The following is a 144,179-nucleotide window of genomic DNA, read 5'->3' on the forward strand; positions in this document are numbered from 1 at the left end:
ATTCTCAAGAAGATGTTTCAATTTATCAATATCCTTCTTGTAATAATGTTGTTCATCATGTCCCAACTTCTTGCAATATGCACAAAAAGATTGTCCTTAGATTTCCTCTTAGCTGAGGATGTAGATTCACCTTGCTGTGGAGAGGAGGACTGTGCTCCATCTTGTTGTGGTTTAGACTTAGGTTTCTTTTGGTTCTTGACTTTTCCTTGATTGCTTTGATTCCCTTTATTAATCACCAAAGCTTCTGACTTTGAAGATTTGAGAATCCCCATCTTGGTCAACTTAGATTGCTCAAGAATCAACATCTCCGTGAATGCATCAAATGGGAGAGAGGTGTAAGAGGAACCTTGAGCTAACTTATGGGTGTGAAAGCTAGATACAAAGGTTGCATACTCTGATGGATGCTTGTCCAACAAGCTGCAAACCAATTGAGCATCCTTTTTGTCAATGCCACAATCCTCTAGCTTTTCTCTTAGCTCATTTACTTTTGTGGCATAATCTTAGATTGTATCAAAATCCTTGGGATCTAATGTTGTGAGTTCACTATCAAACTTGTAGCCCTTAATCTCATCAACTTGACCATACAATTTGTCATAAATATCCCAAGCCTCTTTGATTGTACATTTCTCAATGTGAAAAATGAGGTCATTTGATACATACTTTCTTAATGTTTCAATTTCCATAGAGTTTTTAGTGAGCCATTCAACTTGAGCATTAAGATCAACCTTAGTCTCAGCCTTAGGATCAGGTGGTGATGTTATTGTTCCATTTACATAATGAATGAGTGATTTTTCTATTAGTTTACTCCATGCCTTAATCTTCCATGAAGCATAATTATGTGGAGTTAAAAGTGGAAATTTAGGAGAGCCCATAGAAACAAAATGAAAAAACACAAGATAGAGAGAGGCACAATCACACAAGACACCCCCCCGAATCACTCAATCAGAGAAAGCCCCCCCCAAATGATGATTTAACACTTTATACTTAGTGTGTGTACAATGGGCCACTTGCAAAACAAGACAAGGTGAACTTTTGATTTCAACTTTACAACTACCTCAAATAGGATATAAGAGAATCCAATAAATACTGCAAGTGATCTAAACTAAGATCCAAGCAAAATACAAGTATCAAATAGGCCAAAAATGACCAAATACTGAAAGTATAATTTATACTTAAAATCACTGCAAACTAATGGCATATTATTAAAGTAGATGAAAAATTATGTATTTAAAAAAATGGCACCTGAAAAGAAGATCGCATGACCCCAAACGAAGCCTCTAAAGTTGCAAAATTGAGGATTAGAAAGGCGCAGTAATAAAAAACTGCAAAGTGCAAAAAACTTTGTCCATCAAAATCAGAAAATTCCTCCATCATTGCGAAGAGCACAAAAATTAGCCCAAATAAAAAAAAAATTGCACCCAAAAAGGAGAAAAAATGAGCAATATATGGCCTCTTGAAGTCGGATTGCGAAATCAAAACGCCAAATGAGAGGGGGTCCAAAATTTTTCAAAATATTGTTGATGCAAGCTTATGTCATTATTTTGCAAGCTTAGATTTGATGACCATTTGACCATCATCAGGTCGTCGCTCCCTTCTCTTCTTGTACATATGATGTCATCAATACGAAAGATGATGACATCGAGAATGACTATGTGGGTGTTGGTGACTGGAATGTCTATACGGATGACGTGGTAGATGGGTGGCATTGACTGAGCATATGGTCTACTGATGTGTACTTCTTGCATGGCGATGAGGTGGCCAAATTGGACTGTCACACTTGTGTACGATGCTCACTATGCAGTGATGTGGCAGATAATGTGTCATCGATCGGGCGTTCTTCTCATCTAATTTGGTGCAATGAATATGTGACAACTAGGCGATGAGTCAGAAGTATGACCAAATGTGAGATGACCATGTGGCGTAGGATAGGTGGTTAGCATGGAGGAGCACAGAGCTGACTAACTGGAAGTCAGAAAGTTGTTGTCGAAAGTGGACGACACTTGGGCGGTCTTAATGGCAGCAGCGGCGGCGTCGCCAGAACCCTGAAAAACACCAATTGACATGTCGGGAAAATAGGGACGATGCAGTGCTGGCGACAAATGCAGAAAGATACGGAGGACGAATGATGTTGGGGGAAGTACGATGTGGCCCCTGAAAAAAAATACTCCAGAGTATAGGGGGGGGACAGGTGTCTCGCCCCAAAATAATAATTTTGGTTTTTTTTTTTAAATAATTTTTTTTACAATTTGATTAAAAACTGTGAAGAAATTTAAATAGGTTCGCAGAAAAATAAATAAATAATATATATATATATATATATATATATATATATATATATATATATATATATATATATATACCTAAAAAATCCATATAATATACGCGAATAGGCGATTGTTTTCCTTCACCAAATATGGCCAAGTTTATACTCAAAATTTATGGAAATGGCCACCCAGACACAACCATGTTGTCCAAATCATTGTAGGACACCCCCAAAAAATGTAGATCCCCAAATCCAAAAATTGAAGCCTTCAAAATCTCTCCAAAAGACTAATCAATGAAGCCCTTTAGGCTCTGATACCATGTGAGATTTTGCCAAGATCAAGAGCTCAATTAGAAGTACAAAATAGAGAGACAAACTAGATGATAGGAATAAACTATATTCTATCAAGAGCAAATACTCATCAATTGGATCATCAAGAAAAATTACATATAATGTAGATAAGCTTTCTTATAAGGGCAAGGCTAAGAGACAAGAGAGCACACAATAATGACATGTGGCTCAATGAGATGAAAGGGTAGGTAGGGGTAGGTAGGAGAAATAATAAAATATTCTACATGAGGTGGATCACCCACCGAAGGCAAAATTATCACTCCACAATAAGTGGATATGATAAATTAATAACAATATCACACCATAAAAGGTGGAGTTTCTCCTACATACACACTCCCAATGTAGCGCATCTCCCTAGGTGTCTCATATGCAAACTACTATGATATGCATGTACGTAAGTAAACTTAAGTAAAGTGTAATTATATCCAACATGAATAAATCGTTACACCAACACATTTACAAGGCTTGCTTGTGTTCATATGTTGGATATGATCATGATTCATTTGCTTCTGCATAATAGAACTTATTTTTCAAGTTGTTCATCATTAAATTCAATATTTGTTAGGACATTTGCGATAAAGAATTCTAACAAAAGTCCACATTTGAGTGTTTTTATATGATATACATACCTAGTTCTAAAGTACCCATTTTTGATGCAGGGTGGAAGGATACTAGAAAAGGTTGGGGAGACTGGTATTCCTAGTAATTGCATTTACTTAAAAAATTCTAAACCTTTTCAACATAGAAATTTTGTGTGGATCTTGAAATAATTTCATTCCATGAGACAATAAATAATTCCCTATAAAACTTGTCTTTAAAGTAGTCGAGAGAAAGTTCATCGTTTCCAAGAATAAAATTTAAACTTGTGCATTTTAAGCAATTCTTTTTTGTTATTTTTATATGAACTTTATTTCTTTAAGACTCTGTCCAGATATGCCACAACCATCACAATAGTATCAATAAATAGATTTGGTGGATGTATTTCCAATTTTCTTTGTATCAATGAATAGATCTACATGAATGGAAGTCACAAAATCTAACTTTCAAATGGAATTTGTCAATGAATTCAATGGTGAGCATTGCCAATCAAATCTATGATAAGCATTTAAAGCCCGTGGGTGTTCCTCTTAGAGTTGTTCATGTGTTTGATTCTTTCATAGTGTTTAAATGAACATCTAGTTTGTAAATATGGAACTCTCCTCTTTCATGGTGGTTATGTTCTTTTTTTCTTGTAGTCATTTGTAGTAAAAGAGTGTGCATGTTTGTTGTGCACTTTTAGCTCCCTAGTCACATGTGAAAACACTCACTATTTGGACTACAGTACAAAGTTCTTATATCTAGCTCATGGTCAACCCATTGTTACATGAAAGAATTGGATGATTATTGATTGGTCTCTTATGGGTTACAAATTTTGGTATAATTTATATTTAATAATCTTCTAAACAATGTAATTTCTCTCTGTAATGCCCACCAAAATACCCTAGAGAAATAAACCATAATCTACTAACAAATGGAGATAATTTATTTTGTTTTAAGTCAACCATCACTACTACACCATCTCTAACATTTTTTATTGCAACATTACAACCAATATGCATCAATGCATCTTTTAACAATTACAATAATATATATGAATCAACAAGAACATAATCATAGAACATATCACACAAGCGGAGTTATCATTTAACATTTAACATATCTCTATACAAACTCATACATTATATCCATTTCCTAGGATATCTCAATTTCACTACTTGACATAAACGTAACACATTACATATCCATCTAAAACATCTTACACTATCATTCTACTAATCATTTACCTCCATACAGATATGACAAAGTATTAACATATATGCATAACTCTAACACATTTCATACCCTTTAGGTTCATTTAAGAATACCAACCAAATGTTCCTAATACCCTTCTTTATTCATCAATCATTTGACACTTCATAAATCTAAATGCATTTAACCGTATCCTACATATGGAACTAGATTATTTCCTTAAGCACAATCATTACACAACTCATCAAGAATACTAGCCATATTCATATGCAAGCTTATAACAACAAGCACTTATCTACTTCCAAATAGGATTCCAAGCTACTAAACAAATTCAAGAGTGATACCATGCTACAAGAATAAACACATTCTAACATTTTGATTCCCTAATTCAACATAGGATCTCATCCCAACACGATGAGCATTTATACAACATGAACCATATAATAAGACATCATCTTATTTCAAGAGAATAGTTCTACATCATCAAGTCTAAATACATAAGAGCACATGGAACAAGAACATAGTCTCTTTTACTACATTCCATCATAATGCTTAATAATACAAGTTACATAAGTACATAATCATATTCCACATTTACAAGTCAACGCAATAGAGTAATATCTCTAATGTATAGAAATCAACACCATAGGAAAAGTGACGCATATTTAAGTGTCGTATATTCCATGTAAATCCACAACTACTCATTAATTTTTCATATCCCAAGATAACTTAATCTATCTCCCTTGGACCTGCAACCAACATTATTTTTTTGCAAAAACCTGTTGAAAAAGTTAATGAAGATTGTGGATAGACAAGCCTAAACTTTCCATCATTTTTTGTTGTCTTACAAACTCTTCTCTATCTCTCACCTATGTGCTAAAAGTCAGAGCGTATGTGCTATAGTATGGAATATATGCACATTTAGAGAAAATGCACTACTCTGGAACTCATACGTACTATACTGATGGTCCAATGTGCTAAAAGATAGATCAAATCATTATGCGTTGGGATAGGGTTCTTACGCGTTGGTGTATCTGTTAGATGTGCTCTAGAGTATAGGACATATGCATTGTAAAATGAGTTATATGCGCTAAAATGACTTGCAGATGCGCTATTCTAGTATTCTTTCAATAATTTGTCTTTAACCTCCATACAACATTATTAGAAATTCGGGGACGGGCCCCAAGATGAGCGCCAAAAATTTATGCTAGAATAGTGGTGTCAGTTGATTAATCAAAAAGAAGAGAAACTAACATACCAATGAAACATTAGATATAAAGACAGTAAACTAGTTAAACAAACTAATCCTTCAAAAGAGTCTCATTTTTCTCTATCTCATAGGATTCCTCAAGTCAATGGTTGCTCTCAGATCATTGAGCAACCAACCTTTGAAATGACAACTCTAAGAATGAGTGATAATGGATAAAAATGATCTATATGCAATATGAAACTAAGATCTATATGATAAATTTATTAAGATGAGGATTATTCTATGGTAATGACAATATACTAGCCTAATATGATATATGCTAACATGATAACATACTATACTAACAATGCTTCTAAATGATTTTAAGATGATGATTAGCAACAAAGAGAGACAAAACTTAAGGCTTTGATAGACTATAACTTGGATACATGAAACTTGTGATGGTTAAAGAGAAATGAGGCCTATTTATAGAAGAAATGGGAAAATCGATGGTCAAGATTGAATAATCTTAACAAGGGATATGATTGAATAAGTTTCAATCCATGTTTTCAATTTTAGCCAATGAAATAGTGACAATTGCCACTATGAGATGGCTTGAGAGGAGAGAGAAGAGGCATTAAATGCCTGAGAAGACATGGTGGTTACCTTCGGGGGTATGGTTAGGGTTGAGTTAGTGGATAATCCTTTTATCCAAAGGATAAAAAAAATGTGCAAGAGTTAAAGGGATAACCATGGTCAAAGCAATACATGCTTGAAAAGACCCCGCATTAAAAAAGATGGTTAATTTAGAAGATAGTCTCTAACCCAGGGTAGAAGGTGAATTAACCATTAATGGTTAAGTAAGAGCCTTTAATGGTTTGGAAGACTTTAGAGGTTAAATATTTGAAGGCATAAAGCCTTTAATGGTTATTGAAGACTTTGGGGGTTTTTGAGAAGTGACCTAGTTTCTTAAGGAATGTGCAAATATTTATGAGGGGGATTATGCTAAATTGGAATTTATTAGAAGGGTCTAGAAAGGGGTTTAGGCATGTAAGTGGATTCTGTAGGATAACGCAAGTGAGAGGATTTTTAATATTTAATTAAAATAATATTGACTTATTTCAATTAATGGTTTCAACTTGAATTTAATTAATCTAAATAAATATTGATTTATTTAAATGTGTGGAAGGTATTTAATTAAATGTAAAGGGGTGTTTAATTAAATAAACATGATTTATTTAATTAATAGACTAAACTTTACTAGATGAATTAAATTAAAAAAATTGAATAATTCATTTAATTAATAGAGGAAGGGGTGAATTAATTAATAGAAGAACTCTTAGTGAATTAAATAAACATTAAAATATTTATTTAATTTAGAAGTCATTTTTATGTGACTACACTTACAGTTTGAGTTAATTTGTAATTTTGAAATTGTAATAAGTATTGCTCCTCTATATTGTGAATTAATTCCCGAATAAAGAGGAAAGAATAACATCTACTTTTAAAAAGAGGATAGGATGATGTACCACCCAAGTTTAGATTAGGAATTAAAAGTTGTAGGGTAAAAATACTAACCCGTGTCACACTTTTATAAAGGTAAATGTTAACACAACAATAACTATTCAATTTTGATGACATAAAAGTGACATTTGTATTTTGAATTTGAAGATGGTGTAAACTGATGAAATGTGTAAAATTTGATGAAGTTTGAGTCTATTATTTTTTTAAAAAAAATTTGACAAGGATGATGTGTTTTTTAATTTTTAAAATCAATTTTTTTATTGCTGAAAAATGCTAAAAATTAGGGGGTTTAGTTCCCACCAAAAAACAAAATATAAATCAATTTTTTTCATTTTTTTTTCATTTTGATATTTCTAATAGATGACATAAATATACAGTGCATAAATAAAAATTGATGTATATTTTCTTAGTTATAACATTTTAAAGTCGAACATACCTAAATTTGATAGTTTTTATCTCCCATCATATTTTGTTTATTTAATTTTTTATAATATTAAAAAATAAAATACCCTTTTGGAGAAGACTCTCTCCTCTAGTGAACTATATTCTTTCAAATTTTTTTTGAGGTGATTCAATATTTTTTTTGTTTTTCGAACCAGCCTCTTACCCAACATTATAATGCCTACTTGTAGTATTTTTGAAATAATATATATTAAATCTAATCAAAACATCATTAAAAATTGCATGAGTATATTCTTGACTTTGATCTCTACAAAAAGGGTATTTTTAATTTTTTTTTAATAAATTGAATTTACTTGTAGAATTTTGTTGCAGAACTCAGAAGTTCCAAAAATTATTCAAATTTGATGATGTGGTTGCCACTTCGGACTTTCCGATCGGAACACTTCTGGTCGAAACATTGGAGGCCGACATGACTGGTCATTTCAATGACCACGCCTCTTAAACCCCATATAAATAATGATTTATTTTTTTCTTTTTAAATATAAAAAAATCAAGGAGTGTGAATTAATATAATTGATTTTTGAATTAAATCAAATATTTTTTGCAAATAAAAGCGACATCATTGATATAAAGCATTGAAGATTTCCAATTTTTTTAAAAATTTTGGTTGAAGGCTTCTACTTTTTTCAAGTATGTTATTTTAAGTTTTTTTTTTTAATTAAATAAATATCCAATATTAGAAGGCGTTTTCAAGTATGTTATATTAAACTAAATATTTTTTAGATTTTATTAAATTTTTGGATGCATAATTTGTTAAATAAAAGATTGCATTGAAATGTTATTTACCTTTTATTTGTGGATTCATTTATGTAATTGTTTCTTGAAAAACATTTTTTAATTGTAATGATCTATGATTTATTTCCTATATATGATATATATGTGTTTGTGTGTTTAGGTGTTAATCTGAATATTTTGTGCAATGGGGAATAAGAGGACTAGATCAAGGTTATATGATTGAAAAAGGGACGATAAGATGAAAGGTCATCCAAAACGTAGTCAACAACAATTCGTTGATGTTCAAGATCAACCTATTAATGTTTAAGAAATGACAACGCGGGTAGAAGATCAAATTGGTACATCATCAAGTTTGAAATTGTTCTCAAGTATGAAAAATTTAATGAAAATGGATGAAGATAGTCTTTTCAATGAAATTCCTTCCAAAGATATGGTACCTGAAAGCACAATAAAATTGCATTGTAAGAAAATGTGAGATGATTATTTTGAAAATAGGTCTATTATTGGAAGGGCACAATTATATGCTAAGTTATTTAGGAAAAGAGAAATGACCCATGTTTTGGAGTTGTTGGGTGTTGATAATAATAAAATCTCACATGATGCATCAGTAAAAGATACTATAATCGAAAATTTGCAAGAAGCATTGAAATGTATTGACAACACAAGTTGAGGTGTTGAATTGTGTTGCATGTAGAACATTGATGACTATGATTTCTAGTAAGAAATTGTTTCTTGAAAAACAAGTTCACACAATTTCTCAATTAATGCAGGTATCTAGAAGAACTGTTCAAAGATATATTAGGAAGAGAAATATGGTAGATGAAAACATTGAAAACAATTGGATAAATATCTGTAGGGTTCTTCGAAAAGATAGAATTTTTGAAGGTGTAAAAAATAGGTCGTTGATTATTGGACCAACCAACCACTCTTGTGTTTCTTCCAATAGAAGGGACACTATACAAATGATAGATGAAGATGGTACAAAAATTTCATATCCAAAACATTTTCTAGATACAAAACAAAGTGAACTATTTCAAGCATTCAAGCAAGAATTTTGAGATGTGAATATTTGTCAAAGGATGTTTGAGAGATTGCATCCTTGCTTTGTACACATAAATAAGGTACGTGTTCTTCTTGTTGTCGAAATCATGTTGAATTTCATCTACACGTGAAATCATATAAAAAAGTCATGGCAACAATTAATCAAAATCTTGTCATTCCTACAAGTGCAACACAATTTGTGAAATCTATTTTATGTGATAAATTAGAAGATTCAGATGAGTTCAAAATATAGTGTATAAAAGGTACATGCATTGATTGTGAAGATTTGAGTAAGTTTTTGTTGCAAAGTGAGAATATTGATATTATAATACAAATTATGTGGAAGAGATTTGAATATGAGACATACCAAACTAAGTCAGGAGCTGAATCCAAAAAAAATGTGTTGAAAGAGAGTGAATTACCCTACATTTAGTTTAAGACTAGATTTTGTAGTATCATATATCCACATATCCAACATTTTCATGGTGCAAGATGGAAAGATACATACTTTCTTGAGTCAAAGAATTGTTTTCCAATAGGTTGTATTCTAGGTCAGTGCAAGAAGCTGAGTCCACTTTTTGGCCAAAAAGTGGAAGTGTTTTCCCTGATTTTCAGATTTTGTCTCATTTGAGCTTAAATTTTGAAACACTTAGAGATTGAATCTTGGAAAAAGTCAGTAATATAAAAGATATCCCTCTAAGTGTACTTTCCAGATATGTAATTTATTTTAATACCCACATAATAAAAAATAACTTTTTGAATGGAGATCTAAAAACTATGTTTTAAAATGTATGTTTCAGAACCATACCATGCATGTGTACGACCCACACTTTTTGACACAATTAAAATTATTTTCTCAAACCATTTTGGAAATGGTTTGTAACACACTAAAGATTGATGAGCATATTTTTCTGTATTTTTTTTCTAATATTTTTTTTAATTAATTTTTTAATGGTCGTAATTATCTTTTTGAAAATTTGACGTGTACGACCCACATAATTTGATGTAAACTTAAATTTTTTTTTTAAAAATTTTTAAATAGAAAAGAATTTGGTGTAGATTGATGACATATAACTTTTTTTTTCAAAATTCACTAAAATAAAAAAGTTATTAAATTAACAAAGATAGTTAATATTTCAAGTTTATGGACCCGACTTAGTATAAATTAAATGAAAAATAGTTAAAATAATCAATATTTAAATAAATTTACATATTTAGAATCTAGACAGTATAATCTGAAATGGGTTTTAATTTCGTATAAAAATTATCTAATTAGAGGCACGTAAACTATTTCAGAAGTTCATATTTGTGCTTTCATTCATGGAGATTTGAATTTGCAGGTCCATGTCTTAGGTGTGGCCATCCCAGGCCTATCCCGGGCCTAATCCCGAGACAAAAGGCAGGTTATGGATTCAAATTCCACAAAACGGGGCCCCATTTTATAAATGGGGGCCCGTTCCATTTTTTTGCCCGTTGGATTTACTAACAGACCCCTGTTCCTACATAATTGTAACTATAAAAAAAAAAGACATATTGCATCAATGTACCACACTATCATTGAAATCCGTACTGACAAACATTTTTTACACAATTTTTTGAGGAACTCAGTAAAAAGGTATTATTTTTTGAAGAGGAGTTTGTAAAGATGGGTTCTAAGAAACGTCAAAAGAAAAAAAAGAGGACAATGACAACAGGTGAAATTCAAGAACAAAGAGAGAAAGAGGCAAAACACCAAAGAGATCGAAGATCACAACAATGACAATTGAATAATACTTCTGAAGCATCTAGTTCAGTGCCCATTGTAGATGAGACCGTTGAAGACATCATGATGGACTCAAGAAATGTAGAACCAAACAGGGGTATGAATGTTGATGCAAGTGTTCATGTGGATGTGAATCCTGGTATGTTTTTAAATCCCCAAGACTATGATGCCAATCAAATTGCTGGTTTAAACGAAGATGGATATAAATTTCATACACCAATATGAAAAGAAATAAAAATTGAAAATATTACACCACCCTCTCTGAAAGAAAATGAATGTAAATTGTTTACTATTTATAGCAATGTGCTAGATAATCTTAATGTGTTAGTTTCTTGGAGACAAATCAGAACACATGCGAACAGATTATATAAACAATTTTTCTATAATAAAAAGTTAGGATTCCAATGTCAATTAATGCTACAATTAATAAAAATGTTAAAAATGTGTAAAGTCATGAAAAAAATAGGTACTTATGCAGAACCAAAAAGAAAAGATGAATCATATAAGCAAGTTGTATCTACTGTTGCCAGTGCCATCGATTCTATCAGAAAAACAAGTCGATCTAAAGATAAGAATGCAGCACGTAGAGTTATAATGATTGCTATAGTTCACAAAATGATTGTTAGTAAAAGAATGTTAAGTGATATAAGTGGCTATTTGAACTTACATCGTAGAACCTTGTCAAGAGCAGCCAAAAGAAGAGACACAATTGAAATTGATCCACTAAACCATTGTTGGAGTTTTAGTGGTAGACTTCAAAGGTCGGACATGAAATTAAATGATGAAACTAAACAATTAATTGCAAAATTTTGGCATGATAACACTAGAGTTTCATCAAATGTTAGAAATGTTTTAAAGTTAAGGGTGGGATCAAAAATCCGTGATCCTCATCCAAAACATCTTCTTGACATGACTCAAACTGAATTCTTTAAAAAATTTAATGATGAATCTGTGTTAATGAGTTTACGAATTAGTCAAAGATCATTTGAAAAATGCAAACCTTGGTATGTTAAAATCAATAAACAAAGAATATTTTGTTGTTGTAAAACTCATGTTCTGTTTCGTTACTATTATGATGTTTTTTGATATATACATTGTATGTTGCATGGTAATGATCTTGTGCAGGATTGTGGTGTTTATGTTCCACCTGAAACTATAAAAGATTTTATTGGAAGTTTATTTTGTAAACCACCTAATGAACAATGATTTCTTTCCACTTCATGCATTTATGGCCTTTGTAATTTATGTGGGTACTATTATTTGATAGGTGAATGTTTGCATGAACATGTTTCATCTGAGTTTGGACAAAAAATGGTTGATGTTAGGAGATTTAAAAATATAGAATACCCTCTAAAGGATTGAAAGATGGGGAAACGTTTAGAATTGATTACATAATAGAATAGTGTGAATGCATTTATCAGTGAGTTTAAAAGTCATATTGTTCCAAAATATGTGAAACATTCCCAACATGCCCGATGGCTTGATGGACAGTTTCACGTATGCAAGAACACATTTCCAGTTGGAACAATAGTATCAGTTATGGATTTTGCAGAAAATTATACTCTAAAACCACAAGAGGAAACTCAATCACAATAATACAACTCAGTGCAAGTGGCCATATTTGTGCACATTATATATAGACATGACCATGACAATACAAAAGATAACATAAATTTTTTGAGGGAGTATCATTTCTATGTTAGTGATAATCGATTACACTCTTCAGAGTTTGTTCAACATTGCTTCAAGGTATTTCATGATAATCTTAAGGAAAGATAAATTGACATGAAACAACATATGATATGGTCAGATAACTGCATTGGACAATTCAAAAATGCAAGAATGTTTTATTGGCTATGCAAAGTTCACAAGATAACCAATGTCCAACATTTATGGAGTTTTTTTGAAGCGGGACATGGTAAGGGGGAACACGATGGAGCTGGTGCCTATGTAAAAAGAGCTCTTGCTAGAGAATAATTGAAATTCGAGGATGCAGCGAAATTCAGAGATGCTCATGCAGTTGTAGATTGGTGCAATTCAAAGTTGTCAAAAGGATCAACTGAAAACTCTGCAATTCAGCGTTTCTTTTGGTTGATAGAGGAAGATAGTATTCCTATTCGGCATGATTGTAATACCAACAATATATCAGCTAAGTGGCATTCGTTTAAGAGTTCTAATTCAAACACATGGACTATATTCACAAGGCAGCTTGCTTGCTTTTGTCAGTTTTGCGTTTCCAGAGATTGGGAATTTTGTGAGAATAAAGAATGGGTTGAAGAATGGAAATAAAGATCATTGACACCCATAGATGAAAATGATCTGCATGAAATAACTGATGAAGATATGGATCAGATGTTTGCATCAAATGACTATGATCGCATTTTAGATCTTATACAACAAGGTAAAATTGTTTTTGAAATTTGTTTTGATTTATTAAATAGTACATATTTATGAAATCTTACAATGTATATTTTTGTTTTTATTTATCATTAAATATTAAACTAAAATTGTTTTGTGCACAAGACATGTCTATGTTGTTGTTGCACCAGAGGACAATGAAGAGGGGATAGAGTATTGGTTGGCTCGATGTGTAGAGCCAAAACATAAGCTAACCACTCCTCAAGTAGATGATTATGGTTATGACTATCCAACAAGATATGTGGTTGTTGTTGTCACTTGGCTATGCAAATATCTAACAAGAAAGAATGGATTGCCCGCATTTGAAGATTATGAATTAGAGAAGAATATTATACATTACTCGCATTTGGTAGTGGCAACTAATATAAAATTGGATAGATATCGTGGTAGGCCTGCTAATAAACAATTATGGACAATCTCTATGGAAGAGCACGAGACAATTATAGATGCTTTGCAAAAGAGAGAGGATGCAGATGGTATAACAGAATGAATATCAAGTAAGTCATAATTTGAACCCTTAATCCACCTCCCTTTTAAAAGTCATGATGCATATTTTATATAGCATTCTAAATCATGCATCATAATTATAAAATCTAATCTAGTATTTTTGTTTTAGGTCTACCACAAGTAGAAGGCATCAATAAAAACAAAGTTATTTGTGCATACTTTATGTTTCATTTTGAATAATTACAAGTAACTTAAATTTTTGTATGCTTTATGCTTTATGTTGTATTTTAAATTCAATTCATCCTCATTATAAAAACTAATCATATGTATTTTTTTTTTCAGGTCTCTTAGAGTAGACTTGGCCTCAATGACAACTATTGTTTGTGCATACTTTATGTTTTATTTTAAATTCAATGCATCCTCATTATAAAAACTAATCATATGTATATTTTTTTTCCAGGTCTTTCAGAGTAGACTTGGCCTCAATGACTACTATTGTTTGTGCATACTTTATGTTGTATTTTGAGAGATATAAATTCTTATTATTATATTTTAAATAGACTGTTTATTTTATTTTAGATAGGTCTTCTTGATTACATTTTTTGTAATATATATAAATGAGAGACTATTGGTCAAGTTTATGAATGAGATAATTATGTTTTAATCAAGTTCTATTCAATATATTTGTTTTGACACCTTTCTCTTATCATCATTATTATTGTAATGGTAATTATATATTTGATTATATTTTTTGCTTATCTATTATGATTAATACTTTTTAATTTAGAATATGTTATAATTATAAGATATGTTTTGATACTTAGTTCATGATGTACACCATTAGTTTATCTAATCACAAGATCTATTTAAATAAAATTGCAAGTCCACATAATCCATATAAAGTTATTTAAGCACAACTTCCATAAATAAAATTTCAAGTCCACATAATCCATATAATATGTAATCCATATATATAACTGGATGGTAACATGATGAACTCCACATAATATCTAATGTGCACAAAATATATAAAGTATGCACAAAATATATATGATCTAATCCTATTATGCAACTATCCATATATATAAAGTATGTGCACATGTAAACAAATGTGTAAAGTCCATAAATAAGTACATATCATATAAAAAAGTACATGTACATCATATCAAAGCCAAATAAACAGTAAAATCTAAGTGCTATAATCAATAACATCTCGTGGTCTCTTCTCCTTGGGATGTGGTCCAGATCCACCCGTCTCATGTTGTACAAGGAAAAAATAATATTAAAATACTTGAAATTAACTATTAAAAAATTCATTTATCAAATATAGTTGGAATTCATAAATTAAGTTACAAACTTACCATATGCTCATCATATCCTCTATTAGTATCTCCTCTAGCAGTATCTTGTGCAGTATCAACACCAAATGTAGTGCTAGCTAACTCCTGTACAAGTTCAAATTGAAAGTGTCCAATTAAATCTTAAATTAAGAGTCAAAATAAGATCAAATTAAGTATTACATATTAATACCTCAAAGGATATCGATGTGTGTTCAAATTGGCTCTGATAAAAATTATAAGGATAACCTATCCTAATAGTAGTTTCCACTTGCAAAAATGCATCTAATGAAATCATATTTAGTGAACATATATATGTGTACTAAATAATTTCAAGTTAAGTTACAATGTTGTAAGAGTTCATATTTAATTTATGAATTCTAAGATACATACCATAGATGGTGTCACAGTAGTCACACCCTCTTCTCGATGTGATGTAGAGGGTCCCTCATGACCTGAATCTTGGAGAAAGATGCATTCAATGTATCAACATGAAAATTTATATAGTATACGATGATAACATATTAACTTAAAAAGATAGTACAATGTCTAGATAGAAATTTATACTATACCCCATAAGGAGTGCTGAGTTGTGTTCTAGTAGATGCAATATTGACTCTAATATTAGGTGTAGTCCTTATCTACATAAACCAAATTTATTTAATGAAGTATTAGATTGTATAAAAAAGAGACATGCACTTAATTTATACCTATATTTAATGAAATATTTAAAGATTGACATGTACATGTATATATATCTATACCTGGTCAAGATGATCATCAGAGCAAAGAAAATCTATATATGATGTCATCATACTATCATTTGCTGCATCATGCTCAGCTGGAACTAAAGCAGATCCTGGATCAGCATTAGGACCTACACACGTCTCATGACAACTCGAACACATATGTGGTATCCATCGAGGAGTGAATGCCATGTGAGCAGCTTGCTCACTCAGGTTACCTATGAGGGAAGTCAAAGCATCTAATGTAGAAATGAATGATGTATTCTGCATATCTGCAGGAATCGATGGAGCAACAAGTGAAACTATGGGTTGATTTGGTAGGGGATTATTACTCTGTGCCCCTAATCTATGCTATGGCATTCTACGACCAACACCTTGGAATGACTTAATATCAAAATAATTTGGTTTTTGGTGCATTACAAACTCACAGTATAATTTCTTCAAAAAATAAAAAAGGACCTCATAATTACGATGTGGTGGATAATAAAAATCCATCCACCATCTATCCCAAAAGTGTCTAGCCATTTTTGGATGCACACACCACCTAATTGAAATGCTTTTCTGGTTAGGTTGCATTGGTTCTCTTGTTTTTGGGTTAGTAAAATATGGACATAAATGAGCTTTGGTTATTTTGAGATCAGTGATTTGGCTATAAGTTAAACCATCAGCATAAAAATCACGCAACTCTTGTCCTCGTCTATGAAATTGATCTAATTGAGAATCAACAGATCTAACTGACTCGACAACAATTTGCATTGATTTTGCAAACTCTAGAAGATGGGGTGGCGTGATTGGCTCATTTTGGATAGCAGTAATATTTTGTTCAATCACTTGTAGGTTTTCATTAATTTGTTCTCTTAAACGAATTTCATCCAATCTAGGGGGGTGGAGGTGGAGGTGGTGGTGGTGGTGGTGGTGGAGGAAGAGGAGGAGGAGGAGGAGGAGGGGGTTGCGGTGGGTGATTTTCACCTAATAGTTCATCTATGTAAAAGACATCCATGATAACAAAGAGCTCCTGCATATATGAAGATATACATGAATTATATACAACTCTATGTCAAAGAAGAATCTATTTTAGTTTTTAAAAAAACATTTATAACTAGTAACATTTCTATGTTATTGAATGAGATACACATGAAATATAATATAATATTGAACTTACAAAAATATACATGTACATACTATTGAATCTTTAAATATAAAATTTGCACACAAAACTTAATAAAAACTTTCAATGAAACTTCATTAATCTATTATATATTCAATAGCAATACAATATCATTACACTCTATAAACCAAGATATGATCATAAGATCATGAGAGATTTAATAGCAATACAAGACATAAATCATTATGGGAAATTAGTAGTTATTAATAAAGATTAGATAATGTAAAAATAGGAGATAAAACATATGAAGTAAAAGTAGGATTGAAAAAGGAAATCAATTGAGAAAATATTAAACATGCCCTACAAGTGGGGTAATAGAATATAAAGTAAACATAAAACATTAAATTATGTGATATCTAGTGTTTTCTCTTTTATGTTATGTGTCACCTCAATGTGTACATTCACTTTGTTGGTGCATCATTATTTTTGTGCATTTAGCTAACTATTGTATTGCATATTTGCACCTAGGATAGGATAAGATTACTTGGGTAGATATCTACCTAGGTAGGCATCACATGTTCAACTCATACTCCCTACTTTGGTAGAGATGTGGATATATGTTACTCATCTTCTAAATTTTTTTGTAAGAGTTCTCTGTAAATAGGATTTTATATATTAGAATTTTCCTAAAACATGTCTCAAAATGATTAAAACACTTGAATAAGGTAAAAAACTAGGAATGTGAGATACATGATATGGATGATGACAAGGATGGTTGAGAATAAAGCGAATTTGAATGGATTATGGTATACTCCTAAGTGTAGGGTACTTTTAAAAAATAGATTATACATGATGCAAGAATTTGGTCTTCATCATGGTACTTGTCCAAGGTGTCATAAGAATGGTTTTCACCCATGAATAAAAAAAAATATGTTTACTTTTCTCTCCTCTTTAATTTTTATGCAAGACCAAATCCTTTAGGTGTGGATATGTTAAATGATACACAAGATATTTATAAGTTTTTAAAAATCCTAGCCAAAAAATATAGGACACTAGAACTATGGACCTATTATGCAATGTCATGGCATAATAGGACTTATTATGCTGTCATGGCATAATAGGACCTATTATGCAATGACATGATATAATAGGTGGACTATTATGCAATGATATTATTATGGACCTGTTATGCCATGATGGCATAATAGGTGGACTATTATGCAATGTCATGGCATAATAGGACCTATTATGCCATGATGACATAATAGGTCCTATTATGCCATGACATGATATAATAGGACCAACTATGGACCTATTATGCAATGTCATGGCATAATAGGACCTATTATGCCATCATGGCATAATAGGTCCATAATTGGTCCTATCATACTAAGTAAACATGTCAAATTAGCATAGTTTTAGTGTTGGAGATGAATTAGATGATGAGGTTGGCAATTCGAGAAAATCATTTCATGTTGTGGCTTAATAGGTCCTATTATGGACTTGTTATGCCACGATGGCATAATAGGTGGACTATTATGCAATGTCATGGCATAATAGGACCTATTATGCCATGATGGCATAATAGGTCCTATTATGCCATGACATGATATAATAGGACCAATTATGGACCTATTATGCAATGTCATGGCATAATAGGACATATTATGCCATCATGGAATAATAGGTCCATAATTGGTCCTATCATACTAAGTAAACATGTCTAATTAGCATAGTTTTAGTGTTGGAGATGAATTAGATGATGAAGTTGGCAATTCGAGAAAATCATGTCATGTTATGGCTTAATAGGTCCTATTATGGACCTATTATGCCATGATGGCATAATAGGTGGACTATTACGCAATGTCATGGCATAATAGGACCTATTATGCAATGATGGAATAATAGGTCCTATTATGCCATGACATGATATAATAGGACCAACTATGGACCCATTGTGAAATGTCATGGCATAATAGGACATATTATGCCATCATGGCATAATGTGTCCTATTATGCCATGACATGCCATAATGTGTCCATAATTGGTCCTTTTATACCATCACATGACATAATAGGACCATAATAGGACCTTTATGCCGTGACATGGCATAAACCTAAGCCTAAACTTTGATATCTAAAATTTGAAGAGTAATGTTAATTACTTTTATGGTTATACTAATAGTGGTAGCTTTTGTATTGCCTAATGAGGATTAAGAACAATTTTGGTACATTTGTTCAATTTAAGGAATTGGAATGGTGGCTTGCTAGAAGTGGTTAAATTTTTTCGTTTTGATTTTGTTTCGGTTTTTGTTTTGATTTCCATTTAGTTTCAGTTTTGTTTCGATTTCATTTTTGTTTTTGCTTCGATTTCGTTTTCGTTTTCGTTTTCGTTTTATTTTTTGTTTCGATTTCATTTTCATTTTGATGTTTCCGAGATATCTAATTTGATATTTTGTTTTGTTAACTATCTAGGTTTGGTTTTGATTTGTAAATTTGTTGATTAGGGTTTAGGGTTAACTGTTGAAGAATATTTCAAATCAAAATCAAGAATAACAAATTTATTTATAGGCTACTTTAAAAAAAAACTAAAATAATACCAAAAAAATCTAAATAATACACAAAAAAAAGGAAAAAAATACAAGAAAATTACGAAATGAGAAAATAGATGATTGAATGTGTACCTGGGATAGTGGTGGAGGCTTGAAATGGAATCCACAACACGGGGGCCTGTTTTTGATCTCTTGTTCTCACTTCACTGTCAGGGTGAAAATGAAAAATTCGCCCAAAAAAAAGGGTAAAATACAATTTACAATAAAAAAATGGTCCCTCATTTTGTTTAAAAGCGGGGCCCCATTTTATGACAAAATGGGGGCCCATTTATTTTAGCTTCAAGCCCCCGTCACCTTTCAGCTTGGGAGCTCGAAGCATAAATGGGCCCCCATTTTTGGGAGTGCATTTTCCAACGCTCAGACTTCCGCGAATTTGTGACTCATTACCTTGCACTTGCCCTTCTTTCAATTGTATATTTCTCTAAGAACTATACATTCAGTCCTCACACAAAAATTCGAAGTCAATATTATCATTCTGAGTAAGTTGTAATATTTGTACAAGTTTGCTATAGACATGCACAATTTCAAGTGGATGGTATAGAGAGTACTTGAACGCATTATCATCAAGGAGGTTCATTTCTATATCAGTGATGATACGTGTCATAATAGGAGCTATGTAGAACATTGTTTTGGAATGGTTTTTTTAAAGATATTAGAGAAAGTGTGATAAATTGTTCACAACATTGGATTTGGTCAGATGGATGCACATAAAGTTTTTGTGGAAATTCTTTGAGAGTGGACATGGAAAAAGAGAGCATGATGGAGCAGGTGCATGTGTGAAGCGTGTACTTCGCCAACATGAACTTGTAGGTACATTCCCTTCATTTAATTTAATTTTTAATTTATCTTTATATCAAGCAATTTAAATATATATGGGAAAGTCCAATTTTCTAAAGAGATCTATCTTGTGTATAGGTAACACCATACATATTTCAAATGAAATTGTTGAATGGCGCAAGTCATTTTGCTAGTCGTGATACAACATACAAGCAATATTTTGGGGAAGTTAAAGGTATTTATTCTTGTGTTTGAAAATTATTTTAAAATTCAACATGACATAAATGAAAAGTAAATTAAATTAATTTTGTTGGATTGCAAGTTTGAGTATGTACATTTATTTTAAAATTATGTATTGAACTAGAAATGTAAATGTGTGTTTCTAAATTCATAAAAAAATTTAACATATATTGATCGATCAAATCCTTATAATTGTCAAACAATCAAAGGTATTAGAAGTTTACATCGAGTCATGACTATGGGACATAGCGAGCCTCTTATTATTCTTGTAAGAGAAAAATCATGCTTTTGTGTTGATTGCATTGAGAACAACACAAATACTCAATGTGAGAACATTGGAGATGGATATGTTTTACAATGGGAAATGAAACATTTAGTCGCAATGCCTCCTTATGAAGATAGTGACATTTCTAATATTCATGATCCTCTATATTCAATTGATTATGAACGTGTTTCTAATTTAGTTGTTATAGGTTCATGTGCGCATTTATTTAAAATATGTACAATTTTAAAAAAATTTCTTATTTATTTTATTGTTCAAATAATTTATGTTAGTTTTGTTTGAAATATATGTGGTCTATGTAGGTGATATTTTTGCAGTGGTTGTTGATCCTGATAATACTGAAGGTGTTGATTATTATCTATTGAGATGCACAACACCAAAATGCAAGTTATTAGAATCAGTCACTGATGATGATGGACAACAATATCTCATCGATTTAGTTGTTGTTGAAGGAACTTATTATCAACAAATAAAGATAGATAAAAATGGTGTAACATTTATTGATTATATGATATGCCAAAATATTCTATACTACAGTCACTTATTAATAGCGACAATATTGCATTTGGAGACATTGCCAAAAAAGAGGACATGGCAACCAACAGTGGAGGTTGCCTATTCAAGATCATGAAAAAATCTTAGAGATTATAAAAGATAGGGAGGATCCAGATTATATATACTGAGATCTTTAAGTTAACTTTTCATGTTTGAACTTTTTATATTAGATAGGTCATACTTCAATGAACACATATTTTCTAGGACAGGATCATATCTATCTATCTAGATATAGACATGCACGTTTGTTTGGATAGTGTGGATGGTTATATATTATATATATTGCACATGGACATTTAATTTTGTGGATGCATGTTGAATTTATATGTATGTATGGATTTGAATTTTTATGTGTATGTATGTGTATATATTTATTTATATAAATAAATGTATGGATTTATTTATATGTGGTCTTAAGGGACCTCTTAAGTGGTCTTAAGGGGATTTATGCAATGGGGTCATAGTGCATGTACATAGTTACACCTAGATCATAGTGCATGTGTTTTATGGATGCATAAATTGTTAAAGAAAAAAATGTGCATTGAATTCTTGTTTTATTATTAATATATTTCATGGGGGCATTGAATTTGTATGTATGTATGGATTTGAATCTTTATGTCTATTCATGTGTATAGATTCATTTATATTTACATGTACGAATTAATTTATATGTGGTCTTAAGGGGTATTAAGGGCATTTAAGGGGTCTTAAGGGATTTATGCAATGGGGTTATAGTGCATGTACATAGTTACACCTAGATCATAGTGCATGTGTGAATCACCTATAAATCATCTTTATGTATGTATACATGTATGGAATCATTTTTATTTCATGTATGTATGGATTTGAGTTTTTATTTGTATGTATGTGTATTGATTCAAATTTATATTTACATCTATGGATTCATTTATATGTGGTCTTAAGGGGTCTTAAGGGGATTTATGCATGTGTAAATCACCTATAAATAATCTTTATGTATGTATGGATTTTAATTTTTATGTGTATACATGTATTTTGATTCAAACTTGTGTATGGATTTTCAGTTTTAAGTGTATTTATGTGTATGGAATAATTTATATTTACACATGTATGGATTCATTTAATTGTGTTGTCTTAAGGGGTCCTAAGGTGTTTTAGGGGTCTTAAGGGGATTTTTGCAACGTGTTCATAGTGCATATGTGAATCGCTTATTTAAATCATCTTTACATATATGTATATATGTATCGATTCATTTATATAAATACATCTATGGATTCATTTATATATGTTGTTATAAGGGGTATTAAGGGGATATTTGTGTTGGGGATATTTACATCTATGGATTTATTTTTATTTAAACATTTATGGATTAATGTATTTTTTTATGATCTTGTATCTATTTCAATGTAATTTTAATATTTAATTATGTACCTTAATTATATTCATCATGCTTAATATAAAATTAATGTATTTAATTACACCAAGTAAGTATACTCATCATGCTTTTAATTTATGTAAAATTAATGTATTTAACTACACCTTAAGTATTTAATTAATTTGCAAAATTAATACATATTTAATTACACTGTAAGTATATTAATTACACCTTACTTTTGTAATTTGATAATTATGAGTTCATGATTGTTAAAAATGTTAAAAATGCTAACAACTTTAATAAGTACCAAAGCACAAAAAATAAAAATCAATTAGTTTAACAACGAATGACTAACATCATATTACTAAGCATGTCATATATATATATATATATATATATATATATATATATATATATATACATATATATATATATATATATATATATATATATACATATATATATATATATATATGTATATATATATATATATATATATATATATATGTATGTATGTATGTATATGTATATGTATATACATATGTATATATGTATATATGTATGTATATACATATATATACATTTATACATACATATATATATGTATATACATATGTATATATACATATATATATGTATGTATACATATATATACATATGTATATATACATATATACATATGTATATATACATATATATATATGTATGTATATATGTATATATATATAACATTTAACTTTCAAAAATGTAAGATATATATAAACACAAAGTAGTATGCAATGTCTAGATCTCTAACACATACATACATGTGTGTATATATATATATACATATATATATGTGTATGTATGTATGTATATGTATATGTATAGATATGTATATGTATATATATATATACATATACATATATATACATATATATACATATATATACACATATATATATGTATATATATGTATATGTATACATATATATATGTATATGTATATGTATATATATGTATATATGTATATATATGTATACATATATATACATATATATACATATATATGTATATATATGTATACATATATATACATATATACATATATATACATATATATACATATATACTTGTATATACATATATATACATATATACATACATATACATATGTATATACATATATACATACATATGTATATGTATGTATATATGTATATATACATATGTATATGTATGTATATATGTATATATGTATATATATATAGCATTTAACTTTCAAAAACTTAAGATATATATAAACACAAAGTAGTATGAAATGTCTAGATCTCTAACACATACATACATGTACATACCATGTTCTAAAATATACATCCAGGAAACGTCGAGCTAAGAAAATAAATATATATAAAATATGTCTAGTACAATGTCTAGAAAATGTGTGCACATGGAAATCTATAAACAATGGGTCAGTCGGGGCCCTGTCCAGAACCTTGTCCTGATCACTACACCTGCAATAGATTACACATGAAATCATACATTAAACATTCATAGTAGTAAATTTTTAAGAGTTATATTTATCTATATAATCGAATTTGAAAGATTCATACATACAATTTATCTAAATAATTTGAAACATAGGTTCAGAATATAAATGTACACATGTTCTAGATAAACATACCTTGGGGTCTCTAACATCTCCACCACATGCTTGTAGGACTCTAGAATGTCTATGTGATCAAGAGCTCAACCTAAGTGATAGTCGCTCATTCTGCAATGTTCAATTTTTGTTAGATATAAATAACTTGAAATTATGATCAATGCATATCCCTTAAAATAGAACTTAAAAACAAACAATTAATTTAAAGTTATATATACCAATGTCTCCTGATGAACAAGGTCAGTGGGAGAGTGCAAATCTCCATACATGGATCCTAAAAAAAAATCCCTATAGTTCACAAATTATAATTAAATAATTAAAAAATTAAACATCTACAATCAAGTAGAGACAGTTTTTTAAATTAAAATTATTTTTTTAAAATTCATACCTCATTTGCAACATCTAATGCTCATATGATCCTATTGATGTCATAATCATGCAAGGAGCCCACTATAGCATCATCCTCAATGTTTGACTCCATAAGTAGACTAGTGTAAAACCCTCGAACTCCAGTACTTGGTGTTGTGCGATCAATTGATGTATGAATAGGAGGAGGAGGTGTATCCTGGCCAACTGATGTATGTTGGGGAGGGGAAGTAGGATGTGCAACAACATGTTGAGAATCTGTAGGTTCACCACCATGGCTACAAGCAACTAGTCTACCAAGTACACATCTAACATATGTTGAGGCCTCCTTTATAGATATCCTATGTTCCATAGCAATAACCTGATATGCATCCAAGAGATCACTAGACAGACAAGTGCTCATCTGTCATAAAGGATATGTAGTACCCCTGCCCTAATCTATTTCTAATCTTGGTTTAATCTTGGTTAGTTTATGTTAATATAATGTTATAGTCAGATGTTTGATTTAATGCATAGCTGTGGATGTGATTTTCACACTAGTTGTATGCAAGTTGTTCAGTGTTCCTATTTTGTGGTATTAATATCGGGCTAACGCTTTCATTAAATTTTATATATGTGTGCATGTATGACTCTTGGTTGCAGGAGATTTCAGGTACAACGCCGCATGAGTGCGAGGTTCGTCTTCACCTGGATTTGCAGGTTTGAGTGTACCTCTTTAATCCTTAGAGTTGGATTAGGTGGTCGTACGACCCTAGTTGACCTTAGTCGTGCTCAAGTGAGCATCGTCAGTCACCGTCGGTAATCCCTTTTTGTTCGGGTTTGCAAGTCGTCTGTTTGGTTGACCTTCTCGGTTTGCGTGCTTGGTGTGTATGGTTAAATTGATTAATTAGTCCTTAGTAATTATTTTGATTAAATATGTATTTGTGCAATAGAGATTAATGGACTAAATTAATCGGGAATTCGTTATGCGATTATCGTTGATATTGGATTGCTTGTCTTAAATTGGGAGTAAGTTCAATTAAATGGGTGATTTTGAATATTAAATGCATTTTGTATATGCTGTTGAAAAAGAAAGTTTTGTATTTAATTGCAATAGGTTTAATTGTATTCTGTTGGCTTTTTAAATTAGAAAGGTTAAATTGAATTAAATGAGGAAATCAATTTGGAATTGAAAAAAAAAAAAAAACAATTTAATTTGTTGATATAGTTAGAAAAGAATTATTTTGAGAATTATTTTTAAATAAAAATTTTAATTCCAAAAATGGAATTTTGGTCAACTCTTCCTTATAACCTAAATTCTTGGAAAATTTGGAGGATGGATATTTTTGGAAAATATTTGGTTGGAAAAAGGTTTTGGGATGAAATTTGGGGATTCTGGAAGGAGAAGGAATTCTTGAGCTTGTAGGTTGGGCTCTTCAGTAAATCTCTACCAGGATTGCGTATGAAGGTAGGATTCTAAATTGTTTTCTTGTTGCCAAAAGAATTTACTGTTCTGGTTGAAAGAAATGAATTTGTTATTGAAAAATCGGTTTGATTGATTAATAGAGTAGAATGGAAATAAGATCTTGAATTATCCCTCCTTGATTTCATTCTTTGTATTCAAATCAATTTCTGGTTTGCCAAGAATGATTTAAAATTTAATAAAATTGAAATTTAGTTGGGGGTTTGGCAGATTAGATGTTAAATTTGTGAAGATCAATCTTATTTGGCCAATATGCTGTTGGTTTTGGAGAAATTTTCCCCTTTCCTGATCTGGGTATTTTACTATTGCTTATGAAAGAATAAAAAAACCAAAAAAAAATTAGTTATTTCAGTCTCTGTGAGACTGTGTTTTTCCTTGCTGTGTATGAAATTTTTTTTTTTAACAGCAAATTTTTAAAAATATAAAATATTATTATAAAAGAAAATTTAACGCGTTGCGTTGTTTTGGTATGGCGGATTTGGGGTTTACGACAGGTGCCAAGGCCCTCGACCCATGGTTTTGGGGAGAGCCAAGGCTTCCCCAAACCATGGGGAGAGGCCTGCAGTGAGGCCATGCCGTGCTCTCCACGCAGCCTAGGCTGGGTGGAGACCACGTCATGGTCTCCCCAGCCCTTCCTGTGGGGAAAGGGAAGCCCACGTGGGAGAAGCCCACGTGGCCCCCACGTGGGTCTGCCCTTGGGGTTTTAAGAATTAAGTTTTTCATGTTTTTTTTTATTATTTTTTTTTATATAAAAAATAAATAAATAAATTTGTTAAATTAAAAGTATTTTTTTTTTAAATAAAGTTTTCAATTATTTATTAATGATTATTATATATATATTATTAATGGAAATTAATATATGTATATAAACTAATCGATATTTAATTTGAAATTTGTGCAATGCATTAATTATTAGTAAAATATATTTTATTAATAAAGATTAATAATTATATATTAACTAATAATTAACTGGGTTATTGTGCACTATTAGTCGTTAATTGTGTATATTTTATTTATAGTGGAATAATAAATATACTCATTAATTAACAGTTAATTTTGGATTCCCTTATATATTTATATTTCCGTGATCCGTATAGAGCAACTGGGCTTGGAAATATGGAACTGTAGAGGTTGGTTTTGAACCAGTATGTCAATGATGTTTTAATTGGAGATTAAATATCTTATTTAATTGATTAATGGTTGTCTAAGTTTTATTAATATGAATTTGGTTTAAGAACTCATTATGGCTTAATATGTCTGTTCGATGCTTTGAACCTTAGAGAGTTAGAAAACCAAGAACAACCTATTCCTAGATGAGGTAGATAACTGTAATCTGATATAGATCATGTAGAAAACTTGACCGACTTTTAATGTTTAGATCAATTCAGAAAGATTGTATCTGTTGAATATTACCTATGCGAGTTTAATTTCTGTATTCTCTTTTGCTTATGTAATGGCAAGTCATGCTTTGTTTGATAGGACCCTATCGTATGGATTGATTTGGGGCACCTGTATCAGTCCTCGGTCCCGAGTTGAGTGTTGTATTGTGGTGGTGTCATAGTTGGTCATATCCTTTGTGTGGGTGTCGAATGATGATTCGTGTTTGACCAGATGGTTGTTTCTCCCTTCTTGAACTCTGTTCGTCTGACCATGTGTATTCCCTAGTTGAGTTCGTCTGAGTATAGTCTAGTGTCGTATGGGAAAGTGGCTTTCAATTGGGGGTCGTGCCCAAAGTGGCTACTGGGTAACCCGTCGAAAGTGAGTCTAATAAGTGATAACCTATCAGTAGATTAGAATGTAATCTCTAAGTAAGATAATTGTGCCTCACACCTAGGACGAGTGCTAACACAGACTCGACATGTTGTGAGAAGGCCTGAAATGGCAAACCATCATCCTTGTCTTCACGAGAGGATGTGTGGGTCCACATGAGGCTTGGATGGGCCGGGGGCTCGGATTAGGTTGCCAGGGTAACCCAGTGTATGGGGCCAGGACCTATGAAGACCTACCATGGTAACCGTACCAGGTTGTGTGATGACACTTGTCCCTACATTCGCTAGTGTGTTGTTGTTTTGTCCTGTTAGGAGTACCTTTGTGGGTCATCCTTTTGTCTATGCCCTTGTGAGTATCATTTTCATGTTATACCTTGGGTGGTGATGACTCCGTTTTGTGGATGCTCCAATGGACTTTTGTTTTAGCTTTGATTATGTTCAGCTGGATCCTTTTCTTTTCAGGGATCGTTTATGTAATTATTGACCGATGTGGTCGTTTGTATATTGGTTATATTTCACCTTGATGGCCGGATTGTAATGGTGTAACCTCTTGTATTCTTAACTTTATTAATTATCAGAGGGGTCTTGCAGTTGAGCAGACCCAGAGATGTAGCCCTTTAGGGGTGAACTCCGAGATCATTATGGTGTTATGTGATGTTATTCTCTTATGTTTCCCTTATTCAACTTTATCATGTATGAATAGCTTATGTTAGAATGGATAAGTGGATAAATGGAATTTACTTTAAATGCTTATATGCAGTCCTTTCTTGAATGCCATTTTGATCGAATGCATAAGTGGTTTAGATGAGATTTATCATAGATGCTTGTATGCAATCGTCTTTTAAATGCAATAAATGGAATATGAAAGAATGTAACTTAGAGTAATGGAATACATTCAGTTGTTGTTAAGGAAATTAAGTATGCTTGAAAAGATCTCATATGTTAATGATGAAATTCTAGTGTGTTAGAATATTAGATGTATGGCTTGTATTTTTATGAAAAGCTTAAATGTAAAGTATGAATAGATCTTAATGGATGAAACTTTGCTTGTGATTGATATTTCCATCTATTGAAAGAAATTATCCTGATTAAGAATTATCTCGTTATTAAGATAATCTGCTTATTGGATTAATTGTGTGAGCTAAGTGAATTGTGAAATTTAAGTAATCTCATTGGGAAACTCTTTAGGTGTTAGTTGATGTCTTCTGCTATGTAATCTGAATCTTTATTATCTTGTTGTATCTTAATGTGGTGTAACTTTAAAAAAAAAATTATTGCACTCTATTCTTGTGTTTTGGCTTATCCCTTCGGGGTTTCCTAGCGGGGCATTACAGGATATATCTTGCGTATGCGTGCCGCATCCATCGATGATGGTATGTATGCTCGAACATAGGGATCGTAACTATTTGATGCATCATCAGTTGCAAGAATCCTAGTATGAGAGTGTAGAAAATATATACCCACACGATCTGATGTCATCTTGTTGACCTGTGTGGCTATGGTAGCAATCTGGAAAAAAAAGGTTTTGACCAATAAATGCTCGCTTATTAGCGGGCTATGGTGCAGCAGGTCTTCCAAACTTATCTGAAATTTTGTGTCTCCACTGCCCAACATGTGTAGGAAAATTTGTGTAGTCAACATCGTACCCCAAATGGAACTATGCAAATAATTATTTGCACAAATTTAAAAGGGGAAACTCATCCTTTTGGGGCCACATATGATGAGTGGCCAACCATCTAGGATTTATAAATGGTGCCAAAAGTACATCTGTGCACCTAGTAGTCATATAACCCTTCACCCTACACATGGACAGATAATGAGGGAACGGTAGAAACCTTATCATTGACTGTTTCCCATTTTATGGTAGCACAAACACTATGTGAAAAGGAACTATAGAATAAAGTAGCGTTAATCTTATCATATGGATTATAAGTGTCAACTACGTCAGTCATATGACGTAGCTCATCTCCAATGATCTCTACCCTTTTCTTATCTATACGGTTAGGGGTGTTTTCCAATGTGTTGTTCAAGAGATCTAGAGTACATTGTAATGCATGTATTGTCTGATCATAAAGATGTTGCCTATTCTTAGGAGTTCTTGCAGACCTACGTGATGTCTGCTCACTCCCTCCTAGATTAACACTGGGCTTAGATCCAGTGTTATGTGAACTAGGCTGATCAAACATGATGATAATAGGAAATATATAGATATATCTACATGTGCATGCATGTACATATGTATTACAATTTATATTAAAAAAAATTGTACTTAAAAATATAAACAACAATCAAACATAATTTAAATTTTTAATCTAAAAATTGTAGAACAAAATAAATTGCAATTGTTTTTAAAAATATACATGTCTAATTTACACATATTTCCATCATTTTAAACATATATAAATAGATATAAAAAGACATTTACACATAAACATATATTTTCATCATTTTAAGTTAATATGAACATATAAAGATATAAAAAGAAATTTAAATACATATACATGTATTTTCAATATTTTAAACATATTTAATTTCATAAAAAAAGATATAAAAATATATTTAAAATTATAAAAAGAAATATTTAAGCATGTGTGACCCCTTAGGACCACATATGATCCCTTAGGACACTATTGGGTCCTATGGGGTCAAATTGGGTCTTAAGGGGTAGACTATACACACTAGGATGCTATAAGGGGTCACACATGTGTTAGAACACATGCGTGACCCCTTAAGATACTATTGGGTTCTATGGGATCAAATTGGGTTCTAAGGGGTACATTATACACGCTAGGATGTTATAAGGGATCATATGTGGTCCTAAGGGGTCATGCATGTGTTAGAACACGTGTGACCCCATTGGACACTATTGGGTCCTATGGGATCAAATTGGGTCCTAAGGGGTACATTATAAAAACTAGGATGCTACAAGGGTTCATATGTGGTCTTAAGGGGTCACACATGTGTTATAAAACGTGTAACCCCTTAGGACCACATATGACCCCTTATAGCATCCTAATGTGTATATTATGTATACTATTGGGTCCTATGGGGTCAAATTGGGTCCTAAGGGGTACATTATACACACTAGGATTCTATAAGGGGTCATATGTGGTCCTAAGGAGTCCAGCATGTGTTAGAAAACACACGTGACCCCTTAGGACACTATTGAATCCTATAGGGTCAAATTGGATCCTAAGGGGTCAAATTGGTGATGATATGATGAAAGAATAAGTATTCGATAGAATACTAAGAGGGGTGGGTGAATCAGTATACTGAAAAACTGATACAAACTCCCAAACTCAAAATAAAATTATCAACAAAATAACTCTATCAAGATAATATCTCCAAGATTACCAACATCATCCAGTTTGACTTTTATACCAACTTAAGAGTAAACAACTTCAAACTTGTAAAAATCAATAATGCTTAATCAAATATCAACATTTTCAACTCTCATTGCTAGCAGTTATCATGCCTTATAAGAATAGTTAATTAGTTAATAAAATCAGCAAATAAGATCATAACCACAAAAACATTCACCACTTGACACAAATATTTATATGTGGAAAACCCAAATAGGTAAAAACCATGGTGAGATGAGACTCACAAGGATAGCTATTTGAACTCTTCTGAAGCTCACCCTGTTAGGAGCCGAGCTTGTTAAAGCTTTTACAATAAGTCCCATTAAGAACTGATTCTGTTAGGAATCACCCGATTAAGGGATTTACAAATATGCCTTGATGAAAACCACAATACCCTGTTAGGAGTAACCTCGGCAGAGGATTTGAGAATCCAAACTAATGGATCACCTTGTGAGAGGATTTAGAAAGTAACCAAGCTTGTTAGAGCTTACCCGATTAGGGGATTTCAATTATGTTGTGATTGTTAGAAAACAACAGGTTTTTCTTGATCTGTCTGAATAGCACTACATCTTCTTGATGAGATCCTTCTTAAGCTTCAATATGCCTTTACTCAATACTGCAGATTCATTCTCTGGTTAGGCAACCTCACACTCAACTGATTTCTGCCAACTTTGCCAACACCGAAATAAAACAACATCATCGACCTTAAATACAAATCAAATAGGTCGGTTACAGAACAAAAACCTAATTCTCATCATCGAGATTACAAACAAGTCGGTACAATCCTCATTTAACTTGTTTATGAACACCCATTTAGTACCTATGACATTCTTTTTTACCTGCCCGAGTACTAAGGTCCAAGTATTGTTTTTCTCAATCTTATCCAATTCCTCTTCCATTGCTTTAACCCAATGATCATCACCAAATCCTTCCTTAGCACTTCTTGGTTCAATGTTGGAGATCATGCAAGAGTTCTCTCTTATTCATCTTCTAGTAAGTACTCCAACATCCTTATCCCCAATAATCTTCTCAGGACTGTGATTCAGTCTCACATATCTAGGAATAACATGATCATTCTCCTCAGGTTCAACTTCTCCATCATCTTCTTATGAAATTATTTTTTCCGGTTGAACAAGTACATCAGAATTTGCCTTATTTCAGATTTAACTATTTCAGGTTCCAAAAGCAAAATGTAGGGATCTTCATCCTTTTTCTCTGAACGGGTTTCTTCTGAAACTTCAGGACATTCATCTACATGAACATCAACACTCTCATCAATTCTCTGAGTCCGGTTATTGAAACATTTGTAGGCCTTACTCTTGGTAGAATAGCCAAGAAATATGCCTTCATCACTCTTCGCTTCAAACTTGCTAATGTAATCACCTCTTTTAATGAAACATTTACTACCAAAGATCTTAAAATAAATAACATCAGGGGATCTTCCATACCAATATTCATAAGGTGTCTTGTCCTTACCTCTTTTCACCAGAACCCAGTTCCTTGTCTATCTGAGGTAGACCTCTTACTGTCTTGGACTTACTCACTTTAACAATATTGTCAAAATTTATATGACAAAATCTTCTATTCCAAAGCCAGCTATCATCTATCTTTGCAATCAAAGAATTGATAACTATAGGATAAAGATGAAATAGATTATCTCTAGTTTGTTTACCAGTTGCAATCAATTCACCTTTGTTGTCAAATATTTTACATATACCATTTTTAAATTCTAGTGGGTATCCTTTGCCATTTAGTTGTGCCACACTCAGAAGATTGTGCTTTAGACCTTCAACCCAATAGACATCATCAACATTTCTCTCCCCATTAAGAAAAATAACTCCCTTACCTTTAACCATACAAGGTGAGTCATTGCCGAATCTCACAACGCCGCCACCAAACTCTTTCAAGGAAATAAGTTTTCTCTGATCACCAGTCATGTGATGTGAACAACCACTATCAATGATCCAATCATTAGAGTTATCCATCTTGGACACTAAAGCCTTCTGGTCTGATATCTCTTCCTTAATAGACACAAACACAATATCTTCAGTAGCTTCATCATCAGTAATACTATTGTCAATAACTAGAAGACAATCTCTCTTGCCTTTACCCTTATACTTCTTGAATTTGTCTCTCTTGTGTTCATTTTCACTATTAGGACAATTTGCTGCTATATGACCAATCTTATTGCAAGCAAAAAATTTCAACGGTAGCTTACCTCTGTATTTGCCAGTGCCTCTAGGTAGTCGTTTTGCCAACAATGCTTCAAGCTCCACTAAATTGTCTTCATCATCAGAATCTCTGCTGGATCTAGATTCATAGCTATGGCTGGTATCTCTACTTCATCTCACAGATGGGCTAGAGACAGAAGCTCTGAATGCAAATTCTGATTTCTGTACACTACCATCATAGCCATTTAACTCAAAAGCAGTAAGTTTGCCAATGATAGAGTCAAGAGTTACCTTTGTTTTGTCAATGGATTTCATCTCTTGAATAGATGCAACTTGAATAGCATAGACCAGTAGCAGGGTTCTCAATACCTTACTCATCACTATGGCATCTTCCAATTTCCCTCTTGGACTCTTTATTTCACCAACTATTTCTTTTATCCTTTGACCATACTATTGGATATTCTTTCCTTCATATATTATCATGTCATCAAACATTCCTCTTAAACTCTCCTCTTTATCAATATTAACATGTTCATTACCGCTATGAATCTCTTCAAGTTTTTTCCATACTTCATATATAGTTTCAAGACCATGAACATCTACATATTCAACATCAGACATGGAACTTATAATAGCCTCTAATGCTCGATGATTCTCTTGCTATTCTTTCTTATCATCATCGGTCAGAGTTCTAGTAGGTGCAGTATACTTAGTTTCTACATGCTCCCAATACTGACTACCAAGACTTTGGATGTAAATCTTCATTTTGTCGCTCCAGATTCTATAGTTCTCTCTATTGAACTTAGGACATTATTTCTTCATCATGATCTATAGGATCTTTTCCTCAAGTTGTTAGGCTTGGGGATCTAAGAGGACCTGAGACGCTCTAATACCAATTGATGATATGATAAAAGAATAAGTATCTGGTAAAATACTGAGAGGGGGGGGTGAGTCAGTATACTGAAAAATTGATACAAACTCCCAAACTCAAAATAAACTTATCAACAAAATAACTCTGTCAAGATAATATCTCAAAGATTACCAACATCAACCGGCTTGACTGTTATACTAACTTAATAGTAAACACGTTCAAACTTGTAAACATAAAAATTCTTAATCCAATATCAACATTTTCAACTCTCATTGCTTCCAGTTATCATGCCTAATCAAAATAGTTAAGTAATTAATCAAATCAACAAATAAGATCATAACCAAAAAAACATTCACCACTTGACACAAATGTTTATACGTGGAAAACCCAAATAGGTAAAAACCACGGTGAGATGAGACTCACAAGGATAGCTATCTGAAATCTTTTGAAGTTCACCCTGTTAGGAGCCAATCCTGTTAAAGCTTTTACAATAAGTCCTGTTAAGAATTGATTTTGTTAGGAATCACCCGATTAAGGGATTTACAAATATGCCTTGATGAAAACCACAATACCCTGTTAGGAGTAACCTCAGTAGAGGATTTGAGAATCCAAACTAATGGATCACCTTGTGAGAGGATTTAGAAAGTAACCAAGCTTGTTAGAGAACACCCGGTTAGGGGATTTCAATTCTGTTGTAGAACATTGTTAGAAAACAACAGGTTTTTCTTGATTTGTCTGAATAGCACTACATCTACTTGATCAGATCCTTCTTAAGCTTCAATCTTCCTTTACTCAATACTGCATATTCATTCTCCTATTAGGCAACCTCACACTCAACTGATTTCTACCAACTTTTCCGACACCGAAATAAAACAACATCATCGACCTTAAATAAAAATCAAATAGGTCAGTAACACAACAAAAACCTATTCTCATCATTGAGATTACAAATAAATCGACACAATCTTGACCGTTAGAAATCATAACAATCTCTTCACATTAATCAAGAAAATTTCGACCGCTCCATGATCACCGCTTCATCGGACTTGTAACTCATCACGCGCTATACATTTTATGCAATCCACTTTTCTCCTTCCCAAGACAATTAAACACGCCAAAATAACTTGAACTTATCTTCATACAATGATCACACGTATCACCATCATAACCGCTCAACATCAAATCTTAAACCAAAAAACTTTGATCGGTTAGGGTTTAATTAAAAACAACTGGTAGGGTTTACCGATTACATAACATAGAAAGGTTTAACCCTATACACCGATTCAACTTACAAAATACCATACCGGTTTACAACATCTTCCACAAAGTTTATCATACCGGTTACAAGACAAAAGAAATAACAACAATAACATAAAAAATATCATGAATACCATTCACCGGTTCAATTGACATCAATGACAACATATCATTAATGCAATCTATATGCAAAATGCCAACAATTGGGTCCTAAGGGGTACATTATACACACTAGGATTCTATAAGGGGTCATATGTGGTCCTAAGGGGCCACTCATGTGTTAGAACAAATGCATGACCCCTTAGCACCACATATGACCCCTTAGGACACTATTGGGTCCTATGGGGTCAAATTGGATCCTAAGGTGTACATTATACACATTAGGATGCTATAAGGGGTCATATGTGGTCCTAAGGGGTCATACATGTATTAGAAAACATGTGTGACCCTTTAGGACTACATATGACTCCTTAGGACACCATTGGGTCCTATGGGGTCAAATCGGGTCCTAAGGGGTACATTATACACACTAGGATGCTATAAGGGGTCATAGGTGGTCCTAAGGGGTCACACATGTGATCTAACACATGCATGACCCCTTTGGACCATATATGACCCCTTAGTACACTATTGGGTCCTATGGGGTAAACTTGGGTCCTAAGGGGTACATTATATTCACTAGGATGCTATAAGGGGTCGTAGGTGGTCCTAAGGGGTCATGCATGAGTTAGAACACATTCATGACCCCTTAGGACACTATTGGGTCCTATGGGGTCAAATTGTGTCCTAAGGGGGACATTATACACACTAGGATGCTATAAGGAGTCATATGTGGTCCTAAGGTGTCACACATATGTTAGAATGCATGTGTAAACCCTTAGGAGCACATATGACCCCGTAGGACACTATTGGGACCTATGGGGTCAAATTAGGTCATAAGGGGTACATTATACACACTGGGATGCTATAAGGGGTGATAGGTGGTCCTAAGGGGTCACACATGTGTTCTAACACATGTGTGACCCTTTAGGAATGCCTATGAATCCTTATAGCATCTTAGTGTGTACATTATACATACTATTGGGTACTGTGGGGTCAAATTGGATCCTATGAGGTATATTATACATGTTATAGGATGCTACAAGGAGTCATATTCACTCCTAAGGGGTCACACATGTGTGACCCCTTAGGACACTATTGGGTCCCGTGGGGTCAAATTGGGTTTTAAGGGATACATTATACACACTAAGATGCTATAAGGGGTCATATGTGGTCCTAAGGGGTCACCCATGTGTTAGAACACATGTGTGATCCCTTAACACCACGTATGACCCCTTATAACATCCTAGTGTGTATGCTATTGGGTCATAAGGGGTATTTTGTATAAACTAGGATGTTACAAGGGCTCATATATGATCCTAAGGAGTCACACTTGTGTTATAACACATGTGTGACCCCTTAGGATTGCATATGACCCCTTATAGTATCCTAGTGTGTACGTTGTGCATACTATTGGTTCATAAGGGGTATGTTATTGTTATATAAATTTTGAATCATCAAAATTTGATAAGCCTATGATTGGCCTTACACATCAAATGAATGAAAGCTACACAAAAAATAAATCTATATACTTCATTATATATCAAATTTAAATATACAAATGAAGAATTCTTTTCAGAATGCAATGTATTTCAATAATGTATAGTTAAAACTGCATATGAAAGAAACTTTTCATTTACATAAATGTGTAAGGACCTACATAAGTCATGGGTATGACTAAGAATGTACAATGAGTAGAATAATATACAAATGAATAAATAGAAAAGAGAGAAAAGAGGATTAGTCCTTGCCTTTCAAAGATGAATGGTTGATGTGATCAAGCTACATCTTGTATCTTCATTGTCCTAGTGCTCCTAGAATTCCTGCAAGAGGTGAAGGACATAGGTGTTATAGCTTGGGATCTTAGTTTCTATAACTAATCTACTCATACACATGTACATCAGACTACAAATGGAAAGAATCAGAACAAAACAACAAGTGAATCAAAGATCAGAAGTGTCCAATCATCAGAAGCTTCATGAGCTTCATATTTTTCTAACTTGTTAAGGAAGGATTCTATCTCATAAGTATCAAGTATGTGGGTTAAAATGGGCTCCCACAAGGGCTAAGATCAACATACTACTCCTCACTCACAGGGTGTCATTAATAAGCTACCAAACATGAAACACAACTACATCCACAGTCCCATCTATTGGCATTCAATGATAGTTTAAAGATGCCATCCAATGTCAACACATACAACAATGAATAAAACTGTGTTTCCTTATCAACACGCGACTAAAGTCATCACATGAGAAAAGGCAAGTATACCCACTCAGAACTAACATCATGTCAAATAGAACAAGGCAACAATGTATAAGGATAGTCCTACTCAAGTGACATAAAACATAAGAGACAAGAATGATTGATAAACAATGAATAGAGCATTCAAAGCAAAATCAACAAATGACTATCATAAAAGTGATTGTAGCAATATTGCAGTCTCAAAATTTGTTGTTCAGATAAATACACAGTGCGTCATAAGGATTGTTACTACTTATTAAGTTGCCATTAGTTTTATGTCCAAAGTCATTCTATATATACTCTAGTCGATTACTACTACTGAAATATTCAGTTGGTACGCATAGAGTAGTCGGTTATAGAAGAAAGAAGTCATAGAGCCCAGTATACACCAAGCTGTCTACCAAGTAACACTCTATGTATACCGAGCAGCAATAATGATATACCGAGTTGATATACACCGAGTAAAACGTGTTACCAGATTCATTGAACCTAGACACACATGGGAAACATGTTACAATATCGAGGAACAAAGAACCGTTATCACATTGGAAATTGCACTTAAGGATTGTGTATGATTTTGAGGTCATCTATCCAATGAAATATTTTGTATGTTTATTCATTCGATAAATCATGTTTTTAAGATCAAAGCAATGAACCAGATCACCGACATAAGAGATCTATTTATACAGCATGGATTGGGATTAAAAAAACAATATACACAGGTGTACGAAGCAAGACATGTGCGATACATAAGAAAGCACTGAGTGTTATGACTTTTACAGAGACACAGAGGTCACCGAGAAGGATTTTAGAGAACAGTCAAGGAACAGAGTAAACAGAAGGGTTTACCGAGTTATTCTATGGGTTACCGAGGTATGCTATAAGCAAGGTAATCTCATTTTGAGCACATAGAATCTGCTATAACATTCCAGATGTAAAGTTGGAGATATTTGTAATGATTTTATTGTAATATTTAAAGTTGTAAGAGAAACCTTTAATAGGGTAAAAGACTCTAACAAAGTCTATAAATTATAAAGCCTTTAACCAGGTGCAACATTTAGAATAAGTGTTGTAAACTCCTTTAGCAAGGTAGATCTAATGATCTTGGTACTCCTAACAGGGTAAGTTATCAGAAATAGCTAAACATGTAGCTCTAACCGAGCACTCTTTATTATTGTAGTAGTGAAGTTGTGGGTGCCATCCCCACCGTAGTTTTTCTCTCTAACCAAGGGTTTCTGCGTAACCAAAATATATGTGTTATGGAGTGAATCATGTATGATTGTTATTTATTTGTTTTAGCTTTATGTTATGTTATAGCAGTTTTTGGTTTATACATAACAGTAACGTTATTGTTGAAGAAAGGATTTGAAGTACTGATTCACCCCTCCCCTCTCAGTACATTACCTTTCCATATTGGGCCTAAAAAAGGATAAGCTTGTGTTTCAAATTCCCTATACATTGGAAAATTAAAACAACCATACCTGTAACATCATTCACAAAGTACTTCTAGAAATACAACTATAATAGGGATACATTTCCAAAGTCTTTATGGTGAGAATTCATGATCAATCCCAGATACAAGGAATGCTAGTAGTTACAACCAATAGATACATGAGCATCATGAGAATCAGGGATTACAGTGATAAGGACATTGAAAAAATAAATGCCATTCATATCACAGTCATAATACCCTAGGTTAGAACCACATAAAGAGAATATTGAGCAAGCACGAAGGAATCAAGTGTAGACCAATGAGGATATTGACAATGATATCATTTGCAACTAATGAACAATATACACATTCATAAGATAGGATGTTGTAGTCTAGAAATATGGTTTGACAGTGACAAAAATGAAGATGGTATTAGAACAGAATAAGATATATCATAAATCAATAACATAGATTCATGTTGATCAATCACGTGACAATGCCAAGGATGTGATAGTGATACAACTAAAACTTATCATGAGGGCACATGAGTGGATTGATTATTATATGAAAACACTTCTCCCAATGATGCATTGAAGACCTAAGGACAGTAAAAGAAAAATGATAAGACTATATCAAAGTAATGGAGGCAAGTACTTGAAAAGGTAAAATGCCTTTTTGATAAATTCTTACATCAATATCACTGTCGATGTAAGTTTCAAAGACAACAGGTAGATCATTTGAAACAATAATGCACTAGTACCTTTAGAGCTGATTTTCGATGGTCGTTTGTCGGATTTGCAATGAATTTTCATCGAAGTGCCGACAAAATCAACCTTCAAAAACTCGGCGTCAGATTGGTCGATGACGCCATGCCCTTCAAAAATTCGACAATCCAATGGACTCTTTCGATGGTCAAAGAAGTCGTCGGAATCAGTAGATTTCGTCACAAATCCGATGGCAATTTGTAACTTCGCACCGACGATGATGCTGTTTATCCAACGCTTGTGTCATCGGTCCATTTGGAGACATCGACGATCATCCGACTATGAAGTGTCGTCGCACGTACAACATCCTCGTCGGTCAAAAGCTTGGTTTTCGTGGTAATTCCGACGATGATATTATTATCCAGTCATTGATATGTACAGCGAATGATATTCTATCCCCACCACCTACCAGTAGGGGCATAGGTTTGAGGCTAATATGAGGCGCATGATTTCAAGCTAATATGATCAGGCGCACCATGGTTGAGATGGTCCAACTCCCTAGTCTCACTCTATGACTAAGCTCATGCCATATCTAAATCAAAGACATCTTAAATACATCGTTGGTGGAAAGCTGCAAAATGCCATTTTCATACATAAGCAAGACATACACAATTGGGCACAATCGCCAAGAGAACGATAAAACGTGTGTTTGAGATCATTTTCCAAATTGTGGTATGGTCACGAAGAGATCACCGTAAATTTGTCAACCTCTTCGTGACCACACCACAATTAGGATAATGATGTCAAACACACTTTGTTCTCTTGGTGATTGTGCCCAATTGTGTATGTCTTGCTTATGTATGAAAATGATATTTTGCAGCTTTCCACCGATGATGTATTTGAGATGTCTTTGATTTAGATATGGCATGAGCTTAGTCATAGAGTGAGACTATGGAGTTGGACCATCTCAACCATGGTGAGCCTGCATATGTATATAGTTTTGTGTATTCATTAAAGATTTTCATTTAATTTGAGCATTTTGGTTAGCAAATCAGGGGTGCACTTTACATTCTTGTTGTTATCCAATTCACTTACTTTAGCTCTGTTTCTTTCTTCAGATTTGGGGTCTAGAGCTCCTCCCTAAGTAGAGATTGTTGGTTTTGAGTCCCCTGCTTTGGTTGGAGAGTTTCTTGCTATCTCTGGTAGTTAGACCACAGAGTTCAGCTTTTCTTAGATTCATTAAGCTTTTTATTTGTTGTGGAGTGTCTTTCTTGATATGCTTGATTAGGATAGTGTTTAATCTTTTATTTGCTAACCCTAATGACTAACATTTGTTTCTTGTGCTTCTCTTTGTGTGTGTAGCAATCAAATAGGTTTTTCTAACTATCCTTCTTTTTGCAGAGCACCATATACATATACATATTATGTATATATCTATATATCTACATATACATATATGACCAAATCCTATATATCATTTGGTTTGATTTTATTATTGGTTGTTTTCACATATGATATTATTATAATACCTAATGCTATATTCCTATTTATTTTTGTTATCCAATTTTCATTTATATGTCAATTGCATTTAATAGGGGTTTTTTTGTTGTTAGCATCTTTATGCTTTGAGTGTAAATTTTAATATCCTGAAGCTTATTCTAGGCTTTTCTAAGGTCCTAGGTCCTTGTTGTTTTGGAAATCTCATTAAAAGGCTCCAAAAGGTTTCAAATGTACCTTATAAATGAAAAGAAGGGCTATATTCTTATGATTATATTGTAAAAACTTTAGAAAAGAAGCACATTCATGTGACTTCATGAGAGAAAAAGTTTTTCCAAAAGAAAATACTTTGGAGGGAAGGTCATTCAAGTCTTCAAATGCATGTTCTACATGTGACCAATGATTAACTTGAGTCTGATGGAGTCAAATGCAGGTTTGACATAGCTGGAATCGGGTTTTCATGCAAATACCCTATTAGGGAGAGGGACTAGTAGTTGTGAGGGGTAACTTTGTCAACATGTAGTCATCACGTGGAATATCATAAGACCTCCAATTTTTTTAGAAATGTAAAATGGACATTTAACTATCTAAAAATTAAGGTTTGAAGGCGTGACTTTGTTACCAATTTTTTGACTTCAAGAGATAAAAAGTAGAATTATTATATACCTCATGTCTTATCATGAATTTAGGAAAGTTTAGAGAAAGGATTTATTAAATACCTTGAAGGTGTATATAAGGTTGAGCTTATTTAAAAGGATGAGATTTCACAATGCAAGGTTTGGAGGGAAAATAATTCACTTGAAAAGGCATTTTAATTCAAAAGATGTAAAGATAAATAAAATTATTTATTTATTTAGAAAAGTTTTCTAAAGGCCTCCTTCCATGTGATTCTCAAGAAAATCAATTTCATGCATAGCTTGGAGGGAAATAGAAAGCTAAAAGTATAAGCTTTCATGTGATTTTAGGGTTTGCAATCTGTTTCAAATGAAAATAACTATTTATAGCCAGTTTTTAGAAGTTATGCTAGGGTTTTGTTGGGTCTCAAATCAACAGATTGGATAGGTTCTAAGGAAATGCCAACTCTTATGATCAAACCCTCCAATTGACTTGGCCAACTTATAGAGTGAACCTATTTGGTTACTAACTCTCTCACTTTAGGCTCTGCAGGACCTAGGCGGGTATACCTACTCACTAGTTGTTCCTTCAACTAATGCTTTTTATAGCAGATTTAGTGTCTTGATCTGACTTCCCCCTATCTCAAAATGGCATCAGTTCCTAGAATGGAGATATAGTAGATGAGTTCAAGATTGTTGTTGTAGAAGCTATTTGATCTTGGTGCTTGAAATTTATATATACACTATTGCTAATTTACCGTAGAATTCCTACTCAACTACTCCTATTATTCTTTATGTGAAAGTATGAATTGATGGGTTGTGTTTTATAGATGACCAGTGCCTTTCTCTGTTGTTTGGGCTACAAAGTCTTTATATTTCTTTAGGACTTATTGTGTAAACTTATGAGACAATTTTTAAACCCACCCCCTCTCGATGAGTCTATCAATTACTGTTTCTTATGAGATCTACTTTGATGTCTTTATTGTGAATTGCTTGAATGAATTTAACTCTAACCTTAAGAGACCATCCAAGGAAGAAATACTAGAAACAATTACAATTCACAAGTAAATCTTTTATTCAAATCTACAATATGAAACACAGAGTTTTACTGGAAGAACACAAGTAACCTTATCTCCTTTAGATAATATCACAAGCAACTGCTTGCAGAAAAATGCAGTAATCAGCAATGGTTCGAATCCACTTCCAAGATTCACTAAAATGCTTCATTTCAGTTTTCTACCTTATTGTTTATAGGTGGAAAGCCTGAGGTTCAATGTCAAACTTGGTTGCTCTGATACCATATGTAATATTCCATTAATTCTATACTTAAAGAAAATAAATTGTGATCTATATTAAGATAAAAAATTGAGCATTTCAAAATAAAACATAACTATTTCAGTTGAAGGAGAAAACTAACTAAATGTTCTTCAACATAATAAGAATCTAACTAATTTATCTAAAAGGAAGGTAATCTTTTAATGATAAAAAACATTGAACAAATATTATTAAGCTGATCAATATGAGAAAGGAATTCAAATGGCAAGTTTCATTTTTGAGGGAAGAGATAAAGGTTCAGAGGTTACAATTCATTTAACTTTCCAACTGAAACTTTTTGTATCAAGCCTTGACATAGTTTGGAATAGGGAGAGCATCATCAAGGGATTCTCCATTCAATCATAGACTTGCCAGTCTCCCACGCCCCTTCCAATTGGAAGAGACCCAACCCTTCATGAGGGTGCATTCTAAGGATTTGGTTGCTTTTACATTTGGCCATCTGATCTTGGTGTTCAAAACCTACACCCAACTAGTCAGTCACACACTATAGGTAACCCCTAACTACCATGACCATCTGACTAGTAGGTGTATCTAGTTCATGTGATCTAACAATCACTTAGATAAAGCATCACCATCTTGGCCAAGGTTTTAACATTGCAAGCACCAATGTGTTGTTAGTGTTCACCTCCCTTGCTTGACTTGCACATCCAATTCTTAAGCTCAACAAACTCACTAGTTACCAACCATCTAAACAAGCCATTTGCTTAATGTCTACTAACAATAATGGTTATTAATGACCATCATATGATAAATAGCATACACTTGAGCCAACTATCTCACTAGTTTACTAACCAACTATCTAGCGAACTGCTTAATGTCTACTAAGAATAACGGTCATAAATGACCATCATAAGATAATTAACATACACTTGAGTCAGTTGATTCATTGGTTACAGAACTTCTAGGGTTTAGCGCTGATCCAATTCATTACATAACAGTCTCATGTCTACTGACATTAACGGTTTACAAGGACCTTCATGGGATTGTGACATAACCTAACAAGCCAACTGCTACAAATCCCCTATCTCTAACAAGCTTCAACTGTCATCATGGAATTAAATCTAATACAACATTGGTTCCCTTATTTAGCTAAATTAACACTTCATATTATGACTCGACAAAAAATACGGTTCTAATATATTTTTTTGTCTTTGTATATTCCCAAAAGTATGCATCTAATTGATGATAAGAATCATTCTTCAGGTCTTGCAACCATGGAGACTAGTTATAATCTGATTATAACCGATGTGCATTTATTCCAAGATGAACCATATTCGGTTGAACTATGAGTTAAGAGTGGAAAACAAATAAACATAGAATAGCTGCAATACTTGGCTATTATGCCCTCGTGGGCTAGCAATCATATTCTATAGTGAATGCTCTGAGGTTGCTACTCAACCATACTATGCACAAGATATGAATGCAGTATTCAATTTTCTTATGAATAAGGTAAGATAGTGTATTCGATGAAAAGTAACAGAATATCGTCATGATTTATATCTGTGAATAAATTTATCTTCCTTAAGTTCAAGACTTGATAATGAATGAGTAAATCATTTAGGCTCTACAATTTATCTTAACAAGAAAGATCATGAACATGCAATAGCTATACATCGGCCACTCAAGGCAGAATTTACACAGCTATGCAAGACAGAATAATCACAGTTAGGCATGAAGGTATGTTCACAGCTATCAGAGGAAGATTATTTTCAATTCATTTTACTTTTTCTTTTAATGAGTAATATTTCCACAGTCAATTAGTGATACACGATTAACCTATGCATTTCAGTCCAATATGAAATAGATACATACCTGATGTGAGAGGAAATGAGGAAGGAAATACCCTTCAAATGCAACATTTGCACGACTATGATAAAAGAGAATCTGGAACAATCTTTGTTTCCTCCTTCTTTCCCCACTACTAAAAGTTCACATATGAAAAGGAAAAACAACTGATTATATTATATATATTTGCCAAAATAGTATAGTGGTAAGCCTGAGGCTATAATCTACTCCTTTCTCTAAATTTCCTCCATATTACAAAAGCTCCCTCCTTTATATGAGAGTATACATTATCACCAAGTGTCATGGCTTTTCAACATATAACCATCAACTAACACTTTTGTTTCGAACATTAATTCAACTAGGTGTTTTCTCCCTTCATCAAAATATTGTATTCGGTCACTGTGGCTATCTCCTCACCGATACCTATCTGATATCCATCGGGTTTTAATGTCAAAGAAACCTTGGGCTTCGGTGACCTCCTTTATTTTCCACTGAAATACCTCTTCCATCGATATCACTATGCCCCGTTGATGAATGGATCTATTGTCTCACCGAAGCCTTTCTTTATCCTCTCTTGTCGTCTTCCACCAATAAAGTTATATCGACAAAACAATGCATATCAGATACATGCCTTTTAGCCTCCTCGAAACCTATTTCCTCATCGATATATATCTGATGTCCATCGGGTTTCATGTCGAAGAAACCTTAGGCTTCAGTAACTTCCTTTATCCTTCCATCAAAACACTTTTTCTACCATCACTACACTCCTTCAATGAATGGGTCTATTGTCTGATTGAGGCCATCTTTCTTTTGATGATTTGCTTCCACTATCATTTTTCATTGATGAGCTCATTAGTAATCTTCCTTGATAAAGTTGCATCGGTAAAACCACACATATCGGTAACATGCCTTTTAGCCTCCTCAAAACCTATTTCCTCATCGATGTATATCTGATGTCCATCGGGTTTCATGTCGAAGAAACCTTGGGCTTCGGTAACTTCCTTTATCCTTCCATCGAAACACTTTTTCTATCGATATCACTACACTCCTTCGATGAATGGGTCTATTCTTTCATCGAGGCCATCTTTCTTTTGATGATTTGCTTCCACTATCATCTTTCATCGATGAGCTCATTAGTAATCTTCCTCGATAAAGTTGAATCGGTAAAACCACACATATTGGTAACTTGCCTTTTAGCCTCCTCGAAACTCATATCCTTATCAACATCTTTTATCGATGTAGCTTCCTTCTGTTCGATCGATATCATTCTTTCGATAAGAACGCTTCTTTTGGTAAGTTTCTTTCATGTTGCATCGATGGTATTATTTCCTCGGAAGCCTTTTCCCGTCGATGAAAACCGTCTCTGCTTTCTTTGATATCCTCTTTCAGTGGAATCATTGCTTTTGAAGAGTCTTTTTTAGAGTTCATCGGTGTTACCTTTCCTTCGATACCCTTTTTATATCGATGAGACATCGCTAGGTCTCATCAATACTATTTGAATTTTGGATATTTCGATAAAATGCTATTAGACTTGTTCGATAACTTCTGGGTTATTACGGTATCAATGAAAATGATGATTTCTTCCAAAGATAGATGGCTTCTATAATTTAATCTCTCAAATCAAGATATTTTACTTAATTCAGATTTGATGCTCAACAAGTTCCACAAGCTACACCTTCAGTTTATGTCCTAGCACGTCACTGCAAGGAGGAAGGTTTATAAGAAAAGGACTGCACGCAACAGTCAAAGGGTTACTTCAAAGTTTGAAAGAGAGGTTTTCCTCTTCGATGAAGGAGTTTCATAAAAATGTGAAGAGAATCCGTAAGGACATTTACAAAGCACCTCATGCGAACATGCAAACCACATGCAGAGTTTAGGCATGATAGAAGTTAGCATCAAAGCTTCTAGAGAGAAATTGTCATAGTCATAACAGTAGATATCCATATTTGGAGGTAGGGTTTTCAGAACCCTATTTTAGAATTTTTAGTATCTTATTGTTTAAATCATGCATTGGATACGCCTATAGTAATGATTCAAGAAAAAGTTGGGTTAAAGGAGAAATCTGATTATTTATAAAAAATAATATAGTATCAGCTTTGTGTTATGACAACATCTATAAGTTTGTCAATTCTTTCTTTCTCACCATAAGGGTTCCACATATTATTTAAAAGGGTTGATTGCCTTGCTAGATTTTCTTTTTCCTTGAAGTGAGCAAATCCCTAGGTCTCTTTTGTTCCCTAGGATAGCTTAAAAAGTACAGTCATGCAAAAGTCATTTAGTGAAATCATCAAGAGTTTTTAATCCCAAAACAAATCTCAATCATAAATAGAAAAGGTGCAATAGTAGGATTGACACAAACCAGATAAAGATCAAGTACGAGAAGCAGTGAGCAAGGTCTTTTACATATAGGGTAATAAAAGTAATGAATAGTGGCCCAAAATTATTCAAAAGGTCAAGAAATAGAGCAAGCTCGAGAGTCAAATTCAAAAGACAAAGAAATCATATGATCATTAAGCAGTGATCTGAAATGCAAATTATAGCAAGGTATTGTGACTATAAGATAGAAACAATCCTAGGAGCCTCCAATATATCAAAGGTTGAGAAAGTAGCAAGCTTACTGTACAAAGACAATGATCACTATAAAGTTGCAGTCAAGTTCAAAGCATTGATTTGTGGGAACAAAGGGTTTCATATGGGGATAGAAAAGTCTCATGAAATATCATGACAATCATAATCATAATCTAAAGAGTAGTCAAATCTTCAAGATAGATTGGTGATAGTGTAGTCATTCATTAATTATTTAGGACATTTCAAGCTATGTTTTCCTAATAGATGGTCAAGTATAGAACAACAACACTCAGAAAATATAGTCTAGAGAGATTGCAGTCTACAGTAAAGCCAGTAGGCAGTCATACCTAGTACCAAATAAAATGACAGTAATCAAGTCTACTGAGTGAAAAAGAGTAGGGTATAAGTTTCTAAAAGGTCTTTTCAAACCTTAACAACAAATAACACGTTATTGTTGTAGCATTGTCAAAACTTGACAAGAACAACACCTTATAACCTCAAGAGGCATAGCAGTCATAGGGCAACTCATGTCAAATGTGCAACTCAATACAATAAATAATCTTAGTTTGTAGCCCTATAGCATCATAATGCAATCCTTGACCAAATATGCATACAAGAAACATCTAGTTATATTAAGGCACAAGCATCAAAGTCAGAGGTTATGACAACTAGTCAAAAACATCAAGTACAAAAAGGTTAGTCTTAGTCACTAGAACACAATTTGCAACATGCATTAGGAGTTTTCCTTACAAATAGTGCAACATTAAAAAGGTATTATCAAAGCTACAACCACAATTCAAAGAGGAAGCTTACAAAGATAGGACAAAGCTAGGTATAGTCATAAGTCAAGGCAAATACATAGTTGAAACTCAGTCCAAAATAGTGAAGAAGTGCAACAAATGACATGAGAAGTCTAAAGAAGTATTATAGCAACCATGAGTCAAGGATTAATGAAGAGATTTTTTGCATCCATGATACAATCTCAAACACACTTTTTACCGTTCTCTTGGTGATTGTGCCCAATTGTGTATGTCTTGCTTATGTATGAAAATGACATTTTGTAGCTTTCCACTGACGATGTATTTGAGATGTCTTTTATTTAGATATAGCATGAGCTTAGTCGTAGAGTGAGACTAGGGAGTTGGACCATCTCAACCATGGTGCGCCTGCATATGTATATAGTTTTGTGTATTTATTAAACATTTTCATTTAATTTTAATCAACTAAATAGCAATATTCATGACTTACAAGTAATAAAAAAACTTACAAGGATGAGGCATATTCATTACTTACAAGTAATAAAAAAACTTACAAGGATGAGGCATATTCATAACTTTTACAGTCCTACCTTGGATATCAACACTAGAAGCAACTCATATTGTTTTCGTACAAACAAGACAATATGGGAGTTCATTATACCCAGCAACTTGTGGTGTTGTTGTTCGTGTTGGCTTTGTTGGACCCTCCAATTAAGATTCAATATACATTATTCAATAAGATTAACTGTGCAACATAATGAAATATTGAAAAGTGTGTTATCTTGTTGACCTTCACTTGGTTTCGAGAATAGTTTAATATTCTCTACTTAACAGGGCCAACCATGTGAAGGTGGAAGCTCATTTGCCCCCCCCCCCCCCAACATCACTCTAAATTCCCCATTAACATCTTATAACATTCATTCATTCATTCTTTCTACCATTAATAAAATATAGCATTCATTCATTAATATCACATAATGATCATTAACACATAACATTGATTAACATTACTTAACACACAAATTCATCAATATTAATTAACACATATCATCCACAACCATTAATAAGAACATAATTACATTCACTAACACATAAAAATCAGTCATTATCAAATAAGTTAGATTACAATCATTTCTTTCTTTGTTTTTACTTTGAAGCTATGAAAAGACTAAGTGGAACATCGGTTTCTTCACCATTTCCCCCCTCTACAGATGTTCCGCCAACTGCTCATGATCTCGATGTATGCCTAGTCCTATATTGAGGACGTGGACACTGAAGTGAAGGGGGGTCCTCTGCAATAACAAAGAAATGGGTTAAATTCAAAAAAAAATAAAAAAAATTGTTACAAGTATCTCATTAATTTAGAGAACATAATTGTTGTGCTCTTTACTTGATGGGGCCACATCATTTTGTGTAGCCTCAACCTCAACATCCTGAACACCCTCTAGATCATCTGGAATTGAAATACTAAAGGTTACATTAATGCTAAAAACCAATTGCAATTATATTTGTTTAAAGCATTAATAGTGGTCCTCTTTACCTGAGTGGGGAACATCACACTCTTGATGTTGTGTACCCAGATCATGCTCCACTTGCTCACCACCGACTACATGCTCTATTTTTTTAACAAAAAAGGTTACATTAATTACTACTGTAATTAGAAATTAAGATGTTTAATTGTATTAATAGCTAAATAAATAACTTTGAATAGCAAATGAATACCTCCACTACTAGGATGCACATTCAGACCTTCATGTGCAGGTGGTGTTTCACAATTAGCAGGCTGCATTCCAATGACATGCACATTGTTATCATTGCTTGCTTATTTAAAACAAATATAGTCACTTTATGTTGGAACTCAACATCAATTAGATTATTGGTAAAGTATTCAATTTGAAACAACTTCCATTTAGCATATTTACTTGTGTGACGGATGCACTCGAATGTTGTGTATTCCCACTCAATTCTCGTAGCCGATCAGCCATGGCTGAATAGCCTTGCTGGTAGGCAATTCTCTTGTCATCTTCTGTGTGCACTCTATTGAATTCAGAGCCCTAAATTTTTGCTTGGTACCGTGAATTTTGCTTGCATTGTTTGATAAAAAAAAATATTTGCAATTTATTAATATTTTGATACAATATTTCATTTACATGAGATACTTACAATTCATGTAGCAAGTTTCATATAACCACCAGAGCCGAGTTTGTGTTGCCCGTGCTTTTCTTGCCTTGCCTTGGTTGCCTTTGACGTGTCACTCAGTCTATAAAAAGTTTGAAATATGTTAGATTATATAAATATAAAGAGTAATTAATTAGTACATAATTACATTCTTAATAGTATCTTGTACCTTCTTCTGGCGTCTAGTGGTGTATTTCCTTTTTTCCTTTCAATTTTCTCCTTGGCATCCAAAATCAGGTCCTTCCAATCCCTCTCTGGAATCATGGGGGGGGACACTCGTACTTTAGGTTCCTCTCAAAATGGGTCCTGTATTGGTCCCTCACATACTTTAGATATGTGCCAGCTTTTTCAAGGAGCCTGGTTTTGTCAAAGGTGTCATTTCCAAACCACTCAACCATTTGGTTTGTCAATTCATCTTTTAACCTTTTTTCTTGGGCATTCCACCTTTTAAAGCAAAAACGAACCTGTCAGATTCAGAAATAAACTGAAGCTACATTTATTACACTTCAAGAAATGGATCAAAGGAAAACTATTCTAGCAATGATATGAAATCAAAAGTGGATTAGGATTATTTCACATATGATGTACCACCTTTTACGTATGGTGGGCCAAAATATCTGCAATGCAATGTCACTAAGATGTTTATAGAAAATATCATTGCCTGCAAAAAATTCATGGGATCATTAGTCCAAAACGAGTGATCATAAAGTAAATTACAATTAGAGTATATATAATAATAATTTTAAAGTACCTGGAACCTTTTGTATCTTTAAGGGAATCAATTCTTCGTCGCTCACCGCCAATGTGACCTGCAACGTTCCCGTACTAGCAATACAAGAAGATCTAGGAAATGATGGTATGTTATCAACAGTAGTCGCCTCTGGCACATCCTCATGTGCATCTCCTCCTGCAAAAAATGAATCCACTATGAAATGGCATTAGAATTCAAGAAAGAATGCTTGAAGGGAAATAAACACATGACAGAAGATAGAGCAAAAGAGGGATCTACCAACAGTGGGCGGGCCAATATGACATGCACTAGAGGATGTCTGCATGCTACGTGTTGCCGACATTGCAGTCGGCAATATAGGTGAGGGTAACCTCTGATGAGGCAACAACAGAATTTGCAAAATAACATTGACAGCACCTAAAGAATAACACATTAAATATATGAAACATTAAATATATGAAAAGTGCAAGAATTGTAAACAAGGATGAACCTTTATTTTGAAAATTGACAGGATCAAGTATGATGTGTTTTGGGTACTCAAAGTGATAAGCAAAGCAAGTGATAATACAAGAAAATCGTCATCACCTAAAAATCGTGCAATACCCTGATCGTGGGAACGACTTTGATGAGGGCGGATAAATTGTTGTAAAAATAATACGTACATATTTTAGTTAATGACATAAAAGAGAATAAAATATAAACCATTATTGAACTTTTGTTATAATTAAAGCTTTCATTACTGCTTACTTGCAATTTTTCTGTTGTCCGAATCAATAATTCCACCCTCTCTTGTATCTCATCAATGATAGGATGCATGGCTGCCAAAGCAACAATCTCTTTTCTAATTTTTATAAGAGGCATTTTAAAGAATATCATAAGGTCTGTGGGATCTTCAGGGTCATCATCGCTTAACCCTAATGATTCCACATCCCTAGAAAGGTGCTCAGGTACTACAACTCCCTTTCCCTTTCCTCGAACATCCGTTTGTGTCAAGAATATCATTAACAATTACAAAATTAGTATAAATCACTAAAAAAAAGAACATAATAATGTAACAGTTTGCTTCTATCTAATTTGTACAATTACAATGAGGTTTACCTACTCAATAGAAGAATCGCAAGCTACATCTCAATGTGCGATATGTGATGGATCCATGTCAACCTGTGACAAAGAAAAAATATAAAAAACGTTGGCAAAATTAAACCAATAGACTTAGCAAAAAAACTTCATAATAAAATGGTATATTGGATTCATTAATTGGAGGTTGGTTAATTTAAATGGTATATAGTACGTACCATCCCCATGATATTAACTTTGTTTGTATCTATACGATTCAAACTGTAATCGATTAGAAGCTCTTCGCATGCACTTATTGATTTTATCGCACATACAAATACACGATTTCCCTCGCGCACCTCAAATATGCAATTGGGTTGTTTATTAGTTGACCCAGGTTGCGTACTATTTATAAAACCTGTAATATTCCATGTTGCTTTTGGCTGACCATCAATGTATACAGCCACTCATTTAATTTGATCATTATCTTTCTGTTGTATATAATTTGCTGATAGTGCATACCTACGCATACTTTTTTTATATTTAACAATCTGCATCCAATGACTGTAATTGTAACAAGGTCCAACAAACTCCATCAATTCTGCAACTCTATTGTAACAAACCTTTATGTTGTCCATGGAAAATAAGCCTAAACCATGTAACGACGAAGGTGCTATGCGATATATCCTATCGTTAACACAAAAATTAGTGTTTATTGGAGGAAGTTCCTTGGGCACCCATTGTTTCTGTAGATGTATGTACCTCAGTGGCACCTCAATGTCTCCTTTGGTCTCATCATCATAAGAACATGACCCCCCTTGAGCAAGGAAAAATTTCATGCGTTTATTTAATTTTCTTCTAATCTTTTGACCTCTTGTTGATCTCCCTATTGTAGACCTACTACATGTGTCACTTTCATTTTCTATTACTGCATCTTCCTCACTAGACGAAGACAGATATGACAAATACCTATTTGGGGGTACTTGTACTCCATGAAATGAGAGAGTTAATTGGTAATGAGAGAGAAATTTTGCAAATGAGGGTAATGTTGATGAAGAAGTCAGCCCTATAGTTGATTTTGGGATGAAAATTGGGATAAGTCCAATCGGGGCCTCAAGTGTTGATAGTTGTATTAGATTTGCTACTAATGTCGAGGTTTGGAAAACTGAGGAAGTTTGTTTTCCAAGTAATTTAAAAAAAATAAACTGTTTCTATAGGGTGTATTGACTAGTTATACCTTTCCATCCATGAGACTGTGCATGATCCTCATTAAAGGGGTTCAGGGTCCTGTACAATGTAATTCAATTATCTTATGTTAGCTAAAAATTACATAGTACACAACATGAACAACATGAACTTTGTAGACAAAAAGAGTATTAAATAATAAAAAGATGTTGTCATCAAAATCATTGTAAATTTTTTAATTGCTTACCTTTACTTTATGTAGACTATGCAGGATCCTCAACTAAATGGTTGACGATGTTTGTAGTCAATGACCTGTTCCCACCAAGGGTGACAGCATCACACAGGGACTATACCTGAAATCAACACCATCAATTGAGAATCATAAGCATTACTACATTTGTAAGTTGATAAACAATAAATACATACGCATCATAAGCCTCAGAAGCATCACATGATGTGTCATCATATATGTAATTGAGCATCACAATTAGCATCACATATCATGTGTCATCATAAACATGTAATCCATCACATATGTATCATAAATCACCATCCATCACATAGGTAATAAATAATCCACATTCTATAAATAAACACAAAGTTCAAAAAATGTCACATGCATCATCATAAACATGTGATCCATCACATATGTATTTTAAATCAACATCCATCACATAGCTAATAAACAATCCAATTTCCATAAATAAACACAGTTTAAAAATTGTCACATAAATAGTCACTCTCCCTATCTCCATCTCCATATTAAAAGGTGCATCATGAATTAATTATGTAATGGCATTAGAATTCAAAACATAATGAATTAATTATGTAATGGCATTAGAATTCAAAACATAATGGTCATCATCATCATCATCATCATCATCATCATCATCATCATCATCATCATCATCATCATCATCATCCTCGTCGTCGTCGTCGTCGTCATCATCATCATCATCATCATCATCATCATCATCATCATCATCATCATCATCATCATCATCATCATCATCATCATCATCATCATCCTCGTCGTCGTCGTCATCGTCAACGTCATCGCCATCATCACCATCACCATCACCATCACCATCACCATCACCATCACCATCACCATCATCATCATCATCATCATCATCTTCTTCTTCTTCTTCTTCTTCTTCTTCTTCATCAACATTGAGAAACTGTCAATCATGATCATCATCCACTTCATCTTCTACTTCTTTGGTATCTTCTTCTTCGGTATCTTCTTCTTCCATCATATTATACTTTATCGGCCTTCCTCTTGGATCATGTCTAACAACAAATGACCAACCCAGTTTATGTGGAACCTTTGAGTAAAATATTTGCTCACATTGGCTTGGAAGAACATAGGGCTCATCCCCAACTAGTTCAAATGACCTTGTATTTAGCATTATAAAACCATTATCATGTTCAATAACAGTTCTATCAGGATCATTTTTATTCAATCGTAGCCTATACCATTTGACGACGAACAAAACTAATTTGAAGGAATTAAAGTCACACTCAAGTATATCATCCAAAATGCCATATTATCAATTTTGAGACTGTTGAGGATGTATGTCATTTCTCGATGAAATATTTGTCACCTCAAAGATTGTAGTGATGCCAGAATCACAAGTTTTCTTCATGTCATCCAACTTTTTTATGCGAAATTAATGACCATTGCAGCACATAGCGTTATGGTGTTTGACCTGCGATATGTCAAACATGTAAAATCTATTGCATTGTGAGTTGATAAACATATGGGTGATTAATAAATTTATACGTACCTGTTTATCTCTTAAACCATATGCTAAATCAATTTCCCTTTGCATAACATTGGAATCTCCATTACGATGTGCTTCTTTAACCAATGAAGCCACACCTTCCCATGTTAACACGCACCCAGAATGTTGACAACGTTCAATCCATACTGTCATCCAATCAAGATTGTTTGCAATATACAAATGTAGTGCATCCCACTCTCAACCAAGTGTACAAAAAATAAATAGATGTCTTACAATCCATTTATTTTGAAGATTAAGAATTAATTAACTACAATAACATCTTATAATTACCTCTCACTTTCCTCAATCTACCTTTCCCCATCAAGTACTCCCCTTCGAATTTGTTAATGGTGTTGGGATCCCAAATGTGATCCACGTGGATCTTTGTTGCAAACTTAGGAAGATAGTCAGAAATGTACACCATAGTTTGGTATACCATATATCCCTCCACTATAGAACCCTCAGGATGTGCTCTTTGTCGAACCAAAGCCTTCAAAAATTTCAAGTGCCTCTCAACCATCCACATTGACCTAGTGTGTATAGGTCCACACAATTCAATCTCCTCAACTTGGTGTATGAGGTAGTGTTCTTGTGCATTGAAAAAAGCTAGAGGTAGACACTTTTGCATTTCACACATTAATTGATGAATTTTTCTCTTCCAATATTTTATATCGTCTTTATGGATTTCTTTACATGACAACCACCTACAAGGTATTGAAGACGCAAAAAAATATATTACATAACAAGTAAAACAAATCGCAAATATAATATCTATACAATGAACTAAACAAATATCACTACTTACCTCATGCATTTTCCAAGATCATATATGACTTGCTTGACATTATTGTCGAAGTCGTCTAGGAGAGATAGAGGTAGAACATATTGCAACAATTATAAAATTATCTTTTCATTTTTTTATAACATAATGAAAAGTACACGTACGCGCAGTACTTAAATACATACTAAAAACACAAGAGCATGAATTACCTTAATGAAGGTATGCCAATCATGCTTTTTTCATCCGTGGCCCAAATTCACTTTTCTTTGATATGGGATTGTTTATGTTCACAACAAATCCTGTGGGAAATTGAATTTTTCGTATGACTTCTTTTATAGCATTGCTTTGCTGGTCCGTTAATAACCAAGGAAGCTCACTTATATTAATCTGGTCTCCATGGCTATTTGATTGAATGACATTTATCATTGCATGATTGGAATCTTGAATGTCACGACATATTTTGACAATTTTATCTTTGTCACGCCTTCCATCCAATAATTTCCATACTATCTCTGTTATATTCTTTCCAATATGCATATTATCAAACAAATGAACAATTTGTAACTGCTTGTAGTAGGGCAACCTACTAAATTGTCGGGGATAAATTTTTAGTCCCTTAGGAAGGTGGTCATTTATGCCTTCACGACCTTCATGATCATCAACCACATCATCAGTAAACAAAACAAAATAGAAAAAGATATTTTATGACAAACCAATAGATGGAATGGCATTACCTTGACGATTAATTCTATTATATTCCAACTTCCATGGGTGAGGTGTCATTCTTCGTGACTTTGATGTATTCTCTTCTTTCCCATTGAAAAGATGTTTTTCAGTATTTCGATACTTATGATTTTTGTGGAGAAAGTGCCTATACTCATCAAACACCTGCTTTCGTAAATTTTTTGAATGATGAGATTTCATCTTTGGACCACAAACAGGACATGCAAATTTTCCCTTTGTTTGAAGACCTACAAGATAATGTATAATTAGATTAAATATGATAATTTTTTGAATTATAATGTTCATGCACAACTTAAACACTATAACATACCACAAAAATGTGTTAGCCCCGGGGCATCGTGTATTGTCCATAGAAGCATCGCATGGAATTGAAATTGTCTTTGTCCTATTAGTCTAGAGACGTCATACATAGTGATACCATTCCATAACTCCAACAACTCGTCGATAAGAGGCTTGATATATACATTCATATCTTTAACTTGGTACTTACCTAATCGAATGAACAAAAACATTACATAATTATTATGACCATTTTACTGCAATATTTATAATTAAATTTAGATGACTATATTTAAATGATAAAATACCTGGAACAATCATTGCCAACATTATGTGCTCCCTGTTTATTGACATCCATGGAGGAATTTTATTGTTGATAACAAAAATAGGCCACATTGAGTAAACAGATCTCATCTCTCCAAATGGATTGACACCGTCCGCTACCAATGAAAGCCTGAGATTACGAGGTTCTTCTTTAAAGTGTGGCCACTTTTCCTCTATGTCCATAAATGCTGAACCATCCGCATGCATTCGAATAATGTCATCTTGACTTCTATTGCATGCATGGCAATCCATAAATTGTGCCAAGCTAGTGCACTTGAATAATCATTGCATATGTGGAATAATGGGAATATAGCGAAGAACCTTGCGAGGAACCCTTTTTGTTATTTGATCTATTTGATATCTACTGATATGACATCCAGGGAATTTAGTTTGAAATTCATGTTGTTTGTGATTTATAATATGATCATTGGGACAAGCATCTATTGCTTGATACTCCATTCCAATATCTTTCATAACGGCAGATAATTCTCGGTATGAGCGAGGTAGAATATTTGATGGTGGTAACAAAAAGTCACCTATCAATCTACAACAAAAAAATATAATTTGTTATAATAAATAATATTAATGATACAACATGATTCACAATTTATTATGACATATATGACATACCTTAACATGCGTGACATTGTTATGCTGGATAAACCATTCATAACCTTCAAGTTCACCAACAACAATACAGTGGAGAGAAGAGTTGCCTGCGAGCCTTCGTAAAGGGCCTCAGATGCCTTCTCAAGTAGAGGGACATCATGAACAACATCAAGGTCATCTTCATGATCATGATCAGTTGCGTGAGTACTAAATGATTCATGGATCAATGTATTTGTACCATCATCTTCAATTGTGTTTTCTGGCTCATGATCATCATCTTCCATGGGATCATTATCTTCAGCTTCGATATTCACACCTCCATGTTCGTCCACTTCGAAAACCATATTCTCAGGGTTGTGTTGATCCATACCATGTGCTCTGGGGTGCTTGACCTATATAAAATTGATAAACATAAATAAACTATGATCATGATCTCATCATCACGTGATTTATTATGTATATAAATTGTCAAAATGATATAATGAAAAACTTACCAATGGATGATAATCATGTCCACCTTCAATGTGACCATACAGCCTACAATGTTTCTTCACTATTTTGATTAGAAGTCTTCTAGTCTTTAACTCCTTACAAATTTTGCACGGACAATAACATTTTCCATCACCTTTTCTTATCAAGTTAGACCACAATCTAGCAATTGTCTCCTCATTTTGTTGTTTGTTGATATTGTCTGACATGGTCTTTCTTCATAGGCAAGAAAATAGAAATTATCATCATTGAAGAAAGCATCTTATTGAATTTATATTTCTAGTTTACTTATGGTACATCACACAACATGGAAAACAAGACATACTCAATAAATAATAGGATTCATTGATCTAGTATTATCACAATCTGCACTTGGCCTTCAATATTTTCTCCTCCTAACACTATTTATCCATTACCTGTCAAGTACAGAACTCTAAAACCCATGGTTATTTAAATACATAAGACAACATTGTAGCATCTTATAATAATCTGTTATAAAACCAAAGCACTTGGGAGTGATTCTTTTGTTTGTCACAGTCCAGGAAAATGGTGTCTATTGGAGCCTTGAATAACTTACTAGAAATATTTTTAATTCCTTTTCTTTTTCCTTTTGATTTTTTCACTGTCACTTCCATCCTCCGAGTCAGATGCCCTCACCCTTTTCTTTCTTCTTGTTTTTTCATACTCATTGTCATGCTTTGAATTATTTTTCTTTCTTGGTGACTCCTTACTACTCTCACTGTCAGTTTCGCTCTCAGAATCCGAGTCTAATGTATCAGAATCTGACGAACTTGATGAACTAGAAGAATCATCATTAGAGGTAGATTCATCTGACTCAGGAATAGACTTTTCCCGCTGCATTACAAGCCTTGGCATATTCTTCAAATACTCACGTAAACTCTTAGTGATGCATTTACCTTGTTTACTAACCCATTGATACTCTTCCGAAGGACATCCCATGTCATGCGCTGGTATTCCACACTGCTCTTGCCTTCCACATCTTTCATCATTTAAGCCAGCTTAAATGGGGGAATGTAAACACCCCCACTTCTTCCAACACCCTTATCAGCTCCTCTTATAGCACCTTCGCCATTCCCATTCTGAGATGGAGCATACACAACACCAGAAGTTTTCACTTCCACTGCCTCTTTGTACCTGTTGTTTCCAGAAGCCCCTTTACCACTTAATTCATCCTTATTTATGTACATAAACCCATCAGGAAGCATGAGTTTTTGCATATAAGCTCGCCCAAATATTTAATAGTTATTTTTCATCAAGATTCCCTTAGGAGCTGGCAGATCCTGCTTCCATACTTTAATTTTGTTTCATCAAAGGACAATCCTAAAAATCCATGCATTGCAAACAATGTTTTACACCTTTGTTGGTTGTGGTGGCGTCATGGAGAGTTTACATCAATAAATGAAGAACATGCCAATGCTTTTAATGCAGTAGTCGAAGTCTATCTCTTATTCAATATCTCTAGTGAAACCCCCATGATCTTTTGTTGGAGTAGAATTTGTTATATTCTAGAAAGGGTCTTGTCCTTTGTTGATGGGATATTCATCTACCTCAAGAAATAATTGTTCTTTTCTCCAACAAGAAGTGGAACTAAATGAACATCTAGCACCATGAAATGAATCCTCAAAAGTATTACTATAGTTAGTTTTGGTATATAATGATCTAGGTAAAATACTAATGTGGCTTTAGGAAACATTATGTACTAGCTTAGCATACTCTAACAACTTTGGTGCGACATGCTACATCCAATTAAGTCTCCATCGGTATCTCTATTGTGTTTATGGACTGGGATTCAATGTACTCTTTTTATACATAGATTTTACTTTCAACTGAGGAGGTTTGTATGTACTTACTTGTCTTTCGATTGTATCCCTATTTCAAGAATTTCTTCTATCAACAAATCATTTGTTGTAAGTTGTACAAGTGGAAGCTTGAACATGCCTTCCATGCTAGCCTTGTTGATATGTTCAACACCATCATGTGCAACAAATCTTTAGAACTCCACTATTTCATTGAAGAGTGAGTAGTAGGGACAATCTAGGACAATTACAAAGGTTTTGCAAGAGAGATAAATAGACCTAAATATTATGGCTTAATAATGATCAATAGGTAAAGAGATAAGAAACTCTCAATATCAAAGTGACTTTCTCAATTGTCTTTACTAGAAATGGATAGATCTACTAATAATGGCTTAATGACTGTATTTCAACTTTAGACTCAATCCAAGAAGAGCTAGAACTAATATGCGATATCTAGATTTATGATCTCTATAATATAACAATCCCATAATTATGTTTCCACGCATCTATACCACAACACAAACATCATGCTAGTGTTCACCCATAGCAATTGATATCCTAATTATAGAATGTGAAATATGCACATAACTATGAATAAAGATTAAGAAAAACTAAGAAAGATGCTTATTGCAAACATAAATGACTAATGGACAAGAATTGAATTCATTGTAGATAATTTTGAATATCAAATTCACTTATTTGTGTGCATTTAGTAACTCATGTACTTGTGGCCAACCATTTATCTCTTTCATAAATTAAACACTTATTAATAACATTAAATGGCTGAGTAATTATGTTTTAGTTGAAATTGAAAATAAAATATTTTATTTCAGGACAGCTCACACTATTCCCTATCATATTTTAGACTCTCTATTTTGTTAGTAGTGGTTTGATGTCTTTGGAGCTAATCATTGCATTTCTTTAGTTACGTTTGTCAGCGTACTCCCAGCTTGTGCCAAAATGGGAGATTTGGAAAAGGGTATGGACATCCATCAAATCATAAAAGATAGAGGAATTTTGTCAGATGTAGTTGCAACTGCTTTGTTAGCATGTATGCAAAATGTGGAAGCATAGACAAGGCACGGGAACTGTTTGATGGATTGCCTCAAAGAAATGTGGTTTCTTGGACTGCAATGATTGCCAGATATGCACAAAATGGATTTGTTGAGAAGGCTTTAGAAACTTTCAAGAAAATGCAATCGATAGGTGTAAAGCCAAATTCCATGACCATTGCTACTATCCTCCCTGCCCGTGCCAAAATGGGAGATTTGGAACAAGGTATGGACATTCATCGAAGCATAAAGGATAGAGGAATTTTGTCAGATGTTGTAGTTGCAACTGCCTTGGTAGACATGTATGCAAAATGTGGAAGAATAGACAAGACACGTGAACTATTTGATAGAATGCCTGAAAGAAATGTTGTCTCATGGACTTCAACGATTGCTGGATATGGACAAAATGAATTTGTCGAAGAGGGTTTAGACACTTTCAAGCAAATGAAATTGGAAGGCATAAAGCCAAATTCCACAACCTTTGCCAGCATCCTCCCTGCCTGTACAAAAATGGGAGCTTTGGAACAGGGTATGGACATCCATCAAAGCATAACGGATAGAGGAATTTTGTTAGGAGTTGTACTTGCAAATGCCCTGATTGACATGAATGCAAAATGTGGAAACATCGATAAGGCTCGTGAATTGTTTGATATGATGCTACAAAGAGATGTGATCTCATGTGAACAATAAACACACGCGTATACGGGAGGAAGGGATTGCTGCTACAAAATTGAACGCTCACTCCTCAATCACAGTTCTATGGTTTTACGAGATTAAACTAGGGCAATTAAGCACCACATGTATATTTTTTGCAACATGAAATTAAAAACTAGGGCAATTTGAATCTACCTCCTGTGTGGGATTGCAAGCAATGCCAAAAATGCCTTCGACGTGGGTTGAAGTCACCACGGACGCCTACGCGGGATTGCAATGCACAAATGAATTCCCCTCTTCTTCTTTTTTAAGTAATGGCCGTTGTCGTCAAAATTACAACGAACTCGAGTACTTTTTAAAAAAAAAATTCTCAATGCTAATGCCTTCTTCGTTGAAACCAAATGGGAAACTGCCATCAAAATTACGACGAATGTGGGTATTTTAAAAAAAAAAATCAAATTTGGCCACAATATACCTTCTCCATTGGAAATCTAGTCCAAATGTATTAGTGATGACAGTCAAATAAAGAGCATATTATTGTCACAGTTTTTGTATCACTAGTAACAGAACATCATAAAGCCCAGCAGTGAGCATACAATGGTACGGTGCAGGAAGACTGAAGAGATAAAGACATGGTGTACCAGAATAAACCTGGTAATAAACAACCTTTAAGACTCATAAGAAACAACATTATACAACCCACAATTATGAATAAGAAATGGTGTCTCTAAAAAAACTATAAAACAACACGATGTAAGCTCATTAGGGTTTTGAAAGATGGAGCTCTTCATGCAATTAAAAACATCAATACGATAAAACCCTAAAATACATGTCATGTAGAAAAGAGACAGAGACATAAGGAGGAGAAGCTTCATACCATGATTGAAGATCATTCATCACAACCCTTGACATTCATAGAAGATCCCGTAACAAGTTGAGAAATACAAGCTTCAAATCCTCATGCATTAAGTTTCAAACCCTAGTCAAATGTTGACAAAGAGTTTTCTTCGAGAAGACTAAAAGATGCAAAGTGAAAATAAGATGTTTCTAGGATTTTTCGCCCTTTTTACTCTGCATGCCTTAAATCCTCTAGATTTTTATGGGCTTGTTTTATTTCAGAGATGCTTTTAATTGTATAGTGGTCGAGTTTTAAACTCCCACTAGGACTTCATGTCCTAAGTCTTGATGACTGTAGGGGGCTTAAAACCCTTTGTTTTTACTAAGCACATGATTTTATTGTATTATTATTATATTTAATTTATTAATAATGGAAAATAATAAAAAGAAATATCTTCACATGCCATTATTAAAATAATAAATAATTAATTATTTTATTAATATAAATAGAAGTGAAACAAAAGGTAATATAAAGATTATTATAATATTTATTTAGAAACTTCTATTTACTTAAATAAAATAATTATTTTAAGAGTAGCACTTAAGTTTTTTTGATACATCCATGCATAACTGAAAAATTAAATAAATATTAAAGTGATAGTACAATGAAATCACTTATAATATTTATCATATAAAAATAAGGGGTGAGTTACATATATGTAGTAAATATTAAAAGTCCAATCATTATTGAGTAACTTTAATATTTAGTCTATTTTCCCCTTATACACACATGCATCATAAAGTGGGTTAGCTCAACAACACTTCAGAGGTAGTTTGAGACAGTTATCGGCAGATTGAGGCTATTTTGAGAGCCTTTTGGGGTTGCATATTGACTGGAGGGCTTTTTGGCAGTATTTTTGCATCTTTTCATACAAATTTGGCACCTACTTTTCAGGCTTTTTCCTTGTGCTCAGATTTCAGACTAGAGTTCACATTTTAGGAGTACAGTTCATTCTTTTAGGGTTGCATGCCTTATTATTGTATATAGTGGAAAGCTTGTTAGCGGTTTTCCTTAGTTCTTGCCTTTACTTTTCTCTTGCCTGAAGAGAATTTCAGAGATTTGTAGCTCAGACATTTATATATAGAGATTTGCAGTGGTTTGTTTTGTCAGAGAGATGTTTTTAGTAAGATTCCTTTTATTTGCATAATTTCATAAGTTTTCCTTGATAATTGTGTTTGTTTATGACAAATTTGATAGGAGTATTTTTGTGTTTCATCTGAAACCTTGAATATTTTGTTTCCTTAGTGTGCATGCATCATTACTTCTTTCAGAATCACATGTCTTAGTTTATGTTGTAATTTTTGGTAAATTTGTGTTGAGAAATTAACTTTCCTTACAAATTTATTAGTTACTCAACCTTTCTAAGAAATTCTCATGTGAGAAGGAAGTTAATTATTTTTTGTAAGTAGAATTTCTGATACATTTTTGTGAATCGTGATAGTTTTATCATCACAGTTTTGGTGCATCACCTCCTAGAATAGTTTCAGTTTTAAGCCAATCCAATCGCTCTTTACTCTTTTCCATACCCATCATTAGTTTTAGGAGGTATTTCAAAGGGAGCCAACCCATAACCTGGAGATTCATTTCTCTTTATGAGTTTACCCACAACTCGAGTTGTGTTTACATGTTGCACTGGATGGTATAAGCATTGGTACTGATTTTCTTTGCAGAAGTAGGTGCATCCTCCATGACAACAATTTTTGGCACACCTGGTGGGAATCGTTGAGTTGTTTCAACTCATATGAATACCATTGTTTTTTTTGTTCTGGTACTTAAAACAATTTTTATAGCCTTTTGAGGTGAATTATCAAGTACTCGACGACTTTGAAAATCTAGGAAATCCGATCAGTGCTATTTTTTCATATCCCATCAAACAGACAAGATCAAAACCTGATTCTGGAAAACATGTACAATATCCAACTATCAATAAGAGGGTTAAAGCACTACAAATCATTGATAGTTCTACCAGCCAGGTGAATTCTAAAAATTCCATAAATACAGAAGAAGTTGCAGCCTTTTCAAATCCTTTTTTTGCAGATCAATATGAAGGATTGGATTCTTCAAGTGATCAATCATCAGTTCTGGTAGTGCAACCAATACCACCAGTTCAACTGTCTCAAATGGCCCGCAATCCATCAAGAAACCAACCATTTGTGGCATTTAACCAAGGTAATCCTCTATTTTTGGCTAATTATCATGATATTCCAACTGCTGCTATGAAAAATTTGCCAAATTTTACTGGAAAAAATCAGGTAACAATAATTGAACACATATGGGATATAGCTACTTTGTGTGGATTTCATCAAATCACACATGAAGATGTAGCAATCGGGCTATTAGCAGCAAGTTTTAGAGTGAAATCCTTGGAATGGTTTAGATTATTGCCAGTGGCATCAATTAATTTATGGGATCAGTTGGGAGTTGCTCTAAATCAACACTTTAAAGACAAATCGGATATTTTTTCTCTGATTGAGCAGCTTGCTACTATCAAGTGAGCACCTTATGAGCACATGACTGACTTCAACAACCACTTCTAGAAGACACTAAATCGCATCCCACAAGAGGTAAGGCCTACAAATGATCATACTTTTATTTATTATTTAAAGGCCTTAAATAGAGATAAATTTGTAATGATTCAATCAATGGGAGGGTTTTCTTTGCCTAATGCCTATGATATATCTGTGAGGGCTGAGAATAGTTTGATTTAGGTGAGGAAAATATCCCAAAGGCCCTTGATGCCCTTTTTTCTAGAAATACAACCTTATATTCTGGTTGTACCCCCTACCATAGTTGTTCTTTTGTCTCTCATAAATCAGCAAAATCAACAAAACCAACAAATTCCACCTTTTATGCCCACCCAAGTCTTGAATAATGATCTTTGAGAATTAAAGGGGATGCTGCGTAATTTTAATGAGAATGATTAGCAGATGCAAAACAATTTGCATGGTTCTGGTAATAAATTGATCAATATTGAAAACAATGTACGACAAAATTCTAAAGCCTATTAGCCTCCTTACTAGTAAAATTAGCAGAATAGGCAACCTTATCAGAACATAAATTATAACAATAAGACTAATCAACCCTATAATCCAAATACTACCTCAAATTCTAGGGAGATTGTTCTAGTTCAAAATAATATGGTTTAGTATGTTGATTGGTGTTTTCAATATCATCAACCGCATAATCAATTGACATGCCCTCAGGAAGCTCAGTGTAAGGCTTTAATGCTACAAAACACCTATGGGAATTAGTCTCAGCCTCAAGATGAAATTAGTCAAGAAAATCAACAAGGTGAGCCTAATAATGCATTAGTTAATTGGGAAACTAATGAATTTTATGGCATGAATGGTACTCAAGGACAAAATCAGTCTTCTACAACAATAGCAGTAAATACTAGATCAAAAGAGAGATCACTAGATGTCAGACAACAAGCTGTTTTTGCAGGACAGCAAGCTGGTCCTTCCAAACAGCTTGCTACTACAGGACAACAAGCTGATACAACATCTCCCGTGACCCCAAATGTTGAAATTTTGTCTAGAGGACTGACCCAACCACTTTAGGCACAAATTCATAAGGTTCTGAATATTCCAAGAGTGCAACAAAAGGTTAGTACAACTGTATTTAATAATATGATCAGATGAAGAAAGCACCTGTAATATTACTATGTTTCATGCATTGAAAATTCCTAGGCAAACAAATTTATTACAAGAGGTTATAGCCAAGATTACAATATCTGATGTTGATTTAGATCAGCCTAGTATAGCCCTTGTTGCTGATGATAAAAAAGTTTAAGTAGCCAAATAAATAAAGCCACCACCTTTCTATGTTACCATAGTGATTCAATAACATCTATTGCATAATTGCATGATAGATTTAGGAGCTAGTAGTTCAATTATGCCCAAGTAGTTAGCTGATCAACTAGGGTTAACAATTGAACCTTTGTCAAAAGGTTTTGTTCAGTTAGATGGGTTTTCAATAAAGTCAAGCGATGTGATTAAGGATCTGCCACTCACATTGCATGCTTGTCCCAATTTTTCAGTTCCTCAAGATATTTATGTGATAGACTTACCAGCTTATTTTGGAATATGCTTATCTAGAGACTTTATGGCCAAATTAGGTGGCTATCTATCATCAAACTGGTCTCATATGTTTTTCAGAGCCAGATATGGTACCAAGGTAACCATTAAATATGAACCATTAGCTAAATATCATTTAGGACCATATGTACCAAGTCCCAAAAATGCAAATCTAGTTATCCAAGAGGAAGAAGAGCCAATTCTGATTAAAGATCCTAGTACACCCATTGATGATATATCAGATATCATTCTAGACAACTGGGTAATTGAAAATCATGAAATTTATCCTCTCATTCACATAGAACAAGCTGAGCTAGGAGTCTATTTGATTCATGAGCATGATGCAATTATACCAAATCTGATTTAGAAGGAAAAATAAATAGAACAACAAGGTAATCAACTTTGGAAATTATATTTTGATGGCTCAAGGAGTAAAATCGGTGTAGGAGGAGGGGCTATGTTGATATCACCAAAGGGAAAAAGATACTATTCATCTTTTAGATTCACTTTCAGTCTAATAAATAATGTTGCAGAATATGAAGCTCTAATTCATGGCCTAGAATGGGCCAAATAGAAAGGTATTAAATGCTTGCAAGTATATGGTGATTCTGAATTAGTAACAAATAAGATTAGAAATTTGTGTGAAACAAAAAATCATTTGTTAAAGATGTACAAGCATAGAGCAAGGGATTTAATAGAGGATTTTGACGTTGTTAATTTGTTGTCAATTCCAAGGAACCAAATTAAACATGCTGATATATTAACCTCTTTAGGGGCTCAACATGATGTTCCTGCTGATTTAGAAAATGTACATGTACAACAATATGTCAAAGTAGTATTTAGACCATCTGTACCAGACAATATAACAAATTGGCAAGTGTTTGACAACGATAAACATATCATCAACTTCTTAATGTAGGAAGCAGAATTTGTTGCAGGCAATCAAAAAAATTGGTAGCAATAGTATGATGATTATATAGTTCAGCTGAAAAAAATAAAGTACCGAAGGCTCTCGTCACCCTAGAATAATTTTTTCAGTTTTGATGATCATGCTAGAAGTGATAAAAACAACATGATAATCAATCAAGATCATTTTAAGCAAATTCAGATCTATAATGACAAGCTACTTAAGCTTGGAAAGGTATGTAATAGTTCAGAACAATGAGATTTTATTTCACTTTGCCAAGAATTTAATGATGTTTTTTTCTTGGTAGTATGGAGACTTGAAGGGTTTTAACCCTGCACTTTCTCAACATACTATTGAGTTACAACCATATGCAAAACCAGTCAGGCAGAAGCAAAGACCTCTGAATCCCAAACTAGAACACTTGATGAAATATTAATTGAACAAACTTATTGAAGGTAATATCATTTATCCTATTAAGCATACTTCATGGGTTTCCAATTTAGTACCAGTTAGAAAGAAAAATGGTGAAATAAGGTTATGTGTTGATTTTCGTGATCTGAATATTGCTTCGCTCAAGGACCATTATTCACAACCCTCCATGGAGCAGATTTTGCAAGTGGTTTTTGGTTCTGAGAGATTTTATTTAGTAGATGGATATTCAAGTTATAATCAAATTCTAGTAAAGGAATATGATCAACATAAAATTGCATTTACAACTAAGTGGGGTACAATAGTGTATAGAAAAATGTCATTTGGACTGTCTAATGCAGGAGCCACTTTTCAAAGAGCAATGAATATGGCTCTCAAAGGGATTATTAATAAATTTGTGCTTGTATATCTAGATGATATTATCGTATTTTCAAGGAGTGTTGATGAACATTTTGATCATTTAAGACAAATTTTTGAAAGATGCAGGGAATTTGGAGTCTCTTTAAATTTAAAAAAATCAATTTTTTTGTTCATGAAGGTAAGCTTCTGGAGTACATTGTGTCAAAGGAAGGTATTTCAATAGACCCAAAAAGAATTACAACTATTCTAGCATTGCCACTTCCAACACATAAAAAGGGCTTGCAAAGTTTTATAGGGAGAATTAACTTTGTTAGGATATTTATAGCTAACATTACAGCATTAATATTGCAACCACTAACAACAATGCTTAAAAAGAATACAGTTTTCAAATGGACCAAGGAAGGTACCAAAAGTTTTGCAGATATCAAAGAGGCACTTGCATCTGCCCCAACACTAATTAATCCAAATTATGAGAAGCATTTCATACTATATGCATTTGGAGGTGTTGATACCATTTCAACCATGCTTTGTCAGCAAAATGAAGAGGGACAAGAGCAACCAATTACATTTTTCAGCCATATATTGAAGGACTATGAAGTAAGATATTCAATAGTAGAAAAGTAGTAACTTGCAGTTATTAGGAGTCTCAAAAAATTCAGACACATTTTGTCCAATAATAAAATTCATCTACAAGTAGCTCATCCTACAATTAAGGAATTTTTGCTTAATAAAAACATAAATGATAAGAGGGCGGGATGGATAACCAGAGTTATGGAGTATGATGTTGACATTAAAGTTACAAAACTGGTTAGAGGCAAAGGTATATGTGAATAGATGAAAAGATGCATAAAACAACCATCAATTAGAAGAACAAGTTGCCCTTATACTCACAAATGAAGAAGAGGATGCTACCTTACATGAAGAAATAGATGCAACAACTGATAACACAATTTTTGAACCTGATTGGATACAAAAAATGATCCATTATTTACTTACTGGCGACTGCCATGAAGGATTGGACAAGTACAAAAGGAGGTATTATAGATTACAAGCAATTTCTTATGTTGTTATAGATAATGTGCTTTATAAAAGAGATTTTCATGGAGTTTTGGTGTAATGCCCTGCCAGGAAACCCCGAAGGGATAAGCCAAAACACAAGAATAGAGTGCAATAATTTTTTTTTTTTAAAGCTACACAACATAAGGATATAATAAGATATCAAAGATTCAGATTACATAGCGGAAGACATCAACTAACACCTAAAGAGTTTCCCAACGAGATTACTTAAAATCACAATTCACTTAACTCACACAATTAATCCAATAAGCTGATTATCTTAATAACGAGATAATTCTTAATCAGGATAATTTCTTTCAGAAGATGGAAATATAAATCACAAGCAAAGATTCATCCATTAAGATCTATTCGTAATCTTCATTCAAGCTTTTCATTTAAAATTACAAGCCATACGTCTAATATTCTAACACACTAGAATTTCATCATAAACATATGAGATCTTTTCAAGCATACTTAATTTCCTTAACAACAACTAAATATATTCAATTACTCTAAGTTACACTATTTCATATTCCAATTTATTTCATTATAAAAGACGATTGCATACATGCATCTATGATAAATCTCATCTAAACCACTTATGCATTCGATCAAAATGGCATTCAAGAAAGGACTGCATAAAAGAATTTAAAGTTAATTCCATCTTATCCACTTATCCATTCTAACATAAGCTAATCACACAAGATAAAGCTGAGTAAAGGAAACATAAGAGAATAACATCACATAACACCATAATGATCTCGGATTTCACCCCTAAAGGGCTACATCTCCGGGTTTGCTCAACTACAAGACCCCTCTGATAAATAATAAAGTTAAGAGTACAAGAGGTTACACCACTACAATCCGACCATCAAGGCGAAAATAAACAATATACACACGAACACATCGGTCAATTAATACATAAACGATCCTTGAAAAGGAAAGGATCCAGCTGAACATAATCAAAGCTAATACAAAGGTCCAGAAGAGCATCCACAAGACTGAGCCATCACCACCCAAGGTCTAACATGAAACCGATACTCACAAGGGCAGAGACAAAAGGATGACCCACAAAGGTACTCCTAACAGGACATACGACAACACACTAGCGAACGTAGGGACAAGTGTCATCACACAACCTAGTACGGTAACCATGGTAGGTCTTCATAGGTCCCGGCCCCATACACTGGGTTACCCTGGCAACCTAATCCGAGCCTCCGGCCCATCCAAGCCTCATGTGGACCAACACATCCTCTCGTGAAGACAAGGATGATGGTTTGCCATTTCAGGCCTTCTCACAGCATGTCGGGTCTATGTTAGCACATGTCCCATGTGTGAGGCAAATTTTATCTTACTTAGAGATTACATTCTAATCTACTATTAGGTTATCACTTATTAGACTCACTTTCGACGGGTTACCCAGCAGCCACTTTGGGCGCGGTCCCCAACCGAAAGCCACTTTCCCATACGACACTAGACTAAACTCAGACGAACTCAAAAACCAAGGAATACACATGGTCGGACAAACGGAGTTCAAGAAGGAGAGAACAACCATCTGGTCAAACACGAATCATCATTCGACACCCACACAAAGGATATGACCAAATATGACACTACCACAAAACAACAGTCAACTCGGAACCGAGGATTGAAACAGGTACCCCAAATCATTCCACACGACAGGGTCCTAACGAACAAAACACGACTTGCCATTACATAAGCAAAAGCGAATACAGAAATTAAACTCGCATAGGTAATATTCAACAGATACAATCTTTCTCCAAATTAATCTAGACATTAAATGTCGATCAAGATTTCCACAAGGTCTATATTAGATTGCAGTTATCTACCTCATCTAGGTATAGGTTGTTCTTGGTTTTCTAACTCACTGATGTTCATTTGCATCGAACAAACATAATAAGCCATAAGGAGTTCTTAAACCAAATTCACAAGAATATAATCTAAACAACCATTAACTAACTAATTAAGATATTTAATCTTCAATTAACATCATCATTGACGTACTGGTTTAAAATAAATCCTACACATTCATCTTTTCCAGAACCAATTTACACTATACAGATCAAGGAATTATACATATTTAGGGAAGCCAAATAAAGAAAATCCATTCCCAGATTAACAAATTGTTTCCTTGAGCATATAAAGAAAATTACAAAAATTAACTATTAATAAATGAATATATTTAATAATCCGCGATTGATTAAATATAATCAAATTAATAATTAATACAAAAGAGGCAAATTAAGTATTTAATTACCAAAATACGCATTAAAACAAGATGAGTCTGAATATTAACTATTGTATATTTCTTTCTTTTTTTTTTTAAACATTATACAATAAATTAATAACAAATCATACTTGAATTTTTACTTAAATGCCAATATTTATAATAATCAAAAACTTAATTAAAATATTAAACATTAAATAATATTAAAATATTATATGCATTTTTTTTTTTGAATACTAAAAAAAAATACACAAAAAAAAAACATTTTGAAAAACTAAATAACAAAAAGCAATATTTTATTAGGGGCGGCGAAGGCCGACCCACCTCCCAACGTGCGGGTTGGGCGTCCCAAACCCCAGCTGTAGGGAACCACGCGGGTGGCGCCACTGGCGGGGGACGCAGGTTCCGCGGCGCCCTGCGGCCACCGCAGTACGCCTGCGACCACCACGAACGGTAAACAGCGTGAGGGAGGGGAGGAGGAGGCAGGTGGAGCTCCGCTCCCCGCCCTCCAAACCCCAAACACAAATTATAGCCTATAAAATTTTGCACGGGTTCGATTTTCTAAAATAAGAAAACCCAAATTTGATAATAAATTTCGATTTAAATAAAATTCGAATAACAAGTAACTCTGTTCTTTTTTTTTCTTAAAGCCAAGAATTTCGATTTCCCCCAAAACTCTATTTTCCTTAAATCATAGGAATGGGTTTGTTTTTTTTTTGTTTTTTTTTAAAAAACAACAGCCTCAAATAACAAAAAAAAGAGGGCTTATTGAAAAACCTCTCCAAAACCCATTGAGACAAAGAGGAACTCATTTTCCATACACGATAACAAGCAATCAACCAAGTTTACTAATTACCACAACAGATCTTAATCTAGGCATTCAATGGAGATTCTTGAACCAAGGTAGCATGAAAACATTCAAACCCCCATTTTTTTTTTTTTTAAACAATACTAAATTGATAAATAGATCCTACCTGATCTCGCATTCCTGGCAAGATCTACTGAAGAGCCTCAATCTCCAGTTCCAAGAATCCTTCCCCATCCAAAACCCCCAAATCTTTCTCCAAAAATATTTTTCCCACCAACATTTTCCAAAAACATCTATCATCAAAATTTCCCAAAATTTTAGGTTATAAGGAAGAGTTGACCAAAATTCCATTTTTGGAATTAAAATTTTTATTTAAAATTAATTCTTTTCTAACTATATCAACAAATTAAATTGTTTTTTTTTTTCAATTCCAAATTGATTTCCTCATTTAATTCAATTTAACCTTTCTAATTTAAAAAGCCAACAGAATACAATTAAATCTATTGCAATTAAATACAAAACTTTCTTTTTCAACAACATATACAAAATGCATTTAATATTCAAAATCAACTATTTAATTGAACTTACTCCCAATTTAAAACGAGCAATCCAATATCAACGAAAATCGCATAACGAAATCCCGATTAATCTAGTCCCTTAATCTTTAATGCACGAACACATATTTAGTCAAATAAAATACTAAGGACTAATTAATCAATTTAACCATACACACCAAGCACGCAAATTGAGAAGGTCAACCAAACAGACGACTCGCAAACCCAACCAAAAAGGGATTACCGATGGTGACTGACGATGCTCACTTGAGCTCGACTAAGGTCCACTAGGGTCCTACGACCGACTAATCCGACTCTAAGGATTAAAGAGGTACACTCAAACCTGCAAATCCAGGTGAAGACGAACCTCACACTCATGTGGCATTGTACCTGAAATCTCCTGCAACCAAGAGTCATACATGCATATATATATAAACTTAATGAAAGCGTTAGCCCGATATTAATACCACGAAATAGGAACACTGAACAACTTGCATACAACTAGTGTGAAAACCACATCAACACCTATGCATTAAATCAAACATCTGACTATAATCATTGTATTAAGATAAACTAACCAAGATTAGAAATTGATTAGGGCAGGGGTACTACATTCTCCCCCCCTAGGTTCCGACTTACTCCTGGAAGTCGTAAGGCTAGATGGAGAACATGTCGTACGCATCAGCCCTGAAACTCATTCAACAAAAAATCAAATTGCACATACAAATCTTTCCATAATCAAATGAAATATTATTGCAAAATCCTTTACAAACGCCATTATCCATTGGCAAGCTACATCTAAATTCATACATTTCTTATAACATTCTAGAAATTGTCCACAATCATAGCAAAGAAACACGAATTTTCTCCCTTTTATTACACCAAATTAAAGCATTACAAAGAGGTAAACAACAATTACCATAATCATCTATCAAACATGACCAGAAAACATGCCATCAAGATCAATTTCCTTTACCAATCCATCTTTTTCGTAAAACTCTATCGCATAGAACTAGCTTAAATATCAATTTCAACAACCAAATTAACTTCCATGAAATAAGAGCAACATAAATAACTCAATTGTTTACACTTGCCAGGCATATAAAAACCTTTCCAATGACTATGTCCCATAACATAGTGACAAGTTAACACAATTTACTCCATGATACAAATGATAACCATCCACATAACTGGAATGCATAACACAAAAGGCCACATGTGAGCATGTCTAATGCTCGGTCAAAGATAACATGCATGATCAGCATCTCTATGCCTGATCTCATAACAACAATATGATCAAAAATATCCAATATCTCACTCAAGGCTCAATGGTGCTACCTTCCATACAAGACCTTTGTAATATCCCTTGTTGAGCAAGGTGGTTAGCCTCCAAGAGATAGTCACCACACATAGGTAGGTAGTGGGTCCTAGCTGCAACACAGCCTCACATACCCCCATCCTCAAGGTTCCTTACATCAACTTCCTTGCACACACTCTACCAAATCCATATCATACGTCTATGGAGAGGAATTTCACATTTCAACACAAGACCAGCATACGAAAACAATAAGGATAAACCAGTTTAGCCACCAAAGTATAGATGAATAAAGGTAATAAATCATCAATTCCAACAGTAAGGTAAGAAAATAATCCAGAATTTCAACACCAAATCAAAAGTGCAAAAGATCACAAGATCGTGGCGAAACCTTCAAAGTCAACGTAAAATAAATTGTTGATCCCCAAAGAAATATAAAGAATATCACAACTGCACATAACATCACTATGTGACTAACATCTAGCCACCAACGAGGAAGGAAGGAACAACTAACTAGCTATTGCAATAGCTCATCATGTGGTGCGACATAGTCACACTACCCACATGGCATGGCGATGTACACCTCGACATCACCCCGCATCACGTCGTCACGTGGCATGGCAATACCCCAAGTGGAGAAAACACATAATGGACGTATCCCGCATGGTAGTGTACCTCGCGAAAAAAGCACGCGCAGGTCACATCCCGCATAGCGACGTATCTAGAAGGATACTCGTCGTAAGTCAGAGGTATACATGACTCGGGTCCACCCACATGCCCACCAACACATACTAACTGGCAGCACATGTGAATAAACCTACCTTTCATGAAGACAAGGCAAAGGATCCTCCAAATTACACCATCACCATACACAAGAATCACCATCCATAAGCTCAAATAAAGGAGAGGAATAGGCTGACACATATAAACCTATAAATAGATTCATCAAAAGGGAAAGTATTGAGTACAACTTTGATACAGTTTAATAGTACAACTATATCATTCCTCGAAGTAGAGAAGCTAAAGTCGCTTCGCGTCGACATTACTCATACGCCAATCCATACTATTCAAGGAACGGTTACTTCAAATACTACCCCATAACATACTGAGTTACCCACAACCCGAGGTTTGGTACTCAGCAGGGAAACAAATAAGCAACATTACAAAAACAGTATGGTCTCCCATACTCATAAGCAACATATCCTCCATGGTTGATTACTTCACCAATCCATGGGCACATATAATAAGTACTGGTTTAGTTACATTTACAAGGAGTACTTTTCAGTACGCTAACATCTATTCAAGGAAGATTTTAATTATGCTTTCTACATAAATAACTGAATCAAGTTTACTCTAGATACAAGTACTGAAATTATTAACAATTCACAATTACATAAGGAAATAACATCATTCCTATATCTTTCTCAAATTTCACTAAGCATCTGTAACTAAATTACTAGCTAAGCAAATTCTTTTCTCAAAGAGGACTTTCATCTTTCAATATGAAGCCAAAATGAAATAGTACAATTTCACATGTTTTATAAACATTCTATTTAAATCATTGCATTCTTTAATACCATTTCTAAAAATCTTATGATTAGGCAAAGAGAAGGGAAAGAGAGTTTGATAACTAAACTATTTCCTACAAAGACACAAGATCAATCAAGATCACACTATAATATAAAATTTCTCACTATAAGCTTATCATTTTAATTGCGCTGTTTTCATTTCGCTACTGTTAAGAAGGATGACAATCAGCCTAACAAAACACTTCCAATAGTTATGGTTGCAACAGGAGGTTCTAGTTTCCCAAACAAAATAGAGATCAAGACAGGCAATCTTTTCGATAATACCAGACCTCTTGAGAACACTCTCTTATACTTAATACAAAACAGACACATGTCATAATTTGCAACCTATTATTAAAATCAAATTACGATAAAAAGGTAAGCAAGGAGCTATTACCCAAATAAAACATATTAATGCATGCACATCAAATAAGCTTTTCATTCGCACTTTCTAAACACATTAAGGTAATTACATATACCCAAAAGCAAGTTCAATGGAGCATTTGATAAAATAAATCTTCAATCAAACTGGTTTAATGAAACACATAAAACAATCCTTCAGGGAACACATTAATACTCTCTCGAAGCTACAATAACATGCTCCTTTTAATACTTCTTCTACAAACCAAGCAGTTTCACATAATTCAACTATTCGCATAGTAATGTACCTTACTTAAGATAAAATTTAATTATGCTACTCCTACAAAATACACATGGAGAATTCTTTAAACGTACACATACGGTTTTCTCCCAATAACCAAAATAAATTTTTAACCCCAAAGCCCTTTAATAATCTAAAAACATAAGCATCATAAGGCTCACACAAGGGTTCAAGAAGTCACACCCTTTCTCTTGCAACATACAGAAAACTCAAATCAGAGATAATAACACATATCCTAATCATTTTAATTTCCAGAAAGAGAGAGAGGAATGGTGATAATCATTTAATTTTCTACAAAATAAGCATTCAATAATTGCTATACTAGTCCTTCAAGTGGACAACTCTAAGCTAGGCCATAATCTTAAACAAGCACGATACCCACTTTCAGATTCAAGACAAGCACTGACCAACCCAAATGGATTAGTCTAACGAGTACAACACTCAATAAGGGAAGGTTCATACGACTCTCTTTCAAAATAAGAGTAATCGTAGACCCAGACATCAATAAGCAAACAATGCACATATAAACACTCGAACACCAACATCAAGAAGGTGAAACCAAGGTGTGAAAACACACGTTACACACAAGTTAAGGTCTTCTCAATCACTCACATGCAAAAGGAGGACAAGCATACATATAAGGTCGATACACCTCACACCAATAGAGGGCACACGCGACACCTGAGATCCCAATGTTTGCAACATGGGCTCTGATACCAATATATAATGCCCCGCCAGGAAACCCCGAAGGGATAAGCCAAAACACAAGAATAGTGTGCAATAATTTTTTTTTTTTAAAGCTACACAACATAAGGATACAACAAGATATCAAAGATTCAGATTACATAGCGGAAGACATCAACTAACACCTAAAGAGTTTCCCAACGAGATTAATTAAAATCACAATTCACTTAACTCACACAATTAATCCAATAAGCTGATTATCTTAATAATGAGATAATTCTTAATCAGGATAATTTCTTTCAGAAGATGGAAATATAAATCACAAGCAAAGATTCATCCATTAAGATCTATTCGTAATCTTCATTCAAGTTTTTCATTTAAAATTACAAGCCATACGTCTAATATTCTAACACACTAGAATTTCATCATAAACATATGAGATCTTTTCAAGCACACTTAATTTCCTTAACAACAACTGAATATATTCGATTACTCTAAGTTACATTATTTCATATTCCAATTTATTGCATTATAAAAGACGATTGCATACATGCATCTATGATAAATCTCATCTAAACCACTTATGCATTCGATCAAAATGGCATTCAAGAAAGGACTGCATAAAAGCATTTAAAGTTAATTCCATCTTATCCAATTATCCATTCTAACATAAGCTAATCACACAAGATAAAGCTGAATAAAGGAAACATAAGAGAATAACATCACATAACACCATAATGATCTCGGAGTTCACCCCTAAAGGGCTACATCTCCGGGTCTGCTCAACTGCAAGACCCCTCTGACAAATAATAAAGTTAAGAGTACAAGAGGTTACACCACTACAATCCGGCCATCAAGGCAAAAATAAACAATATACACACGACCACATCAGTCAATCAATACATAAACGATCCTTGAAAAGGAAAGGATCCAGCTAAACATAATCAAAGCTAATACAAAGGTCCAGAAGAGCATCCACAAGACTGAGCCATCACCACCCAAGGTCTAACATGAAACCGATACTCACAAGGGCAGAGACAAAAGGACGACCCACAAAGGTACTCCTAACAGGACATATGACAACACACTAGCGAACGTAGGGACAAGTGTCATCACACAACCTGGTACGGTAACCATGGTAGGTCTTCATAGGTCCCGGCCCCATACACTGGGTTACCCTGGCAACCTAATCCGAGCCTCCGGCCCATCCAAGCCTCATGTGGACCAACACATCCTCTCGTGAAGACAAGGATGATGGTTTGCCATTTCAGGCCTTCTCACAGCATGTCGGGTCTATGTTAGCACTCGTCCCATGTGTGAGGCAAATTTTATCTTACTTAGAGATTACATTCTAATCTACTGTTAGGTTATCACTTATTAGACTCACTTTCGACAGGTTACCCAGTAGCCACTTTGGGTGCGGCCCCCAACCGAAAGCCACTTTCCCATACGACACTAGACTAAACTCAGACGAACTAAAAAACCAAGGAATACACATGGTCGGACGAACGGAGTTCAAGAAGGAGAGAACAACCATCTGGTCAAACACGAATCATCATTCGACACCCACACAAAGGATATGACCAAATACGACACTACCAACAAACAACAGTCAACTCGGAACCGAGGATTGAAACAGGTACCCCAAATCATTCCACACGACAGGGTCCTAACGAACAAAACATGACTTGCCATTACATAAGCAAAAGCGAATACAGAAATTAAACTCGCATAGGTAATATTCAACAGATACAATCTGTCTCCAAATTAATCTAGACATTAAATGTCGATCAAGATTTCCACAAGGTCTATATTAGATTGCATTTATCTACCTCATCTAGGTATAGGTTGTTCTTGGTTTTCTAACTCACTGATGTTCATTTGCATCGAACAAACATAATAAGCCATAAGGAGTTCTTAAACCAAATTCACAAGAATATAATCTAAACAACCATTAACTAACTAATTAAGATATTTAATCTTCAATTAACATCATCATTGACGTACTGGTTTAAAATAAATCCTACACATTCGTCTTTTCCAGAACCAATTTACACTATACAGATCAAGGAATTATACATATTTAGGGAAGCCAAATAAAGAAAATCCATTCCCAGATTAACAAATTGTTTCCTTGAGCATATAAAGAAAATTACAAAAATTAACTATTAATAAATGAATATATTTAATAATCTGCGATTGATTAAATATAATCAAATTAATAATTAATACAAAAGAGGCAAATTAAGTATTTAATTACGAAAATACGCATTAAAACAAGATGAGTCTGAATATTAACTATTGTATATTTCTTTCTTTTTTTTTTTAAAACATTATACAATAAATTAATAAAAAATCATACTTGAATTTTTACTTAAATGCCAATATTTATAATAATCAAAAACTTAATTAAAATATTAAACATTAAATAATATTAAAATATTATATGCATTTTTTTTTTTGAATACTAAAAAAAAATACACAAAAAAAAAACATTTTGAAAAACTAAATAACAAAAAGCAATATTTTATTAGGGGCGGCGAAGGTCGGCCCACCTCCCAACATGCGGGTTGGGCATCCCAAACCCTAGCTGTAGGGAACCACGCGGGCGGTGCCACTGGCGGGGGACGCAGGTTCCGCAGCGCCCTGCGGCCACCGCAGTACGCCTGCGACCACCGCGAACGGTAAACAGCGCGAGGGAGGGGAGGAGGAGGCGGGTGGAGCTCCGCTCCCTGCTCTCCAAACCCCAAACACAAATTATAACCTATAAAAGTTTGCACGGGTTCAATTTTCTAAAACAACAAAACCCAAATTTGATAATAAATTTCGATTTAAATAAAATTCGAATAACAAGTAACTCTGTCCTTTTTTTTTTTAAAGCCAAGAATTTCAATTTCCCCCAAAACTCTATTTTCCTTAAATCATAGGAATGGGTTTGTTTTTTTTTGTTTTTTTAATTTTAAAAACAACAGCCTCAAATAACAAAAAAAAGAGGGCTTATTGAAAAACCTCTCCAAAACCCATTGAGACAAAGAGGAACTCATTTTCCATACACGATAACAAGCAATCAACCAAGTTTACTAATTACCACAACAGATCTTAATCTAGGCATTCAATGGAGATTCTTGAACCAAGGTAGCATGAAAACATTCAAACCCCCATTTTTTTTTTTTTAAAACAATACTAAATTGATAAATAGATCCTACCTGATCTCGCATTCCTGGCAAGATCTGCTGAAGAGCCCCAATCTCCAGCTCCAAGAATCCTTCCCCATCCAAAACCCCCAAATCTTTCTCCAAAAATATTTTTCCCACCAACATTTTCCAAAAACATCCATCATCAAAATTTCCCAAAATTTTAGGTTATAAGGAAGAGTTGACCAAAATTCCATTTTTGGAATTAAAATTTTTATTTAAAATTAATTCTTTTCTAACTATATCAACAAATTAAATTGTTTTTTTTTTTCAATTCCAAATTGATTTCCTCATTTAATTCAATTTAACCTTTCTAATTTAAAAAGCCAACAAAATACAATTAAATCTATTGCAATTAAATACAAAACTTCCTTTTTCAACAGCATATACAAAATACATTTAATATTCAAAATCAACTATTTAATTGAACTTACTCCCAATTTAAAACGAGCAATCCAATATCAACAAAAATCACATAACGAAATCCCGATTAATCTAGTCCCTTAATCTTTAATGCACGAACACATATTTAGTCAAATAAAATACTAAGGACTAATTAATCAATTTAACCATACACACCAAGCACGCAAACCGAGAAGGTCAACCAAACAGACGACTCGCAAACCCAACCAAAAAGGGATTACCGACGGCGACTGACGATGCTCACTTGAGCACGACTAAGGTCCACTAGGGTCCTATGACCGACTAATCCGACTCTAAGGATTAAAGAGGTACACTCAAACCTGCAAATCCAGGTGAAGACGAACCTCGCACTCATGCGGCGTTGTACCTGAAATCTCCTGCAACCAAGAGTCATACATGCATATATATATAAACTTAATGAAAGCGTTAGCCCGATATTAATACCATGAAATAGGAACACTGAACAACTTGCATACAACTAGTGTGAAAACCACATCAACAGATATGCATTAAATCAAACATCTAACTATAATCATTGTATTAAGATAAACTAACCAAGATTAGAAATTGATTAGGGCAGGGGTACTACATTTGGTTATATGCAAACAACCAAATTAGATTGATAGAATTATAGAAGAATTCCATAATAGACTTGCAGGAGGTCATTTAGCAGCAAGAGCAACAACCCTAAAAATCATGAGATTCGGTTACTACTGGCTAGATTTATTTGAAGATACACAAAGTTGGGTAAGAAAATATGAAAAATGATCACTTTTTGCAGGAAAACAAAGACTTGGAGCTTTGCCACTTCAACCAATACAAATTGAACAACCATTTTCTAAATGGGGATTAGATTTTATCAAGCCTATTAATCCATTTTCAAGTGCAAGACATAAATGGATCCTAACTGCAACGAATTATTTTACCAAATGGACTAAAGCATTTACACATAAGGAGGAAAATGAAAACTTTTGTTCTGAATTTTTATCAAGATCTATTATCTAGGTTTGGTACCACCAATGCAATTATATCGGATAATGCCTTAGTTTTTATTAGTTTAAAATTATCAGATTGGTCTCTTAAGAACAATGTTTTTCTAAGTACTTCATTAAATTATTACCCCTAGGGTAATGGACAGGCTAAATCAACCAATAAAAATATGATTAAGATTATTAAAAATTCCATTCAACATAATCAGACAACATGGCATGAAGAGCTTAAGTTAGCCCTATGGGCTGATAGGATGACACCAAAGAGAGCTAAATGTTTTTCACCTTATGTACAAGTTTATGGTAAAGAAGCCAAATTGCCAATATTAACAGAGTTTCTGACTCTCAGTTATATAAAATAACTTAAAATGCTAGAGGAGCAGCCAATGGAAACCAGGCTTGCTCAATTGATGGAGTTGGAAGAAACCAGAAAGGAAGCTTTTAGAAAGCTTTAAATTCATCATTCTCAGATGAAGAAGACATTTGATAAAAAGGAAGTAGCACGGACCTTCAATGAAGGTGATTTAGTTTTCAAATGGGATAAACTTAAAAGAAGACCTGGTAGGCATACCGATTTTGATGCCATGTGGGGATGGACCATATATAATCACTGAGAAGAAAAAACATAATGCATTTCAGCTTTTAAAGCTAGATGGATAAGTTCTGCCAATCCTAGTTAGCGAGATCCACCTCAAACCTTGCTTTTGAGGACTGTTTTCAATAAGTGCATTTACTGCACATCTTTCATTTCTGTTTTAGCTAGTTTATTTCAATAAGCAGTTGTTTGTGCAACTTGTAGCCTCTTTTATAGAGCTTTGTTTTATTTCAGTTTTCTTTCTGCTGATGTCTTCTATTTTCAGTTTGAGTTTCAAAGAGCTAAATTTTAGAAAGAGGGCAAGACTGCGCCCAATGGATACAACTAAAGACAACTGGTTTGAGTTAATATGTTTAGCAGGCAAACACCCCCGAGAGGTCACCAAAATGTTATCTAAATTTTGAATCATCAAAATTTGATAAGCCTATGATCGGCCTTACACATCAAATGAAAGGAAGGTACACACAAAAAAAAACTTTATACTTCATCAATTATCAAATTTGAATAACAAATGAGGAATTCTTTTCAAAATGCAATGTATTTGAATAATGTATAGTTAAAACTGCATATCAAAGAAACTTTTCATTTACATAAATGTGTAAGGACCCATACAAGTTGTGGGTATGACTAAGAATTTACAATGAGTAGAATGATATAAATATGGATAAATATAAAAGAGAGAAAAGAGGATCCACCATTGCCTTTCAATGACGAACCATTGATGTGATCAAGTTGCATCTTGTATCTTCATGCTCCTAGCGCTCCTAGAATACTTATAAGAGGTGAAGGATAGAGGTGTTAGAGCTTGAGATCTCAAGTTCTCTAACTAATCTACTAATACACATGTACATCAAACTACAATTGGAAAGAATTAGAATAGAGAAACAACTGAATCAAAGATCAGAAGTGTCCAATCATCAGAAGCTTCATAAGCTTCTTGTTTCTCTAACTTATTTGTTCACTGTGTAGGTATAAGACATGTTTCCATCTCATAAGTATCAAGTATGTGGGTTAAAATGGGCTCCCACAAGGGTTGAGATCAATATACTAGTCATCACTCATAGGGTGTCATTAATCATCTACCAAGCATGAAACACAGTTGCATCCACGGTCCCATATATTGGCATTCAATGACATTTTAAAGCTGACATCCAATGTCAACACATACAACAATGAATAAAAATGTGTTTCTTGATCAGTAGGTGGATAAAGTCATCACATGAGAAAAGTATCATCATGTCAAATAGAACAAGGCATCAATGTATAAGGATAGTCCTACTCAAGTGACAAAAAACATAAGAGGCAAGAATGATTGATAAATAATGAACAGAGCATTCAAAGAAAAATAAATAGATGACTGTCATAAAGGTGACTGTAGAAATATTGGAGTCTCAAAATTTCTTGTTTAGATAAATACAGAGCGCGTCATAAGGATAAGGTTGTGTTTCAAAGGCCCTGTGCATTGGAAATTAAAACAGTCATACCTGTAACATCATTCACAGAGTACTTCTAGAAATAAAACTATAATAGGGAATACATTTCCAAAGTCTTTATGGTGAGCATTCATGATCAAGCCCAAATAAAAGGAATGCTAGTAGTTATAGCCAATAGATACATGAGAATCATGAGAATCAGGTATTACAGTGATAAGGATAATGAAAAAATAAATGTCATTCATATCACAGTCATAATACCTTAGGTTAGAACCACATAAAGAGAATATTGAGCAAGCATGAAGGAATCAAGTGCAAACCAATGAGGATATTGATAGTGATATCATTTGTAGATAATGAACAATATACTCATTCATAAGATACGATGATATAGTCCAGAAATGGGGTTTGACTGTGACAAAAATGAAGATGACATTAGAACATAATAAGATATGTCATAAATCATTACGATAGATTCATGTTGATCAATTATGTGGCAATGCCAAGGATGTGGTATTGATACAACTAAAACTTAGCACGAGGGCACATGAGTGGATTGATTATTATATAAAAACGCTACCCCCAATGATGCATTGAAGACCTAAGGATAGTAAAAGAAAAATGATAAGACTTTATCAGAGTAATGGAGGCAACTAGCTCAAAAGCTAAAATGCCTTCTTGATAAAATCTTACATCAATATCATTGTCAATATAAGTTTAAAAGACATCAGCTAGATCATTTGAAAGAATAATGATAGTCAAATAAAGAGTATATTATTATTACAGTTTTAGTATCTTTAGTAATAAAACATCATAAAGCCCAACAATGAGCATACAATGGTATGGTGCAAGAATAGTGAAGAGATAAAGACATAGTGTACCATAATAGACCTGGTAATAGACAATCTTTAAGACTCATAAGCAACAACGTGATATAACCCATATCTATGAATAAGAAACAATGTCTCTAAAAGCTATAAAACAACACAATGCAATCTCATTAGGGTTTTTTAAGACAAAGCTCTTCATGCAATGAAAAACGTCAATATGATAAAACCCTAAAATGCATGTCATGTAGAAAAGCGACAAAGACATAAGGAGGAGAAGCTTCATACCATGGTTGAAGATTATTCATCACAACCCTTGACATTCATGGAAGTTCATGTTAAAGGCTAAGAAATTGAAGCTTCAAATTCTCATGCATCTGGCTTCAAACCCTGACTGCATGTCCACAAAGAGTTTTCTTCGAGAAGACTAAAAGATGCAAATTGAAAATAAGATGTTTTTAGGGTTTTTTGCCCTTTTTACTCTGCATGCCCTAAATCCCCTAGATTTTTATGGGCTTGTTTTATTTTAGAGCTGCTTTTAATTGTATAGTGGTCGACTTTTAAACTCCCACTAGGACTTCATGTCCTAAGTCTTGATGGTTGTACGGGGCTTAAACCCTTCTTTTTTACTAAGTGCATGATTTTATTGTATTGTTATTGTAGAGACCTAAAACTTGCACAACTAATTAAATGAATTTTATTCAATCATTATTAATTCACCTATTAATTAAATCTACATTTAATTAATATCACCTTTTCTTCTATTTTGGCCATTAATCAGATTAAAGATTTGATTAATATTCCCCTTCTTCTATCTAAGCTATTTAATTAAATTCACATTTAATTAAAAATCTTCATTAATCCCCTTTTAATTAAATCTATATTTAATTACAATCTTCTTTTGTATTTAAATAAATCAAAATCTATTTGTAAATCCACCCACTTGCAAAATCCTACAAATGCAAGTTACATTCTCCTACATCTCCCACTTGCCTCCACAATCATCCTTCTAGAAACCTTCTAATCCCATTCTAATCATATCGAATCTCCTAATCATGTCCTTTCCCTAAATGTGGGGGATTCACATTTCCAAATTTGGAAGGAAGTCTTCAAAATGCATTTAAGACTTTATCTATTTCAACAAGTTAAATTGTTGAGTCTTCCAGACATGTAAGGCTCTTACACAAACCACTATTGGTTTTCCTCTTTAGGAAAGTTAGCCTCCAAATTCTTCAAAAGGCATTTAATGTCTCTTACAAGCCCACACCCCTTAGCCATGATGGTTGTTCCTTTAACCATTTTCCCATATTGCACAAGACTTTACCTCCTGGGTAATAACATGTGTCCCTCGTTAATGACATTATCCAATGATGTCACTCCTTAAGGTTATCCCTGATTACTTGGTTAGTATCCTCTCAAGCCCTCTCAAGGTTAAATTTGTCAACTTGGGATTGGATTGAATCTCTCTCATGGATTGATAACTTTCAATCCTAGCCCTTGTTGAGATTACTACATCTCAACCATCCATTTCTTCAATCTAAAAATCTCAATCTTGTGCATCCAAATTATAATCATTTTGCAGGTTATCAAGGAGCTCATTTGTGATCTTCAAGTATCTAAGTCTTCTAGCATTAGCATCATAGCATTTATCTTAATTGTATTATGATTTATATCATTTAGCCTAAATTGCATATCAAATACATACCTTTTTATCTTCATCTAGCTTAATTAGCACATCATAATCTTCAATTTGGAATTAACTTAGCCCCATATCATCTTCACCATCTTGATCATAACTAGCTTTTTATCTCTCATCCTTGGCTTTCATTCATATCATCATCTCAACATTCAAGAGGATCTTAGTTGCATTCATTTTGATCCTAGAATCATCATTTAAATCTCATTCTCTAGGTTGACATCCAAGAGATCAAGTGCTCTTCCAAGTGAGGGCCACCTTGAAACTTAAGAATCTTTAGGGATAGAGGAGCATGGAACGATTTTGAGAGTTTTTGGTTCACTAACATGTTTTTGTGATTACTAACTCTAAGGCAATGTTTCATGGGTGTGTTTGAGGTGTTTTCTTCCATTTGCAGGATGATCCCACCTTTCTAGCACAGAATTATTATTATATTTAATTTATTAATAATGACAAATAATAAAAACAAATATATGCACATCCCATTATTAATATAATAAATATAATAATAAATAATTAATTATTTTATTCGTATAAATAGAAGTGAAATAAAAGGTAATATAAAGATTATTATTGTTTACGGTGAAAATGGATAAAACAATGTTGAAAAACTAAATGAATTCAATCACAAAACCCTAGCCTAACAACAACAAAGATCCACCATAACATATGAAGATTACCTAAGACAATGCAAATCAAATGAAATCACAAAGATTATACCATCACATGTCCAATAGGGTTTGAATCTCAATTCTTCCTATCTCCATTGATCTTGCTTGATATATTTGCTCTCATATTTTATATGTGCACAAGAGCTCAACAAAGAATGGAAATATGGTTGCAAGTAGGCTTGATCGCATATGAAAGTTTGAATGCTAGGATGCTTGATTAGTCATTGGGTTGATAATGAACGAAGCATCTCCTTGTATAGAAGACACTATAAGAAATGGAGGGAGAAGATTAAGAGGTGTAAAAGATAAATGGTCGGCTATGATTAGAGGGTAGGTAAAGAAAATAAGAAAATAATGAGAGGGTAGGTAGTGTGTGAATTAAGAGATGAATGACATGTGTCATAGGTAGAAAAGGTTAATGAATTAATTAAATAAATAAAGATTTATTTAATTAATAGAGGAAGTGGGATCAGTTAAATAAATAAGATATTTATTTAATTTAGGAAAAGGATAATTTAAATAAATAAAAGTGTTTATTTAAATGAGAAATAAGGCTAGAAGAGGATAAATGAATTAATTAAATAAATAAAGATTTATTTAATTAATAGAAGAATTAGGCTAAAATAATTAAATAAATAAAGATATTTATTTAATTAGACAGGACAATTTTAGGTGTCTACAATTATAATCTTTATTTAGAAACTTCTATTTACTTAAATAAAATAATTATTTTAAGAGTGGCACTTAAGTTTTTCTGATGCATCCATGCACAACTGAAAAAAAAAAAAAATATTAAAGTGATAGTATAATGAAATAACTTATAATATCTATCATATAAAAATAAGGGATGAGTTACATATATGTAATAAATATTAAAAGTTAAGTCATTATTGAAACTTTAATATTTAGTCCATTTTCCCCTTATACACACATGCATCAGACAGTGGGTCAGTTCAGCAACAGTTCAGAGCTAGTTTGAGAGAATTTCAGAGATTTGTAGCTCAGATATTGATATAAAGAGATTTGCAACAATTTATTTTTTCAGAGATATGTTTTTAGCAAGATTCCATTTACTTGTAGAATTTCATAAGTTTGCCTTGATAATTGTGTTTGTTCATGACAAATTTGATAGGAGTATTTTTGTGTTTCATCTGAAACCTTGAATCTTCAGTTTCCTTAGTGTGAATGCATCATTACTTCTTTTAGAATCACAGGTCTTACTTTGTGTTGCAATTTTTGGTAAATGTGTTGAAAAATTAACTTTCCTTACAAATTTATTAATTACTTAACCTTTCTAAGAAATGCTCATGTGAGAAGGAAGTTAATTATTTTGTGTAAGCAGAACTTCTGATAGATTTTTGTGAATCATCACAGTTTTATCATCATAGTTTTGTTGAACCACCTCCTAGAATAGTTTTAGTTTTCAGACAATCTAATCTATCTTTACTCTTTTCCATACTCACCATTAGTTTTAGGAGGCATTTTAAAGGGATCTGGCCCATAACCCAAATATTTGTTTCTCTTTCTGAGTTTACCCACAACTCGATTTTCATTTCCATGTTGCATAGGATTGCATAAGCACTAGTACTTATTTGCTTGCAGAAGCAGATAGATCCTTCGTGACAACAATTATATAAACAAGGATGTTGCAAGAAGTCATATGTGGTCCTAAGGGGTCGCACATGTGTTAGAACACATGTGCTATCCCTTAGGACCACCTATGACCCCTTAAGACACTATTGGGTCCTAAGAGGTACATTATACACATTAGGATGCTACAAGGGGTCATATGTGGTCTGAATGGGTAACACATGTGTGTCAACACGTCTGACCTCTTAGGACCACATATGACCCCTTATAACATCCTACTGTGTACATTTTCCATGTTATTGGGTCATAAGGGGTATTTTATATAAACTAGGATGCTACAACGGTTAATATATGCTCTGATAACTCAATGATGAATGGATAGTACCAAACCGCTACTAAGAGGGGGGGTGAATCAATACAGACAAAAACACAAACTTAAACTAGTTTGTCAGCAAACACTGTGCTTTGACAAACAAGCAATAACATCGGTCTTAAACAGAGTATAACCAGCAAAACCCTGAATAACTGAGACAAGCATAAACCGGTTGACACTTATCTTCTCATTCAATCTAATACTTCATTTCCATTTCATCCTAGTGTATGAACAGGTAATCTATCATCAAAAGATATATAAACAGCTCGATCAACATGATTTACCTTCAGACACACATTACTCAAACCATCACAAGAGTATCACCACACATGACACACATATTTTTCACGTGGAAACCCAGCTGGGAAAAACCACGGTGGGGATGAATACCCACAAGCTTGTTTTTGAACTCTTTAGAAGTTCGCTCTATTAGGAGCCTTGTCTGGTTAAAGACTAATACAATAGGTTCTGTTAGGAATTGATCCTATTAGGGATCACCCGGTTAAGGGATGGTTAGAATACTTGGTTAAGGGTTAAACCCTATTAAAGGCTACCTTGTTAGAGGATTTCAAGAACTCAATGGTTTTGAGTCACCCTGTTAAAGGATTTACAGCAAGCTGGTTAAAGCTACCCTGTTAAGAGATTTCTCAACTATTGAAGTTGTTAGAGATCAACATGTATTACAATGATCTAGTAACAACACTCAATGCCAATGCAGATCCGCTTTAGTTCCTCTTCACCTTGTGCACTTACACTCTACAGGTATCACTTCTCTCCTCTGGTCTGGCAAGAATCACGTATCTCTTCTCTTGGATACACACACAACTTTTGCCAACAACCTCAGAAAGAAACACAATATCGACCTTATAGGAAATAGATAGGTCGGTAGCATAAACCCTAAACCCTAAACCTGTTAGGTTAAGGAATTCAAACGGTTCAATCCTAACCATTGAGCATACTGCATTAAATGCAACAGTCTTGATCCAATCTCAAGACGTTCTCCATCGTTCGTTTTCCACCGATTTCATGGCGGCTGATAACCCATCATGCGTTATCACCATTTACAGACTTTGTACATTCTTGAGGTAGATAGGAACAATCTCCTTCATGAAAGATCCTTCATGCACACAAGGCTGACATGGCAACATGATCTATTCTTCGTTACAATGCTAACTCATCACACAAAGTCACCGATTGAGTCACACAGGCTTGAGGAACTTCAACCGAAAACCCTGAAGTTGAGACTACCAACCAGTAGTCATACAAAGCTTCCATGTGCCGGTTCCCATAACCACATGCCGGTTCACCTTGAACAAACACACCGCTTCACTTTGGCACAAATGCCGGTTCACAGTGTTATATCGATTCTCACATATACCGATTCTTGGTAACATACCGATTCTCTCATCTTCAGCATATTGACATCAATGACAACATACAATGTCATCATGTCCACATGTCGGTTCACATAATGCCAACAATCTCTCCTTTTGGCATTGATGGCAATATACAAAGATATCTCTCTACTTCACATCTTCTCCCCCAATTTCTGTAGATATCTTCTCCGCTTCTCTTCTTCTCCCGCTTTGACAACAATGCGAAAGTGGAGGCACAAGCTTCTCTGTTCCATTATGCTGCTCCCCCTAAGGAGTAGCATCCTTCAACACATCAATCCTAAAGAAAAATTTGACTATGCAATACCTGACTAATGTGGAGCATATAGCTTTAGTTCACCTCCTGAAGGGGCAGCACCCCTAATTCACCTCTTAAGTACATAAATGTAGCCTTTTGGAGAGGCTTGGTGAATATGTCTGCTAACTGCTCTTTACTACAAACATGTTCCAGTGCAATCTCTTTGTTCTGAACTTTTTCCCTCAAGAAATGATACTTAAGCTCAAAGTTCTTGGTTCTAGAATGCAAAACCGGATTCTTGGAGATGTTAATTGCACTAGTATTATCACAAAATATACTTACTGGTTCAGATACAGGAACTTTGAAGCCATTTAATACATGGTTCATCCAAATTGTCTGAGTGCAGTTCATGAAAGCTGCAACATACTCTGCTTCTATTGTAGACTGAGAGATACAACTCTGCTTTTTACTCATCCATGAGACTAGTCTACCACTGAGAAAGAATGCACCACTGGTTGTGCTCTTTTGGTCATCTACATTACCATCCCAATTAGCATCTGTGAACACTTTTAGGTTAAAATCATTATTGTATGGATACCATAACCCATAGTCAATAGTTCCTTTCAGATACCTAAGAATCCACTTGACTGCAACCAAGTGGGATTCTCTTGGACTTTTCTGGAACCTTCCAATAATGCCAACTGCATGTGCAATATCCAATCTGCTATGCACTACATAATGCAATTTACCAATCATTGATCGATATTCCTTCTCATCAACCAATGCTGAGTCATCCTTTTTGGATAGTTTACAACCGGTTACCATCGGTGTACCAACTGGTTTGCTATCTTCCATGCCAAAGGTCTTCAACACCTCTTTGACATACTTGGACTAAGTGATAAAGATTCCATCTTTCATCTGTTGGATCTGCAGTCCAATGAAGAACTTAATCTCCCCTATGAGTGACATCTCAAACTCTTTCTTCATCTCATCTCCAAACTCATGACTCATCTTGTCATCTCCACCAAAGATAATGTCATCAACAAATACCTCAAAGATCAGGATCTGATCTCCTTCAGACTTCAAGTAGATATTGCTATCTTTGCTTATTCTCTCAAATCCAATCTTCAGAAGATGGGAATGCAGGCGTTCATACCATGCTCTAGGTGCCTGCTTTAGACCATATAAGCTTTATGTAGCCTACACACCATGTCACTATCTTTAGATAGGGAAAACCCATGTGGTTGCTCTATATACACTTCCTCTTCAAGTACACCATTTAGGAATGCAGATTTTACATCCATTTGATATACTTTGAATCCTTTAAAAGTTGCATATGCAAGAAGCATACGAACTCCTTCCAATCTGGCTACAGGAGCAAAGGTTTCTCCATAGTCTTCTCCTTCTTCTTAGGCATATCCTTTGCACACCAGTTTGGCTTTGTTTTTAATCACCATGCCATCCTCATTCAGCTTATTTCTGAAAACCCATTTGGTACCAATGACATTTTTATGCTCCGGTCTGGGTACCAAAGACCATGTACCATTTTTCTCTATCTGTTCAAGTTCCTCTTCCATTGCCTTGATCTAGTCTTCATCTTTATGTGCCTCTTTGAATGATTTATGCTCAAATTCAAAGATCATACATGAGTTTTCTCTGACCTTTCTTCTTGTAAGGATTCCTGCATCCTTATCTCCTATGATTTTCTTAGGATCATGATTCAGCTTGACATACCGAGGAATGGTCTTGATAGATTCCTCTTTCTTTTCTTCTTCATCCTCATCTCCATCATTATCATCATCTACATCTACCGGTGTAGGAACACTGTTACTGGTACTCGGTTGACTGACAACCGGTTCCCAGAAGGTTACAACCGGTTCATTTACCGCTTGATCACTGCCGATTTCCTCAGTTTTCTTAGAGGTTTCATCAACTCTTACATTGATGCTTTCCATAATTCTTTGAGTCCTATTATTGAAACACTTGATAGCTTTTCTCTTGGTGGAATACCCTAGGAATATTCCCTCATCACATTTTGCATCAAATTTGCTCTGGTGTTCACTCCTCTTGATGTAACATTTGCTACTAAACTCTCTAAAGTAGCTAATCATAGGTGTCTTACTAGTCCAATACTCATAAGGAGTTTTATCCTTGCCTTTCTTGATGAGTACCCAGTTCATTGTGTAGACTGCAGTGCTCACCCCTTCTCTCCAAAAGGTGTGAGTGACTTTTCCTTGAATCAACATAGTTCTAGCTACTTCAACCACAATCCAGTTATTCCTCTCTGCTAGGCCATTCTGTTGTGGAGTCTGGGGGGCAGATAGTTGCCTCTTGATGTCATGTTCTTCACAGTACTTGTTGAATTCATCGGAAGTGAATTCCTCTCCTTGATCAGTTCTCAAGCACTTGATCCTTTTGCCGCTTTCCTTCTCCACTAATGCTCTGAAAGCTTTGAATTTTACAAAGCCTTTGGACTTATCTTTTAAGAATGTGACCCACATCATTCTTGAGCAGTCATCAGTGAGAATCATGAAGTACCTATCACCCTGCACACTCCTAGTTTTCATAGGACCACACAAATCATTATGCACAAGATCAAGCAAATTGTCAGCAATGAAAGGTTTACCTTTAAAGGTTGAGGAAGACATTTTCCTCAATTGACATTCTTTGCACAAGGTATTTTCTGGTTTTCTTAGCACCGGCAACCCTCTAACTGCCTTGATCTTACTGGCCTTCACAATGTTATCAAATTTTACATGGTAGAGTCTCCTATGCCATATCCAGCTATCATCAAATTTAGCCATGAGACATGTACTTATATTTGCATTCAGCTGAAATAGGTTACCTTTGGTCTGCATGCTGGTGGCCACCAATTCACCACTCTTTCCTTTGATTCTGGAAAATCCATTCTTGAATTCTAGAGTGAGACCACTGTCATTTAGCTGTGGAACACTCAGAAGGTTGTGTCTAAGACCATCAACCCAATACACATTATAAGCACTACTCTTTCTATTCAGAGAGATGGACCCTCTTCCTCTGACCATACATGGTGCATCATTACCAAAGCGAACCACACCACCGTCATACTCTTCCAAGGATAGAAACTTGCTTCGGTCACCAGTCAAATGGTGAGAATAGCAACTATCAATGATCCACTCATTGGAAATATCAAACCGGGAGACAAGAGCCTTCTTGTCTGACACATCTTCCTTGACAGCAACAAACACAATATCTTCATTTTCTTCATCCTCTGATTCCTCATTTGTGACACCTTCATCAACTGCCACAAAACAGTTTCTCCGATTTCCTCCTTTGAATTTCTTGAACCTTTCTGGTTTTTCCTTGTTGTCTCTATTAGGATAGTTTACATCAATATGTCCTATCCGGTTACAAGAAAAGCATTTCAAAGAAAGCTTACCTCTGTATTTTTTGATTACTTTAGGAAGTTTCCTGGCAAGGAGAGATTCAAATGCCATCAGAATCTCCTCATCATCCATTTCTCTTCTCTATCTTGGTTCACCACTGGTGCTAGCTTCTTTTCCTTTTTTGGATGGTACACAAGAAGCTTTAAAAGCTGATTGAGTTTTTTTAACACTGCCATCAAAACTATTTAGCTCATAGGCTGTCAACTTTACAATGATGGAGTCTAGGGATACCTTAGTCTTGTCTATTGATCTCAGCTTCTGAATAGAAGCAACCCTTATTGCATAGACCGACAACAGGGATCTCAAGACTTTTCTTACCATAGTGGAATCTTCCATTTTAGCACCTGCACTCTTGATATCTCCGACAACAGTTTTGATTCTTATTCCATATTGTTGAATGGTCTCACCTTCAACCATCCGCATGTCTTCAAACTTCCCTCTAAGGCTTTCTTCCTTATCTTGTTTTACATGCTCATCACCACCATAGATATTTTCAAGAGTATCCCATACATCTTTGGGATTTACCTTATCTTGGACATCAAAAAACTCAATGTCAGATAAACTACTAATTAGGGCTTCCATGACTTGTCCATTCTCCTGTATCTCTCTCTTATGGTCATCGGTGAGAGTATCGGTAGGAGCAACATAGGCATTCTCAACATAACTCCAGTGTTGAGCACCCATGTTTCTTATGTATATCTTCATCCTATCTTTCCATATACTGAAATTTTCTCTGTTGAACTTTGGACCTTCCCTCTTCATCATTTGACTGGGATCTTTACCTCAAGCGGTTAATCTTATAACACAAAGGACCTGGAGGATGCTCTAATACCAATTGATAACTCAATGATGAATGGATAGTACCAAACTGGTACTAAGAGGGGGGGGGGGGGGTGAATCAGTACAGACAAAAACACAAACTTAAGACACTATTGGGTCCTAAGAGGTACATTATACACATTAGGATGCTACAAGGGGTCATATGTGGTCTGAATGGGTAACACATGTGTGTCAACACGTCTGACCTCTTAGGACCACATATGACCCCTTATAACATCCTACTGTGTACGTTTTCCATGTTATTGGGTCATAAGGGGTATTTTATATAAACTAGGATGCTACAACGGTTAATATATGCTCTGATAACTCAATGATGAATGGATAGTACCAAACCGCTACTGAGAGGGGGGGTGAATCAATACAGACAAAAACACAAACTTAAACTAGTTTGTCAGCAGACACTGTGCTTTGACAAACAAGCAGTAACACCGGTCTTAAACAGAGTACAACCGACAAAACCCAAAATAACTGAGACAAGCATAAACCGGTTGACACTTATCTTCTCATTCAATCTAATACTTCATTTCCATTTCATCCTAGTGTATGAACAAGTAATATATCATCAAAAGATATATAAACAACTAGATCAACATGATTTACCTTCAGACACACATTACTCAAACCATCACAAGAATATCACCACACATGACACACAGATTTTTCACGTGGAAACCCAACTGGGAAAAACAATGGTGGGGATGAATACCCACAAGCTTGTTTTTGAACTCTTTAGAAGTTCACTCTATTAGGAGCCTTGTCCAATTAAAGACTAATACAATAGGTTCTGTTAGGAACCGATCCTGTTAGGGATCACCCGGTTAAGGGATGGCTAGAATACCCGGTTAAGGGTTAAACCTTGTTAAAGGTTACGTTGTTAGAGGATTTCAAGAACTCAATGGTTTTGAGTCACCCTGTTAAAGGATTTACAACAAGCCAGTTAAAGCTACCCTGTTAAGGGATTTCTCAGTTGTTGAAGTGGTTAGAGATCAACATGTATTACAATGATCTGATAACAACACTCAATGCTAATGCAGATTCACTTTAGCTCCTCTTCACCTTCTGAACTTACACTCTGCAGGTATCACTTCTCTCCTCTGGTCTGGAAAGAATCATGTATCTCTTCTCTTGGATACACACACACAACTTTTGCCTACAACCTCAGAAAGAAACACAACATTGACCTTATAGGAAACAGATAGGTCAGTAGCATACACCCTAAACCCTAAACCTGTTAGGTTAAGGAATTCAAACGGTTCAATCCTAACCATTGAGCATACTACATTAAATGCAATAGTCTTGATCCAATCTCAAGACGTTCTCCATTGTTAGTTTTCCACCGATTTCATGGCGGTTGATAACCCATCACGCGTTATCACTGTTTACAGACTTCACACATTCCCGAGGTAGATAGGAACAATCTCCTTGATGCAAGATCCTTCACACGCACAAGGCTGACGTGGCAACATGATCTATTCTTTGTTACAATGCTAACTCATCACACAAAGTCACCGATTGAGTCACACAGGCTTGAGGAACTTCAACCGGAAACCCTAAAGTTGAGACTACCAACTGGTAGTCATACAAAGCTTCCATGTGCCGGTTCCCATAACCACATGCCAGTTCACCTTGAACAAACACACCGCTTCACTTTGGCACAAATGTCGGTTCACAGCGTTATACCGATTCTCACATATACCAGTTCTTGGTAACATACCGGTTCTCTCATCTTCAGCATATTGACATCAATGACAACATACAATGTCATCATGTCCACATGTTGGTTCTCATAATGCCAACATGCTCCCAAGGGGTCACACATGTGTTCTAACATGTGTGACTCCTTAGGACCACATATGGCCCCTTAGGACACTATTAAGTCTTACGAGATCAAAAGGGGTCCTAAGGGGTACATTATACACACCAGGATGCTATAAGGGGTCATATGTGGTGCTAAGGGGTCACACATGGTCCTAAGGGGTACATTATACACACTAGGATGCTATAAGGGATCATATGTGGTGCTAAGGGGTCACATATGTGTTGTGTGATCCCTTAGCACCACATATGACCCCTTATAGCATCCTAGTGTGTATGATGTGCATGCTATTGGTTCATAAGGGGTATGCTATATAAACTAGGATGTTACAATAGGTGATATGTGCTCCTAAGGGGTCATAAGGCATAACACCTTAGGACCACACATGACCCCTTAGGACACTATTGGGTCCTATGGGGTCCTATGGGGTCAAATCGGGTCTTAAGGGATCATTATGAGTCATACGATATTATCTATTAAGGTATTATTATGCTTCATTACAATCATAAGAGGTCATTATAGTTAGCATAGATCTTAAGGGGTCTTATTGTGTCATATGGGGTATTATAAGTTATACATGTGAGGATGCTAAATTGGGTCAAAATATGTTTTAACATGTATTCAAGGATCATTCATGGTTTAATAGAGTCTTTGGTTGTTCTAGTATGTGTTCAGGTGTCCTAAGGTGTATGTATGTATGTGTATGTCACATTTATTCAAGTAATTAACCATTTAAGTACTCAAGTAATCTTCTCCTAAGGTGTTGTGTGTTTGTGAATGTGTATGTCAAATTTATTTAACTAATTAATAACTAAAAAAATCAACCATTTAAATGTTCAAAACTAATATATTATTAAACATTTAAAAAAATTAAAGCTAAAATATTATTAAGAATGAAAAAACTAAACAACTAAAAAACAAATAAACTATACAATTTTTTTTATGAAAAAACAAAAAAATTAATATTTTACTATTAATACATTTAAAAAACAAAAAAAATTTAAAAATGCTTACCCTCGAAACACTTCCAAGGAAAACTTTAAGAAACCCCCCCCTCCCTCGGACAAGGTGTTAAAACCCGGCGAAAGGTGTATAATTGCTGAGGAAAATATTAATTTTACTGGCGAAATTTTGTGGTTTACAAAGAAAAAATAATAATCTCCATTGGCGAATCATTCGTGATCACTCAAACTTTGTGAAAAATCCTGGAAAATTGTAATGTTTTTAAAATCAAAAAAATATTTGCATGGGCGAATTGTAATGTTTTTAAAACTAGAAAAAATATTTGCATTGGCGATTTCAACCTCAGACCCAAAAAAAAAAAAATTGGCAATTTCAACGTATTTTCAAACCATAAAAAAAATATATTAGTGATTTCAACCTATTTTCAAACAATAAAAAAAAAAATTGGCGATTTCAAGCTATTTTCAGACCATAAAAAAAATATATTGATGATTTCAACCTTTTTCCAATTGATGATTTCAATCTATTTTCAAACCATAAAAAAAAAATATATTGACGATTTCAAGCTATTTTCAAACAATAAAAAAAATTTATTGGCGATTTCAACCTTTTTCCAAAACGTAAAAAAAATATATTGGCACCTCAACAGTCCCAGTCAAGTCATTCAAACACGTGGCACATAGTCATCAACTCTCTGCCTGAAAGACTGCCCATTAGAAAATCTCATGACTTAGCGACAAGCCCTTACGACTCTATCTCTAGCTCACAAGCTGAAAATGCTAAGCCTTCATAGCCTCAAGATCTAGCGACTGAGGGCAACTGAACCGCCACTCACCAATTCTCAACCTCAAAATGTTAAGTCCTTGTCGCCGTAGCGACTTGGAGATAGCGATAAATTTATCCCTTGTCGCATACTCGCCAACATAAAAGTGTTTATCTCTTAACCGCTAGCACTTCACTCGCAAGCTCGCGGCTTGATCACGTCTTCAGACATTTAACCTCGCGAGCTGGCGATAACCATAAAACTTAACCACAAACTATCTAGTCACTATCTTGTGACCTAAAAATACTTACATTAAACAAACATGAGAGCTAACAACAGTTATAATAAATGAGTTATTCACTAAATCTCACGGTTATAAAGCATGACATCAGACCAACTCGAGACCTCATGACCAAACCAATTTCATTAACAATCTCCAGCTCGCTAACATAAAACACTAACACCCAAAAAGCCAGAGACCTCGCGATGTAAACCCAAACCAAAAAATACTAACAATAAACAAATGCTAGTGACAACTGTGGTGGCAAGATAATATGTATGAGGAATTTTTAAGGCTTGGATGTCGACTGAGACTCATTCCTGAGGGACTAATTTGAAGGTTTCTCCCGAGTCGAGGTTTATTAGACAAGCAAGGATGACGGTTTCAGAGGCATAAAAGTATTGGATAGCTTCTGAGTTAGAGATGGGAGATCACGGATTTCTCTGACAAATCAGAGGTTGCTTGTTGTCAGGAATTCTAAAGCAGAATTTGTACAATCAAGGAGGAATAAAATCAGAACAAAATCATTCACATTAGATGAGCCTTAGCAAGATGCAGTGGATTTTATAGGCATGACTTCTAGAGTCTAGAGTCACGTTGGAAAGCACCAAAATGATGATTTTTCACGTGAATGAGCATCACCAGATGAAGTGTTAAAAATTTATAATAATGGAGTGATGACTTAATTGGTAGAAGAGAAAAGAAACCATTTTCATTTTCTGAGATTAGTTTTTTCCTCAGAAAGTAAGATGATGTTTGAGCAGGATCATGAATGGAGTTGTTGTGTGTTCTGTGATACCGGATTTTTTTTATTTTTTTTTCTCTCCCATGTGAGTTTGTTTATTCTGAGAGGGGTTGTGAAAGTGAGAAGGATTTCAATAGGGGGCATGAAAACCTTTTATTATAAAGAAAGGACATGCATGGCACATCCTCTACTTCTACTCCACCACTAGATGGCAGGGGGTTCGAAGAAGGAGCCCGTAGAGGAATGAAAGAAGGATTTGTTTGGGTGGGGAGTGGCAACCAGTCATCTTTGTGACAACATGGAAGTTGTGACCCCTCCCTAGCATATTATGTTTACCCTAAAGCTCCTCTTTTCACTTTCTCTGATCCTGGGCATGAAGTCTCAAGCTCCTCTTTCCATTTTCTCTGATCTTGGGCATGAAGGCTGAAGCTCCTCCTCTATTTTAGGGGCGACTTTACTTCTTGCCAGGACCCAGTATCCCTTTCAAGAATGGAAATGATCTATTAGATAGAACGTAACATCTCACACTCCATCTGAAGGCATTAGGGTGATAATGGCATGGCTCAAGCAGTTTTCCTTCAACCAATTTTTAGTTGAAAATTTTGATTCACGGCCAACGCATGGATAAAGAATATTTTTGTAATAGAATTGCATATGGCCTTTTAGGCATAATTGTTGAGAGTAAATACTTTGTTGGCATGTGTCTCTTGGCCTAAAGCTTTTTGTTCCCTTTTCTTCTATAAAAAGGGAAATCGAGGCCATTAGAAGGGTTTCTTTTTGGGGGGTCTCTTGAGGGTTCCGAAATTCTAGTGGCTTTGGGGTTCTTTTTCTAGTTCCAATAGTGAGTCTAGGTGAAGGGAGCAAGTTGTATAGTCAGTTATAGAGCAAATGAAAAGCATTTAGTGTCACTCTTTGTGCAAGTTCTTGAAGGATTTATATGTAAATTTAATTTTTGACAGAAGTAATAATTTTATTCAGTAGAAATTAAATTCTGATCTATTTCTCTCCAGTGTATAATTCTATCATCTTTCAAATGAACAGAATCAAGAGTTTTTAAAATTTGGTCCATTGTTATGGTGTATGTAATTTTTCATTTAATGCTTCCTATTATGCCCAGGAATGCGGAATTTCTGTTAGTTTGGAATTATATTAAGGATGCACCTCATTGTAATTGGTGGATGGATTACTTAAGGGAAGAGGGTTTTGAGGTCCCGGAAAACTTGTTGAACATACCCATGGATAAGATACAGGAAATCTTGAATGTTCACAGAGGAATATATATATATACATATATATATATATATATATATATATATACATATATATATATATATATATATATATATATATATACATATATATATATATATATATATATATATATATATATATATAATTTATATTCATATATACACATATAATAGCAATGATACAAAGGTTGAGATACATGTTGATTATAGGCATGAGGAAATCCCAACTATATGGAGGAGGGAAAACATGTACATGGTAGAACACCTCCATATATTATACATAAACATTTGTAGCATATAAATCATAAGAGTATTAAGAATGAAAGGATCAAACACCATAATAGATAGGAATACAAAATAATTAGTAAAATATGCATGCAACTCAGTTAAAGGGAATATCCTTTGAGGATCCAATTCCATGATAGATGTTATAGACAAAGAAGTAAGAAGATAGTCTAAGGTTGGGTAGGTGAGATCAAATATATACAACATAATGAAAACCCAAACCCTAAACAAGATGTAATAATGAAACACAAATGAGGGTACATCCAAAATCTAATCAAATCTAATATAAAAAGAATGCAATCATTAGATCAGATCTCAAAAAAATCACACTTTCATAATCAAAGGCAAATAAGAAAACATATTCACCGACAATGAATCAACTATTATAATTGGAAGGTCGCTTCATCAAGACAATATCAAGACAACAGATCAGTGCCTTATCCTAGGGCATAGAGTCACTTACAATTCAACGACAACCTAGTAATAAAATTCAATAAGATTCACTTGTAGATAAACAAGAATGAATATGCCATTACATACACAACCCAGATTCATACAAATCATATAATCATCAGATTTGTATTAAAAAAAATGATTTCACTGAAACTGCCCCAAGAACTTTAATTTTTTCCTTGAAAGAAATCCTAGAACAATTCCATAATCTGCCTTGCAGACACGTAAATTGAAAAACCCTTGACCATTCAATTCACAATGAAAACATAAATTCAACACAAAGAAAATTATGTGAAGATCTCAAACTGCAAATGATATTGATATTATATTCATATTGATATCAGAAAGTAAATTCAAAATGCAATTCAACTATGCACTTATCAAATTCTTGTACAGTTGAACTATTATAACTGTATCAGAGTTTTCAACACCAATAAAAGTGGCCAACTGGCCATCCCTCTCTACCAATAAAAAAAAATGGTAGCCATCCCTCTCAAATTAATCTTGGAATCCTTTTATAAGATGAGGATGCAACAAGCTTGGGATTACTTTGAGGAATCTTGAGTAGCAACCTGACATATCTTCTTTTGCTTTAGCATGGCTTTCCACATGTCCACCTCTTTGTCTATTGGCCAACTAAATGCCTTTACCTCTTCCAACTTTGCAATTGACTATGTACATTTGGCATCTGTAACTGCCCTGGCCTCAACAATAAAATTTGTATGGTCAACCTCAACCTTTAAGAGTGAATCAAGCATACCGTTAAAGAAATAGACATCAACCTGATCATATATATGATTGATTATTTCTTCTCCCTCCAGAATCAAATCAAATTCGCTGGTCCAATCAGAAATTGATTTCAATTCTCCATTGCTACCATAAATTGAAGGCACCAATTTACTATAACCTTCCCCAAATGTCTGCAATTTTTCATTTATAAGCACATCCTTCCCTGTGAAAAATGCATAGGTTGCATTCAATACACCCACCATGTCTTTAGTGTCATTGATCTTGGGAGGGAACTCATTACTATACAACATTGTAGTATCCATCTTATCCATTAATCTACTTCTTCCTGACCAAACATTGAACAAAGTCCAAGAAAATCGACAGCCTCAGAGGATTTTTTACTTGCCTCTTTCAAAGAAATGTGCAAATCGTGTACTACCATCAAGTTTCCTTTCAATACATTAATCTTGTGTTTCAAAATTTCTGACACAACAGAGATAGCCTTCACATTTTGTTCCTTTTCAAGATTTTCAATTTTCTTTGCGTATTCCTCCATTTTTGTTGTCACATCAGCTAGTATTTCTTGTACTTGTTCTGTAATCTACATTGGAGGGGGCTTATTTGTAATTTTTTATTTCAACTCCACTAACTCTTCCTCTAAAGAGGCCTTCTTCATTAGTGTCTCTTCTTATTTTTTAGCTAATGCAATCAATTGGTTATATGTTTATGTGTATCTTCTTGACAAATCCTCTGTTTTGGATAAATTCAGGAAAGAAACTTGACTAAAAAACGAGGCACTCTATGTCACTTGTGTTCTGCAAATTCCAGATCATTCTATCAGATTTCTTTTCTACTTTGATATTTAGAAGGTGGGGATTTTGAGTGGAATGGGTCAAAGACCAAGAAGCAAGTGTCTTTGACTTAGGATTAAATATTGAACCTTTTATTACATCTCCAATTTCAAATTCAGTTTTAAACAATGGGTCCTCTTGCTTCCTAATCTAATCAATAATAAAAATACATTGGATATCCCAGTCAGGCATCACAATCATACCAGTACTCTTAATCAATCGTCTTTCCTGATCCACAATTATTTTCTCCCTGTTAGGATCATATTAATGTAGTGCCTTGACAATCTCCTCACTCTTTTCTACATTTCCTTCCTCTATGATCAAATTTTGTCTTAATTAATTTTGTTTCAACCTTCTCCAAATTTTTTTAAATTCATCTAACTTAATAAAGTCATCATCTTTCATGAACTCATTTGACAACATCACACTCTCATGAAAGCCTTGAGCAAGGGCTTCATTTGTTTCTCCCTATTCTTCATTCTACCTAGCTTCTCTGAGATGTCTCCTTATTTGATGAAAGTAGTGTCCTTGTTATGTAACAATTGCTCTAGCAGGATCTCTCCTCACAATTACACCCACCTCTTTGGTTTTTCTTTTCTTTGTAGGTGGCACTCTGGCAGATTGAACTTCATCTCCACTCCCTGCATCATCAGTAGACACAATAAGTGGCCTCTTGCCATGTGAATATTGTCCATCTTGGGGGTCTTGTTGCTGAGCAACCACTTCTAGAATTTGAGGCATTTGTTCCATCAGAGTTTCATATAAACTCAACATTTTGTTAATCCTCTTCAGGTACAGGTTATCAAGGCAAAAATTTGAGAAAATAGGGTCAACATCCTTCAATTTTTCTTCAACTCTCATGAATTTTTTCATTTTCTTCTCTATTCTTGTACTTCCTCTTTTCTCAGCAAATTTCTAACCATATATTCAAAATCCAATGGTTCATGGTTCTTTATTGTGGCCCAAGGTGTCATTTTTGGCAATGCACGCTTAATAAATTGATCAGGATCACAAAATCTAGACATGACATTAACTAGCCTATGTTGTTTAAGGAAAATGTTTACTTCATTAAAGGAATTCCTACCAATGGTAAAATTAGACACAACCCAAAGCCTAGGAAGAAAATAACCCCTCCTGTGTTTCTCAAGATATTCTTTTTCAACTAGGGTCAATTGCCAAATAAACTCCATAAATGCAATCCTAATTGGAACAAATTTTGGTAAAATATGGGGAGGCTGAGGACACCCATAGACTCTGATCACAGTAAAGTTATCAAGAAAGAAATAGTCCCCCCAGATATTTGAAGTAGACCAGTTTGGAACATACTGGTAAGGTCTCAAAACTCTCCTAACATTAATTGACAATATTTTTCTACTTATTCCTAGCATTTACATAATTGGCAAAATAATCCAATTTTCAAAGTAAAGGAAAGAAGAATGGGGAGAACTATTGTCCCAAGCCTGGTTTTATCTTTGTATTGGCATGAAGACACCAAATTCTTCTTTGAATAGCTCCAATTATTTATCCACGAACTTAAGATTATAGAACAAGATTAAATGCATCAACAATGAATAACGCTTAAATGTAGGGTTGGGTGCACCACTCTGAATTTCAACTAGAGCATTATGAATGTGTTCAACCACATAGCCAACATAATAATAATCTTTGTTAACATTTGGGTGTTGAATGTTCATATCCATCATCAGTAATTCAACTGACACTATTGAATCTCCATCAAAACCCAACACTCTACATAATCCATAGATTGTACAATGCATATAATGGTGGAAAGGTGTGATGTCAAATGGTGGCTTGATACTATATGGAATTCTAACTGGTTTCCTATCTACCCTAGGCATGTATCTTGGCACTACATGCTTCTTGATAGCACCTTTGTATTTGTCATAATCCTCTGTAATCCGATCCAAATCTATATCCGTACATGCAACACCAATAATCTGGACAGCTTCAATGAAGCTAGCTCTGTTAATTGAAACTAGACTGGTTCTTTCTTCTAATTACCCTAGATACTAGGCAATAGCGTTTGGCCAACTCTTTGATTAAATCCACATCATCATACACATCTGGTGCAATTAACTTTGCCACATTTAAATCCCAAGGGTTTGACATCAGGACACCCTTAACACTATTATTCCAGAAATAATGAAACACATCAATACCAGACATATAAAGCATGGTCGGGTTTCTGCATTAGCTCAATAAATCTTTCCATGCCATTTCATTTGCATTCAAAGCAATGGAAGTCCCTGACAGCAAATCTACAAATTCTTCTTTGTATTTTTATCCTTCTTTTCCTCAGTGGCTTGGGGTTGGAACCTCCACTTGTTGTCGCCTTGCTCATTTTAGCTGTAGGAGAAAAACTTAACCAATTTTCTAAAATTTTCCCACACACAACACTTTGAATTCTCTAACGTTGCTGCAGAGCTCAATTCACTGGATTACTTCGAAGATAGAATGCAATTATATAAAATCTCAGCTCGATCATGCAATTTACGGTATTTGGGTATCGTCACTTGTCTCATTAATTGGCACACTTGCATGAACTAGCTACTGTGACATTAATTCAAAGTTGAAGTACCAGAGTAAAATTTGAATTCATGCCCTTCTATTTTATTGTCATTCAAAACTATTACAAAACCCGAGAAACAAGTCCACGTGTCAATCCCTAATTTCTTAGCACCCCTTTTTCTCTTTTCTATCCCATTTAATTTTTAGAGTGTCACACAGGCATGTGGAAATAGCTCGCAATCTCTCATGATGAACTGCACTTCCTTCAATCTCCTTCGCAAGCTAGCGACCAAGCCATTCCCCATCTTTAATCGCACACTCGCAACCGATTATAACAATTTGGAAAGTAACCAGAAAGTTAGCGATAATGCTACCAAATCCTCTTAATCACAAAGCAACCCCGTTTACAAATCCTCAAAGAATCTTTGGAGCGAGCAAAATCCATTGATCTTCATCAAGCCCTTCAGTTGCAATCCCCCAATACCATTTGGAATATTCTTTCTTTACCTGCGAGCTGGCAACCACTGCAAATCTAACAAAATAACTTATTTCATTGCAAGCTCACCACTCAAAACTTAACTTGACTTAAACCCTTGCGAGCCCGCGATAACAAGACACTTAAACACCATCGGATTCTCGTAACACTTTTTGACTTAAGGCTTACAAACCCACAAGCATGCGATGACCACAAAATCAGCCCAAAAATTACTTGTCACCGGATCGCAACATAAAATGCTAAACAACTTCAAAACCTACGAGCAAGCGACCAAACCAACTAAGATGCGGTACCAACCACATCGCATGATCGCAAATTAAAATGACTTAACTACGAACACATCGCGACCTTGCGATAACATAAAATCATACTTAGTCATAATCTCGCAACATAAAATGGTCAAGTGCAAAACATCTTGCGAGGTAGTGACAAATAAAATCTCCTAGTACTCGCAAGCTCGTGACTTAAATTGACATGATGACAAAGGACCTTCAAGCTAGCGATAACCATAAAATCTCAAACTATTTATCTCTTAACTACAGCGACCTAGCGAGTACCAACAAAAATCGATAGTCGCTCACTCTCCAATGTTTTATGTTACCCTCATAAATAGGCGCAAGCACTGGCACATCATGTCCATTAATGACTTACTCTCTAACTCTCACAGCTATGATGCATGAAATCAAACCAACTTGAGACCTCACGACCAAAGAAATTTCATTAACAATCTCCATCACGCTAACATAAAATGCTAACACCCAAAAAGCTAGAGACCTTGTGATTTAAACACAAACCTACACTCGCTAACTCGCCACTTAAATTGTTAAACATGAAATTTATCTGCGAGTTAGAGATGAAACATTAAACATGTCTCATTGTCTGACCAACTCTTTGACCATACTTGATGTTGACATGGACAAATAAAGAGAGGACAACTCAGATTTTCAATGCATGACAACTTCGGTTTACTAGCCATCTAAGACAAAAAAAAAACACAAAACCCTAATCATCATGAAGATGACCAGAAACCATGAAAAGATACTTCCATAAAACCAGAGGATAAACCCACGACATGAATCGAAGCTCAACATGACTTAGCCAAAAAAATTGCATTCCTAACAAGAGTTGGCATTTTGGAAAAATGGAAAAAATGTTGTTTTAACATCATGGTAAGCATTTACTGTAGAATAGTAGAAAGGTTCTAAGAGTTATGCAATATAAATAATTTAATGGATCTTGTGACACAAATTGTTGCATTTCATGTTCAACATAATGTGGAGCCAATTTACTAATAATTCAATTGTTTACTAATAATTTAGAAACTAAATTCTAGTTGTTTACTAATAATTCAAATTCACAATTAAAAATATGAAATAATTAATCGTTCTGATTGACAAATTCAAGAAATACAATACCAAAAATCATCAATGACAGCTATATTATTGAAAATTGTAATATGACTCAAGAAATGTAGTATAAATTTCTATAAACTGACTGCTAATTCACTTCAGTGACTCAATCTGAGGCTTCTATATCCCAAATGGACTCAAGATCCTGAAAAATGACTAGTACTAACAAGTTCATCTTCATTTTGAGTCGGGTATTCAAAAATTTCTTCGTCTTCATGTTGACTCTGAGTCTGCGATCCATCATTTGTCTAATCTTTGATTTAAAAATCCCTAATGCACTGAAAAATCTCTCATCTTCCACCGACCCCAATATCATTATTTGACATAAATCAATAAGTTTGAAATATTCTGATATTGTATTATGTAATACTTCACTCTGATCTATCATTTTCCAAAGCCTTGTGATTGATCCAGGTTCAAATAGATTCTCCAAGTTATCCAACTACTGTTTCATACACAATGTAGAGCATTTACATTGTTTTTTAAGATAATCTGAATTTAAAATTCCTTCTATTAGTTGTCCATTGCAATATGCATCTTTTGAAAATGTCAATATCAATTCCTCTAGTTTTTTTATGAAACACCTTTGCGTGATTTGGATTATCTCCAATTGAATGCCAAAATTGAGGATACCCACAACTCGTGGCTTCAAGTATTTCTTCTCTAGGGAATTTTTCACAAATCTCAGTTGAAATTTCATATGCAATAGACTTCAAATTATCACTAACAGATTTAACAATCCTATCAAAATCTTCCTTTTAACTGGTATTGCTCTGCCTCGCTTGCCCGTCTTAGATTGGTGCATTGGCATATGAAATCCTTTTGCAAAGACACATAACTCATTTATTGAATTGAAATGTAAAAAAAATTCAGCATGATTCAAATCTATAATTATCTAGTACCTAAAAAAATTTGGGCTTCACCCTGTTAGATCTTAATATAGACCATCCAAGCCCAAGCATGTCATTCTATGTAGAGTGCTATACTCATTGATATACATAGTTCTGTCTTGGGATTTCTTAACAAGTTTGTTCATTGAATCCAGTATGGGAAGAAGACTAGCTAAAGCTAACAAAGTATCTATATCACTTAACTTATATAAGAGATCAAGAGATTTGTCTACTGTGAGGTGTTGCTCGTACATTAGTCTGATCAAGGATTGATATTCTGTTAGAACTTTTTCTGCTAATCCATGCAAGGAGATCCATCTAGTCTCAACATATCTAAGAAGCTTGTTTCTTGTTGTTACTCCCTCAACAAAAATCTGAAATTCTGCAAAACATTTAGGACTTTGATAGAAGTATGAGTGGAGCTCATGGACTAGATCTTCAACTTTTGACACTGTAGGCAAATTGCTTACAATTCTATATGCTAAATTCATTTGATGGGCCATGCAGTGAATCTCAAGCATGTATGGTGCAATACTAGTTTATAATATTGCGCAAAGACTGGTCCTTTGACCTTGCATTACTGGAATTCCATCAGCTCCAACACACACCAACTTCTTGGCAATTGTCAAGTCATCCATAGCAGCAATTTCATTCAAAGCTTTCTTAACTTCCAAATATAAATTTTATGCCGTTGAATTGCCCCTCATTTTATGAACACAGAGTAGATGAGCTGGGCGGACGTGTTCTTTTATGGTATACACATGCATACAGACCCACGCAACATTATCTACCATAGTAACTTCATCTGTGGATAATGAAATGAATTTTGACTCTTGTAAACTCTCCTGTAAATTTTGCTTTTCCACCTCAGCGAGACAGTTTTCCATTTCCCATCTAGCGTTTATTCACCAATGTGACATAGGATAGTGAGGAAGATTCAAAAAAGATAATAAATTACTATATTCTAGGAAATCTTTCATAGGACGCCCTCTCGAAAGAATATGAAAAATAACACTCATCTGGATAGTCTTTGCCAGGTTTGCATCTTTCGTTGCATGTTCAAGCCTAGCCTTGATTGTATTTCCACTATTACCAATCAGTGTCATTTTGTGGTTATGCTCTTCATATTCTACAACATACTTAACATGAAGACATTCTTCCTTTGATTTCCATCTTACTACTGGTGTTTCCTTTCTGTCTATGATTTGTATTTCATAAACCTTACCAATATGCTTTTCTATGATGTCAAGATTTAGCTACATCTTCTTCTCTCTTTTAGTTTTCCAGCTATAAATCTTACACCTACATTATGTTTGTTGTTCATCATTGTTTGGGACTGGTTCAATGAATGGGTACTTTTCTACCCAATCAATATTAAAACTCCTTGTCATTTCCCACTCCCGCCCCATTTTTACTTTTCATTTCTTTTCTTCCTACCAACATCATCTTCAGTACTAGAATTTTTATCCAAGTGAATTATCTCATTGTGTGTATCCCTTAAAACATCTTCTATCATGCAGGTATTGTCATCCTCATTCGATGTATTTAACTCGATGACAATCTCACCTTGTGGTGGTGGTGAGCTACTGTGAATGGCTTTTGCAGCTACAAAAGTTGATGGACAAGAAACTTTGCCAAATCCAAAGTAAGACTTTATGGTAGTATCTTTAAGTTTTGGGAATTTTGATGGCCTCCCAATCCCTTCAGTTTCACCGCCCTGAGGAGTCTTACCCTTGTCTTACATCACAATCCCTTCACCACCCTAAGGAGTCTTAGTCTCACCCTTGTTTAACATCTCAATCCCTTCACCACCCTGAGGAGTCTCACCCATGTTCAACATCTTGAGTCTTGACCTCTCAATACGAATTAAAACTAATACTATCAAGTATGAAGAAATGATTACTCACCTTTATGCCTTCTCAATTCTTTGAATCGGGAATCAGGAATGCATGGGCCTGTGTTGCAGAATTGTAACTCTGGCCCTCTGCCCTACAATCAACTTCAACATTCCAACTCAAATTGTGGAATGTGAATCAAGAGCTCCCAAATTTACTAATCAGACACAAACAAATTGTAAGAAAGAGTGTTTCAAACTTCAACTGTATTTATATCAATCCATGATTTAATTCCGCGGACGTTTCAAAATGCATCTTGATTTAAGCGGGGCGAAATGGGTCCTCGAATGTTTATAATGTTTTAATTGATATTGGCGAATTGGGCCTCATTATGGTTAACGTGAAATTTAACAATAGGCAAAATGGAACAACATGTGCAATGAAGATTTAATTTACCGTTGGCGAAATAGGTCCTGGGTACAGGGTTGTTTTGCTATTTATGACGAATAACGGAAGTGATCTAATACCCACGTCTGAGTGATTCCAGGCAAATATTACGGACATCCATGTGGAACGGTATGTGGTCAATGGCGTAGCTAGAATAGAGTGGACCGTTAACCTCTAAATTCTGGGCGATTTGACCATTGTGTTGCCCCAGACTATTCACCATTTCCTGAAAAATGAAATTGTAGAATTTGCCAATTCGTGAAGATTCGCCACTAAAAAACTCTCTAGACAGATCCCTGCTCCTATGCTCTCCTCGCTCGTTGCCTAGTAAGCCTCTCAATGCCAAATGAGGGGTTATGTTTGTTTTGCAGCTTATATAGGGCAAGGGTGTCCAGTTGGAACCCTGTTGCCACGACAACGCTTCGTGGCTACCACATTGGTCTGGTCAGATGTGTTCTGACTGGTTGGGACCATTCCGATTGAATCTCTTAGGTTAGACCCAATTGCAATATAGATTCATACTTTTACCCTATATTGTATTTTAGAAAGATAAAGTAGTAAGTTAAATGGTGAATCTTCCATTAAAATTAGGAGAGATTCAATCTCACACAGTGTGCTTGAAACCACAATTTTGTAAACTTATTGATTTTGCAAAATTTTCAACCAACACTAGTAGAAAATGAAGAATAAACTAGACAATTGAGTACTTGTTGTGAATGTATTGTACGGATCAACTATCTAAGTGAGATAAATACTTGTCATTCATATATTTTAGTTACAATATCTCCTACCAATCATTGTTAGGAATGCAAATCTGATGCATTGTTAAAAAAAAAGTACTCCTTCAAGTTTGGAAAGTTAAGAGAAAATGGACTCCCTCAAGTTTGGAAACTTAAGAGCGATGATCTGTCCCAAGATGTTGAAAAATATTGAAGATATGGTGAAGTTAATCAAATGATGCTTAAAAGAGGTAAGAGGAAATTTTAAGGGTGGGAGAATATATTCACAATAAATCTATACATATAGAAACTAGACTCCTAAAAATAGTAATGATTCAAGTAAAGTCTTCTAGAGAGTGAAGCTACACAACTATTCGATATCTTTTGGAAAAGTATATTAAATAGCATTATCATGTAGATTGTTTTGGTGTGATTGAAGAGATGAATTTTGTAATTTAGTTGTCAATATTATCTTTAGGTTTGAGTTATATCCATGATGTATTTCATGTGTCCTTGTTAAAAAGTATAACCTATAAGTTTACATCTATTTTTTATTGTCATTCATTTTATATTCATAATTTGGAATAGTGGTGGCTTTAGAATTTATTATATTATTGCCATTTGCAAATGAATAACAAAGTAATCGAGTAGATCGAGTAGAGTGCTACTTAGAAAATTAGTTGAGATGCATGTCCCTTTTTCGCATTTTGACTGAGTCATGAACCTCTTTTGTTTACGTGTCGAAGGTGATTCGCCTTTAAAACTGGGTAAAAGGAGACATCTTTTCGCTTTCACTTTTCAAGTAATTTTCTTTGGTTACTTTATGTTGGCATGTTATGGGAAAAATATTTCACTTTTCATAACGAAATATGTAGATAATCGAGCCTTTCTTTAGGGCCCTCTAGAAGAATTTGACGAATCTTCGGAAGTACTTGATTTTAAAAAAAAAAAAAAAATCTTACAAAGATGATTATAAACAAAAAAAACTTCAACGAAGAAAAAAAAATTAAAGATTTTGTTGATAAAAATGTTTCTCTTTCTTTCATTTCTCACAAAATGGTAAAGGTGCTATCCTTAAAAGAACTGAACAAAGAAACTGATACACATTTGGTTTTATCTAACATATTAATAAAACAATGGCCATTACTATTTTTTTATTATAACTGATTCAATGTACCCTCCCGATACGTGGGTATAGGAAATTTCATTTTGCATGGCCCTGTGAAGAGCCAAGTTGCTGAATATTTCTTTGATGCTTGTCTCAGTGATGGGCATCAAAGACTATTTTTCACAGCTCCACCTAGTATGTCTTTCTTTGCCAAAATGGTCAACCTCGGCGATCAAAGTCTTGATCAAAATCAGGATCACCTTTTTGAATGGATATCATCAAAATGAAATAAAAAAAACTTCCTAGCACTCGAACTTGAATATTGAGTGAGAGCTCTAAGCAATGGATCCCCTCTTGTAGATGTGATAGAAAAAAATTAGATTTTCTAGAACTAAAGATGGAAATTATCTTCCGGAAATACATGATCCTTTACTAAGTGGGCCATTCCGCAGGTCGATGAATCAATTTAAATCACTGTGGATGCTACTTCCAGATGATTCTACTGAGCAATTACAGAAAAAATACCCATGATTCTACCAACCAACTTGATCGAATTTCCTTAATTCGACCAGAAAATAAGGAGAAAATTGTTCAACCACGAACGAAAAAATCAAAATTCTTTCCAAATGGTGGCTCAATCAAATTCATATCTTTTATTAGAAGAAGAGGAAAAAAGGAAATTCTTGGATGACGCTTCATTGGCAAATTTATTGTCAAGATTTGAAGTTGTTTATCCGAAAGATTCAGCCAAATATGTGTTGAACATTGGCACCGACGCCTCTAACTAGATGGATGGAAAAGGAAATCACTTCTTGCAATAAAAAAATATTCATTCAATATTTATTGCATATTTTTCTTGAAACCACCAATATGAAATTAGAATTGCTTCGTAACATTCTACCTACGGAGCAGGCTTTACTTTATGCGCGATTTTTTTTAATGAGCTTAGATGAACTACCAATTTATTTGGTATGTATAGATACTACAAAGATCCCTCAGGAGATTTCGGATAAGGATCTTCCTTCTAAAAAGAGCAATGTTAAGAAGAAAAACAAAAAGAAACTTGACCAGGATTTAAAAGATTTTTTTGATTTCTATGCCCTTTATCTCAAATTCATGAAATTGAAGGAGAAAGAGGTTGTTAGTGATTATGAACCTCGAATCCAAGACTTTAATAGGTGCATTATGCCTAAATGGTCCTCAACCATAATATCAGGAATTTATGATACTATGTGTGTCAAAGATTTTCTGGAAACTCATCCAAAAAGGGCTCGACATCTAATTGTTATTAAACCCTTTGATAAAATAAAAGAACTAGAGCTTGAAGATGAACAAAAAAAGAATGAAGAAGGAATTTTGAAAGGCTTCTTTCAATGGTTCAAAGATGAGAAACAACAATCAGAAGAATAAGAGCAAATACCAGAACAAGGAATAATGAACAAAGGGGAGGACGAAGTAGAGGAGGACCTCGTAACTAAAGATATACATGTCTTTAGTTATCCATATGAAGGAGATTTTTCGTAGATTTTTAGTCAAAGGAGTTGTCCGTTCTCAAAGATGAAAAGTATTAGTGGTCAACAATTGGATAGCCAGACCACAGTTGAGTCTTTTTGAGAGACTAAAAGAAATGATGCAAAAGCCACGTCGCAAGCCAAATCCTAAAAGGGAAATCAAAAAAGATATTTTGATTTCAAGACTCATAATATATTTTGACAAATATCAAGATCGAAAGCAAAAGAGAGAGGAAAATCGTCGCCATCAAATAGAGTAGGGCTTCGATTGAAAAATGCTTCATTATCTCAAAGCGAGTGTTTTATTCACACATACAAATCTTTGAAAAAGATTATATTTCCCTTCATTAATAATAGCCAAAAACATTGTTCGTGTTTTATTATTTCAAGCCCTCGAATGGGAGTGGGATTTGTCCAATTTGAATAGGGAATTTTATATTAAATGTAATTACGATGGATATGAATTGATGGACATCGATGTGCCCAAAGATGGGATGAAAGAATACCTAAAAGAAGGTATTCAAATGAAGATTGTACACCCTTTTTGCTTGAGACCTCGGTATGAATCTACCCCCCAATCTACTGACACTGACAACAAAACAACTAGTTTTTTATTCATGTATGGAACAGAAAATGAATTGCCTTTCAATAATCCAATAAAAGTTCCTTCTTTTTGGAGACCTATTGGAGAATGGATTTTGAATTCTACATCTCATCGGGAAAAAGCTATTATCAAAAGGATCCATCCTATTATCGAATGGATGAAACCTAGCCGCCAATGGATAGAACTCCTTTGCTCAAAAAGAGTAAAGATAAAGATCAACATTCAGCCAGATACTGAGACAAAAAATATTCAAATGAATGACGAGCCTCCTATAATGATTAGGACCACCCCTACATCGAATATTTAGTTTTCTTTGGAAATCATGGAAGATTTATTAGAACCATTTTCAATGCAGATCAAAACAGATTTGGATCTCACAGATCCAGACAATTGGACAGTTACAATGAATAAGAGAATCAAGAAGACGAATAAAGAATATTTTTTGAATCAAGATATTCATAATAAATTGCGAGTTGACTTAAAAAATCGAATGAATCAACTTTCTCTTGACATAAAATCCAGATTGAAAAAAAGGTTAATTCAAATCAAAAAATTTGGTTCTATTTTCCAAAACAAGAGCGTTTGATTCATTAGGAAGAAAATGTCTTACTTTATGATTTTTTTTTCATTTAAGGGAAAAATTAGCGCTTATCGGTCTCAAAATAAGTATTTTGACTCTCATCAAGTCAAATTTACAATATTACGTCCAAGTGAGTAGAAATATTGAGGCAATTCAGAAAAGATTCACTCCAAATTGAAATATAAACCCTTCTATCAAAAAGAAGGAAACCCCCAAAATTTCTCAAGCGTATGTATTTAAAAACATATGGCAAGAAGTAATAAGCATGAGAGGCTCCTATGCGAAAGATTTATTAAAATCTAGAGCATCGTATCCTTTTATCAAACAAAATGTCAAGGACTTTTTGGATTCGCAAGGACTATTGAATTGTAACGATCCTCGAGAGTTGACTTTTAAGGATTGGAAGCAGTGGTTGAAATGGTGTGTTGGCTACAAAATAATGCTGTAGAAAAATAAAAAAATTATTAGTAGCCGATGTTGGCATTACAGTAAGAAAGATTGTTGGCATTTCAATATCAGGAGATTGTTGATATTCAGTAAGGATATTGAGAAGGTTGTTGAAGATTATTGATATAATTGAAGAAGGATGATAACTATCTTTATAACATTATTTTTTCATTGATGTCAAGAGATTGATTATCTGATTCAGTATGATGTTGCCATATCTTGAGAACATTGATTAGAAGAAGATTAAGATGTCCGTAAAAGACATAGAAAGAATGTGATGAATAAGAGGAGAAATAAGTTTTTCAAAGGGCAACTATTACCGCATTAGACAATGATGAGATTATTATGTTTAGATTGTTTTGATATTCTACATATGTTGTTTATTGTAAGGTTTATACTATACTATGTCATCGAGCAAGGAACCTAGTCGGTAAACCCTAAGGAACCTAGTCGGTAAACCCTAAGGTTATCGATATCGGTTAATGAAGGCGGAATGTCTACCGAGTAAAGTTTAGTATTTACTGAGTTGCAACCGAGTTATGACAATGCGCATGGGATGGATAAAAGCATTATTTAATAAAGGACAATGATTAGTTGGAGATGTATAAATGATTGGAATGTTGTGCATGAAGTTTGTTAAGGATCTATGGCAAAGGAAAATCGACAGGAAGATCTACAGCGCAGATTGAACCGCAATAACCTTGTGCAAGTTCCAAGAAGGGAATGCAAGTTCCGAGGCAAGGTAAAACGTTTTTCAGATCGAAGGATACATTGAACCTGGTCAAGTTTGAAGATCTGATGGCTAAGATTGATCATGGGAAATGTGATCAAGGAGATTAAGTGGTTAGCAATTGTTTATAAATAAGGAATTGCTAATAAAAAATGTATGCGGGCAAGTGTATGCACAGGGGATGCTACATAGTGATTACCGAGCACAGAAGCTTGAAGGCCTGTTTGAATAATAGAGTAGAGAGCCCAGTAGAGGTACAAGATAAGTCCAATGACTAGATTGTTTTGAGCAAATAAGATTCTGCTTTAGCATTTTAGATGTGAAGTTGCAGATAGATTTTTATTACTGTTATTTTGTAAGTGATAGAAAATCTCTTAACCGAGTGGACTTAACAGTATTATTTGTAAACCCTCTAGTAAGGTAACATTCTAGTTAAGTGTTTGAAATCCTTTAACAAGATCACTTCTAACAAAGTGAAGATCCTAACAGATCTGAGGGAAATCCCTTAATCGGGTCACATCTAGCAATGTGTTTGTAATCTTTAACAGTATTTGCTTTTAACCGAGCATACTCTAGAAGAGTATATTTCTTAATGGGTTCGAAATCCCACAGTGGTTTTTCCCTATTTGGGTTTCCACGTTAAATCTGGTGTTATGAGTGTTATTATGATTATGTGTTCATAAGTTTGCATGTTTAGTAGTTTTGGTTATATTGCTGAAGTATAAGTTACTGAGGTTGAATCTATTGATTTTATGGAAGATTAAGTTTTTATGATTCACCCCCCCCCCCTCTCATCTTGTTAGCTATTGGCATCTGTACTTTACATTAATTATCAGAACTATCAATTGGTATCAGAGATTTGGACTTCGGAAGAAAAAGTTTAAAGGTACTTGAGGCAAAGATCCGAAGATGTATAAAAGGGATGCACCCAAGCTGAACAAGTCAAGTTTCTCCACATGGCATAAAAGGATGAAGCTACATTTATCAAGAATTGGAGAATATGCAACATATTATCTAGAGAATGATTACATTTCACCGAGCACCAACCCTATGACCTTCGAAGAGATAAAGGCAAAGCAAGAACATATTCAAGCTATGATTGAAATTACATTAGCATTGACCGACTCAGAGTTTAATGATCTAGAAGGTTGTAATGATGCAAAAGCAATGTGGACTAAGCTCATATTTGTGTATGGAGGTGATGAACATGTTCAAAGAGCAAAAGTAGATAGTCTAAGAGGACAACTTGAATCCATGAAAATGAATGAAGTTGATAACATAACCCAATACAGTACAAGACTAAAGGAGATTGTTAATCAAATTAAAGGAGTAGGTGGAACTATTGAAGAAAAGGATATAACAAGTAAGTTGTTGAGAACCCTTCTACTAGCTTATGCTATTCGAGTCTCTGCAATCAATGAATTGAGGTCTGTACCTAACATGCCAGTTTCTTTGGATACTACTATTGGTAAGTTACATGCATTTGAGTTAAGCAATTTTGATAACAATGGGTCCTCGGTAAATAAAGTAGAATCTACATTTAGTTCTTTTCATATTGGTGAATCTGATGATTACAATGATAGAATAAGTAAGTAGTCTGAAGGAGATCACAGTGGAGCAAGTGAAAGATTTCGCAAGAACATGGAAAAAGTGCACAAACTGTATGAGGAAATCAAGTAGCAAGAAGAATTTGAAGCATTATTAGCCAGAAGGTTACTGAGAGGAAAAGGTAAGTATAAAGGAAAGCTACCTTTAAAATGTTTCAATTATGATAAAATAGGACATATGGCTTCTAACTGCCCTGACAAAGAATCTAGTGAAAAGAGAGAATACCAAGATAACAGGCAGAAAGATAGAAAGACATGTCTAGTAGCAGATGAGGAATCCAACGATGATGAATCTGATGAAACTGATACTGAGGAAGTGGTTTATGTGGCTATTAAAGATGGATCTGATGAAGAAAGGTATGAAGAACTAGCCCTAATATCTCACATAAATAATAGTGATTCTTGGATCATAAATAGTGGATTCTCACATCATATGACAGGTGATAAACACAAGTTTTTAAAATTACAAGACTATGATGGAGGCTATGTAAGATTTGGTAATGATGCACCATGTCCGGTGAAAGGTAAAGGATCTATAACACTTCTTGACAATGCTAAATGTGATGATGTATACTGGGTTGAAGGATTGAAATACAATTTGTTGAGTGTAGCATAGCTAAACAATACAGGATACCGAATAGAATTTCATAAAGGAATTGTCAAAGTTCATGACAAGCATGGAAAGTTAGTTACTACCGGGACACAAACAAAAGGTAATACATTTCATCTTGACTCAAATTGGAACAAGTGTCTTTATGCAAAGATAGATGATACCTGGTTATGGCATAAAAGGTTTTGTCATGTAAATTTTGATAATCTGATCAAAATAAGTAAGAAGCACCGAGTAAGAGGTCTACCGAGTCTTGAAAAACTTGAGAATGCTATGTGTCGAGGATGCCAGATGGGTAAGATGACAAGATCAAGCTTTACAAGTAAGTCCTACACTTCTAAAAGAATTTTAGATCTAGTACATACTGATCTTTGTGGTCCTATGAAAGTTCAAAGTTATTATGGTGATAAATATTTCATATTATTTGTGGATGATTACTCAAGGATGATGTCAGTCATGTTTTTAAAAGAAAAATCAGAAGCTTTTCAAATGTTTAAATGGTACAAGGCAAGAGTTGAAAATGAAACAGGAAGACAACTGAAATGTCTTAGATCTGATAAAGGAGGAGAGTTCACTTCTGATGAATTTAACTTATTTTGCAATGATCATGGTATAAAGAGGCAAGTATCTGCACCAAGAACACCTTAGCAGAATGGGATAGCTGAGAGAAGAAATAGATCAATTATGGATTGTGCAAGAACCCTGATGATAGAAAAGTGGGTACCTCAAACATTTTGGAGAGAAGCAATCAACACTGCAGTTTACACCCTGAACCGAGTTCAACTAAAGAAAGGAACTATGAAGACACCATATGAGATATGGTATGACAAGAAACCTAATGTAAGCTATTTTAAAATCTTTGGAAGTAGATGCTATGTTCACAAAGATGACAGAAATGAAAAATTTGATTAGAAAAGTGAAGAAGGAACATTTCTTGGTTACTCTTCTAGAAGTAAAGCATTTAAATGTCTGATCAAATCATCTAACAAAATAGTGGAAAGTGCAAATGTGAAAATTGATGGATTTGCAGAAACAAATGGTGAAGGAAATTCCAAAGAACCAGAAGATTATGAAGAATTTGTTTATGTTCAACCGAGAAGTCCTACCGAGAAAGCTGCTGAAGAAAATGAAGATAATGTCCAGTTAGCGAGTGATGAAGAATATCATACAGAACCTACCAAGCCTATATTAAACAAGTATGTCAAAAGACATCATGCATCAAGTCAGATTATAGCAGATAAGGATGATCCAGTGATGACAAGGAACAAACTGAGATAGAACACATGTTTGATATCTGAATTTGAACCGAGAATAGTGAAAGAGGCATTTAACAGTGAAGATTGGGTAAATGCTATGACAGAAGAAATTGATAAAATCAAGAAGAATGATACATGGACACTAATCCCAAGACCAAAGGACAAAAATGTAATCGGTACTAAGTGGATTTTCAGAAACAAGCTAAATGAGAAAGGTGAGATTATTCTCAACAAAGCAAGACTAGTTTGCAAAGGTTATGCTCAAGAAGAAAGAATAGATTATGGTGAGACTTTTTCTCCTGTGGCTAGACTTGAGGGCGTAAGAACATTGTTGGCATATGCTGCTTTCAAAAATTTCAAGGTATATCAAATGGATGTTAAATCTGCATTTTTGAATGGTATATTAGAAGAAGAAGTTTACATTGAACAACCTGAAGAATTTGTTGAAGACAGGAGTAAAGATCAGGTATGCAAACTGAACAAAGCTTTATATGGTATGAAGCAAGCACCTAGAGCATGGTATGAAAGATTGCACTCTTATTTGATCAAGATTGGTTTTATAAGAACAAGTGAAAACAACAATATGAACATGAAGAAAGATGAGGACAATGGAATACTGATCTCAGCCATATTTGTTGATGACATTATATTTTGCGGTAATGAGTCCTTATGCAAGAATTTTGGAAATGAAATGTGCAAAGAATTTGAGATGTCACTAATCAGAGAGATAAAGTATTTTATAGGTTTACGGATACTACAAATGAAAGATGAGATTTTCATTACTCAATCCAAGTACATAAAGGAAATCTTGAAGAAATTTGGAATGGAGGATTCTAAACCAGTAAGTTCTCCTATGACTACTAACTGTAAATTATCAAAGAATGATGAATCTGCATCTGTTGATGAGACACTTTACCGATCTATGATTGGAAAATTGCAATATGTTGTACATAGTAGACCGTATATAGCACATGCAGTAGGTATAGTAGTAATATTCTCTGTAGATCCCAAGGAGACACATATGATAGCAATCAAGAGAATTTTCAGATACCTAAGAGGCACTGAAGATTATGGCTGAGTATATGAAAAGAAGAATGATTTTGATTTAGAAGTTTATACTGATGTTCATTGGGCAGACAACATAGATGGCAGGAAAAGCACAAGTGGTGGAGCTTTCTTTTTGGGAGAAACACTAGTAAGTTGGCTTAGCAAGAAACAAGGATGTATTTCTCAGTCTACAACAGAAGCTGAATATGTTGCTGCAGCATTAAATTATACCAATAGAGCATGGATCAAACAACTGTTGGAAGGTAGAAATGAGAAAGTTACCGAGCTAGTAACTATATTCTGTGATAATACTAGTGCCATTAATATTTCAAAGAATCCAGTGATGCACTCTAAGACAAAGCATATATATATAAAGTATCACTATCTTAGAGAAGAAGTTCAAGAGAAGAAAGTTGTGCTAGAATATATCAGTTCAAAGGAGCAATTAGCAGATATCTTCACAAAGCCATTGCCAAGGGACACTTTTGAGTATCTCAAAAGCAAGTTAGGGGTCCTACCCCTATCTTCTACTCACTGACTGAGTTCAGTGAAAGAATCAATTCGATGAATCTATAGAATATTATGTGTGGATTGATGCTGATTCACATGCTTTAGAAGGTTTTTATAAAGTTGTGCAGGAAATTTTGAATAGAGACAAGTTGATCTGACCGAGACTGAGATGACACACAAAAAGACAAATCACTTCACAGAGGAAGCAATAATGATTTAGTTCTTTTACTTTTTGGCATTGTTGTCAAAGGGGGAGAAGGATAAATGGTTAGAAGACTAAATGGTTGACTGAATGAAAGCCCTGAATGATTAAAATAAAAGAAGACTAATGACAGGGGGAGTAGATTGAAAAATGGAGAAGACTTCAGAAGATTTTAATAGCTCAAGGATAACAGGAGAAGTCTAACAGCAATCTAAATCCAAATCAATTTGAATATCTTGTTGGTATTACCATTTAATTATTGGTTTTGCCATCAATGCCAAACGGGGAGATTGTTGGCATTACAGTAAGAAATATTGTTGGCATTTCAATATCAGGAGATTGTCGATATTCATTAAGGATATTGAGAAGGTTGTTGAAGATTATTGATATAACTGAAGAAGGATGATAACTATCTTTATAACATTATTTTGTCATTGATGTCAAGAGATTGATTATCTGATTTAGTATGATGTTGCCATATCTTGAGAAGATTGATTAGAAGAAGATTAAAATGTCGGTAAAAGACACAGAAAGAATGTGATGAATAAGAGGAGAAATAAGTTATTCAATGGGCAACTATTACCGAGTTAGACAATGATGAGATTATGATGTTTAGATTGTCTTGATATTCTACATATGTTGTTGATTGTAAGGTTTATACTATACTATGTCATCGAGCAAGGAACCTAGTCGATAAACCCTATGGTTATCGATATCAGTTAATGAAGGCAGAATGTCTACCGAGTAAAGTTTAGTATTTACCGAGTTGCAACCGAGTTATGACAGTGCGCATGAGATGGATAAAAGCATTATTTAATAAAGGACAATGATTAGCTGGAGATGTATAAATGATTGGAATGTCGTGCATGAAGTTTGTTAACGATCTATGGCAAAGGAAAATCGGTAGGAAGATCTACAGCGCAGATTGAACCGCAATAACCTTGTGCAAGTTCCAAGAAGGGAATGCAAGTCCCGAGGCAAGGTAAAACGTTTTTAGATCGAAGGATACATTGAACCTGGTCAAGTTTGAAGATCTGATGGCTAAGATTGATCATGGAAAATGTGATCAAGGAGATTAAGTGGTTAGCAATTGTTTATAAATAAGGAATTGTTAATAAACAATGTATGCTGACAAGTGTATGCACAAGGGATGCTACATAGTGATTACCAAGCATAGAAGCTTGAAGACCTGTTTGAATAATAGAGTAGAGAGCCCAGCAGAGGGACAAGATAAGTCCTATGACTAGATTGTTTTGAGCAAATAAGAATCTGCTTTAGCATTTTAGATGTGAAGTTGCAGATAGATTTTTATTACTGTTATTTTGTAAGTGATAGAAAATCTCTTAACCGAGGGGACTTAACAGTCTTATTTTTAAACCCTCTAGCAAGGTAACATTCTAGTTGAGTGTTTGAAATCCTTTAACAAGGTCACTTCTAACAAAGTGAAGATCCTAACAGATCTGAGGGAAATCCCTTAACCGGGTCACATCTAGCAATGTATTTGTAATCTTTAACATGATTTGCTTTTAACCGAGCATACTCTAGAAGAGTATATTTCTTAGTGGGCCCAAAATCCCATAGTGGTTTTTCCCTATTTGGGTTTCCATGTTAAATCTGGTGTTATGAGTGTTATTATGATTATGTGTTCATAAGTTTGCATGTTTAGCAGTTTTGGTTATATTGTTGAAGTATAAGTTACCGAGGTTGAATCTATTGATTTTATGGAAGATTAAGTTTGTATGATTCACCCCCCCATCTCATCTTGTTAGCTATTGGCATCTATACTTTACAATAAGTATCAGAACTATCAGCCGATTTGGGTGGAATGACTTTGCATCCTTTTTGGGAGAAAAACAATTCTCGTGTTTTTTGAGGTGGTTAAAAAACTACATCAAGTGTCATAGATATGAGCTTTTCTCTTATAGCTATCTGGATCATTCAAAAGAAGATAATCACGGACCCGTAGGTCAATACATACTAGAACCAGATTATCAAGCTATTACCAATTTTCAACAAATGAAGAATCCTGGGTACTCCAAGAAGAAGAGGAAAAATAATTTTGATTCTTTGAAAAAGAACAATTCTGATTACTCAAAAACTAAGACGAATTCTTATTACAAATTCCAATTGTTGGTTGTTTCTAGATATAAGAAAAAAAAGTGAAAAAGCCTCAAATCTTGATGACCTTTTTCCTCCGGATATAATCAAAAAATATATCAAACACATGTGGGAATTCAGGGAGATTCAAATAGCGCAAGATTTCGATGTCGATTCTTATGTAATGGAAAGTCTCAAGAAGATAGAGGATGATAAAAGGAATAAACTCATAGAACTTTAAAAAATAAAAGAGGAAAGAAGACAACGAAAACAAGAAAGACAAAATATGAAAGAGCAGAGATTGCAAAAATTAATATTGGAGACTACTCCAGAAGAAGTGAAGAACCTGAAAAGGTTTTCAAGCTAGAAGATGAGCAGAAACGCTTAGAGAGAATGCAAGAACTAAAGAAAAGGTTCCAAGAGCACAAAAAAGACATAAAATTTAGACAGGTTGCTCGACAAGCTGAAAAACGTAGACAAGAGAAAGAAAAACAAGAAAAAAAGGAACTCTGAAAAAAACTTCGTCAAGATTTTAAACTTGTAATGAAAATAAATGAATTTATAGTTCGAGACTTTAGAAATATTTATCATTGTAAAAGAAATTACGATAAGATAAATACAGAGAAAGAGAAACTATGAATAGCAATTAAAAAACTTATTTTCAAATGCGATGCGAAGAAAAATTCTCAAGGTGATAAGAAGGGATGGGATGAGTTGAAATTAAAATTGGATTCTGGATTTGATAATAAAAATAAAAAGGTAGGCATCACATCAGAAACCAAAAACAGAGCTAAAGGAGAAAATAAACAAGAAATCAAAGATCCAAGGGGTTGAAAACGCTTTGAAAAGGAAGGGGGAAAAGAAGAAAACCACCAAAGGGGAATTAAACTAAAGAAAAAATGGATAAATTATCGTATCAAGAAATGGTGAAAAATATTCGCATTTGGAAAACCAAATTTAAGCTCAAAAAACTACCACTTGCTCCTTGGCTTTCCAAGGGCAGAAATGCCTCCCGTTTTCTAGATAAAAAGAAACTTGGTAATGAAGTTGTTGTAGCCCAACTAACTATGCCCTATTTGGAAAATGGAGAGCGGGACTTGGATTTATTGGAAACTATCTTGTATCTCAAGAGTTGCTTCCAAGATAACAAGAATGATTTTTTTAGAATTTTTGCTGATGAAAGGCGAAGATCTATGCCACTTGTACCAAGGTACTTTAATGACTGATTTTTGATATACAAAATCGCAAGCCTCTTCTTAAAACTAAAGAAGAAGAGAATAAATGTAAATCTTTTTGATAGATCTCAACGACGAAGAAAAAGAAAAACTATTGAGGATGTCAATTAAAAAGATTCAAGTTCTTTTATTTTCGAAGATATTCTTCTTCCAAGACGTTGTAGAGAATTTTGAATTTTGAATCTTTTGAATCTAGAAACCCCTATAGATCAAAGTATAGGATTAAATAGTAAAGATATACTAAATGATGAAGGTCTCATCGAAAAAGATGAACCTCTTTGCATAGATACATGACAAAAAAATTAAATGTTTTCTTTGGCCTCGTTATCGAGTAGAGGATTTAATTTGCATGAATCGATTCTACTAGAATACTCATAATGGTAGTCGATCTGTTATGTTGAGGGTACACATGTATCCCAAAATAGATCATTGGGAACATATGGAAAATAGTTTTTATTTTATAAAACAAATTTTTGTTTCAATAAGAGAGATTCTTCAAGATTTGACAAATTGGACCAATAGTTTATTGGGTACAAAGCGTTCATCTGTTTTTGGACAAAATGAACCTATAAACCAGGTAGAGCTACAAAAAAAGAATAATTTTTGTAGCATAAGTTCGTCTTTTCCTTTTGGCCGCTCTTCGTGCAATGATCTTCTTACAAAAATGAGAAAATTGATAAGTTCTTTTAGGGATAAACTTAAAAAATTTATAATGGAAAGTAGATATTCTCTTCTAAAATTGATAAGTTCTTTTAGGGATAAGCTTATAAAATTTATAACGGAAAGTAGAGATTCTCTTCTAAGATTGATAATTTCTTTTAGGGATAAACTTATAAAATTTATAACGGAAAGTAGAGATTCTCTTCTAAAATATGAAATGATAAGAAAAAATCTTAGAAAACTTCTAACAAAATTGAAAAATTATCTTTCAAAAAATAAAAGAATAATATCTCTTTCAAAAAAGAAATGGATAAGAACTGTTTGTTCTAAAATTATAACTAAGCTAGAAGAAACTATAAGTTATTTAGACAAATATGAACCGACTCGGTGGCAAAAAGTAAAGAATTTTGGCAAGTCTTGTTGGGCGGTTTATAGCATCAAGGGAGTTTTCGTGCCACTAGGCAAAAATTGTGGACACTATTTTGGGATTCCTGATTGGCTAAAGTTTAAATTATATCATTTAGCTTCTAAATTTGTTTATATAGTTAAAGATTGTTTTAAGTTAGCATTTTAGTCTATTTTTTCTTCTTTTTTTAGAAGATAAAAATAAGTTTTTGTATTTACCAAGTTACTTAGATTCCTTTACAAATTTATTACTAATAAGTTGTGTTGTTTCTATGGGAACATGCAAATAAATGCATCTCCCGTATTAACCTTCAAGACGAATAAGAATATATTAATGTTCAATAATAGAATAGATCTACACGATCTTGTTTACCGTTGCTTTCGGAGCAGCAGGATTTGAACCCATGACCTCCACCACCCCAAGATGACACACTACCAGATGGCACTATACTCCGTTATAACAACCAACATTGCATTTTTCTATTTAATGTCAATTCGGACATTGAATAGAAAAAATACTATTCTCTAAATATTTGTATTGACAATTTCGAGAAAAATAGTCTAATATAGTAGCTAAAAAATATCAAGCCGCCATGGTGAAATTGGTAGACACAGTACTCTTAGGAAGCAGTGCTAGATAATCTCGGTTCGAATCTGAGTGGCGGCATTCTTGTTAATAAGATATTATGGTTTCAATCCCTTTCACGCACGCACACACACACACACACACACACACACACACACACACACACACACACACACACATATATATATTAAAAAAAAATTATGGACTACCTATATAGCAAATTACTATCATTTTTCGATCTATGTTAATATAATTGATGACATATCAATCGATTTTATCTTTCTCTTACAAAATGAATCATATATTAAATAAAATAAATGGGTTTATTGTGATATTTATAACTCTTGAACATATATCAGCTCATGCTCTTTTTCCCTTACTTTTGTTGTCACTCTCATTTATTTTATTAAAGGCATGATAGTGACATGTATTTGTATAACGAGAGTATTAGTTACTCATTCACTCTATTCAGGGCATTTACCGTTAAGTAATGCATGAGTCATTCATGTTCCTTTCATGTACTTCCTTCATGATTCATATAGTTATAGAGGTACGGGGCTAGGTTGCTTGGTGGTTAAGTGCAATCACCATGCCAAGTGCTATGTTAACTCATGGTTTTGCTTCTTTAGGTCTTCCGGATAAAATTCAGCAATTTGCAATGTTAGTACCCGCTTTACAATCTCATTGGTTAATGATGCATGTAAGTATGATATTTCTCAGTTATGGAACTCTTTTATGTGGATCCCTATCATCGATAGCATTTTTTGTCATTACGTCCCAAATAAATCAAAATATTTTTATTAATGTGAAGAATTCTCTTTTCTTCAATAAAAATGGGAATTCACACGACCAAGGAAAAAAAGAATTGAAGAATACTTTTTGCCTTTCATTTATAAATTATCGTAAATGGTTATTTACTAACCAATTAGACCAATTGAGTTATCGTCCCATTGGTCTAGGATTTTCTCTCTTGACTATAGGTATACTTTCCAGGGCAGTATGGGCCAACGAAGCATGGGGCTCTTATTGGAGTTGGGATCCAAAAGAGACTTGGGCACTAATAACTTGGATTATATTTGCAAATTATCTACATACTAGAATAAACAGGGGTTGGAAAGGGGAAAAATCGACAATTGTTGCTTCTCTAGGATTTATTCTAGTTTGTACTTGTTACTTAGGGGTTGATTTATTAGGAATAGGGTTACACAGCTATGGCTGGTTGATTTAGTAGAAATTTAAAAAAAAACTACATCCTATGGTTGAGCACCTGTACTTTCATTGGTCAATCTCACCTCTACTTTCCTCTAAGTGCTCCCGCATAGCTCATCCTATGGTTGAGCACGAGTCATTGAATATTGATCTCAATTATTATATATTAAATATTAAAAGTTGAGAACGAAAATTCTTTAATGTGGTGCTTTAACAATTTTTCTTAAGCCTAGTTGGTCTTGAATATTGAATTCCTCAAAAATGAATTCCTCAACTCTTTTACAATATATTTATACATTTGTATGCACTAGAATTCTTTTTGGCTCTTCTTTAGTAATTTATTGGGAGGGGCTCTTTGATTCCTAGTTTCAGTTAGCTTGGCACTCAATTTACATTCACAATAATCTTGGTTGATGTAGACATTTCCAATACTCTTTTTATTGAATTGGTTTTTTGAGATATAGGTGATTTTGTTTGGAAGTAAGAAAATTTTATTAGAAAGAGATAGCTTTCAAATGTATATATTGTTTACTAATTCCAACAAATCACTTAGATTTCAAAGAATAATGGCTTCTCTAGTCATGATTGAAGATCAAGACAAGAACTTAAATTAGGCTTGATTAAGCCGAGAGGCTTCTACAATGGCAACAAATTTATGTGTCAATATTTGAGGGTTTTCAAATACTTTGACATGTATTTTCCTGTATGTGATTATTGTATGAATAACCAACTAATACAAATTTTTTAATTAATTAATAATTAAATATGTTTTCATTCTCGGGAGTTAGTTGTGCAACGGTTCATAAAAGTTTTTATTCTAAAAAAATTTCAAGAGGAGAGGATTCTTGGTTGGAGCTAGAAGATTGGAGAAATGATTGGGTAGAGGAGGGTTGATATGGATTGGGGTTGTAGAGGGATTCTTTAGCATTTGTGAATTTGTGAATTTTTTCAGGTTGACATTTAATATCTTTTCTTATTTTCTTCCCATGATTGCGAGTGACTAGTATATGAATTATAGATTTGTGCATTTGGCTATTGTAATCATCACTTTTGAAAAAATTCTCTAATTAATCAATATACTCTGTAAAATATTGCTATTAAAATTTTAACCAGATTGGTTGGCTTCTTTGCTATTCATTTAGAATATTGGTCTTCTAGGATCCTCCCCTCCTATATTTTGTTCTTCTCAGTCCCATTCAAGAAGTTGAGTTCGAGCCAACCACTTCATGATATTTAGTTTAGATTTTGGTTTTTTAAGCCTATAGGCTTTTACAATCGCAACAAATTTATGTGTCAACATTTGGGAGTTTACAAATAATTTGACATGTATTTTCAAATATGTTTCCATTCATAGGGTTTGGTTCTACAATGGTTCATGAAAGTTTTTATTCTCAAAAAATTTTGAGAGGAGAGGCTTCTTGGTTGGAGTTGGAAAATTGGAGGAAATTGTGGGAGATTGGAGCAATGGTTGGGTAAAGTAGGGTTGATTTGGATTGGGGTTGCGGAGGGATTCTTTAGCATTTGTGAATTTGTGAATTTTGATTGCCAGTGACTGGTATATGAATTGTATATTTGTGCATTTGGCTATTGTAATCATCACTTTCAAAAGATTTCTCTAATTGATCAATATACTCTATAAAATATTGCTATTAAATAATATTTTGTTCTTCTCAATCCCAGTCAAGAAGTTGAGTTCTCGCCAACTTGATCATGATATTTAGTTTTTATGAAATGTTTGGTTTTTCATGTGTGGTAGAATCATATGTTTTTGTTTTATTTTTTCAATTAAACATAAATGGATCTTGAAAAAATATGTCATTATCTTTATCTTTATGAATAGCTTCTTTTAAATTTTAATACTCATTTGAATTGCAATAATTCATTCATTTAAAAATTAAAAACAATGAATTTATTTTAATTTTAAAATCTGGAATATGCAAAAAGAAAAAGTAGAATAGAAATGTTTCTTATATGTCTAAACAATAAAAGCTAACTCTACTTGAAAGTTATATAAGTTTTAGTTTTAAATTTATTCCTAAAACTAATTATTGATTCATTTAACAACTTAAAAAAAAATTAATAATAAAATGTGAATTGATTTTCAAGCAAAACAATAAAGGTAGAATAGAAATGTTGTGTATATATTTAGATTGATTTATTTTCTTTTTTCAATTTCACAACTAAAAGCATACTCTAACAATTTAATATCAATTAATTTCTACTAATGTTATACAATATAAGTTTAACTTTTATTAAAAAATATATAAATAATATGTATTACATAAATAAATATAAGAAAAAATAGAAATATCAAATTACTATTGATGATGCTTATTTATTCTTATTTATCTAATATATTTATTAATAAAATATATATTGATATAGCCTTTGTTAATTTTAATATTATTCAAATAATTTGAAAATATTTTATTGATGTTTCAAATTATTTCACAAAGGTTAAACCCTTAATTAAGTATTCGGTTTGATTATCATTAGGGTTTGATAAGCATTAGATTTTGGTTCAATTACTATTAGGTTAAGGTTAGAATAATGGTTATGAGTAAGATAATTTTAATTATAAGAAACTTTGAACTAACAGAAATAATGCGGCTTCAGAAATACTCCCGCCTCCTTCATGTTTTCTACCCTTCTGTTAGATACGGGCATGCAAGAAACCACTAAGGTTTCTCAAAATGTTTTTAAAACCCCTAATCCTAAGGTCCCTGTTAAAGATTTTAAGGAAATATCTGATGATTTCTTCTTTGAGGTCATTCCAGCATCGTCTGTCGCCAATCAGTCTGTGGAACTAGAATTGGCTTCTCCTTCGCTCTCGGATAATGAGGATATCCTCATGGCAAAGAGGAAAGGAAGACCGCTTGGTTCAAAAAATAAACCTAAGAATAGTAAAAAGCAGAATCAAGCTAACCCTGATGATGCCTCTCCTATGGAGGATGTAGTTGTTTCTGATGCGTCCAATCCTAAAATTCTGTCCCAATGAAGTGTATTTCATGGAATATCTGAGGACTTGAATGTCCTGATAGAAAATTTGTGGTTAAAAACTTTCTCAGTACTATGAATAATTTAGATATTATGATGTTGCAAGAAATCAAATCTACTGGATTCACTCTTGAATCCAATTTAAACTATATCTGGAAAGATGCTCTCAAATTCTGCACTAACCACCCTCAGGGGAAAGGAGGAGTTGCGATTTTGGTAAGCCCTAAATGGGGACCTAAAATTAAGGGCTTTGGCTTTTCCCCCTGTAACAGAGCTATTTGGTTAATTTTTAAACATAATGATATGGAATTTGGTATTTTCTCTATTTATGCTGCCAATGATTATAATGAAAGATCCAATTTTTGGTCTTGGCTCTATTTACTTCCAGATATTCCTTGGATGTTTGGTGGTGATTTTAATATGATTGAAAGTCAAGAAGATAAGATGGGGGGTCTCCCCTTCTCCTGGAAAGAGCAGGAAAGACTTGCTTGGAATAATTTTAAATGTTCTAAATCTTTGTTTGATCCGTTATCTGGGAATAAGAACAATAATCCTGGGCTCTGGTTTACTTGGTGCAATTATCAGAAAGGTCAAGCTAGAATCTATTCTAGATTGGACCATTTCTTTCTTAATCATATTTTCTTCTCTGTGATCCCGGATAAACTTAATAATATTGTTCTAGTCTCTCCTACCACTCTTTCAGATCATCACCCGATCTGTATTTCTATCAATCTTGGTCGCTCCCCTTCGTGTGGTAATAAGGCTAATAATAAATTCATTCTCAATACTAGCTTGTTGAAAGATGAAGACATTCTTGCTGCTATTTCAATTATTAGATTTATTAATGAATCTCAGTAACCCTCATTATGATTTATTGATAGGTGGAACTTGGACATTCCTACCTGGCAGAATTTGTTAAGAACGGTTGGCCAAAAGAAGGCCAAGGATTACATACATAAGGAGTCCTGGCTAAACAATAACTTATACAATGCTGAGATGGCTATCCAAAGTAATCATGATGATCCCTATCTCTGCCATCAACTGGCTTATGCTAAAAATGAGCTGAGAAAACATCAACATCAGAAAGCTTTAGGAGCCAGAATTTGCTCTAGAGCCCACTAGCTTCAATTTGGTGATAGAGGTAGTAAATTCTTTTTCAATCTCATTAAACAGAAACAGGATAAAGAGACTATTGATAAATTACTTATTAATAATCAAATGGTTTCTAATATTGATGATATTAAAAAAGAATTTGCTCTTTTTTATGAAGAGCTCTTCACCTCTGAAGATTCTCAGGAAGCTAGGACTCTTAGAGATCAGTGTAAGAACCTTATCCCCAAAACAATTTCAGATAATGATGCCTCTGTTCTTGAATAGCCTATATCTTTGGAGGAAATTGAAAAATCTATCAATTCTCTTAGCAACGATAAAGCTCCGGGACCCGATGGGCTCCCTGTGGAGTTTTATAAAGCCATTATTAAGTGGATTTGCAAAGACCTTCTTAACGTCTATAACGAAGCTATTGATGTCGGTACTTTGGGTAGGGAGATTAATTCTGGGATCATCAAGCTCATCCCTAAAGAAGGTGATAAAGCTCTTTTAAAAAATTGGAGACCTATAACTCTTTTAAATGTTTCTTACAAGATTCTTGCCAAAATCATGTCTCGAAGGTTGGAAACTGTTCTTCCTAAATTTGTTTACCCTACCCAAATTGGTTTTTTAAAGGAAGATATATTCTTGAGAACTTGATTACTAGTTGGGAAGCCCTCAATTGGGCTAAGCATACTAATCAGAATGTTGCTATGTTTTTACTGGACTTTGAAAAAGCTTATGATAGAATTGAATGGGGCTTTATTAGTATGATGCTTGATGCTTTTGGCTTCCCTTCCTTCTTCTATGACATTGTTAAAATGCTTCTTAGAGATTCTCATGCCCAAATTGATATTAATGGTTCTTTATCAGCCCCTTTTCCATTAGGTAGATCTATTAGACAACCCCTGCCCTTTTTGTTATTGCTTCTGAAGCTCTGTTCTATATTCTTAGGGATAACACCTTATCCCCTGCTGTCAAAGGCATCACTCTTCCTGATAACAAGGAGCTTATTAATTGCCAGTTTGCTGATGATACTTCTCTCTTTCATGAGGTTTCTGAAGATAACTTTGTTGCTATGACTCATAAACTCAATTTTTTCTGTAAGATTTCTGGAGCTAAGTTATCCCAGTCCAAGTCTATTTGTCTTGAATGGAATAACCATCCTCCTGATTGGTTCAGTAAGTTTGAATTTCAGTGGGGTGGTCCCTCAACTATTTTAGAACATGCATTAGAAAACACATAAAACAAGGACAAGGCGAGGCCCCCGTGCCCTAACCCTAGCCGAGGGAAAGGGGCGGCGGCGCTCGCGGCGGTGCTCGCAGGTGCCGCGGCGCCCTGCGGCCACCGCCGTGGGCCGCATCCGCAGCCACAGCAATACACAGCGAGCGGAGGTAAGGGGGGGTGCGAGCGGGGGAAACGGGGGACGCGCGGGGGAAGGGGGGAGGAGCGGGTGGAGCTCTGCTCCCCGCCTCCAATCCCCAAATCACAGTCCGAAACAAATAAAAACGCGCCCAGCTTGGTTACAAAGCATTAAAATCCTCTTCGAACACATAGTTCGATTAATAAAAAAATAAATGTTTCATTTTCCATTAAAACACAGTCCGAACTAAAATGAACGCACAGTTCATTAAAAAAAAACATATAAATTTTCTTTTAACACAGTTCGGATTAAAACAATAACAGACCCACTCAAAAATTTGAAATAACAATTTCGGTTTGATACAAACTGGGTTTGATATAACATTTTCTTGAAGGGTTTTCATTCTTTACAAACACCCAAGGGAGATTTACACCAGAAATTCATCAAGAACAGTCATTTCCAATTCATATCCAAAATTAAATCTGAAAACAATCAAAAGATTGGATTTTGGCAATAAGCAACCATTTTCATAAGAACGAGGAAGAACAAATGCGGTAAATCCTACCTTCATACACATTCCTGGAATAGCTGAAGGAGAGCCCACCTGCCAGATTCAGCAACCTGCCTCTTCTCCAAAACCCCCAAAAATCTTTCCAACCAAAATCTCCTCCAAAAATGTCCATCCTTCCAAATTTCCCCAAATTTGGGTTATATGGAAGAGTTGACCCAAAAATTTCATTTTTGGAATAAAAATTCTTATTTAAAAATAATTCACAAAATTAATCCTTTTCAACTATAGCAACCATTTAACTTGCTTTTTAATTCCAAAAACGATTTTCTCAATTAACTGAAATTTAATCTTTCTTTTCAACAGCATATACAAAATGTATCAAATATTCAAAATCAGACATTAAATCAAATTCACTCCCGATTTAAAATAAGCAATCCAATATCAACAAAGATCGCATAACGAATACCCGATAACTTTAGCCCATTAATCTTCAATGCACAATGCATATTTAATCAAGATAATTACTAAGGACTAATTAGCTATTTTAACCATGCACACCAAGCACGCAAAACGAGAAGGTCAACCAAACAGACGACTCGCAAACCCAAACAAGAAGGGAATACCGAAGACGACTGACAATGCTCACTTGAGCATGACTAAGGTCAACTAGGGTCTTACGACCACCTAATCCAACTCTAAGGATTAAAAAGGGTATGCTCAAACCTGCAAAACTAGGTGACGACGAACCTCGCACTCATGCGACTTCATACCTGAAATCTCCTGCAACCAACGATCATACATGCATACATATATAATAACTTAATGAGAGCATTAGTCCGATACTAATATCACGAAATAGGAACACTGACAACTTGCATACGACTAGAGAGAAAACCACATCAATAGCTATGCGTAAAATCAACATCTGACTATAACATAATATTAAGATAATCTAACTAAGATTAAACCAAGATTAGAGATCGATTACGGTAGGGGTACTACATTCTCCCCCCCTAGGTTCCGACTTACTCCTGGAAGTCGTAAGGCTAGATGGAGAACATGTCGTACGCATCAGCCCTGAAACTCATTCAACAAAGGTCAAATTGCACATAGAAATATTTCCATAAATAAATGAAATATTATTGCAAAATCCTTTACAAATGCCATTATCCATTGGCAAGATACATCTAAAACCATACATTCCTTAAAATATTCTAGGAATTATCCACCATCATAGGAGAGGAACAAGAATTTTCTTCCTTTCATTTCACCAAATTAAAGCATTACAAGGAGGTAAACAACAACTACCTTAATCAACGACCAAAAATGACAAGCAAACATGCCATAATGATCAATTTCCTTTACCAATCCATCTTTATCATAAAATTTTATTGAATAGAACTAGCTTCAAATATCAATTTCTATAGCCAAATTAACTTTCATGAAATAAGAGCAACGAAATAACTCAATTGTTTACACTTGCCAGGCATAAGAAAACCTTTCCAAAGACTATGTCCCATAACATAGCGACAAGCTAACACAATATACTCCATGCTACAAATAATAACCATCGACATAGCTGGGATGCATAACAGAAAAGGCCACATGTGAGCATGTCTAATGCTCTGTCAAAGATAACATGCACGATCAGCATCTCTATGCCTGATCTCAGAACAACAATATGATCAAAAATATCCAATATCTCACTCAAAGGCTTGATGGTGCTAGGCACACCATAGCGGTGCTACCTTCCATACAAGACCTCTGTGAATATCCCTTGTTGTACAAGGTGGTTAGCCTCCAAGAGATAGTCACCACACATAGGTAGGTAGTGGATACTAGCTGCTTTCACAGCCTCACATACCCCCATCCTCAAGGTTCCCTGCATCTACTTCCTCGTATACACTCATCCAAGCCCGTCTCCTACGTTCTTGGAGAGGAATTCACATTGCAACACAAGACCAGCATCCGAAAACAATAATGATAAACCAGTTTAGCCACCAAAGTACACAAGATTAAAGATAATAATTGTCAATTCCAACAGTAAGGCAAGAAAATAATCCGGAATCTCAACACCAAATCAAAAGTGCAAAAGATCACAAGATTGTGGCTAAACCTTCACAGTCAAAGTAAAATAAACTGCTGATCCCCAAAGAAATATAAAGAATAGCACAACTGCACATAACATCACTGCGTGACTAATAGCTAGCCACCAACGAGGAAGGAAGGAACAATCGTCTAGCTATCCTAGTAGCTCATCATGTGGTGTGGCCAAGTCACACATCCACATGGCATGGCAGTGTGCACCTCGACATCACCCCGCATCACATCGTCACGTGGCATGGCTCTACCCAATACCTAGCAGTAGGCTGCATGGAAATGTCTACTACATCCCGCATCGTGTCTCAGCACGGCATGGCAATACTCCAAGCGGACAAAACACGCAATGGACGTATCCCGCATGGCAGTGTACCCCGCGGATAAGGCACGCGCTGGTCACACTCCGCATAGCGATGTTCCTCTCAGGATACTCGCCGTAAGCCAGAGGTATACATGGCTAAGGTCTACCCACAAGTCTACCAACACTGGTCAGTTGGCAACTTATGTAAGAACAATAACACGCCTCTCATGAAGACAAGGCAACAGATGCTCCAAAAGAATCCAACAATATGCTCAAAAACTACCATCTATATGCTCAAATGAAGGATAGGAATAAGGCTGGTACTCATGAACCTCGTAATTAGGTTCATCACAAGGGAAAGTATTGAGTACACCTTTGATACAGTTTAGTAGTACAACTATATCATTCCTCGAAGTAGAGAAGCTAGGGTCACTTCGCGTAGATATTACTCGTACGCCAATCCATACTATTCAAGGAACGGTTACTTCGAATACTACCCCTTAACATACTGAGTTACCCACAACCCGAGGTTTGGTACTCAGTAGGGAAACAAATAAGCAACATCACATAAACAGTATGGTTTCCCATACTCATAAGCAACATATCCTCCATGGTTGATTACTTCACCAATCCATGGGCACAAATAATAAGCACTGGTTTCTTACAATACACACAAATACACCAGTACTGGTTTAGTCACATTTACGGGGAATACTTTTCAGTATGCTAACATCTATTCAAGGAAGATTCCAAATATGCTTTCTATATAAATAACTGAATCAAGTTTACTCTAGATTCAAGTACTGAAATTATAAACAATTCACAATCTTATAAGGAAATAACATCATTGCTATATCTTTCTCGAATCTCACTAAGCATTCATAATTAAATTACTAGCTAAGCAAATTCATTTCTAAAGCTTAAGACTTTCATCTATCACTATGAAGCCAAAAGGCAAACGAACAATTTCACATGTTTTATAAACATTCTATTTCAATCAATGCACTCTTAATACCATTCCTAAAATTCTTATGATTAGGCAAGGAGAAGGGAAAAGAGTTTGATAACCAAACTATTTCCTACAAAGACACAAGATCAATCAAGATCACGCTATAATATTAAATTTCTCACTATAAGCCTATCATTTCAATACATGGTTTTTCATTTCGCTACCGTTAAGAAGGATGACAATCAGCCTAACAAAATATTTCCAATAATTATGATTGCAACAGGAGGTTCTAGATTTCCAAACAAAACAGAGATCAAGAGAGGCAATCTTTTCGACAACGCAAGACCTCTTAAGAACACTCACTTAAATAATACAATTTAGACACATGTCATAATTTGCAACCTATTATAGAAATCACATTACGATCAAAGATAAGCAAGGAGCTATTACCCAGATAAAACACATTAATGCGTGCACATCAAACAAGCTTTTCATTCGCACTTTCTAACACATTAAGGTAATTTCACATACCCAAAAGCGAGTTCAATGGAGCATTTGCTAAAACAAATCTTCAATCAAACTGGTTTAATGAAACACATAAGACAATCTTTCGGAAAACACATTAATACTCTCTCGAAGCTACAATAACATGCTCTTTTTAACACTTCTTCTACAAACCAAGCAGTTTCACATAATACAACTATTCGCATAGCAATGCACCTTACCAAGGTAGAATTTAATCATGCTACTCCTACAAGATACACATGGAGAATTCTTAAACATACACATACAGTTTTCTCCCATTCACCCAAAATAAATTTTAAACCCATAGCCCATTTAATAATCTAAAAACATAAACGACATAAGGCTCACTCAAGGGTTCAAGAAGTCACACCCTTTTCTCTCTAGCAAACAAGAAACTCAAATCAAAGATAGTTACATATATCCTAATCATTTTAATTTCCAGAAAGAAGAGAGGAATGGTGATGATCATTTAATTTTCCACAAAATAAGCACACAATGCACATATAAGCACTAAAACACCATCATCAAGAAGGCGAAAACAAGGTGTGAACACACACGTTACACACCCGCTAAGGTCTGCTCAATCACTCACATGCAAAAGGAGGACAAGCATACACATAAGGTCGATACACCTCACACCAATAGAGGGCACACGCGACACCAGAGATCCCAATGTTTGCAACATGAGCTCTGATACCAAATGTAATGCCCCGCCAGGAAACCCCGAAGGGATTAAGCCAAACACAAGAATAGAGTGCAAATTTTTTTATTTTTTTATTTTTATTTTTTAAAGTTACAACACATAAGATGCAACTAGATATCAAAGATTCAGATTACAAGCGGAAGACATCAACAACTAACTCCTAAAGAGTTTCCCAATGAGATTACTTAAATATCACAATTTCCTTAACTCACACAATTAATCCAATAACTGATTATCTTAATAATGAGATAATTCTTAATCAGGACAATTTCTTTCAAAGGACGGAAATGTAAACCACAAGCGAAGATTCATCATTAAGATCCATGCATAATCTCCATTCAATCTTTTCATTTAAAATTAACAAGTCATACATCTAACATTCTAATACACTAGGATTTCATCATAACAAAAGAGATTTTTCCAAGCATATTTAAATTTCTTAACAACAACTGAGTATAATTCATTACTCTAAGTTACATTCTTTCATATTCCAACTTATTGCATTTTAAAGGACGATTACCTACATGCATCTACGACACATCTCATCTAAACCACTTACGCATTCGATCAACATGGCATTCAATAAAGAACTGAATATAAGCATTTATAGTTAATTCCATTTATCCACTTAACCATTCTAACATAAGCCAAACATACATGATAAAGCTGAATAAAGGAACATAAGAGAATACATCACATGACACCATAATGATCTCGTAGTTCACCCCTACAGGGCTACATCTCCGGGTCTGCTCAACTGCAAGACCCCTCTGATAATTAATAAAGTTAAGAATACAAGAGGTTACACTATACAATCCAGCCATCAAGGCGATACATAAACAATATACAAACGACCACATCGGTCAAAATTCATAAACGATCCTTGAGAAGAACAGGATCCAGCTGAACATAATCACAGCCAAAACAAAGGTCCAGAAGAGCATCCATAAAACTGAGCCATCACCACCCAAGGTCTAACATGAAACCGACACTCACAAGGGCAGAGACGAAAGGATGACTCACAAAAGTACTCCTAACAGGACACACAACAACACACTAGCGAACGTAGGGACAAGTGTCATCACACAACTTGGTATGGATACCATGGCAAGTCTTCATAGGTCCGGGCCCCATACACTGGGTCACCCTAGCAACCTAATCCGAGCTTCCGGCCCATCCAAGCCTCATGTGGACCCACACATCCTCTCGTGAAGACAAGGAAGATGGTTTGCCATTTCAGGCCTTCTCACAGCATGTCGAATCTATGATAGCACTCGTCCCATGTGTGAGGCACATTATCTTATTTAGAGATTACATTCTAATCTACTAGTTAGGTTATCACTTATTAGACTCACTTTCGACGGGTTATCCAGCAGCCACTTTGGGCGCGGCCCCCAATCGAAAGCCACTTTCCCATACGACACTAGACTAACTCAGACGCACTCAAACCAAGGAAAACACATGGTCAGACGAACGGAGTTCAAGAAGGGACAAACAATCATCTGGTCAAACACGACTCAAGGATGACACTTACTGACGGTACTCTAACTAGAGACCTGACAAACTAAGGTCAACCATGAATCATCATTCGACTCACACAAAGAGGATATGACCCAAAACGACACTACCACAATACAATCGTCAACTCGGAATAGAGGACTGAATCAGGTACCCAAGTCAAGCCATACGACAGGGTCCTACTAAACAAAGCAAAACATGCCATTTCATAATTAAAGGCGAATACAAAAATTAAACTCGCAAGGCAATAATCAGAAAAGACAATATTCCTCAAATTGATTTAATCATTAAAATCGAACAAGTTTTCTACAAGATCCAAATCAGCTTACAGTTATCTACCTCATCGAGGGATAGGTTGATCTTGGTTTTCTAACTCCTAAGGTTCAAGCATTGAACAGGCAAATAAGCCATAATGAGTTTTTAAACCAAATTCATATTAATAAAATACAGACAACCATAATCAACTAAAATAAGATATTTAATCTCCAACAAAACATCATAGCTTTACTGGTTCAAAATCGTCCTCTACAGATTCATAATTTCCAATCCCAGATGCATAATACGGATCACGAAAATATAAACGTAGAAAGAGAATCTAAATGGAGATAATCACTTCCAAGGCATATCGTTTAAATTCAAACACCCACGATAAATATATCACTTACTTTTCAATTACTCAACTGATATGTTCTACAATAGCATTTAACATCATCAATAGTAATTCCATCGTATTAAAACGATTTCCCAATAACATACTATTCTCTATTATGTGTTTAAGCAATAATACCTTAATCGTACTTACAATTCTGATAATACTTAACATTAAAATAACTTTCCTTGAATTAATAATAAATATTAAATGCAATTTTTTTTTTTGATACTAAAAAAAATACATATATAAAAAAAAAATAACATCTTAACATTAAAATAACTTTCATTAAAATGATATAAAATATCATATGTTTTTCTTTTTTTAATGATAAAAAAAAACATTTAAAAAAAAAAACCATTTTATAAAAATGATGTTTCCATTTTTTAAAAAAACGCATTTTAGAACATGCATTAGAAAACGCATAAAACAAGGACAAGGCGAGGCGCTCGTGCCCTAACCCTAGCCGAGGGAAAGGGGCGGCGGCGCTCGCGGCGGTGCTCGCAGGTGCCGCGGCCACCGCGGCCCCTGCGGCCACTGCCATGGGCCGCAGCCACAGCCACAACAATACACAGCGAGCAGAGGTAAGGGGGGGCGCGAGCGGGGGAAACGGGGGATGCGCGGGGGAAGGGGGGAGGAGCGGGTGGAGCTCCGATCCCCGCCTCCAATCCCCAAATCACAGTCTGAAACAAATAAAAACGCGCCCAGCTCGGTTACAAAGCATTAAAATCCTCTTCGAACACACAGTTCGATTAATAAAAAAATAAATGTTTCATTTTCCATTAAAACACAGTCCGAACTAAAATGAACGCACAGTTCATTAAAAAAAAACATATAAATTTTCTTTTAACACAGTTCGGATTAAAACAACAACAGACCCACTCAAAAATTTGAAATAACAATTTCGGTTTGATACAAACTGGGTTTGATATAACATTTTCTTGAAGGGTTTTCATTCTTTACAAACACCCAAGGGAGATTTACACCAGAAATTCATCAAGAACAGTCATTTCCAATTCATATCCAAAATTAAATCTGAAAACAATCAAAAGATTGGATTTTGGCAACAAGCAACCATTTTCATAAGAACGAGGAAGAACAAATGCAGTAAATCCTACCTTCATACGCATTCCTGGAGTAGCTGAAGGAGAGCCCACTTGCCAGATTCAGCAACCTGCCTCTTCTCCAAAACCCCCAAAAATCTTTCCAACCAAAATCTCCTCCAAAAATGTCCATCCTTCCAAATTTCCCCAAATTTGGGTTATATGGAAGAGTTGACCCAAAAATTTCATTTTTGGAATAAAAATTCTTATTTAAAAATAATTCACAAAATTAATCCTTTTCAACTATAGCAACCATTTAACTTGCTTTTTAATTCCAAAAATGATTTTCTCAATTAACTGAAATTTAATCTTTCTTTTCAACAGCATATACAAAATGTAATAAATATTCAAAATCAGACATTAAATCAAATTCACTCCCGATTTAAAATAAGCAATCCAATATCTACAAAGATCGCATAATGAATACCCGATAACTTTAGCCCATTAATCTTCAATGCACAATGCATATTTAATCAAGATAATTACTAAGGACTAATTAGCTATTTTAACCATGCACACCAAGCACGCAAAATGAGAAGGTCAACCAAACAGACGACTCGCAAACCCAAACAAGAAGAGAATACCGACGACGACTGACGATGCTCACTTGAGCACGACTAAGGTCAACTAGGGTCTTACGACCACCTAATCCAACTCTAAGGATTAAAAAGGGTATGCTCAAACCTGCAAAACCAGGTGACAACGAACCTCGCACTCATGCGACTTCGTACCTGAAATCTCCTGCAACCAACGATCATACATGCATACATATATAATAACTTAATGAGAGCATTAGTCCGATACTAATATCACGAAATAGGAACACTGACAACTTGCATACGACTAGAGAGAAAACCACATCAATAGCTATACGTAAAATCAACATCTGACTATAACATAATATTAAGATAATCTAACTAAGATTAAACCAAGATTAGAGATCGATTACGGTAGGGGTACTACACTAACCCTATGATATAAAGGTCCTAACCCTACACCACAATCTTAACATTAATTCCAACACTAAACATGATGAAAATCCAAACCCTAACCATTAACCTAACCCTAAAAATGATGTAAACCTTAACTATAATCCTAAAACTAGTCATTAACCCTAACCGTAACCCTAACCCTAACACTGACCGTAATCGTAACCCTAACCTTATGATATAAATTCTAATCATATACCTAAAAATTAAGCCTAACTAGAACCTTAACCCTTACCATGATGTAAATCTAAACCATAACCATAACCATTAACCTAACTATAACAATGATGTAGACCCTAACTATAATCCTAACTCTAACCTTAACCCTAGACATAATCCTCACCATAATGATAAATCCAAATCCTAACCACAATCTTAACCCTACCCCTAATCCTTATCATGAAGTAAATCCAAACCCTAATCATTAACCTAACCCTAACAATGATGTAAACCCTAACTATAATCCTAACCCTAGATCATAGCCCTATGATATAAACCACAACCCTACACATAATCCTAACCATAAAGCCTAAATCCTAGCCTAATGACAATCTTAACCCTAACAATGATGTAAACCCTAACTCTGATCCTAACCCTAGATCATAGCCCCATGATATAAACCATGACCCTGCACATAATCCTAACCATAAACC

Source organism: Cryptomeria japonica, chromosome 2 (genome assembly GCF_030272615.1).
Source record: "Cryptomeria japonica chromosome 2, Sugi_1.0, whole genome shotgun sequence".
NCBI classification, from domain to species: Eukaryota; Viridiplantae; Streptophyta; class Pinopsida; order Cupressales; family Cupressaceae; genus Cryptomeria; species Cryptomeria japonica.